General features: G+C 41.0%; 4 protein-coding genes across 6 annotated transcripts; 3 read left to right on the forward strand and 1 right to left on the reverse strand.

Annotated features, from left to right (window-relative positions):
• The first annotated feature begins 1,898 nt into the window (after positions 1 to 1,898).
• lyve1b (lymphatic vessel endothelial hyaluronic receptor 1b) lies at positions 1,899 to 7,258 on the forward strand. Its single transcript, XM_028586475.1, has 6 exons — positions 1,899 to 2,034; positions 2,778 to 2,943; positions 4,712 to 4,851; positions 4,938 to 5,333; positions 5,624 to 5,702; positions 7,033 to 7,258. The coding sequence occupies exons 1-6, from the start codon at positions 1,950 to 1,952 to the stop codon at positions 7,217 to 7,219; spliced, it is 1,053 nt and encodes a 350-aa protein (XP_028442276.1). The 5' UTR covers positions 1,899 to 1,949; the 3' UTR covers positions 7,220 to 7,258.
• Positions 7,259 to 8,465: 1,207 nt separating this feature from the next.
• On the forward strand, positions 8,466 to 17,708 carry rlig1 (RNA 5'-phosphate and 3'-OH ligase 1). The gene is made up of 7 exons (XM_028584929.1): positions 8,466 to 8,781; positions 10,112 to 10,229; positions 10,345 to 10,440; positions 14,580 to 14,696; positions 15,687 to 15,884; positions 16,880 to 17,049; positions 17,229 to 17,708. The coding sequence occupies exons 1-7, from the start codon at positions 8,692 to 8,694 to the stop codon at positions 17,400 to 17,402; spliced, it is 963 nt and encodes a 320-aa protein (XP_028440730.1). The 5' UTR covers positions 8,466 to 8,691; the 3' UTR covers positions 17,403 to 17,708.
• cep290 (centrosomal protein 290) lies at positions 17,709 to 79,404 on the reverse strand. The gene is made up of 51 exons (XM_028584925.1): positions 78,611 to 79,404; positions 78,062 to 78,139; positions 77,762 to 77,831; positions 77,618 to 77,664; positions 76,832 to 76,966; positions 76,285 to 76,338; positions 75,190 to 75,336; positions 74,802 to 74,984; positions 71,196 to 71,285; positions 70,347 to 70,469; positions 69,277 to 69,400; positions 68,110 to 68,282; positions 67,601 to 67,763; positions 67,356 to 67,456; positions 67,195 to 67,261; positions 66,353 to 66,465; positions 65,683 to 65,758; positions 65,351 to 65,484; positions 52,095 to 52,259; positions 50,487 to 50,636; positions 48,754 to 48,869; positions 48,564 to 48,666; positions 44,765 to 44,995; positions 44,304 to 44,477; positions 44,067 to 44,178; positions 43,082 to 43,290; positions 42,607 to 42,758; positions 42,104 to 42,215; positions 41,145 to 41,600; positions 40,820 to 40,984; positions 40,454 to 40,561; positions 40,203 to 40,337; positions 39,841 to 40,110; positions 39,372 to 39,479; positions 38,220 to 38,419; positions 36,906 to 37,119; positions 36,289 to 36,426; positions 34,894 to 35,115; positions 34,215 to 34,328; positions 33,996 to 34,138; positions 31,773 to 31,928; positions 31,339 to 31,462; positions 29,548 to 29,682; positions 28,755 to 28,841; positions 28,368 to 28,532; positions 28,123 to 28,245; positions 24,568 to 24,737; positions 22,656 to 22,797; positions 21,571 to 21,644; positions 19,612 to 19,706; positions 17,709 to 18,680 (listed from the first exon to the last, which is right to left on the reverse strand). The coding sequence occupies exons 1-51, from the start codon at positions 78,722 to 78,724 to the stop codon at positions 18,436 to 18,438; spliced, it is 7,305 nt and encodes a 2,434-aa protein (XP_028440726.1). The 5' UTR covers positions 78,725 to 79,404; the 3' UTR covers positions 17,709 to 18,435.
• On the forward strand, positions 79,295 to 115,970 carry tmtc3 (transmembrane O-mannosyltransferase targeting cadherins 3). Of its 3 annotated transcripts, none has more exons than XM_028584927.1 (14): positions 79,295 to 79,557; positions 80,521 to 80,734; positions 81,003 to 81,221; positions 86,914 to 87,013; positions 92,723 to 92,838; positions 93,621 to 93,793; positions 101,454 to 101,706; positions 104,901 to 105,049; positions 105,396 to 105,516; positions 105,677 to 105,788; positions 106,979 to 107,082; positions 110,117 to 110,286; positions 110,961 to 111,187; positions 113,047 to 115,970. In XM_028584927.1, the coding sequence occupies exons 2-14, from the start codon at positions 80,546 to 80,548 to the stop codon at positions 113,919 to 113,921; spliced, it is 2,808 nt and encodes a 935-aa protein (XP_028440728.1). In that variant the 5' UTR covers positions 79,295 to 79,557; positions 80,521 to 80,545; the 3' UTR covers positions 113,922 to 115,970. The 3 variants fall into 3 exon arrangements, with proteins under 3 accessions (XP_028440728.1, XP_028440727.1, XP_028440729.1); XM_028584926.1 differs by having other exon boundaries at positions 79,295 to 79,553; XM_028584928.1 differs by having other exon boundaries at positions 79,295 to 79,553; positions 92,747 to 92,838.
• The last annotated feature ends 28,209 nt before the right edge of the window (positions 115,971 to 144,179 follow it).

The raw sequence follows: 144,179 nt of genomic DNA on the forward strand, positions 1-144,179 counted from the left end.
GCTGTTAACATTTCTTTTGTATAGAAGCCCCTCCAACACAGATTAAACATGTAAGCTATGTCATGTCAAATCAAAAAAAATATAGCCTATCTACAATAAAAGGTAAAAGAACAAAAACACAATATTAACTCAGCATGTCATATGTTTTTTAAAATGTGTTTTCCTCATCTGTATATGCACAAAAGCTTAATGCAAGAGTGGTGCTTCATGTCACTAACACTGTGGGCCAGATTTACTAGGGAGCTAATGTACAAATATGCAATGTCATGTTCATGGGAAAACAAGAAGAAGATGAAGTGATAAGACAAAACACATGGTTGATATATACACTACATGTGTGGGACAGAATGTCAAATCTATACCTGCAGTTATTTGACAATCAGCATTGGTGCACATAAATCTTTAATCTAAAATGTACTGTTTGGATATGTTTCTGGCAACAGTGGTGGTTGAGTACTCTCCTCTCTGTTCTATGAATTCTTTAGCACTCACTCAGTCTGTTACACCTGGTTGCGGCAATGATGAGTCATGTCAGAACTGTATGTCCTTGTGTACAGAAATGACTTTTTTGAATGCGTTACTTCGGACAATAACCTTGCTATTGTGAAGGAAATAATAATAATTCTGTGATTTAAATCAGGATGGGAAATTGAGTTTTGAGGGGGGTAAAATCTCTCTCTTTTTAATTATTTAATCTCAGAATCTCAGAGTTTGATCCCGGGATTTCTGAATTTTAACCCAAGCCTTTTTTCACGTGGCCCTTATCTCGTTCTGTATAATTCCTAACTTTCCTTCTCCTCTCTTCTATGGGATCATTCTGTATTAAACTTCTACTGGGTCTGTGGTGTTGAATATTCCTGCGAGATCACTGTGACATTGCTCCAACATTCCTAAAGGTAGAGTAGTTGTTATATCTGCACAGTAGCCTACTCCTCTAAAATGACTAATGACAAATACAGTAATTTTCCTACAGATCATTGGTTAAACTAAAGGTATCTATAAGGCTGCTTGTACAGCCTGAGGACTAACCTCCACTTCCCCTCTCCTTACCTTCCTCTTTCTGACCAGTTTATGCATAGCTCATAGAACACATAAAACCTTATTTAGTGTAATACAAACATTTTATGGTGATTTCGTCAACTTTTATCAAATGTGCAAGCTCATGCAAGCAAGTTTGTGGCAGAGATAAGGGCAATAACGTCCATACTTTTTCACGTATTGGAGGTTTGGACACTATTCCTTTACGTCTGAGAATAATGTGGTGCAGCAGAAACATAACGGAATAATACCACCATTTAACGGACCACAGGAAAGCTAGAAACGATAATAGAAGAAGAAGAGTAAAAGTGAATAAAAAGAGGAACCGGAAAAAAACACAGAGAAACAATGTAGAGGAAGTTCCCTTTCTGACTTTTCCTGTCAGAGTCCTAGCTCTGGAAGATAGATGCTGGCAAAGCAGAAACACTCTCAACCACTAAACTATTTTCAAGTATATTTCTATATCCGTATTTGGCACCAGTTTTAAAAAAAAATTAAATAAAATACGGTTGATCAGCTCTTTAATGTTGTCTCCTGGTTATTAATTCACTCAAACACCAGTTAAAAGTCAAATGTTTTCTGTCATCCTGCTTTAATCTTACCTGGAAATCCTCAATTTGTTTTTATTGGTAACTAGTTTGGTGTTGACTTTGGTATATGTCATATGTCTGGATGGATTTCATACCCAAACATAACAACATTTTGGATCAAACACACTGAGAGTTGAGCTCTTTCTCCCGTGGGGGTGGGGGTGTTATCTCATGAAGGGGCATCAAGCAGATTTGACCTCCGCTTTTCCGTTTCCTCGTCTCATCCTCATCACATTTGTTCTGAGGCTTTTTTCCTGTGCGTTAGCTTTATTTGGTTCTTCACCTTCAACCGCTTCAGTTTTCATACATTTTACAGAAAACATGGCAAGATTTTGTTTTTTTACTCCACTTTTAATTTTGTCTTTTGCAGCTTTTTTGCTGGCATCGAACTCCAATTTAATGAAAGGTACGTTGTTTGTTTCTGATGTAGGTGGGGCACCACATTTAGACCATACACATACTGGACCATTTATGTATTTCATTTAGCTGGTGTGAAATAAATTTTAATGCATGAATATATAACATATACTTCTTTTCTTTTCTTTTTTTTGTACTTTCATGCATGACCTTTTATGGTGAAATGGATATTTTCAGGAGGCTTTGGCTCTAAACTTCTGCACTCTTCTTGGTTGCTTTTCATGTCACAATCAAAAATGTATTCTACGGTCACAGTCCGATAAAAGCACCAAATAAACATGAAAAATCATCATGAATCAATCATGAAATATTACAAGTTTAATGTAGAAAATCTTAATTATTAGCTTTTGTTGTTTTTGTCTCCACAGTGCCAGAGTTTAATCTGAGGCCTATAACACCTACTGGACTATTTACTTTAGAATATAGTACAGTATGTACTCTAGGTTAACGTGATCTAATTATGAAATGACAAAATCAATATGGTGCATTGTGGTGCTTTTAAAATGGACAGTGACGGGGCGCCTAGGTAGCTCACCTGGTAGAGCGTGTGCCCCATGTACAGAGGCTAATTGAAAAATGGACATTAACACTTTATATGATGTGAAACTTTAAATTTACACAGGTAAAGATACACTTTAATCCCGAATTAATGTTGTTAGTGACAGAACTCTTGATAAGCTGACAGTCTGACATGCTTATATTACTGCATGCTTTTTGAATGTATGTCTGCAGTCCCTCAAAGTCACAGAGCTGCTGGAGTCTTCATGCTTATAGAAGAAGGAGGAGAATACACCTTCACCTTCTCTGCTGCCACAGCTGCCTGTCCGTTTCTGAACGCCACCCTAGCGACCAGAGCCCAGATGGAGCGGGCAGTACAGCGGGGACTGGAGACGTGCAAGTAGGCTCAACGCATGTGGCAACTGTTCTGGTGGGGTAGGGTACCTGTTTAGGTATTGACTGATACGCAGTGTTGTTATAAATGTTATTGAACCAAGTGCATCATATCACGCAGGCCTACCAATAGCAGCTGATATCTGATTTAGAAAAAAAAAAAACAGAAATGGAAAAAGTTAATTATAATGGTCTAGAAAAGAAAGTCTTGTAGTTCCATTAGGCAGGCAGTGTTTAAAAAATAAAGGGGGAATTCACCGATTTTTAAAAGTCAGGCATCTGTTCAGTCAATACTTGTGAACATCCACCTTAAGCTTGAGAAGTAACCCGCGATTTAAGATAAGCAAGCTGAGTTATTCTGAGCTTTGCCTGGCGCCTACATTATCCACAATGCAACTCGACCGTCAACAGTTTAATTGGAGATTTGGGTGTGTTATAACCTGACTACGCCAGATGGATTGCTTCGCATTTGCTCGGCATATCCATCTGGGAACTTTCCGTTGGAGAACTTTTGGGAAGGAGCGAAAATACTGGTTAGCTGATTGGATGAACCATTTGTCTATCACCTATGTTGGTGATAGACGGGCCAAATCAACCAATCAGATCAACGAAGCGTATGAAAATACAACCAGTGCCCCTGCTGCTGCAGGCAAAGCATAGCTCGTTAGCTCAGCAAGCAAGCAACATGTCGGTAAAGGATATTTGCCGTTTGTGTAACGAGACTTTACGAATAAAAGGCACCCTTTCAGGTTCCTGGTCCATATTCCAAAAGAAGGATCCAAGAGAAAAAAGCATTAGCAAGCAGCTAACAGAATTAGGGCTACCGCTGTCTGAAAATACTGGTTAGCTGATTGGATAAACCATCTCTGATTGGCCCGGTCGTTTGGTGAACGGCTCCAAATTTTCTCTGTGTCAAGATGCCAGACTGATCTGCGAGTGGAAAACTGGAGTTCGCGAGATCAGGACGGTCTCACGAGGCTAGGTGTGTTATGCTAGTAGTGGTGAACTTAGCTTTGAGCCACTAACACTAGCAAGCTACAAAGGTCTGGTAATCTTGTTTCTTTCTAACCCCACACCCCCAGCTTTCTTCATTTTTTTTTTATTTGACTTTTCAAATGTGTAGTCTTCAGACCCAACTCATGTTGCCTCAAGTGAATTCAAGTGATTTGTACTGCTCCCTCTGAAGCCTAGCCTGGGAAAACCCTGACGAACTTCCAGCAAATTTGAGATTTGCTCTGCAAGTCTGTCTGGCCAAGAGCCCATTCAAGACCATTTCCAATTTTTCCAAACCGAGGCACCAATCACAACCGTTGAGGCGGGCTTTACACGATGACAATAGAGCGGCGACAGCAAGCAGCTTTTTGTTTACATTCAACATGACGGCGCAGCAACCGGTTGATGCCGCTGTCGCTGCTACGTCACCCGGACCGTTGGTCTGATTGGTTGAAGGACTATCCAATTGCGCCCAGAGGCATTGGAGCGGCGTCCGTTGGTGACGCCTCTTTGGAAATGGGCTGCAAATGACCCTTTCCCAGACCCACTCTCAGTTACAACTGAGAAGGGTCTGGTGTCAACCAGGCTATCTGAAGCCACAAAAAGGCTTTCTAAAACTACAGTAGTACTCGCCAATACCTGTAAACAGACTTTGATGTGTAAAATCAGTGTTTTTCCCTTTAAAGTAATCCACATACAAATGATCCTTTTCACAAACCCAGCTAACTTTTTTCATCGATCCATTCATTTTATTATCTGCCCTTTATGTATTATTTTAACAGATTTGGCTGGATAGCTGAACAGATTGCAGTCGTGCCACGACTCAGATCTGACGCAAAATGTGGAAAGGGCAAAACTGGGGTGGTGACGTGGTCCGCCAAGGCAGATCAAAAGTTTGGTGTCTTCTGCTTCAATGCCTCAGGTGCCGTATATTCACTGCACTTTGTACTGGATATTCCCATGTGACCGAAATTTAAATGTCAAACTTTTGTTGCTCATTACTTGCAGATTTAGAGGAAACTCCAAACAGATCAACAACCAGCCCACAAAGCTCCACGCTCGCCACCACGCTGACTGCACTGACCCAAACCCCGACAGCTCCCACACCTTGGCTCAGATCAACAACCAAGTGTCCACCTTCAAGGAAGCCAATAACAACAAAAGCCTCTGAGCAGACATCTTTCACTTCAGCTTTCACTCTCCCAATCAAGACAACACATTCAACTAGAATTTCCTCCACCTTCACTACTCCCAAGCCTTTCTCCACCCATATTCCTACTTCTCTTTCTCACCTTATCACCTCAAAACCCACCGTCGATAGTTTTGCCATTTCTACATCTGCCTCCAGTGTCTCTGAGTCAGTGATGCCATGGCCAACGAAATCTGCAAAACCTTCTCTGGGAGGTACTTCCTTGTCTTCTTTAATTTTTTGAATTCATGTTTTAATTGTGACATCATTTTGTGACAGTTTACTAAAGACGTGGACAAATTCTCTGCTCCATTTTAGCTTATTTACTATTTACTTTTTTTTATACTCATCCAAATATTAATTGATTAAAAGGAGGATTAAAATATATGATGATATGGGATGAATTTTGTTTATGAATTGGATTTGAAGTGGTTCATGTAGCTATATAATATAAATCAGATAGAGTTTGTGGTAATCATTCATCAACTATTTATTCATTTTGCAGATGTACCTACAGCACTCATCATTCTTGGCATCATCTTTCTGCTCCTAACTGCAGCAGGCGTTGTGTGGTACTACAAACTGTGAGTCGTGCTGTCAGATGTCCTATACTTAAAGGAATACGCCACCGTTTGTTGAAATAGGGCTTATCACGGTCTACCCTGGCTGTAGATAGGTGGGCCGACGTATTTTTTGTCTCAGTGCAAGTAATTAGGTTGTTTTTTTTTGTTTTTTGTTGGCTCACTTTTACTCAATACATGCTAACCGGCAACATAGGATTCCATTCACTACGCTAAGCTAACTAGCGGCGGCGCTGCCGGTGTTGCACCGGACTAAAACAATGCATGCACAAAAAATGCATGGCTCACCTATCTACAGCTAGGGGAGACCTTGATAAGCCAAGGGGGTAAGCTTGGCTTCAGAACTCGAACCTCCTATGGCGCCATTTTGTTGCTACCTGGCCATCACCTCCCGTTAGCATTCCACTGACTAGCATTCATTTTGGCGCCACTTGACAGCGAATAACTTTACATCTGAAGCGTTTAAAGACTCTATTTGTCCATTGTTTAGTTCTAATGAAACACGACAATGTATAAAAGGCTCCATTACCTTGTACCTCACGTTATGGCTCCGTAGCAGACATTTTTGTAAAAATAGGCTAACGATTGTGTCACATAGTAGAGGAATTACCATAAGCTTGCAAACTAGCATTTTAGTTAGCAATAATTAGCCTGTGCCCATGTTATCTCCTTACATATACCTACACTCTCCTTCTCTGCAAGATTGGGAATGATTGAGATTTCTCTTGGCACAGCTACCAGAAGACTTACAACTTTCAGACACGTTGCTCACGTCACATTTACATTGTATCTCTCAGTTGGAGGCTGCGCAGTAAAGCAAGAGATCACCGGAAAAGTGTTTCTAATAGCCTTCACTGGTCTCCGTCCAGAGCAACGGGGTCTGTCAGTCCATTATATACTGTCTATGTGATAAGCCCTATTTCAACAAACGGTGGCGTATCCCTTTAAAACCTTGTCTGAAGCAGCTTTCCCCTCAATGAAACATGTACGATAACGATTTGGAAACAGAAAGGGCTATTTGAAGAAATAAAAGCAAAATGATTGTTTCATTTTCATCCTGGAGGAGAGAAATAGTATGAAACCATGGCTCTACTGTCTCTGTAGAGCTTTATTGTCATCAATATCGACAGACTAGAGGCAACTATTATGTACTATCTACTATATTTGTATTCTTTATACTTTGTAGCAGGAGGCAGCTTAACAAACTGCTACCAGAGAGGAACATTTTCTTATAACTTCTTAATGTTTTTACTGTATTTAATATGCTTTTATTAATCCATGTATATTGTGTTTCTGATATGCTCCCCCCCACCCCCTCTCCTTTTGGAAAAAGGAATATTTCCCCCTTTTGGTCACAGGGGCAGCAGAAGGACGACATAGAGACAGAGATGTGGAAGCACACCGACAGCGAGATGGACCTGCACAGTCTACATGAAGGAGAAGAAGAAGAAGAAGAATCAGACAGGAAGTACTCCAGTGATATCACGCTGTGTGTGCATCCAGACATCAAAAGTTTATAGCTTCATGATATTTCATATTTCTGTGGGGGTTTACTCAAGTCATTTCAATAAATTACAGCCAGTGTTACCTGATAAATGTAAGTAAATGTTTCAAAATACATATCTATAAATGCTTTGATTGGTTAGCTGTACTTTGTATATATATATATATATATATATATATATATATATATATATATATATATATATATATATATATGTGTGTGTGTGTGTGTGTGTGTGTGTGTGTGTGTGTGTGTATTTTCCAGTGGATTATCAGTGGTGGAAAGTAACCAAGTACATTGTATTTAGGTACAAGTACTGTGCTTAAGTATAATTTTGAGGTACTTGAGGAATTCCATTTTCAGTTACTTTATACTCAGGCAAATATTAAACTTTGTACTGGACTATATGTATTTGACACATTTAGTTACTACTTAGTTTACATCTTCAGGTTGTTAATATACATTGTCAACATATAAAATATGATACATTAATACAGATTAAGCCACACAGCAGTATATCAAGTAATTAAAATTAGCCCCAGCGTTCCCAGCTTTAACATTTAATTGATGTACACATTAATGAATCAATTACAATCCAATCATGTAATCTATATAATTCTGAAATGTGCCATTCTGCATAATGAATAGCCTACTTTTACTTTTGGTAGGCTATACTACACTTTTACTTAAGTAAAAATGCAATGCTTGACTTTTACTTATAACATTTTAATTTCACACTGGGGTATCTCTACTTGTACTTAATCAGAATCTGAATTGTACTTTACTACAGAATAGTGCAGTTAAAGTACTTCCTCCACCGTTGCTAGTTAGCTCTTAGCTCTTTGATTGAATTAGTCCATTTAGAAAATAGCTCAATAAAATCTTAAATTAAATTCATTAAATGTTAAATAAATTGAATGGAATTGATAAGAAAAATTCATTTAAAAAGACCTGAGTGATTTGAGCTAAATTATAATATTAAAGACAACCTAACAAACAACCTTAGCAAACAACAAACAAGACAAATATGACTGGAAAGTGTGACTGTTGTGATGAGATATAGACATTGCAACATTTCATTTTTTACTATCTAAAATACAACTTTGTCCACATATGAATTTTTAACAAGATGTTTTAAAAAAAATGTTTTTTTTTTTTTTTTACCATAAAATTACATATATTTCACAGAATTTATTGTGAGCTAGAGATTAAATACAAGCATTCTGCTCATATTAATATATTTAGAGAGATCCCCATCCACACAGCCTAGTGGCGCTAATGAGCCATCTCAATGTTTGTCAACCTACAAAAAAAAAAGAGAAGGGAAGAAGACGCGCGTTATCCACTGGTTATCCATGCCACATTCATGCTAACCTACATCCATGATGCTAACACACCGTGGGAATTTGTGCTCTGCTCAGCGATAAACATAAACGAAACGTTACCGGGACGGCTTCAGGTGGATATTAGAAAATACAAAAAAAAAAAATGCGGCGTCTGGGCTCTGTTCAGCAGAAGATACCGTGTGTTTTTCTGACGGAGGTGAAGGAAGAACAGTCCAGAAAACGAGACTGTCAGGTGAGCGCAGCTGCAGACTCCGCAGCACTTGATTTGTATGTATAGTACGAAACTGCTGCTGATGCTAGCAAGAACCAGGGTGGGCCATAGACTGTACAAATAGTCCATAGGGTGGACCTTCTTATGATACGTTAACGACGTTAACACAGAGCATGCAAGCTAAAGAAACAACACGTCCTTTTTTTTTAATCCTATAGACCTTTTTCACGGTAGACATGTTGATATGTCATAGTAGGAAAAGCACAGGTGTATACAAAACCATTAATGATGGCTGCATTCCAGGCCCTGGTATTGTGCATGCTGGCTCACTGAAATAGCTTACTGGGACACTTGATGGAATCGAGCCATCATTAAGGTTATCAATTTCAGCTGTGCTTTTCCTACTATGACAAGTCAAAAATGTCTGCTGTGGAAAAGGTCCATTGAACGCGGTGCTAATGATTTAATGCACTTGCTAATGGTTTTAACGTTGACGCATTTTCCCCTCTCGTCAGTAATGAAGCATTACATGATGCCATCCTCCATCCTCCTTTGCTCTTGCTTCACGTGTCAGACAGTGGTAGATATAATGATGAGATAAATAACAATTCCACAATGTAGAAATACTCCATGTTACACTAGAAATCCAGCAGTCAAATGTGTACTTAAGGAGAAGTACAGGCGTTGAAATATACCTAAAGTACCAAAAGTAAAAGCACTCATTATGAAGAATGGCCCTTTTCAGAGTAATGTTTGTTATTGGATTATAATTATTGATACACCACTGTAATGTTGCAGCACATCGTCACATTAGAAAAGCTAGAAGCAGCTAATAGTTGTCATTTTGCTTGATCATTGACTTAAAAACAATTCATAAAAAAATCTTGATTCTCTTGATCGACTTATCGATTACAGTGATAATTGAACACAGTCTTTCAGTAGCGGTGTAAATCACAAGTTTTATCACGATAGGATCTTTGGACAACGATATAAACAAACTATTCTTTCTTTAATAAAACGAAAAATATAAAGTGGGAATTTCAAAATAAAGGCGCACCTTAAAGAGAATATGTATTGATATTTTCACTTTGCATCGATGATATTGGATTATTGACGATTGAGTCAATATATATTGATCCAGACGGATGCATCGTTACGCCCCTTTCTAGCCAGTTAAATGTACAGTACTGGGACCGTCTTCAGTGTCAGTAGTTAACCAAAGGGGTAAAAGTTATCAAGACGATATATTGTCTCTCTCCCATGCATGGGTATAGGAATAACTAGTGTAATGTAGTTTTTCAGTTGTTTTCCTTTGAACTTATAATGGTTAAACATCTGTGTCTCTCTTCAGCAATTTCAGGTTGTTGCTACAGAAAATGTGAACCCAGTTGCTCTGGAGGCCAACATTGATTGTGCATTCGCCACAGAAAAACTAGATGGAACTTGCTGTTATGTTACAGTTTATAAAGGCGAGTATGAAAGTGACTTCTATAAGTCCTCTTTATTTGTTAATTTAGTTAATTTTCTTGCAGTGGAGATGATTCACTCTGAATGATGGTTTATTTTTTATTTTTTTTCCTGTAGGACAACCTCACCTCTGGGCTCGACTGGACAGGAAACCCAACAAACAGGCAGAGAAGAGGTTCAAAAAGTATCAGCACTCTCATCGGAGCTGTAAAGGTATTTTAGCGTCAGTTACCATATTGTCATATTTTTATTTTTATTTTTTTTACTTTCAAAGCTTCTATTGAGGTTTTCAAATGAAGCTTTAAATGTGCATCATATTTTATCATACTAAAAAAAAAAGTAAAACCCTTGAAGAGAATCCTAGATTTGGTTATATAAATTAGTCAGCTGCAAATATGGCTTGACCCCAAAAAAATTCTAACAAAAGATTTTTCAGTGGTTTACAGTAGTATCGGATGTACTTAAAAACATACTAAAAGTTTACCAAAGTTTGACTTCAAGAAAGGCCCCATTTTCAAAATGGCGGCCGCCAGATCCTTAAAAAGACCATTACTCCTTTGTATTCCTATTACACCATGAATACTGGTACTTTATACATGTTTTGGCCATGTAATATTCTAATTAGCATATCTGTATGATAAATAACTGATTAAAAGCACAATTATATATATTAAAGCAATTGGTTACAAGCATATTTATGCAAAAACTAAGGGCAAATACAATTTACAATTTAATAATAAAATTTCCCTTAAGTAATTGCATATTTCTCATATCATTTTGCCTAGTGTTGGTGGTTTCTGTCCATCAGCTCCCTACTGATGAACCTTTTACCACTTCAGAGCCATCTTTTAAGTTTTTACAGGAAATGGGGCAAGTTTCTTGGTTTAAAACAATATGACTCATGGTCAAAAATGCATTTGGAGTGTACTTTTCCTCAAGCTAATCCAACAATGTCATCCTCTCTTAATACACTCACATTGTTGGCCTTTGTCATGTGTTAGAAATCTTTCTAATGTTCTTTTGATGCCCCCATAAAATGACACTGAGCATGTGTCTGAGAATAAGACATTTGTGCTGTAATATACACTACCGGTCAAAGGTTTTAGAACACCCCAATCATTTTAGGTTTTTATCGAAATTTTAGCAGTTCAAGTCGAATGAATAGCTTGAAATGGTGGTGAACTGCCTGAGGTTAAAAAGAAAGTAAGGTTACCCAAAACTGAAAAATAATGTGCATTTCAGAATTTTACAAAAAGGCCTTTTTCAGGGAACAAGAAATGGGTAAACAATGTAAAGCTGTTCTGTAGCATTGGAGGTTGATTGAGCTTTGAAAGTTGGTGCTACCAATTCCCACAGGTGTTCCAACTTGTCTGGATTACTTACAACCCGTTTGTATAAAAGTATTGTTGGAACACACTGTGGTACCATACCCTCGTGAGCATTATTTGAACAGTATTGTACTTCAGAAAGTAGTGTGTTGCTATAAAAATGGCGGGAAAAAGGCAATTAACAATGGAAGAGAGACAGACCATCATAACACTTAAGAATGTTGGTCTTTCCTACAGAGAAATTGCGAATGAAGGTCAAGGTGTCAGTGAGTACAGTATTCTTCACCATCAAAAGGCACTTAGAAACTGGGGGAAACTCTGACAGGAAGAGGTCTGGCAGACCCAAAGCCACAACAGAATCAGAAGACAAGTTTCTGAGAGTCAACAGCTTGCGTGATAGGCGGCTCACAGGACAACAGCTTCAAGCACAGCTTAATAGTGGTCGTAATAAGCAAGACTCAGTTTCAGCTGTAAAGAGAAGACTTGGAGCTGCAGGTTTGATAGGTGGAGTTGCAGCAAGAAAGCCATTGCTAAGATGTCAGAATAAGAAAAAGAGGCTTGCCTGGGCCAAGAAACATCGTCAATGGACTACTGAAGACTGGAAGAAGGTGCTATGGACTGATGAATCAAAACTTGAAATCTTCGGTTCATCATTTTTGTATGCCGTCGAGTAGGCGAAAGGATGGTTCCTCAGTATGTGACATCAACTGTTAAACATGGAGGAGGAAGTGTGATGGTCTGGGTCTGTTTTGCTGGATCCAGGGTCGGTGATTTGTACAGAGTGAAAGGCATCCTGAACCAAAACGGCTACCACAGCATTTTGCAGCGCCATGCAGTACCCTCTGGTATGCACCTAGTTGGTCAGGGGTTCATCCTACAGCAAGATAATGACCCAAAACATAAGTCCAAGCTATGCCAGAATTACCTTAGGAAAAAAGAACAAGATGGTAAGCTTAAAAACATGGAGGGCCAGCTCAGTCACCAGACTTAAACCCCATTGAGCTGGTTTGGGATGAACTGGACAGAAAAGAGAAAGCAAAGCAACCTACAAGTGCCATGCATTTATGGGAACTTCTGCAACAGAGTTGGGAAGAACTTTCTGAAGAATATTTCATTTCCATTGTAGAAAGAATGCCACGAGTGTGTTCAGCTGTTATATCTGCCAAAGGGGGCTACTTTGATGAGTCAAAAATTTAGAATACATTTTGGTTCATAAATTAATTTCATGATTTGTCTTTTAACTTAAATTGTTAATTTTTCTATTCTTTCACTTCAGAATACAATAAGACATTGAAGTGCATGAATTTCAATAGAAACCTGGAAAAATTGGGATGTTTTTTCTTTTCTTTTTTCTTCTTTGTTTTGTTTTTATCCACCACACCTAATATAGGAGTTCTGAAGGTTCAGTTACCATGGAGACAGGGGGCCGCACCTGTTGCCAGACTGAGGGAAAATAACTGTTCCCAGTGAGGAGGGGTGTGGTTAGGGCTGGGCAATATATTGATATTATATCGATATCATGATATGAGACTAGTTATCATATTAGATTTGGGATATCGTTATCAGAAGTGTTGTCTTTTCCTGGTTTTAAAGGCTGCATTACAGTAAAGTGATGTCATTTTCTGAACTTACCAGACTGTTGTAGCTGTTCTATTATTTTCCTGTTCCCCACTTAGACATTATGTCCACATTACTGATGATATTTATCTAAAATCTAAGTGTGAAGGTATTTTGTTAAAGCACCAATTGTCGACCCTAGAATATCGCCTCAATATCAATATCGAGGTATTTGGTCAAGAATATCATGATATCTGATTTTCTCCATATCGCCCAGCCCTAGGTGTGGTGGTGGTAAAAGTAATTTGTTACTTTTGGGTGGAATAACTTTTACATTGAATGTTAAGTCTTTGTTTTAGCAAAGAAAGGGTATGTGTCCAAAAACGCGTACTGAATAGGAGTTACATGACATAGGCTAAATCGTTTACATATCTGGTTCACCCCAAAAAAGATAAAACCTTACAGTAATCTCACAAAATGTATTCCATAAGTATGTCATCATGTCAGTGCAATTTAGACAAGTCCAATGGATTCATAGACCCAGAAAACATGTGGTTTGACACCAAGATTACTTGGCTAGGTCAAATAATGAAGGAGTTAGGATATTTTGAGGGCTTCATGCATGGCTTCCTACCATCTTGGACGCCATCTTGAAAATTACACTTTTATAGTGGTCAAACTTTGGTAAACTTTTAGTATGTTATTAAGGACACCTAATACTACAAAAACAGCTGAGAAACCTTTTGTTAGAATTTTTTTAGGGTTAGGTGTTTTTATTTTTTTTTTCATATATGCAGCCGCCTAAATGTAATCTATGGTGCTGCTTGACTGCCACAATAATACAGGTGCGTGTCTCCCTTTGTGTTCGGCAAGCGGGAATGCAAACATTTTTTTGACCCCAGTGAAGATGTTGTTTTTGAAAGTCTTAAAGGGTAACTACCGTTTTTTTTTTTTTTTTTTTTTCAACCTGGACCCTGTTTGGTCCAGCATTAAGCGAGATTGCTGCAGTTGGCAGCGGCGAAACAAGCTAAGTTTATGAACCCATGCTGAAGTTGACTAAAAAGAGGAATAAAAAAAAAAAAAAATCTTTTTTCATCTTTTGAAAATTGATCTTAATGCCTCAATTAAAAAAATTAGGAGAAATCAAACCTTTTTAAGGACACCAGTTTTCTTTTTGAATGAATAATGCATCGTAAATAAATAAATGTTCTTCCTTAAAATACAGTAGGCATAAGTCAGTACACCCCTATGTTACATTCCCATTATTCCATGGATCCAGGATACTATGCATCCTGATAAAGTTCCCTTGGCCTTTAGAATTAAAATAGCCCCCCCACATCATCACATACCCTTCACCATACCTAGAGATTATAGGTGTGCACCAAATCTTTTGTTCAGTACTTTTTTTACACCACATGTTGGATGTTTGCTTTACTTCTACAGGAAGGTTTTTTGTTGTTTTTTCAGGTTTCACGTGGAACGTAGAGTGCGATTTTAAGACTGTGCCGGAGGCGTGGATCCCAGCCCACGGAGTCAAACATCACAGTGGCCGTCCAGTGCCTGATGAACACGGACACATTCCAGGTCCTGAAGTTACTCATCAAGTCAAATAAAGATCATCTTAAAAACTTGACTGCAAATGTGCCATTGCAGGCCGCATTATTTTAAAGGTGCCTTAGGTAAGACTTATAAAACTAATTTTCTGTCATATTTGCTGAAACTGACCCTATGTTCCAGTAGAACTACATGAAGGTAATTAAAAAAAAAAAAAAATCCAGCTCCTCTGGCACCACCTACAGCCTGTAATGCGATTTGCAAAAATCCACAGCTCCCTGTTCAGATGCACCAATCAGGGCCGGGGTGTGTGTCTAACTACGTGTCAATCACTGCTCATGCACACGCATTCATTCTCCCTTGTGGCGGAAGGGGCTTAGGAGACCGTTTTGGGCTTTAGCGGAAAGGGGGGAGAGAAGTCCTGGATCTTTACAATCCTACCTACAGCACCTTTTTAACCTGATGGAAGATTAAATCTAAAGTGATTATTATTATGTAGCGGTGTGGGACAAAAACCAAAATCTTAAACAGTAACTCACGTTTCATTTTCATAGCGCACAATGACCTCACCCTGCGTCCCAGAACAGTATCAGCTTGTACAGAAAATGGATGAATGAACGTAGTTCATAGTTGCATCTGCTTAACTAGAATTTGGAATTTGATTAAATTTATTGTAAAGGTTATGATGGATTCTGGGTTAGCAGTATGTCCATAACCATGTGTAGCTTATGCAGAAATACAGGGTGTACAAAAGGAAGTACCTACAGTAAAATTACCTCAGTTCCCAGGATAGGCTTATATTGAATTTGGTATAAAATTATCAAATGTACTCTCAAAGGTTTCTGTTTACGTAGATGAGATAAAGAGATACAAGTTCCTGGATTCCATTAAGGACCAGCAGTATTATTTCTGACTTGGAACACGGTGGACATGTATTTTTTTTTTTTTTTTTTTTTTTTCTGTCATTGTGGACGATGCTGGCCGCAGAAGTAGTGATTTGGTCCTTGTTAATTTGTTCAGGATGGGTTCCAGTGGAGAAGGACAACAAACAGTACTGCTGGCACTCCTCTGTGGTGGACGAGGGAGTCGGGGCGGTTCTTGTTCTCAGGCCCAGCTCCGACGATGAAGACCTGCTAGAAATAGCAGCGGTCCCGTTGGCCGACCTCCTGGAACAAACACTGGAGCTCATTGGAACTAACGTCAACGGAAACCCTTATGGTAATGAAATACTGTATTTTCCTTTTTCTTTCTTAGTTTTTGGGGCTTTTTCCCTTCATTAGATGGTGACAGTGGATAGACAGGAAAGTGGGGGGGAGAGAGGGGATGACACGCAGCAAAGGGTCGCAGGTCGGATTCAAACCTGGGCTGCTGCAAAGGATTCGGCCTACATGGGGCGCACGCTCTACTGGGTGAGCTAGCTATTTTCCTTTTTAATGTTCATTTAAGGTAGTGTCCGGGGGGAGGGGTCATTTTTGAGTAAATAGTTGTTTAAATGCTAGTGTGTGTGGTTGTCTATTTCAAAAACACAATTTTTTGTTTTGTTTGGGGTGCCTTAGTCGTACAAAGCCATGGTATAGTATGTGGAAAAAAAGTCATAGTATGTCGAAGATTAATAGCAAAGTTGAATCATCATAGCGTTAAATACAGTTTTACTGTCGCTGTTACGTGAACGGGGCATAGCGGAGAGACGGGGCGAGAAGACGCCGCCAGCAATGCCCTGAAGGCGAATGAAGCGATACAACTGTGGAACACTTTCACGTGTAATCCTGTACGGTTCGCACCAGGTGTGAAAACCATCCATCCATCCATCCATCCATCTTCGTCCGCTTATCCGGTGTCGGGTCGCGGGGGGAGCAGCTCCAGCAGGGGACCCCAAACTTCCCTTTCCCGAGCAACATTAACCAGCTCCGACTGGGGGATCCCGAGGCGTTCCCAGGCCAGGTTGGAGATATAATCCCTCCACCTAGTCCTGGGTCTTCCCCGAGGCGAAAACCAACTATACCAAAACACGGAATTGGTCTACTATTTAACGCAACATAAAAAAAGTCATAGTATAGTGGCGCCCTGGTAGCTCACCTGGTTAAGGTTAAAGTCATTCAGGAGTTTAATGTTTAATGGAGACGTTTCAACCATATCAAGACATTCTATGGGAAACTGTAACGGAAGCACTCAATTATTTCTTTTATGGTAACAAAGTTGTATTGTTCCAACAGGATTGGGGAATAAGAAGCAGCCTGTCCACTGCCTGGTGTCACACGGGAGCGTTGGAATCAGAAACCCCCCACCGGTGGACTTCCAGCAGCTGTGCTCCTGGTTCCAGGAGAGTCCAGAAGGCCGAGTTGAGGGCATCGTCTGGCATTGCAACGACGGCACACTCGTTAAGGTTAGAAAACTTCAAGATGACTCCTAACTGACCATATTCAAACTATTTTATAGGAGTGGAATTCAACTGATTAACAAAAAACATTTCAGTTAGTTACAAAAGTGAGGTTTTAAATACACTATATATCTATTTTTTTTTTTTTTTAAATTCCTACACTTTGATGGCTGTTGTGTCTGTAGGTTCATCGTCATCACCTGGGACTGAAGTGGCCCGATGGGGAAACCTGCCTTGGTGACAAGTCGGTGGTCATTCACGTCGATGGATACAACCGCAGCCAGGACTTGTTCACATCCCTCTCCAGACTTAACGGACACTGTTTCAGTCGGCTGCTGGACATCCAGTTTGACTTGTAAACACAGTCGGAGACAATGAAACTATCCTTTTTCTTAAGCTGCTGTGTGACCCTGCCATTTGTCACGTTCACAATAGCTGCCAGATATTTTTGCCAATATAATTCCAAATGGGTAGGCACAGAGGAGTGTCTAAAGCCTGAAGATGTTTGACATTTGCTTTGCAGAAATGTGTAAAAAACTGACTGACCAACTGGACATTTTTAGCAACTTAAGTTGTTAAAAATGTTCCATTAATATACTGTAAATATTGTATGTACTGTCCTCATTGCTGAATGAAGAATAAATGACAAGTATGAAACATTTGTATTTAACTGATTTTTATTCAACTATCTGATTATAAAAGCGACTTTAACAAGACATAGAAAAACAATGTCAGAACTGTACAAATACAGAGAAATAAATAAGCCACATATTAACAGAAATTAGCTGCCTGGAAGAAAAATTCCATCACTACATCACTTGACTTTTCCAATGAAAACTATTTACAGGCTGTCCTGAAAAAGCGACTTTTTCATTATCAAGTACAGTGCTACTATATAGATATTGAATATCTAAAGTTGAATTTTTCAGAGACCTTTAGGGCTGGACGTCGTTTGAAAATGTTACAAAAATATATAAAAATACTTAAAAGTTTATGATAAAATGATGTATTTTTATTCTAGGATGGGTGAATGCTTTCTAAATATTTTATATTCGAAACAATATTTATTGTCCTCTTCACAGTTGTAAGATTATTACTGGTATCAGCCACACAAAAAAAGGATACTTGTTGATAATTGCCCTTAAATTCCCTGTTGGTGCATCCCTACTAGTCACACATTCAGATGCCAACGTTTGGTGCCTGAGCGTTTTAGAAACTCAATGATACAGACCTTGCATCAAGACCAACACTGTATTAAGGGTTGATACCCAGTCTGAGAGACCTATATTGAAAACAACCTGGAAAGTTTGAAAGATGGCTAACCATAAAAGTACATTCAGGTGTAGTTTTAACAGTCCTAACGTCTTTAAAAAAAGGCACAGTAACCCTGAGTTAACCGATGGACACGTTGGGCAGTTCAGGTTTTACACCAAACTGATGGCACACCTTCTTCAGCTGTTCCTCCAGCAGAAGGTTCTTCTTCACCTCCAAATTGTAGTTATATTTTAAGTCTTCAATCTCTTCAAAAAATGTCGGGTCAAAGTTCTCCAGTTCTTTCTTCAGCTTTATGATCTCAGTTTGAAGCGTTGTTTTCTCCGTTTGGGCTGCCTGCAGAAGTTGTTTGAGCTTCCCGTAGTCTGAGAATACACAAGAGGGACACCGGTTTCTCTTCATAGCAATTAACATCACACACATTAGGCTGTTTGTCTAGCTAACTTAAAGGTCCCATGGCATGAACATTTCACTTTATGAGGTTTTTTAACATTAATATGAGTTCCCCCAGCCTGCCTATGGTCCCCCATTGGCTAGAAATGGGGATAGGTGTAAACCGAGCCCTGGGTATCCTGCTCTGCCTTTGAGAAAATGAAAGCTCAGATGGGCAGATCTGGAATCTTCTCCTTATGAGGTCATAAGGAGCAAGGTTACCTCCCCTTTCTCTGCTTTGCCCACCCAGAGAATTTGGACCACCCATGAGAGAGAGAGACATCATGATTTCAAACTAGCAAAGTGGCAGTTGGTCGATGCCACACCCCCACCCTCCACCTTACCCCCCCTCTCTCCTCCTCAATAGCTACAGACACAGAAATGGCACATCCTAAGGAAAGCTCATTGTGGGACTGGCTTTAGTGGCTGTAATTCTGCACCAAGGCTGAATTTTGGGAAAGAGACTTCAGATACAGTATTAGGGGGCCACTGAGGTCTATATAAAAGTATCCAAAGAGCACCATGTCATGGGACCTTTAAAATGATGATGTCATAATGTGTGATGTCATTAAACTGAGACTCAATTTACCTGAACACAGCTGATTATAAAGAAGCCAGCATGTACAGATGACATGCAGCTCATCTACATAAATCATTGCTCTTCAGTGTCAGGTTAACAATCAGAAATACGTGGCTGTTTTTCGGTTAACAGCAACTCTCAACTGACTACTTCGCAACTACTTTCTTTTTTTCTTTCATTTTTTACTTGAAAACAAAAGATCTTGATGTTGAGAAAAATTACAACAGAATTACTTAAAGAACTCAAATCTCACACAGCTTCATTTGCAAGAAATGAAGTCTCACCTGGTTTAGAAGTCGTTGCACCGTATCGCTCGGTGTACTCCTTCAGCCGTTGTTTCAGTTCGGTGTTCTCCTTCTCCAGCTCTGTGTTGACCATTCTGAACACAAGACAAACAACATTCAGATTTCAGCCAAAAACTAAATTCCAGGTTCACAGGATTGGAAATTATTACTTTTATAACATACTATACTGACTTTTTTTTTTCCAACATAAAATATATATATATATATATTTTTCAATTTATTTATTTTTTTGACATTCTACACTATGGGCCCTATTTTAACGATCTAAGCGCACGGTGTTAAGCGCCTGGCGTAGGTGCGTTTAGGGCGTGTCCAAATCCACTTTTGCTAGTCTGACGGCGGAAAAAAGGGTTTGTGCACCGGGCGAACATGGTTCAAAAGGGTTGTACTCTGTCTTCATTCATTCATTCATTCATTGGTGTGTTTTGGGCGTAACATGCAATAAACCAATCAGTGTCATCTCCCATTCCCTTTAAAAGCCATGCGAGTTTGGACCTTATTGCATTGCTATTATGATGGCCGATTTGGACTGTAATATTTTTATATGTAATCATTTGTATGTGCTGCTGAGCTTCCCTGTGTGTGTGTAACAAGCATATTGTGCACGCGCTGTGCACGAGCCTAGGTGCATTTTACTAATTTGCTGTTAAAATAACAATGTAATGCTGCGCTATTGACTTTAGACCAGGTTTTATTGGTCAATGGCACGATCACTTCCCGCTGCCTCAAGATAGCAATACGCCCAGACTTCACCAGAACACACCTGGGCGCACAGATTTATTTGCTATTTAAACGTCACGGGCGCTGGACTGGAAACTGACAACTGCGTCGGTCTTAAACTAGCAAAGACACTTGCATCGGGCGTCGCACTGCGCCAGGTAGGGCCCTTTGACTTTATTTCCGAGATTCTGACATTTTTTTTGTCGTACTATACTATGACTTTTTCTACATTTTTTCAAGATACTATATCATGACTTGTTTTTTAATTATTTCGACATACTATGACTTTTTAATTAATTTTTTCGAGATTCTGCACTATGACTTTTTTCTGATCGTTTCAACATGCTATACAATGACTTTTATTTTGACTTTTTCGACATACTACACTATATTCTTTTTATTTTATTACTTTTTTCAACATACTACACTATGACTATTACTTTTTTCGACATACTATATACCATGACTTTTAAAATTAATTTTTCGACATACTATACTGAGACTTTTATCAAAGTACTATATTATGACTTTTTCAACATACTATGACTTTTTATAAAAAATTTTGACATACTATACTATGTGTTTTTATAACTTTATTTTGTCATACTATACCAAGAATTTTTTTGGACATTCTCTACTAAGACGTTTATGAAATTTTTCGACATACTATATGAAGACTTTTTGTGACTTTTATCAAAATGCTCTACAATGACTTTTTTCTTTGAATGAATTTATGAAACTTTTTGACATACCATACTATGACTTTTTTTATGAAACTTTTCAACATACTATACTATGACTTTTTATTTCCACATACTATGGGTTTTTATAAGTTTTTGATCATACTATAGAATGACTTTTCGCCATAGCATACTATGACTTTTTTATGATTGTTTTCGACATACCATACTATGGATTTTTTCAACACATGAAGTTTATATAAGGCCTTAGCATCAGCAGCAGTAGCCAAACTACCACTGGGCTAGGCCTTAGCAGCAGCAGCAGTAGCAATAGCCCAGCTACCACCGGGCCAGGCTCTGGCCTCATAAATAAACATTTTCACCATAAAGTGGTGCATAAAAAAATATCAGAATGCAGGAAGTCTTTGGCGCTCAAATTGTCCTGGGGGAGGACCCCCAGACTCTCCACTACATATGTGTCCCCCCCAAAGGCCCATTCTGAGCCAGGTAAAAACCCTGCTATTACTCATTAACAAACCTCATTGCCTGGAACTCTCTGGTGAGTCCCCCTCCTGTCTTTGCAGCAGCGGGGAAGCTTTTTAACATGTCAACCTAAGAAATGACAAACCCATTAATTATACAGCACTTTTCAAAACATTCTTTGTCACAAACACAAGCTGTACAGCAAGACATGAACATATGGTGTTTTTTTTTGTTTTTTTTTAAAGGAGAACTCCATCCTTTTCTACATGTAAAAGTCTGTTTACTTGTCATAACTACTCAGCCTGTATAAACAGTTGTATAATGTCTTCTGTGACTTCTTTATTTTGGAGCTTTCCAAAGTCTGTCTCAGCTTGGACTTGGATTTAAACAAAGATTGGGGATTTCGAAAATGTGGGTAACCAGGTAGGGAGAGTCTAACTACAGACTATTGAGTTGCACAGGAAAGTGCAGCATTTAATGGCTGGGACACTTATGTAACATCTGTAATTGCAAAATCTACTCTAAGGAACTTAGAGGCATTTTCTCTAAAACACCCTCTTTAGATGACACACATGATTGAACAAAAGCAAAAAAGCCATCCAGTCTGGAGCAAATCAGTTTGAACCTCTCTGAGCAACAGACTGAGCCCTGACCTGTTGGAAAAACAGGTTCATGGCAAACTGTAACAAGAATGTTACAATAATTAAGCAGCTAAAAATCCAGCTCCTCTGGCACCACCTACAGCTTTTAGTGCAATTTGCAAAAATCCACCGCTCCCTGTTCAGATGCACCAATCAGGGCCAGGGGGGGGAGAGGGGGAGTCTAACTGTGTGTCAATCACTGCTCATGCACACGCATTCATTCTCCCTTGTGGGGGGAGGGGCTTAGGAGACCATTTTGGGCTTTAGCAGAAAGGGGGGGAGGGACTGACAACTTGTCACTGCTTAAGTCCTTGATCTTCACAATCCTACCTACAGCACCTTTAATACTTGAATCCACATTTGACAAAAGCCTATGGCTAAATCATGAATCCGAAAATGATTTTTCCATCCAGTTTGTCAAGAGCTAAGATGGCAAACCAACAGCGGTTAGCCTGTACTTGAACGTCCTCATGAAATGAAAGAGTGAGTTAGCGTGTACCTGATCTTCAAGTTGCCGGATGTTTATCTGAGCTCTCTCCTCGCGCTCGTTCACCTCCTTCAGCTGGTGTTTCAGTTCAGACAGACTGGAGGTCTTCTGGGAGAGCTCCTTCTCCAGCTCCTTCATCTTGTTCTCAAACATTCTGCGGATGGAAGAGAAACAACAACTGGCTCACACTGTGTAAACGGCACTCTTAGCCTGCAGCTTCTACAAGAGGAGGACACAGGGCCGAGGTTTTGAATCCCCGAGCTTATCTGGTAAAAGCCTGAGTAGGCAAGAGGTAACGGAGGCTGGGTTCTTCTTTAATGCCTGTCCTGAACGTGTACAGTTAATCAAAGCTTCCAAAGCTATTACATTTGTTCTCAACATCCCCTACATAAGACTAATGGACTAGATACTAAAAAAATAGGGCTGCACAATATATCTTTTTTTTTTGTTTGTTTTTTTCTCCAATCATCACTGTGATATCAACTGGCACAATATACACATTGCGAAAGGCTGCGACGTATCGCAAAAGACAGATTTTTTAGTTGAAAGAAGATATCCGTAAAACACTGCACTTTATAATGTACTATATTATACCATCAACATCAAAAGTTTGCGCTAAGATCATTGGTCAACCTGTTGCACACTCCTTTCAAACAATCCACAAGAAGAGCATGCTCAGACTTGCTAACGGCATCTCTTCTGACTCCATGCATGTTTTAAACTATGAATACCAACTTTTGCCTTCTAACAGGCAATTTAGAGTCCTTTCGTTTAGATACCACAGGCTTAAGGTCGGTTACACACTGGATGCGTGGCGCGAGCGTGTCAGCTGCGTGGAGTGTCCGTTTATATTTGGGCTCCCATGTTAACAGGTTAGAGCTTACACGCTGCCTGCGTGACATGCGCGTCTCAGCCGCGTGCCTGCTAGAAATAGAACAAACGCCTATTTTTCACACGACACGCAAGCGTGTTGGAAGCGTTTCAAGGCAAAATAGAATAGGAAAAGATGTTTATATGTCATTTAGACACAAATACATATTAATAAATGACATGTTGATGTTTGAAAGTATCTAAGTTTTGATATAAATGCAGATATAAATGTAATAAAAAAAATTCAAATTTTTGCACCTGTCAATACAGAACGAAATATTCTGTCGCGTATTTAGCCGTCAATCCTGCCGACGTTGTCTTTGCTGTAATCAAATCAGTATATATTTATGTTTAACATGGTATTTCATTTTATCAATGGGAAACATACATGTGTCCAGACAAGGCTAGCAGCAGCAGCGCCGCGTCAGACACGTTTCTGGTGTGTAAAGACATAGAAAAATCCACACAGCCGACAAGCAACAGAAACGCCACGCTCACGCCACGCAGGCAGTGTGTAACCGGCCTAAGAATTCCTACTCTATACGTCAGCCTATCCTGTTGCAAAACCAAAATCAGTTTGTTGCCAATTAAGATCTGGATCTGAGGAGATCATGAAACATGTTTCTTTGCCATGGCTTTGGATAAGTCTTCATCTTTGTACTATATGTGTAATTGTTGTCTAGCTCTGTGGGTATTTTTCTTTTTAATTTCTTCTTTAGAGCGGAGCTGCTCAGGAACGCAAAATGAAATTTTAAAGTCCTATCGTATTGTAAGCTTCATTCTTTGTTTAGTGGTGCCTTTATATCCAATTTTCAATATGTTCAATAAAAGAATGTTGGAAATTATTTCCCTTCATTTGTTTTAAATTCAACAAGCGAGTTGTTGTATTTTAGCAGAATACTGAAAGCAGCAGAAATGCAGAACTGAGTACACTGTAATATCTATTTATTAATCGCAAGTAATATTGTGAGATTCAACGTGTGTGTGTAGATAGATAGATAGATAGATAGATAGAGCATATTTTCCTCATAAACCTCAAAAACGTTTTGCTGACCTTGTTACCACTGACGCCTTCCAGGTTTTACTGTCGGCTCCCTCTGGGATGGCTTTGGACAGAGCTGCTCGCAGTCTTAGCTTGGTTTCTTCAAGCTCTGCCTCGAGCTTCTCGTTGGTCGCCTCCAGAGTTGCCTTGGTCACTCTCAGCCTCTCTGCAGCTTCCATCTCCTGCATCAATGTGAAACACGCATACCCAGATGGGATAACAGAGTCATAAAAACAACGGAGTCATAAAAACAATCATTGGCATAGTAAAACTCTAACTCCAGGACAAACATCTTCAGCAAAAACAATTCTACCTTCCATTACAGGGTATATGCAGGAATCTTGAAGTTAATTTTAATACCTTTTCAAGACTTTTTCCAAGAACTTCTCAATATTTTTTAATACCTCACCGCCACTTCAAGCTGTAACCATTTACATCAGTGATACTTTTAACTTAACAGTTTTAGTTTGTGATAAAGACTATAGACCACTCTGATACAAAAAAATCTAATAGGCTGGGATAGTAAATCAAAGCAAAGTTTATTAAAAAACAAAACAAAACTTTGCTCCACCCTCAACAACAATCATGCTGACATGTGCCTCAGTTCTTCTGATTTTGTTCCCAGCAGCTTCTCAGTTTGGACCAATTCGTTCCGTTTTTCTTTAATACGTCTTCTGAGGATGTTGGACTTCGTGATCAGTTGTGCCATTAATGTCCCAGATTTCCCCTCTGCCTGCTCGGCTAACTTATCAGCATCTGTTTGGAGGGAGTCGCACACCTCTGTCAGAACCGTTCGTTTCCTTTTCAGGTCTTCTATCTCCTCTTGCACTGAGCTTGTCCATCTGCCACATGGTAAAGCCTGCCTTCAGTGCATTGTGGAGGGTGTGAAGCCCACAGCTTCCAACATTAACCACATGAGCACCATACAGCTCAGCATGCTCAGTCTGGAGGAGGTCTGCAAGCTTCAAGTTGACATTTGGGCCATCCATACTGATGGAGAGAAGCTGCCTCATATTCAGTTTTGCAACACATTCCTGAGAATAAACACAACAGCAAGTATATTAATGGCAATATTCCTTTTATGTTTATTTTTGAATACACTGGCATTCAGTAAGGCATTAGCCTGATTTTCACTCATATTATATGTAAAATGGTTATAAGAAACAATGTTTTTGGTGTGCAAATTCCTGGAGCAAAAATACAATATTAGCACACCAATATGTTTTTATAAGTGAAACAAACAAGTGGTACTAACAAACATGAGTGAATGTTCTTCACTGTACATCCAGGTAATGTGCTCCAATTACTTCCAAGCCATTCAAGCTAAACTGAACTGCTAGTCTGGTCAACCAACTTCACTCTGAACCAACTTCAGACAATTTGCTAGTCAAAAGGACCCACAGCAACCAGACACACGCATAATCAAATACATGCGCGCGCGCACACACACACACACACACACACACACACACACACACACACACACACACACACACACACACACACACACACACACACACACACACACACACACACACCTCAGATCTTCACCACAGTAACCTTTATCACACCACTGTGTGTGTCACATTTATACATGTTATCATCCACGGCTCCTCCTCCCCAACCCCATCAACCTGTTTTTAGTCACTTGCCACATCCCAGTCTCATCTATTAATCTACACTTTAGCCACACGATTGTCCATAAGTATCAAAAATTGAAGATGAAATGCTAGTAAGTTAACTTACTTTGATGTGATGCAACAGGTCGACAGCTTTTCCGTGTCCCAAGAATTGAGAGCCAAGGTCCCTAGCCAGAACAGATCTTTATTAATATGACACTCCTCAAAACACACACATAACAGGTTGAAAATGAAATAAATAAATATATAGTATATATATATATATATATATATATATATATATATATATATATATATATAATATATAATATATAATATATAATATATAGTACTAAGCAGGAGGTACCTAGATTGGACACGGTCATCTACCCAGAATCGAATGTGGACATCAAGCGGTTTCGTTTTTGTTGACTGGTTGAGCGACTCGTCAAACATTAACACAAACTTGCCAGCCTTGTTGATGGTGTTGATGAGCTCCTGCTTGAAGTGTGGGGCCAACCCGAATCGTATGATGTATCCAGTTTTGTCCTTGCCACAAGTGAACGACTTTGCTATATCCGAATCTGGAAACATAGCCTTGAAAACTTCAGCCAAGTTTTAGTTTGAGTTCAGTGAATGGTGTTTCTCCGCTGTGTGGAGACACCACAACACCTCAGCACACAGTGTTGCTGTGCCGCCCAGAGCCACTCTGATGTCGGCTGCAGAAGATGAGGAAGCAGAGACAGCCCGGGTCGCAAAATTACGAATCCCACTATGGCCACGCCAAGACCCGCCCTACGAAGCAGCTTGATTGGTTGGGTTTAGGCATTTCACCTCGAGTGGTTAAGGTTAGGGTTAGGGGATTGGTCAGGGGATAGGACCTGTACATGTAAGCATAGACGCCTGGCCTATAGTAGTGTGTGAACGCTATTGAAGGGCGGGTCTTGGCGTGGCCATAGTGGGATTCGTAATATCGCGCCCGGGTCGTAGCTGTAGCTTCAGGTGCGACTGCCGGTGGTGTAACGACGTTGGCACTAGGTTGTGGTGGTGCAACGCAATTACCACAGAAGCTAGCGATGGAGAGCTGCCGCTCTCGGCGGCTAGCAGCAGCTTTGTGGCTAGCACAACACATGTGGGACTTTAACGACTTAATGCCCATTGACACAATACTTATTTTTTTCTTGCATAATGTACAATATGCCTCCCTGACATTCCCCTCGACTGGCTGCAGCCACTCTTTGAAGTCCGGCATTTCCAGCCAGGACGCTGCAAATTTGCACTTCCCCATTCTGTTCATTCAGTGCGTTGTAATACCAGAGCCTGTCTATGGAGAGCCTGTTCACTCCCTATCTCACTCCCTATTAGCCCCATTGTTCTCTGGTAATACGCACTGGGAACGCCAGAGCGTACATTGTGCTTTTGAACTTCCGCCCGCGAGCCCGCTCTGGTGCTCTCAGAGGCAATTTACGAACGCACCCACAATAGCCTAGCTTTTTATGTACCTGTTGGACAGCTAATTCAGAAAAAATACTTTCAAAATGTAAGACTTTATAAAGCCGTGATAATACTTTTTAATACTTTTTAAGGGTCTTAATTTTCCCAAAATTGATTTATCACCTTTTAATACTTTTCAAGACCCGGCGGATACCCTGCATTAACACCATAAACAGGCTGTGAAAGACACTGCACGCTTTGCATAATTGTACTACGTCTTGCGCAAATAAGTTTAAAAAGTATTAGTGTTTTTTAAACTTATTTGTCACAGTCACATCAAAGACGAGAGTTTTCAGGACACAGGATCTGAATTTATTTTCTGAATGTAGTGACCAAACACTAAGACACCAACTTTGAAAATGAAAATATTAAACATTGTTTTTCTTCTTCAATTCAATTTTGGAATATTTACATTTTATTGTGGAACAAATGAACTAAACATAGATGTAGTCACCCTTTTGATCTCCTTGCGTAGACGTTCATTTTCCATGACTATTTTCTCCAGTCCTTTGGCTTTGGATTCAAGTTTGGAGCTCAGCTCAGCTTCACTTTGACTCTTTAGTTTCTCAAAGTCAGCCTGGAAAAAAACAAAACAAAAAAAAACTATATTTAACATCCGCTGCAGTACCAAAACAGATACATTCATAAACTTGTCCAACAGAATGTATATGACACGTAAGACATGTGGTGGTCAACAACCTTTAGTTTTTCGGCTTCTTGCTCCAAGGCTGCGACCTTGTCTTGATTTGCAGGTGTGCTGGATTTCTTGAGCATCTCATTTTCCCTCTGCACCCTCTCCACCACCTTCTTCATCAACCCAATGGTCTTCTCAAGTTCAGGTACGGTTTTACCACTTTGACCGGACTGATGAGGAAAACATTAGAAATCACTTTTATCATCTACAGTCCAATTTCTTTGCTATTTGTTTCTTATTAAATTAAATGTTTGTTAAAGTCATTGTGAATTTTTTTTTCACTTCACAAACAGCATAGATATGTATACTTTCATTTGTTGTTATTTCTGTGTTTGTCATTTCTGGGAAAATAATCGAGTACAGAAACAACAGGTGAATTTAAGTTGACATACTCCACGTATATGGGTCAGCTTTTTGTCCACCTCTGCCTTTTCCTTTTTCAGCGCACTGCACATCTCCTTAAGGTCTGCAACTTGATTCTTTGAAAAAACAAACAAGAGAAAAACAAAACATAAAACACTCTTTGCCAAAAACACTTACCTAAGTCAATATTGTACTACTATTTCTTTACAACTAATATATGGGGTTCTACACATTCTTTTGAACTGTTACAAAGTTTAGAAAGTTATGATACTAAAATAAATGCAGAAAGAGAAGACGTTTTGACACAATGAATTTATTTATTTATTTAAGGACAATGCACATTTAATGAACATGTACAGCAGTACACGTAAAAGTGCCAGATTATAGCCCAAAGGCTAATTTCCATCTGTAGTCCCATTTGGCAGATATAAATTACAATAACAGGACATAAGATAAACACTATTAACATCTGCTATCTAAAACAGGATAAAACAGGAATGAAGTTACTTTTAATTAAATCAAAATTGTATTATTTTTATTTTGAAATGCTTTGTGTCTTAAAGAAGAATTCAAACTAAGACAAATGGTCAAGTTGTAAATCAAGAGAAGAAAAAAAAACCTGTCTCTCACTGATGATGATTGATACCACTTTTAGACACAAGAGTGGTATCACTCTGTTTATCTAACTCCAGGAAAGAACGTAAATAATATTTTCCCAAAATATCAAACTGTTCCTATAACATGCCTTACACTCAGCACCAATATCAAATAATGGCATGGCACAGAGCAACTACTTCTCAATGAAGGTTATGCATACTGTACCTTGAGTCTTGGTAAGTCTTTGTTGGCTTGCTCCACCTGAAAGCGCAGCTCCAGGTTCTCAGAGGCCAGCTTGAGGTTTTCTTTTTGGAGGTCCTGATCTCTCTGTGAGGGAGTGCCAGTGCCTCGACCTGAAGTCTATAGGAAGTAAAAGACACTAAATTAATGAAAAGTCATAATGGGTATAAACACTGCTGTGGAAGAAAATCAAATGCACTAAGGGAGTAGAAGAACAGCTCTATTATTTCTTAGGCTCACGGAACTGTCTCTACCGACACACAACCATGGAAACCTTTTGTCCGTAACAGACGATGCAGAGAAATCACCAACGCACTAACAAGCCATGCCCACTTACCTTACTTTTAATAAAGTTTTGCTCTGCCACATCTACCACAAAGCTATCACAATGCTAACACTTCAGCTGGGTGACTACAAAAGCCTGAAGTACCTTCAGATATCTAAGAGATCGGCTCTCTCGTTTTTGTACACGATCATCCCTTTTTTTCCTGATAAAAAGTGAGTGGTTGCTCGCTACGGAGCTGGAGTCCACATCTGGTTCTGCTGAGCAGGACGGTTCTGGATTATGTACCTCCGTTATTTCCTTTGCAGTCACAGCCTCTTTGTCTTTCAGATCAGCCTGTTCCTCAGCCTCCTCTGTCTTTTCTTCCCTGATCCCCACATCATCATCTCGTTCACAAACACCCTCGTTATTCAAGGCTTCAGCGCCCGTTGCTGCCACGGCTGGCTCAGAGGATGACAGCACTGATCCTGGTCTTTCCGACGGATCCTCAGGCTCCGGCTCACTTCCTTTTATGGTCCGTGTTTCTTCAACCACTTCAACTTCAGAACCACCTTGGATGTCTTGTGGATGATCTAAAGTATCTGCTTCTGTGTCATCTTCTTTAACTCGACTGGCGTCATCTTCTTCTCCGGTCACATCCGCGTTGTCTGCTGCTGTGTTTTCTGCAACATCAGGACTCAAGCGCTCTTGTTCCGTGCAAACATCCTCTGCTCCCACAACGCTGGTTTGGGTTTCTCTAGCTACCTGGCTTTGCTTTGGCTCTCTCGGTTGATCAGCGGGGTCTTCAACAGCTTCACGGCTAACCGAGCGGCTGTAGGACTCCGAAAGATGAGGTGCTGCATTGCCTTCGCATGACTCATCCGCAACATCACAAGTGACAGAACAAATCCTTCTCAAAGCCCAGGGGAAGGGGCTTTTTGCCTTCGCAATAAATCAGAATAAATCCAATGGAGAAGGAGAAACATAAAAAAGAGAGCAAAGAATGATGAATAGAGATTAAAGAAAAAAAACGTTTTGGCTCCTTGAAATAGAACAGGAACGCATTATACAGAGAAGTGAAATGAGGTCTTGTTCAGTACATGTAGGAATATGTATTGTGGACTGCCTACTGGACAACCTGCAACAAATGGGAGGTATTGTAATCTCTATAATGTGGCTGAAATTAATTATAATGTTCATTATCAATTGACATAGATTCATTTTTCAATTAATCAATTCATTTTTAGTCTATAAAATGGTTAAAAAAAAAAGAAGGAAAAAAATGGCCATCACGAGTTGTAAAATTTAAAAGGTGATTTCTTCAATGAATACCTAAAACGTTCAAATTAAATATCATTTAACGAATTCATCAAAGAAGGTATATTTTCTTAATCATTCTAGCATTATATGTATTAGCATGTATTTAAGTTTTCATGTAAATTATCAGGATATTTCTGAGAGGATCCTGCACATTCATTACAATCATCATAGTTTGCATGTTGATGAGCACTTACAGAGGGCCTTGATGAAGGCTCTTTGGATATCTGGCTCTCTACGGAGTGGAGTCTCTCTTCCAGGTAGCGGTTCCTCAGGGTCAGATTCTCCATGGCATCATCACGAGGTAAAGCCTGGTGCTGTCTGCGAGTTCACAAATAGTTTACCCGTACTGGCATGCATGTTGGCGTCAGCAAAAACATTAGTGCATCTTATTGTATGAAATGGGTTACATAAATCAAATGTTACTGTTATTATTATGTCAATTCAGCACATTGTAAAAGGGGCTTCCTGTTCATCACTGTGTTTTTACAAGTGCAAATAAAGGTCATATATGAATTGGAAAATATGTTCTAAGTACCCAATTTACAGCGCAATAATGAACTTGTAAAAAACGTGTAAGTAACTCTTCAAAATGCCCTAATTTTAGTGTCTTGTTTTGACTTAGTTATACTTTATGGTGAGGATTTGTGTCTCCAGGTCTGAGTTCTTCTTCTTCAGCTCTTCCATCTCCTTCTCCAATTCAGTGGATCGCACTCCCACCACCTGATCGGCAGTCACACCTCGACCCTTCAGCTTCTTCTGCAGTGCACTCCTCTCTTGCTCCAGTCTGCATGCACAACAAAAACATAGAAATATTGGGCTAATAAAAATAGTTGCACTCTGTTTTTCACATTTAACAGATCTGAAAGAAAGCTCTAAATGGTCAAGCACCATCATATGTTGAAGAGCTCCTAATACCTTATTGTCCCACTAGAGCACTGCGCTCCCAGAATGCAGAGTTACTTGTGGTACCCAGAGTCTCTAAAAGTAGAATGGGAGCCAGAGCCTTCAGTTATCAGGCTCCTCTCCTATGGAACCAGCTCCCAATCTGGGTTTGGGGGGCAGAAACTGTCACTGCATTTAAGAATGAACTTAAAACTCTCCTATTTGATAAAGCTTATAGTTAGGGAGTGAGGAGTTGCAGCGTCCGCCTAACCAGGCCCACCTGCTTCTCTTCATAGTCGTTAGATTAATAATATTACAAAAGAAGAGAGAGGCAGGCCAGCACAGCCCGATCCGGCAGGGGAGAGTTTCAAGCCCGAACAGGCTACCTCTCCTTATGACCTGTCTCTCTTAGTTACGCTGTTATAGTTCTAGACTGCCGGGGGACTTCCTTCCTTTGACACACTGAGCTGCTCTCTCCTCTCCCTTTCTATTACCATTTGTGTGCATCCCGTCCTAGAAATCCTTGTTATTAATCCTAGCTTCTGGGGAGTTTACTCCCCGGAGTCCTTATGTTTTTTCACCCAGCGTATTTCCTTGGAGAACGTTGGCACCAAGATCCTGGTTGCAGCTGTCGCCGTGGTCCTGCTGCACTCCCTGCTAAGCTCTGCGGTGCCCTGCAATGTGACGCTGCGTCCTGCTGAACCCTGCTGCTTCCTGCTACGTCCATCCATGCTCTGCTGGGCCACACTACATCCTGTAACGCCCTGCAGCGCACTGATAATGCCACTGTTCATCGCATCCCCAACCGGCACCGTCAGACACCGCCTACCAAGAGCCTGGGTCTGTCCGAGGTTTCTTCCCAAGAGGGAGTTTTTCCTCGCCATTGTCGCACTGCTTGCTCTTGAGGGAATTACTGTAATTGTTGGGGCTTTGTAAATTATAGAGTGTGGTCTAGACCTACTCTATCTGTAAAGTTTCTTGAGATAACTTGTGTTATGATTTGATACTATAAATAAAATTGAATTGAAAGTGGTAGTAGCTTTCCAAAGTCAGATTGAATTGTGTCAACAGATTTATTATTTCCTGATACAAAACAGTAAAGTACACTGATTTTATGTTTACTAACTTCCAAAATGGTGCACTGTCAACATTAGTACAAAGTGTATAATTCATAGCACCGATTGAGCAACCAGACACTTTTTTAGTAGTAAGTTTGGGTGGGATACTAGAAAATTGACAGAAAACGTGTATAGCCAAACCCTTCACCTTCCCTCCTTAACAACTGTGCCCTCTTATTATTATGATTTGATAAACAATTGATTGTTTCAGTCATTTTCCAAGCAGAAAAGACACACATTTTCTTTTTCAAGCTTCTCAAATGTGTGAATTGCACTTTTTCTTTGTTTTTATATAATAGTAACATAATATCTTATTTGGTTGGTCATTGATTGTGGGTCGGTTAAAAACAAGGAGTTGGAAGACTTATAATACTTTAAAATGACTTTTTTGAAGTAAAACTGTATAGACAAAACAATTAAGAAAATTAATCAATAATGAAAATAGTCATTACTTGCAGGCCTGATTATGATTTTTTTTAATCATTATTTGAAGTTTGCAAACTTCAGTCCCTCGTGCTGTCATTTGGAACCAAATGTTCCAAATTGCCTATTGCAGCTTTAAAGGAGCAGTCGAAACATGAGCGGTGCAACATGGTGGGCTCCATGGAAGTGGACCCACTCCATCTAGATATAAAAGGCTCATTCTAAGCCAACAAAAACACAATGAATCTTAGTTTCATGCGATTATACACTAATGAAAACATAATTATGAATATCATATCCCATATTTGCCAATAGATCCCCCTAAATCCTACACACTAATCCTTTAAGTTGAAGTCATTATGTCATGTATACAAAGAGCGAGATCAAAGAATACCGCGTAAACGATACAGTACGACGCACACACTGACCTGGCATAGAGGTCTTTCAGAGTGCCGAGCTGTTTCGACAGCGATTCATTCTCTCGTTCCTTCTCCTTTAGTGAATTCTTCACCTTTTCCATCTTGGCCTGCCACTTCTTACCCTCCTCCCAACGCACAATTTCGCCTTTGTTCTGTAAGACAAACATGTTGTACATCAAATGAACGTACAAAGAATGACAGTTCTAGTAACATAATTGCTGCTCTAACCTTTCCATGATCATCCTTCATTTCTGCTTTTTTCTCCAAGTCACACTCAAGCTTCCTGATCTTCTTGTGCAGATTCTCGATGGTTGGCCCCTTTCCATCTGGTTCTGGTTGATTCTTGTCAGCAAAAGAGACAAAGAATTCCATAGCACCTCGTGTTTCTTAATTAGTGAAACAGTGGAGACCGACCATGGTCCTAACCACCAGGTATTCCATATTACTGTTTAAGTCCACGAGTTAAACCAAGGCATAATACCACTGCAAAGGTTAAGGTCACAACCTATGGCTCCATGTAAGCGACATGAGAGACAGACACAGAATATGAAGAACAGCTTAATAATTAAATTCAGATATCCACTTTATTTTAAAATCGTAGAAAAATGTGAGTATCCATTCTTGATGCATTCCTCAGTTTACATTTTACAGTTTTATTAATGGTTTGTATGTCTTGCCATTTGTCCACACAATGTTATGATAATAAGCAACTTTGAGTCTATGAAAAGCGCTATATAAATTCAATTTATTATTATTAATATTGTGTCATATGGCTGTCGTTGAGTGTATCACTTCAAAGCATATGTAATAACAACAATAAGCTCCAGATCAAGGTCAAACTGAGCTGCACGCTTCCTTACAAATCAGTAGCTTGGTGTGTTATTACATACTCTTTAGAGAAACTAACCTGAAGAGCGCTGCTGAGCCTCTTGATTTGCTGCTTGTGATCCTGGATTTCCTGCTCTCTCTCCTCCTTTTCAGCCTGCAGGCGTCTCTGGGTTTTCAGACTCCTCTGGAGGTCTTGGTTTAGACTGTCCACTTCCTCTTTCAGGGTGTTCTCCCGGCCTTTGGCAGCTTTGGCAAACTCCTTTGCAGCTTGAAGTTCTTCATTGAGTTCTTGCACCCGCACCTTTGTCAGAAGAGGGATTTTCTCGTGATATTGTATAGTTTTCTTATTGACAACAAATCCCATAAAAAGCCCAAAACCATGAATGGATTGATGCTACTAACAGATATTGTCTGTGTATGTGCCATAGAGCTCTATTGTGGTCAATCAATGAAAAACCAATTCCTTTATACTACAAACACCGCCAATGTAGTTTATTTTGAGTCACTCTCACATGCACCAATCCTGCTGCCATAAACACACACTAGTGTGCCAGATGTGTATTAGTCTGCAGCTGGAAATAGTCCCCTACAAATGCACTAGTTAAACCCTGTTTCAGTAACATTTGCTAAAATGTAGTGTCCAGCTGTTTTAGAAAATAACCTTTTTCTTTAAACAAAACTTTGAAATTTGTGAATTTATGATAAATGACTCCAATAGAAACAAATGGGCATGTCACAGGTAAGTAGCAATGTATTTAGAGACCAGCTAACACCACTGACTAACACCATTGTTGGTTTTGGTCTTTTCATGGACTTTGCTGGCAATTACAAAAATTACAGAATATACCTAGACTTATCTCACTTGCTTATTATAATAGTTAGTTATGTCCATGGAATGTAACTGGCTAATTCTAGGAATACCAGTATCTCCAAATACAGCAATCTGTTAGTATAATTTCACTTAATTAGCTGTGACCTTTGAGTGTATTAATGTCTGCCAAGTTATGCTACACATATTAATCAGAATGTAAATCATAACTTTTCAAATGTGCTGACTTTGTTTATCCGAATGAGCCTCCAATTAGCTGTATTGGTGATTAATGAAAGGAAAAGGGGTTAGCTGGGGTCAAACATGCGGTCTGTTTAAGGAGGCTGGCACATGCCATGTGTTTACCAACTTCACTTCACTAGGGTTAGCTACTATTCAGAGACACTGGAGACATATAGGCTGTGACTGCAAATTAAAGTAGACCAGTAGTGTCTACTTGGTTGCTGATGAGTATAAAAGGGGGAGTACATTATATTGCTGTTGCTTTATGGAATGTTAATATTTTATGGAAATGTAATCTGAATTCATTTACTCCTGAAGCTTTCTTGGTGTCAGTCAATTAGCTCAACAGCCATTTATAAAGGTCAGTAATGAAATACAACATGCATGAAAAAGGGTCTTATTATGTTATTAAATTGGTCCCACCTTTAGGTCTTTGGTGTGTCTGTCAACCAGCATCTGTACATTGAGACTCTCCTCTTTTTGTGCAGCGCTGGCTATGACTTGCTGCTCTGCAGCAGACGTCATTTCTGCCCGCAGCTCCAACAGAGCTTTACTCAGAGCCTGAGAAAAACAGGGATCAAAGAGATGTCAGGCATGATCAATATGATGAGTGTAGTGGTCAGATTTCATTTTACAGTTAATGCATCATTATCCATTTCTACATATGCAACTTCCTCTCTCCCTCTCATTCTTGGTATAAACTTAAAAACAATTTTTTTTTTCTGTATGTGGTGAAAAACGTGGCTGTAGTTTTGACGAATAATAGAATGATGTATGAGTCATTAAAAACGCTTCGGGCACTTTAGTTCATTGTGAAACTAGTATCCAGATAAACTGCTCTCACTTGTTATGCAGCTAAAAGGCTGAAAAGCAGAATTTTCAGTCGCAGCATAAATTGAGTGAACAGTAGGAAAACATCAGGGTCAGGTTACCACTTCATCACACAGAATCTGGGTATTTTAGCAAGGCAACAGGACTAACCACAGGCCCCCGCCCCCCCCAAAAAAAGTACAAGAAAACATTTATAATAAAAGAACAACCTTAAGCTGTTTCTCTTTCTGGGTGAGCTGTGCTTTCAGTCGTTCCACCAGGCTTTTCATGGTGTTGCTGGGGGAGCGGACATTGGCCTCCTTCTGGGCTGCCAGCTCAGTTCGGACGTACTTTATCTCCTTCTCCATCTGGGCCATCTGGGCCGTCTGATCCTCAGTCTCGCCAGTCAGAGCTTTCACCTGGGCAGCATGATACCCCTCCAGCCTGCAACAAATCCTCGGTTAGATTGTTTTTATGAAATAGAGATTTCTTAACTTGTGTTATTACATCATTTTACATATTTGTACTGTGACTTTTAGTTTATATCGGACATGTGAGTGGGAAAGTATTTTTTACTTGCTCCAGGTCATTACTACTGACTATACAGTTGGGGCCACTGTTTTCTACTGACCATGTTTTTCTTGTGTTCTGTAGCTAAATTGGTATGCAGGGGATGTTAGTCGTGATCAGAGTAAATCAAAATCACAAACACTTAAAAGGGAACATACCTAAACCTAAAAGTTAGCCTGCAGCAAACATAGAAAAATAAAAACATATCTACTTCCTCACTCATACAGAACTAGAATTACCACCTTGCAGTCGCAAGCCTCGGCCAACTGGTCAAGTTGCAGTTTGCATCCATGTCTGTCCAGACTTAAATAGTATACTGTATGTAGTGAAGGATTTGAAGAAGTTTAATAAAGGCTATTAAGTGTAAAGATTTTTTTGGTGACACGTGGATGCTTCACACACATCTTCAATATGGCAGCACAAAAGATCTATACAATCACCACAGTTTCAAGATTAGTTTTACCAATTCTGGCATTGAACTGCGTCCTGGTGCTCAACTGTGACATCCACCCATTGTCCCTGTACCTCATGAGCTGCGTATTATTAAAGGGCTTTCACACATTAGGTGTAATCTTGGATGAGTTGCCAATTAGCCAAGTGCTTACAGTTAAATTAGTGCTGTACAACATTAGGCATTTCACACTCACAACTTAAATGCATGATTATTCCTCTGCTAATCTTGGGTTCATTTTACCAAAATATCCCAAAAAATACTGAATTGAGATCAGCTGATTTCAGTGTTTCAAGGATGTTAACACTAATGGGATAAATATAGATGTAGGTTAGCCTATGTATAAAAAATGTAATTGTTAAAAGCCGTTATGTTGACTGCTGATAATATCTGCATCAATAATTCATGTACTCACTTACCTAAATAACTAAGACAAAAAACAAACAAAGGATGCTGAATTAGGTGACCACTGGGTCAAATTCAGAAGAAAAAAAAATCTCTGTTTTAATAAAGGGATAATCACTTTGACATCTCGTCAGCGTGTTTCTCAGCCAGTGTTTCCATGGCGGCCCTCTGTTGCTCCAGCTCAGCAGTGGCCAGCTTCAGCTTCTCTGTGATAGAGGCGAGCGAGATGTCCTGTTCAGCCACTGTCTGCTCCAACTCAGCCAGATGCTCCAAATGCTTGGTGGTTGGCACACTGATAGTGGGCTTCTTCATCAATTCCTGGAAAGAGGAAGGAGGGAGCATTAAACAAAGCAGAACTCCAAATTTCAAATAGCGCTCAAAGACACACAGAGGAACATCTAAATTACTCTCGGAAAATGCAAACGCGCAAATCTATCTTTTTTTTTCTCTGTCTTTGTCTCAGCAAGTCCTAACTTTACTTTTAATTATATCAAATAAAGAGAAATGTCACCCCTCTTCTTAAAATGGTCATAAATGGATCCTTGAGTACTTCCTTATTTTATGAATGAAGCAGTACACAAGTTAAAGCAGCAGCGTATGCCTGCATACCTCACTCCGAAGGTTCCTGTACCTTCAGAAAGTACTTCCCTACGATTAGGGACTTTTTCCCTAGTTCCTCATGAGATTCCTAGTTCCGGGGGAAAGTTCCTGTGGTTGAAAAGCAGCTTATCTCAAGTACTTTTCTCTTTTTCACTTGTGAAAAAGTCATGTGTGACTATATGAGATTCCAGACTCAGAAATGATAATTGTCCACAACATAGTCTGGATGTAGTTAAACTACTATTTCAAAAGTACTGCAGTTTGGCATGCTACAATTAATCTACTATTTTTCATTGTGAAGTAGCTAGTAGTTAGTCCATCAGAAGTCCATCAGTACTTCTTTGCTTTCACTTGGAGGGTTTCTGGGGGCTTTACATCTAGCAGCATTTCTTTTCTTGGCTGCATGTCTCAGCTGTGCTTCTTTCTCCTCTTCCTGTGCAGTCCTCTTGCGCTCTTGTACAATTGTATGTTTTTTTTGCAGCTCCACCTGTCTACTTCTCTCTAACAGCCTCTCCTCTCTCTGTGCTTTGTCCCTTCTTCCAGCAGACCTCCTGCTTTGGCACAGTCTTTGTTGCCAATGTTGTTGTGAGCCTTAGCTCACAAAAACCAAAAGCTATTTGAGCAGAAGTACAAAAACAGTTCAGAAAGCAAGGCATGGACACATGCGTACCATTGCTGTCTGTCTGAAGTGGTCCAGGGAGGTGTCAGTGTGCAAGTCCAACTTCTGATGCAACATTCTCAGCTCCTCCTGGTGTCTCTTTATCATCTCCTCCTGATCCTGGGATCAACAAGGTACTGGTTAATTGAAACGAAAATGCTTTGGATATAGAAAGATTACCTTCTAAAAACTTTATTACTCCAAGTCAGGTATCTAAATTGAAGAGGCAATATGTCAAATGTTTACTACTTATTAGTAGATAATTGCAAGAATATTTCTGTGGAGACTTCTAAAAAATATTTGATCTAAGTGCTGAGATTTCTGGTTTTCCGTGCATTGGAGATTCAAGACATTCATAAACCCTAACTCCAACATACACTGCAACTAATCCTTGATAAAATATTACTTACAAAGCAGCTAATGCCTCTTAAAAAGCACATGGAAATGAAGATAAGAGACTTGCATCCTTTTATCACTGTACCTGTCTGGCTTGAGCCAACTGCTTGTGGTATTTCTTTAGCACGTCCTCTTTTTTGTCAAGTCGACCCTGGAGGTCTTTGATGGTCTGGTGGGCCAGCTTGAGGGTAGGCTGATTGTCTGACTGGCCCTCTTCATGACTGGCAACGTCAGCTAGCAGGCGTTCTCTGTTGGCAGCAGCTGGGAGCCGAAGACGCAGCTCATTGATAACTCTATCCCTGGACACAATGTTCTGTTCTGCCTTCCACAGAGCTGCTTCTTTCTCTTTCAACTTCTGCATAGGAAAGGAATTAGAATTCAAACAATATGCTATGCATTTGATTTATGAGAAATACTGAGTGTATGAACAGGGAATGAATACTATACCTCGTTCAAACTTTTGCAGGTGGCCTGTGTGTCCAACACGCTGCGGACATGCTCTCTGATTTTAGCCAAAGCAAACTCTAACTGATGAGCAAGAGGTAGACTCGGGTCTGGTAGGGATCCTGTACCATCCTCATACTGAAAACATCCACAAATATAGTAATACCCTAAATCGGGAACAACAGCCTGTTTCTGAATAATCGTGTTTTAATTGCTGTTAATACGGACAATTTCCTATGCATACAACAGTTTACCTTTTCCGCACTGCTTAGAATTTCATTCTGGTGCTTCTCGTACTGGTCCAGCTGGCGCTCCAGTTCCACCTCTCGCTGATCATATGCAAGCTGCCGCTCTTCTTGAAGCTTGACATGGCAAAAATAAGAGTTTTCTGCATTACCTTGAACACTAGAATACTACTGACACATTTCTGTACTTACAAGCTCCTTAACAAGTGAAGCTGTTAAAACTGAGAGGTTGTCATACCTACACTTTTCTCCACTCTTTGTAACTGTGGTAATTAAGTCACAACACAACAATACTTCTGTATAACAGTGATGCGTTTTACAAGTTGTTTATTCATTTTGAACAAAATGCTTGTGCATAGAGAGTTTTTCTCTCACCATGTTTCGCTGCACAATATCCTCTTCCAGCGAGCGGATAGTTCGCTCCTGCTCTTCCATTAGGTTCTTCAGGTACCTGATCTCCTCCTTCTGGACCACCAGCTCCCTGCCTTTCCTCAGCTCCTGTAGACGAGCCTCTTCCATCTTCTTGTGCCACTCAGTTACCTGTTTTAAGTGTTACAGTGGAGTAGTCTTCAGCAATTGCAGATTGGCTGTGGGCAATACGTGCCACAAACAAATAGGCTCGCAAGACTAACAGTGTGTTATTCTACTATTTAAAAAAAAAAGAAGACAAGATTTCTATCTGTCAATCAACCAGAATTACCTTTTGTGCCCCTTTCACATCCTTCAGTGTTGACATGAGCTCCTCCAGGCATCGAAGTCTCAGTTCTAGTTCTTCTGCCCTGCCCTCTGCCCTCCTCCTCTCCTCCATGGCCTTCCTCTTCTCCTCCTGGGCTTTTGCTCTGTCCTCCTGGATGCTCAAAATGGCCACAGAGAACTTTTCCTGCTGGGGAAGAGGCAGTGCTCCGGCAAATTGCCTACGTAGCGACTGGATGGTCTGCCGTAGGTGCTTGGAGCGATTTCTGCCCTCCTGGCGGGCGAGGAACAGGGTGCGCTCACCGGCATCCAGTCGCTGTTCAGCACGCAGCTTGTAGGCCTCCAGCTGTTGGATGTGAGAGGTGGCAGCCTCCAGCTTGGCCAAAGAAGCCGACTCACTGAGCTGCAGAGCCACAATGTGCTGGTGGAGCTTCGCAATGAGGGCCTTCTCATCAGACTGTGACTAAGGGAAAAAGATGACACTGTGAAGACACACTTAAATCCATTTCACTATTAATGTACGCAAACTGTTTGCTACACAACCAGGGTTGTTTGTGTTTTCATTCATACATTTCGACATACTTTATCATTCCAATATTGAGAGGCAGAGCAATTATACAAATGTTTTAACTATGGTTTTACTTTTATTCCATATTTTTGACATGATAAAAAAGGAAACACTTGAAGATTTTCATTCATCTGTGTAAAATACACAGCAAAGTTCAGTTAATTATCAGATATGGTGAGTTCTTACACTGCATCAAGTAGCTAAGATGCTGAGTTGAAATCCCATTTATTGTATTTGTAAATCAGAGGTTTACTGTTTATCAGGCAGTCAGCCTTATAAAAGCTTCTGAATTGAAAAGGAACAGTAAAATCTAATGTACTGAACAGGAAAAGTTCATGATTAACCTTTCCTAAATTCAAAAAAAAGTTTAAGAAAATTTAAAAACAACACCCAATTACCTGGTAGTCCAGTATTTGTCTCCTCAAAGCTTCTACTTCCTTCTCTTTGGACTGTTGTCTGGCCTGTATAGCAGATGCCTGCATCATGGCCACATCAGACACCTCTTGAAGCCTGTACAAAATAAATAAATAAACACATTACATTCATTAACTTTATATTTTAATAGTATAATAAGCCTAAATGCCTTTATTACCAACATTATAATTAACAGTGCAACAAATTAATTAAATAAAAGCAAAAACAGAGTAACAGAGTATTTTTTAGGAATGACACAAATGCTGAGGTTCCCTTGAGCAAGGCACCAAATCCCCAAACTGCTTCAGGGGCACAGTATCACTGGTTGACCCTTCGCTACCCCCCCTGAATTGCATGTATGTGTGCTGTGTGTATTAAAGAAATATACATTTCAACTGCCAATTACCTTGTGTGGATAGACAAATAATAAAGAGTAATTTTGAGTAAAGCAAGTGAGTCAATCTCAGGCCTGCATTGTCAAACGTACTTAGAAACCTCGATGCGCAGCTCAGCCTCGGCCTTCTCCAACTCTGCAATCCTGGCTCTGTCAGCATCGCTCACAGCTTTGCTGGTGCTGTCTGCCAGCTCGTCTCTCAGCTCCCGCTCCACCCTCTGGGCCTCCACATTCATCTTGGTCAACTGAAAAAAAACAGAGGTACCATTGCTTGATATGATTTTTTTTTTTTTTTTTAAATAAGTCTATTTAAAAAAAAAAAAAGGAAAATGTCCTAAACTAGTGAGAATCTGGCACAGACTGAGTTGTGTAGCGGTTTTTAGGGGTCATAAACCAAAATGTTGAGAAATATATATATTTTTTCTAAACAGGCTCTATGTCTGCCGCGTGAACCAAATGGCCTTTTACACCTAGCACAATTTATTTAAAATCTATTACGTAGACACCCTCAGCAACAGCAAGTGTGTAACAGAAAACAACCCGTCTGCTGTTTTCCTTGGCCTCATACCTCTGCAAACTTGGACTCCAGTTCTAAGTTACGTTCTTCCACCTGCTTGAGGGTGTTCCTCAGGTGTTCATACATTTTGTGCGCATGCTCAGCTCTCTGCCTCTCGTTCAGCTCCTTCATCTCTAGAGTGGTGATGCGCCTGGCGGCAGATACCATTTCTTTGTTGGCCAAAGCTTTGTCCGCCTTATCCATGCTATTTGCACCTCCTGCTATTAAGGGAAAAAACACAAATTGGGATGAGAATATGATATATATGGGTGGAATATAACTTTTGCAGCAAGTTATAAAACTGGTATCAAATTAAAATAAATGGTTTCATACTCATTTACTTAAAAAAAAAAAAATATATATATATATATATATATATATATATATATATATATATATATAAATAAATAAATAAAATATTTTTTTTTTTAATTTAATTAAAATAAAATAATAAAGTTTTAGTATGTAGCAGTGATTGTTCCTTATTTGGTGTATTTTTGCCAGCAGACCTGGTTTAGACCAGGATTTTTAGCAGATCCTTTTTGTAAAAGAAGCAATCAAAATGAAGATAACACACTTAAGGTGTCTGTGATAATCATCCAATGTATTACAACACTGCATGTATCCAGGATAAAACAGTAAATTCAAGTTCTATCAGGAAGAAAGCCAACAATACAATGTACATGTTATGTTGATAAAAATGATGGCAAGAACTTCAGCTTTAAAAGAATGAACTTTTCTTTACATGGCCCAGTCAATCTGTTCATGCTTTGTTCATATACGATTTGATCATAACAGATCCCTTCTTTCTGTGAGTCACAGACGGTTTTAGTTCCATTGTAGCCTGGTGTTATGGGCCTTATAACACTTTTTTTATTTTTATTTTTTTTTTAAATCATAAAGTCTACTGCCTGTCAGTTTATGGTGTTTTAGACTATTGTTTTTCTGGATGATGAAATAACTGAAGCGAATATAATCAAACTTATCCTTAGTTTACCAATTGCATCAATGTTGTCCCATGCTTGCTCTAAAGTATTCAGTTTCTCCTTTGTGATCTCCAGTTCTTTATTCATGGCTGAGATTTGCTCCCACAGAGACTCATTCTCGCTCTGAGAGACAGAAAAAGACATAACAAATATGGCATGGTCAGTCAACAGTTAGTAGTGAAAAATAATAAAGGTGTGGGTAAACATGTAAAAAAGATACTAGGGCAGTAGGGCATTTGTTTTAATACCTCCAAATGTTCGAGGTTGGTGGTTCTCTGCATCAGGTGGCTGTCCCTCTGTAGCATGTCTCTGTATTTGATGGTTAGCTCTGTGTACTGTTTGTTAGCCCTCTCCAGGTCTGATGAGGGCACACTATCATCCAATGCCTTCTGCAGTGCTGCTATCTTATATGCAGCCATTTCCTAAGACAAAACAAAAGACAGTGCTGTTAAAGGGCCCTAGAATGGTGGAAATACTGGCTGACTCCAAATGCAACTTTTACTTGTGATTTTCAAAAGGGAATTACAGTATTTGGCAATATGGGTGTTATTCCATGTTTGCTACAAAAGCTATAGGGATTTTCAGGGTCTACTTTATGCATTTGCTTTTGGTTGGAGTCGTAGTCATTAAAATTATTTCTGCTGAACATTTTGTAAAGCTGTTGGAGGCCTTTTACTTTTCTACTCTGTAGTAGAAGTTGTTTCTCTACCTTGTATCTCTGCAGGTAGCCAATCCTCTGGGTGACAGAGGCCTGCATGTGGCTGCTCTCATCCTTCAGCTTGCCGTTCTCCTTGCGGAGGTGCTGTTCTTGCTCCAGCAGGGTGATATAGCGCCGCGTCAGTTTCTTCTCATTAACCTTCAGCACAGTCAACGTGCGTAATGCTTCGCTCAACTGTCTCCTGATTAACTCTGGGTCCTTCTGAAGGGTGTCAAGCAGCTCCTGATGGATGAAATGGATAGGTGCTGTAATGAAACTGATCTTTTATGACACTTTGGGGAAAACTCAGTAGAAGGTAGGTCAAGTATAGTGAAACAAAGAGGATAAACCATAACAATTTCACCTTGGTATTCTTATCCTCATATTTGGCGACTTATCCATTTTCATTTTCTGTACCCATTTTTTCTTTTAAGAAAAACACTGACACGTTGTCCCAACATGTGTAGACACCAAAGTTTAAAACCCATCACCTTCTTGCTGTGAGGCAATCTGTGCCTCCCAAGACTCTCGCTCATATTTTAAACTACAACATGGAGTAATTGGTATGTTCCCCATTTATTGAACCAGAATAGCGGTGTAAAGGTTTTTTAAACTTTGTGTGTGTGTGTGTGTGTGTGTGTGTGTGTGTGTGTGTGTGTGTGTGTGTGAGAGAGAGATTAAGAGGCACATTTTAAAGCGCTTCAGGTAAAAGCGCCACAAGATGCAATCCATCTTGCAACATTTAAGTACCATTAACCGTCCAAACAGCCCATGGGCCCACCACCTGTGGGAGGAACCGTTGGGGTCGGGTGCGATGCCACATGGGTGGCAGTGAAGGTCAGGGGCCTCGACGGACCAGACCCGGGCGGCAGACGCTGGCTCTGGGGACGTGGAACGTCACCTCTCTGTGGGGGAAGGAGCCGGAACTGGTGCGGGAGGTGGAGCGCTACCGGTTAGATCTGGTGGGGCTTACCTCTACGCAAGGTCTCGGTTCTGGAACCATACTCCTGGATAGGGGTTGGACTCTTTTCTTCTCCGGAGTTGCCCAGGGTGTGAGGCGCCGGGCGGGTGTGGGGATACTCACAAGCCCCGGCTGAGCGCCCGCTGTGTTGGAGTTTACCCCGTGGGCGAGAGGGTCGCCTCCCCACGCCTGCGGGTTGTGGGGGGAAACTCTGACTGTTGTTTGTGCATATGCACCAAACAGGAGTTCGGAGTATTCGGCCTTCTTGGAGACCTTGACTGGAGTCCTGCATGGGGCTCCAGTGGGGGACTCCATTGTTCTGCTGGGGGACTTCAACGCACACGTGGGCAATGATGGAGACACCTGGAGGGGCGTGATTGGGAGGAACGGCCTCCCTGATCTAAACCAGAGTGGTTGTTTGTTGTTGGACTTCTGTGCTAGTCATGGATTGTCTATAACGAACACCATGTTCGAACATAGGGATGCTCATAAGTGTACCTGGTACCAGAGCACCCTAGGCCAAGGTCAATGATCGATTTCATAATCGTTTCATCTGATCTGAGGCCGTATGTTTTGGACACTCGGGTGAAGAGAGGGGCAGAGCTGTCAACCGATCACCATCTGGTGGTGAGTTGGGTCAGGGGTGGGGAAGACTCTGGACAGACCTGGTAAGCCCAAACGTGTAGTGCGGGTAAATTGGGAACGTCTGGAGGAGGCCCCTGTCCGACAGACTTTCAACTCACACCTCCGGGCGGAGCTTTTCGTGCATCCCTGTGGAGGCTGGGGCATTGAACCCGAGTGGACAATGTTCAAAGTTTCCATTGCTGAAGCTGCGGCGAGGAGCTGTGGTCTTAGGATCTTAGGTGCCTCAAGGGGCGGTAACCCACGAACACCGTGGTGGACACCAGTGGTCAGGGAAGCCGTCCGACTGAAGAAGGAGTCCTTCCGGGATTTGTTATCTCGGAGGACTCCGGAGGCAGTTGCAGGGTACCGAAGGGCCCGAAGGGGCTGCAGCCTCTGCCGTGAAAGAGGCAAAGCAGCGGGTGTGGGAGAAGTTTGGAGAAGACATGGAGAAGGACTTTCGGTCGGCACCAAAGTGTTTCTGGAAAACTGTTCGCCACCTCAGGAGGGGAAGGGGGAACCATCCAAGCTGTGTACAGTAAGGATGGGACACTGTTGACCTCCACTGAGGAGGTAATAGGGCGGTGGAGGGAGCACTTTGAGGAACTGCTGAATCCGACTAATCGCCCTCTATGTTAGAGGCAGAGCTGGAGGATAACGGGGATTGTCGTCGATTTCCCAGGCGGAAGTCACTGATGTAGTCAAACAACTACACAGTGGCAAAGCCCCGGGATTGATGAGATCCGTCCAGAAATGCTCAAGGCTCTGGGTGTGGAGGGGCTGTCCTGGTTGACACGCCTCTTCAACATTGCGTGGAAGTCTGGGACGGTGCCAAAGGAGTGGCAGACTGGGGTGGTGGTTCCTCTTTTTAAAAAGGGGACCAGAGGGTGTGTGCCAATTATAGGGGTATCACACTTCTCAGCCTCCCTGGTAAAGTCTACTCCAAGGTGCTGGAAAGGAGGGTTCGGCCGATAGTCGAACCTCGGGTTGAGGAGGAACAATGCGGATTCCGTCCTGGTCGTGGAACAACGGACCAGCTCTTCACTCTCAAGGATCCTGGAGGGAGCCTGGGAGTATGCCCAACCGGTCTACATGTGTTTTGTGGATTTGGAGAAGGCGTATGACCGGGTCCCCGGGAGATACTGTGGGAGGTGCTGCGGGAGTATGGGGTGAGGGGTCTCTACTCAGGGCCATCCAATCTCTGTATGACCAAAGTGAGAGCTGTGTCCGGGTTCTCGGTAGTAAGTCGGACTCGTTTCAGGTGAGGGTTGGCCTTCGCCAGGGCTGCGCTTTGTCACCAATCCTGTTTGTAATATTTATGGACAGGATATCGAGGCGTAGTCGGGGTGGGGAGGGGTTGCAGTTTGGTGGGCTGGGGATCTCATCGCTGCTCTTTGCAGATGATGTGGTCCTGATGGCATCATCGGCCTGCGACCTTCAGCACTCACTGGATCGGTTCGCAACCGAGTGTGAAGCGGTTGGGATGAGGATCAGCACCTCTAAATCGGAGGCCATAGTTCTCAGCAGGAAACCGATGGAATGCCTTCTCCAGGTAGGGAATGAGTCCTTACCCCAAGTGAAGGAGTTCAAGTACCTTGGGGTTTTGTTCGCGAGTGAGGGGACAATGGAGCGGGAGATTGGTCGGAGAATCGGGCGCAGCGGGTGCGGTATTGCATTCAATCTATCGCACCGTTGTGACGAAAAGAGAGCTGAGCCAGAAGGCAAAGCTCTCGATCTACCGGTCAGTTTTCGTTCCTACCCTCACCTATGGTCATGAAGGCTGGGTCATGACCGAAAGAACGAGATCCAGGGTACAAGCGGCGAAATGGGTTTCCTCAGGAGGGTGGCTGGCGTCTCCCTTAGAGATAGGGTGAGAAGCTCAGTCATCCGTGAGGAGCTCGGAGAGAGCCGCTGCTCCTTTGCGTCGAAAGGAGCCAGTTGAGGTGGTTCGGGCATCTGGTAAGGATGCCCCTGGGCGCCCCCCTAGGGAGGTGTTCCAGGCACGTCCAGCTGGGAGGAGGCCTCGGGAAGACCCAGGACTAGGTGGAGGGATTATATCTCCAACCTGGCCTGGGAACGCCTCGATCCCCAGTCGGAGCTGGTTAATGTTGCTCGGGAAAGGGAAGTTTGGGGTCCCCTGCTGGAGCTGCTCCCCCCGCGACCCGACACCGGATAAGCGGACGAAGATGGATGGATGGATAACCGTCCAAACATTAATTTGACACTTACGTGGAATTCTTGGATTTTAACAGCATCCACCTGCTGTTGATCCTCCAGCTTGTTCTTCATCTCTGTTAATGTCTTTTTCTCCTTTTGCCAATTGGCCTTCTCACTGAGCAAAAAAAACAAAACAATAAAAATTGTTTCAAATTTTGCACTGAAGGTTACCAACTTGCGAAAATATTTCTTGTTAACTAACCTTAGATATTCTTTATAGAGGAGTCCCTGTTGATGGCTAATGACAGAAAACTTGTCTTTGTATACCTCCAGAGTTGCTGCGAGTGTCTTGCTTTTTTCCTCCTTGTTTTTGAGCTCCTAATTAATACAAGTATTAGATGTGTTTAATTTATAATTGGGATATATTTATATATGTATACCGGTAATTGTTGATTTACAGCTTTTCCATCCAGGTCTTAAAGGTCCCATGACATGGTGCTCTTTGGATGCTTTTATATAGACCTTAGTGGTCCCCTAATACTGTATCTGAAGTCTCTTTTGTATATAGTGCAGCAGATTAATGGCATATTTCAAGAGAATCGTTCAAATTGGTATACAAGCATGAAATTTGGCACAGATACTCTCTAAGGTTCACTTTTTGGGAAAAAGGCGTTGGCCACCCAAAAATTCTATATGACGGCCATTTTTCAAGATGGCTGCTATTTCTGTCAAACGCTCATTATGTCAATCGTTCAAACAGTGATGTAGACATAACATTTTGTGAAAATACTCTCTTAAGAATGTCTTTTTGGAAAACGGTGCTTGTCCCTCAAAAATTCAAGATGGCAACCATTTTTTAAGATGGCCGCCATTTCTCTTGAATCCTTACATACATTTTTCAAATGATGATGCTATCATCAAATTTGGTACAAATATTCTTCAACGAACATTCTCATGGAAAAAGGTGTGTGCCACTCAAAAATTAAAGATGGCCAACATTTCTGTCAGAGCTCAATTTAATGTGTTAAGGAAGATTTTGTTTTGTAAAACAGTGGCCCTTCCTCTCTGTGAACTGCACCTTGCCGTAGTGGAGAGGCTGGTGTACGCCAATGAACCTGAGAGCTATGCCTGCGGGGATTTTATATCCCTGGCAAATTGAGCTAAGCCGGACAGGTCAAAGGAGAGGAGGCAGACAAAGCAGACATTATGACTATTTGACAGAAATGGTGGCCATCTTGAAAATGGTCGCCATCCTGAATTTTTGAGTGGCACATACAAGCATCTAATTCCATTGACATGTCCTTTAGAGAGTACTTGTATCAAATTTTATGCTTGGATCACTGTTTGAATAATTGATATAATAAGCATTGAATAGCAATTATATAATAATAAAAATTAATATTTGAAAAATGGCAACCATATTGAATTTTTGAGTGGCCAACGCCTTTTTCCAAAATAGTGGCCCTTAGAGAGTATCAAAAATTCATGCTTATATACCAAAGTGAACAATTTTTTTACTAATCTGCTGCACTATATAGGCCTTAGTGATCCCCTACTACTGTATCTGAAATCTCTTCCCCTAAAAATTCAGCCTTGGTGCAGAATTACAGCCACTAGAGCCAGTCCCAGAAGTAGGCGAGGAAGAGGGTGGGGGTGTGGGCTTGACCAACTGCCACTTTGCTCGTTTGAAAGCCATGATGTCTCTCTCTTTCTCATGGGTGGGCCAAATTCTCTGGGCGGGCCAAATTCTCTGGGCGGGCAAAGCAGAGAAAGGGGAGGTAACCTTGCTCCTTATCATAAGATTCCAGATCGGCCCATCTGAGCTTTCATTTTCTCAAAGGCAGAGCAGGATACCCAGGGCTCGGTTTACACCTATCACCATTTCTAGCCATTGGGGGACCATAGGCAGGCTGGGGGAACTCATATTAATGTTAAAAAACCTCATAAAGTGAAATTGTCATGCCATGGGACCTTTAAGAAGGCAGTGGAACTGACCTGAAGAAGTCGAACAGCATACTCATTCAGAGAACTAATAACCTCAGTGCTGCTGGGCACCAGGCCCTCGGGGAGGGTCAGAGGTCGGAGGACAACTCCCCTGCTGCCTGACCTCCTTAACAGCTCCAATTCACCTTCCAGTTGGCTCATCTGACAAGCAAAACAAAAAGGCAGTCAAACCTTTCCATTGATAATACTAGGGTTGCACAATATATCTTTTTTTGTTGTCGTTTTTTTTAAATCATCATCGCAATATCAACTGGCACAATGCACACATCACGCGGCTGCGTCATATTGTGGAAGACACTCAAAGATTTTTTTTGTGTTAGTTGAAAGAAAATAGCAGAAGAAAACACATTTCTTTTTTTAGGGTTACTTTTTATATTTAATTCAATGTTCAATTTGTTCAATATTTCCTTTCATATATATATATCATATTTTTATTTTTATTTTAGCAGAATACTAAAAGCAGTAGAAATGCAGAACTGAATATTGTATCTGTTTATTCACGGCACATCGGATATTTTCCTTATTTGGTGCAGCCCTAGATAATACCAACTTCTATCTATTTGTTATTTGTCCATTAAAATAGTTCCCAAGTTTACTTTGGAACTATATCAGAGGCTTACTCTTTGTTTTAACAATAGGACAGCATCAATCCAAACTGCTAAGCATAGTTTCTTTCTTACAAGAACAAAAGGCAATTTTAGGAAAATTATGATCGGGTGATTCACTTCCCAACCAGTGCCATTCAAATGAAGATAATGTGAAACATAGCCCACCAAAGACAGACAAACTAATAAAGATAATGGGAATAAAATGTATGACAATAAATAATAAGAGCACAATGAACCAGAGAATCAAATAAAAAAGTAAGACACCTGAGATAGGATACATAAAAAAACAGATGTTAGGGAATTAAACTGGAGAACTTAAGGATGGGTTACGATAACTGCCTTAGGAAAATACTTTGATATGAAACCAGGGTTTCCCCTTTTAAGAACAGGGATCCAACCAACATTTGTTTCTATTAAACACTATTTGTCAGAGACCGGTTTAATTGAAACCGAATGGAAGCTGAAATGTGAAGACATGAAGATTGTTTACGTCCTTTCTCTTGTTATATGAAACAGAAGCAACACGTGTTGAAAACAGAGAAGACTGATTGTTCGAAGAAATGTTCCAGTCATGCTAATTACTCCCAGAGACTGAGAGCATGCCAGGCATTGCCACTGTCTCTATAAATCTTCATTGTATAAATGTGTACATTTGTCTGTGTAACTACTTCCATGTAAGACATTTATTCTGTTGATTTGGAAAAGAGAGTTGCGACACACAGCTGTAAACATCTGGAGTTAACTTTGAATAACCAAAGTTTCATAGCTGCTCAACGTTGAATGACTTGACAAATCATGTTTGGATGTGTAGCCAGAAAAAACTGACAAGGTGTACTATACTGCTTTGTTGTCTTGCCAAAGGAAAGGATATGGCCAAAATAAAGGATTTGATAGAGAAGTTCATGCGTCATGATGAAAAAAACAACTATCATGTTGTCTATCATTCAACAGCATCATCTCTTTATCTTGACATGAAACAATATGGATGTACCTTTTCTTTGGCTCTGGCATGCTGACTGAAACTGCTCGTTGCTTCCTCCCGGGCCAATTTCAATTCCTGCCTTAGTTCTTCATTTCTCCCCACCAGCTGATGTATTTGGGACTTTAGGTGCAGGGCTGACTCAGGCTGCACGCTCATGTTGCCGATATCTACAGCCTGTGATAAATGAGCATAGTTAGAATGCCATTAAAACAAACCCAATAAAACATTGGATGATGAATAATAGACCCAATCTGTGAAATCAAAAAAGATCATTTAAAGTGTTGCCTGTCAGTGAACAGGTTTCATTTAACATTTCACATTTGCTAAAACTTCTTATATAAAAATACATGTACTATCCCCCAAAAAAAAAAAAAAAATTACACTGCTGACAGTAAAGATCACATTAACACTACTACTTATTATGGATTTTCCATTTGCGTGTGGCTTGCACCTGGCCCTTTCTGATACTTCTTCTTGTGATGGACATGTCTGATGCTGAGCCCAGCAGTGTGACATCAAAGCCAAGCAAGCATCCTCTTCAGCTGTCTTGAATTTGACTTGACTCGAATTATCCAAAAGTTAGACTCCTCTCAACTGTTTTTTGGTCATGCCGCATTTGTTGTTTATTAAGTTGCTATGTGACCAGCCCTCGGCTTTATCAACTGACAGAAACCATTGAAATGCAGGGAAGGGAAGTATGCCCATTGTTTTCAGCATAGCAAATCCAATTGTAAAAGCACTGTACACAGTGAATATTGAGACCATGAGAAACTGTACATGAACAACCATGAGATCACAGATTGCAGAAGCATGTGTAACCAAGGTTAAAAATCTATATTAAGAGCTAAGTTTATATTAAAAAGTCAATTCATTAAGTATGTTATTAATGTTAAAGATTAAAAACATATTTGTCTAAAAAGCAATTCAACTGAGAGAGAAAATAAATAGGAAGTTTATTTTGAAGGAGGTGGGTTGGGGATGTGCTGTCAGCCAATCAGGAAGAAGCTCGGACTGTTGACCTGCACGGAGCAGAGTTCACTTCCCCTTGAGCTGTTGGAAGAACGGAGAGCAAACCCCACGTCGAACGATACCTACCTCGTCAAGACATTCCAATAGAAGTTGTTAAAACTCAGAATAAAAACTCTTAAAAACAATCCAGTGTGGAGCCCTGGACCTGTGAGAGTGCAGCCGGAGAGAAATGACGTCCCCTCACGAAGAAAACGCATCGGTCAGGTTTTTTTGTTGGACCCTTTGAACCTTTGATCTACCTGGATGTTGGAGCCTGGATCGAGACATTGATGGCGAGCCACAGCCCAGAGGAGAACTAGAGATACGGCGCCTGCAGATTTCAACACTTCATTACACACACACGCACCCACCACCAACTGTGCGGTAGGACAAACTCTCTCCACTTCCACAGTGGACCAAACTGAACTGAAACAGAATTGAAGTGACTGAGAACGGGGGGGAAATTCCGAACTTTAAATCACAGCTGTGAGTTTTGTTTAAATTTTTTATTTTTCTACTTACCCGGGTAAGATTTGTGTAATTTTAAAGTGTTTAAATTTTATATGTTTTGCTATCCTTCCCACACTTGTAATAAAAGGGAAGCGATTTTGTTTCTCAAAGAAAGCATAACTGTGTTTGAATCATTCCTGGCGTATTGTTTGGTTAATCCTGGGCTCCGTAGTCGAACATAGAACTTCTGATCCCACTGGCCATAATTAATCATTTTATAGAGTAATCCATTTCTGCTCCCCACCCCTAAACGGTTACATAAAATTTGGCGAGCCAGCCAGGAGCCTAGTTCATTGCCAAACAATTACCTGGAACTAACTGCTTTTGTTTACTGCATGATAATTCCACACACTACTAGAAAATGGATATTATTGATAAATTGAGCATCAAGGTCCCAAATGCAGTTCTAGTGAGTGGGTTGACAGGATCCGAGAAAGATGAAAACATTTTTGACTTTTTGAAAAAATATGGTTCAATCAGTAGGACTGTAAAGATAGATGACCCAACTACAGGGTTTCATACAAACATGATAGTAGAGTATAACCACGGCACTGCTGTACAAGCATTAGAACCTCTTTTGCCTTACACTCATCCATTCCCAGACAGTCCTGATATCACCTACTATGTTCGAGCCCCTTGCAAGTGTCTACACACAACAAGTAGGCAGTAATGTCACACAAACTTACCTTGACAAGCTCAAAGAAATAGCCAAGCTCAGTGGAAAGGATTTTGAGGAGGTTTTGAAGGAGGTAATGTCCCAAATAGAGGAGTCTATTGAGGGTGCTGGATCCAGTGAGGATCCTACTTCCCTCCAACACCTACAGGAAGTTGAGCAGGCTGCAGAGACCAGCCAGCATGACGTTCCATCACAACAGCTGGTTGATGTTTCCCCTCTCATCGAGCTTGATCTCTTGGATGTTAATCAGAGGAAAACTGCTCCCTCATTTAACTCAAAGACACCCATGACTCTGAGTCCCAGTGAACTCAACCCACTTGAGGTGCAAAAAATAGTGGTGGAGCACATTGTAAGGAGCGAAGACAAACCATCACACTCTCATTCCACTCTGAGGTTGAGAGCTTTCTCTGGGAAAATCCCTAGACCATACAGTGAGGTTGATTACGACGCTTGGCGGTCTCATGTAGATTTAATGATGAAAGATTTTTCCGTTTCTGATCTTGAGAAAACAAGGAAAATCCTTGAGAGTCTTCTCATCCCAGCTTCTGATGTTGTTAGACATCTTGGTCCTGAAGCACCCCCTACAGCTTATCTGCAAATGTTAGACTCTGCATTTGCCACCGTTGAAGATGGGGAGGAACTGTTTGTAAGGTTCATGAACACGTTCCAGGACTCTGGAGAAAACCCGTCTTCCTACCTGCAGCGTCTTAAAGTTTCCCTGTGTAAAGCTGTGCGCAGAGGAGGCGTCCCAGCACAGGACGTGGACAGTCACCTACTTCGACAGTTCTGCAGGGGCTGTTGGGACAACGTTCTGCTTAAAGACCTCTGCCTAGAACATAAAAAACAGAACCCCCCATCATTCGCTGAACTCTTAATGCTTCTACGTACTGAGGAAGATAGGCAGGAAGCCAAGGCCGTGAGAATGAAACAACACTTGGGCACCACGAAGCAGAAAGCTGTGTCCCACGTGCAAACTGTGTGTAACTGTGGTGAGACCCAAGCTGAGCCTGACAATAGCAGCATAAATGAGCTAAGGAAACAAGTTGCAGACTTAAAAAGTCAGCTAACATCCCTCATGAAAAAGAAAAGTACAGTGCCTCCCAAGAGAGAAACGTCAAAAGTGGTGAACACACAAAAACCTGACCATGCAACCACAGAAACCAACTTAACTTCTCACAAGGGTGCAACTTCCAAGCCAAAGCCTTGGTACTGCTTTCGCTGTGGGGAGGATGGGCACGTCGTTGCCACTTGTGAGTCTGATGCCAATCCTGCTTTTGTAGCAGCAAAACGGAAAGAACTGAGACAACGACAGCAGTTGTGGGAAGCACAGAACACCCCTACTTTCCCTTTAAACTGAGTTCAGTTCCTGTCGAGGGACAGACAAGAACTGATATTGGTCAACCATGTCCCACTGAACCCAAGCAACGTGTCATGCTAAAACAGTCTTGTACAAGAGGTCGTCCCTTCAAGCTACCTAAAGGCTTAGTAGGTACAAAGAGCACAGCACGAGTGGAAGTGGAGGGGAGCTCCACAATCTCCTTACTGGACACAGGCTCCCAAGTTACCACGGTCCCTCAGTCCTTCTATCAGCAACACCTTTCTGGACATGAACTCAAACCACTGTTCAACTTACTTGAAGTTCAGGGAGCCAATGGTCAGTGTGTACCTTACCTTGGATACATTGAGCTGAGTGTCACCTTCCCCAAAGACTTCGTGGGAGTGGAAATCGAGGTACCAACACTCGCCTTGGTGGTTCCAGATGTTCATGCTGCTTCTGACTCACTCATGCTGATAGGTACCAACACGCTCGATGTACTTTATGAGATGTACTGTGAAACTGCTCCTGAGGCACGGCAGCCAGCAGCACATGGCTACAAGGCAGTGCTCAAAGTCCTTGAGCTCAGGCAGCAACAGAGTAAGCATGGTAACCTTGGGTTGGTGAAGATGCATGGCAAAGACCCCCAGTTGGTCCCAGCTGGCCAGACTGTGGTCTTGGAAGGTTGTGTTGCAGTCAGTGGATTCACTACGGAGAAATCAGTAGTTCTGGAACACCCTTCCTTATCTTCGTTGCCAGGTGGTCTGCTGGTGAAAACCTGCCTTGTTGATTTGCCCACTACAAAGCCATGCAAAGTCCCAGTAATACTTACCAACGAGTCAGACCATGATGTTGTTGTCCCCCAAAGATGTATTATTGGTGAGATCAGTGCCTTTCGGAAAGTTCTCTCACAAGAGCATAGTGTACTTACCTCAAAATCAGACTCTCTCCAGAAGTCAGACATCACATTCAACTTCAATGATTCTCCAGTTCCTGCTGAATGGAAAGAGCGTATCACCTGGAAACTGAACAGCGTGCCTGAAGTTTTCGCACAGCATGATCTTGACTTCGGCAGAACTGATCGGGTTAAGCACCAAATCAAACTCTCAGGCGAGGCGCCATTCAAGCACAGAGCCCGCCCCATACATCCTCATGACGTGGAGGCTGTCCGTAAGCATTTACAAGAACTGCTTCAAGCTGGAGTAATTAGAGAATCTGAGTCTCCATTCTCGTCGCCCATAGTGGTAGTGAGGAAGAAGAACGGAGAGGTCCGTCTCTGTATTGATTATAGGAAACTCAATCTCCAGACTGTGAAAGATGCTTACGCCCTCCCAAACATGGAAGAGGCGTTCTCCTCACTCACTGGGTCAAAGTGGTTTTCCGTCCTTGACCTAAAGTCCGGCTATTATCAGATCCAGGTTGAGGAAAAAGACAAACCCAAAACCGCCTTCGTCTGTCCCATGGGATTTTGGGAATTTAACCGGATGCCTCAAGGAGTCACAAATGCTCCGAGTACGTTCCAGCGGTTGATGGAGAGATGTGTGGGAGATATGAATTTGAAGGAGGTTCTTGTATTTCTTGATGACATCATTGTTTTTTCAAAGACTTTGGAAGAACATGAGGTGAGGCTGATGAAAGTCCTGAACCGTCTCAGAGAATTTGGCCTTAAGCTCTCCCCGGAGAAATGCAAGTTCTTTCAAACGTCTGTCAAGTATCTGGGGCATATCGTATCACAAGATGGAGTGGGGACTGACCCTGGAAAAGTGGAAGCCCTGAAAACATGGCCAAGGCCCCAAGACCTGAAACAGCTAAGGTCTTTCCTCGGATTTTCAGGCTATTACAGACGATTCATAAAAGACTATTCCGCCATCGTCAAACCCCTCACCGACTTGACATCTGGCTATCCCCCACTGCACAAGAACATCAAAAACAAGACCCAGACTAACCAATACCATGATCCAAAGAGGCCCTTTGGTGATCGCTGGACTGACAGATGTGAGCTGGCATTCAACACAATCATTGAAAAGCTCACCACAGCTCCTGTTCTTGGGTTTGCTGATCCCGAATTGCCCTACGTCCTTCACACCGACGCCAGTACCCTGGGTCTTGGGGCAGTCCTATATCAAGAGCAGGGCGGTCACATGCGGGTGATTGCATACGCCAGCAGAGGGCTATCACGCAGTGAATCACGTTACCCTGCCCACAAGTTAGAATTTCTAGCTTTAAAGTGGGCTGTTGTTGAAAAATTTAATGATTACCTGTACGGAAACCAGTTCATTGTCGTGACAGACAGTAACCCCTTGACATACGTTCTCACAAGTGCCAAACTGGACGCCACCAGTTACAGATGGCTAGCAGCCCTGTCCGCCTTTACTTTCAAGCTCCAATATAGACCCGGCAAACTGAACTCTGATGCAGATGGTCTTTCTAGAAGACCACACGGAGAGCTTTCAAATGACCTAAAGTCCCAGAAAGAACAGGAGCGCATCAGTCAGTTCACACAAACCCATTTGGCCGACCTTGGGAGTGTTGTGAGCCAAGACATTGTGCACGCCATCTGTGAGAGGCATCTTGTTTGTGGTGTATCTGATGAATGTGGAGACAGAGATGGAGGCATGACGCTGGTGCAATCTCTGGCAATCTCTCCTGAGGCCTTACCGGACAGCTTTGTGAACGAACAGCAGCATGGTGATTTACCTGGTTTTCCCCATCTGTCCGAGAGAGAGATTGGAGACAAACAGCGAGCTGACCCCTGTCTCCGGGAGGTAATAGTTCAAATAGAGAGTGGAGAAAAAGTACCTCCAACAGTGAGAAGAGAACTCTCTGATATCCCTTTCCTTCTAAGGGAGTGGAATCGTCTTGAAATGCATGACGAAGTGCTGTACAGGAAACGTCAAGACAATGGCAGAGTCACATATCAACTTGTCTTACCTGAGGAGCTCCGGACTGTAGTTCTGCAGAGCCTTCACAATGATATGGGCCACCTAGGCATCGAACGAACCCTGGATTTGGTACGGACCAGATTCTTCTGGCCAAAGATGGCAGCTGATGTGGAAAGAAAAGTTAAGACCTGTGATCGGTGCATCCGCAGAAAAGCACAGCCAGAAAAGGCAGCACCGTTGGTAAACATAAAGTCCACCAGGCCTCTGGAACTTGTTTGTATGGACTTCTTGTCTTTAGAGCCTGACAGAAGTGGTGCAAAAGACATCTTGGTGATCACCGATCATTTTACAAAGTATGCAGTTGCCATCCCGACGCCAAATCAGAAAGCTCAGACCGTCGCCAGGTGCCTTTGGGACAACTTCATGGTCCATTATGGAATCCCTGAGCGCTTGCACAGTGACCAAGGACCTGACTTTGAGTCACGGACAATCAAAGAGCTATGCAAAATTGCTGGAATCCACAAAATCCGTACGACCCCCTATCATCCCAGAGGGAATCCAGTCGAACGTTTCAATAGAACATTGCTGAACATGCTGGGAACACTTGACAATAAAGACAAATCACAGTGGCGAAACTTAGAAAACCCTTAGTACATGCGTACAACTGTACAAAGAATGATGTAACAGGGTTCACACCTTATGAACTCATGTTTGGTCGCCAACCAAGGCTGCCCATCGATCTGGCACTTGGGTTACCCTTGAGGGATGGTGAGTACAAGTCTCACTCACAGTATGTACAAAAGCTCAAGTCTCATCTGGAAGAGAGCTACAAGATAGCCACCCAAAACGCCACAAAGATAGCAGCAAAGAACAAGGCAAGATTCGACAAGCACGTCAATGCCTCCAAGTTAGAGGCTGGCGACAGAGTGTTGGTGAGAGCTGTCCGTCTCTTGCAAAACATAAGCTTGCTGACAAGTGGGAGTCGGATGTTTATGTGGTGGTGAAGCAAGCTGGGGATCTTCCAGTCTACATCCTCAGACCAGAGAGCAAGGAAGGCCCTTTGCGGACTCTTCACAGAGACCTCCTACTTCCCTGTGGTTCTCTCCCACTGAATGTTGAAAAGCCAGAATTGCCAAAAGTACGCAGGCCACGAACACGCAAGTCAGTTGAACAGTCTGATGATGTCAATGACCAGTGTGACTCCGAGGATGACATTCCATACGAGTGGTTCAGAGAACAGCCAGACAAAGAAATTGGAAGATTTACAACTGTCTATGAAATTCCCAGATCAAACATCAATCCTGAGTCCACCTTCTCAGAGAATGAGGGAAGAAACCTATCCAAACCTGTCGATGCTCCAGTGGGTGAAGATCGCTTACCCGTTAATCCATCTGGCGACTCGTGTAGCTCGGATGCAGGAGACCTACCTGATGCTCTGCCAGCTGCTGCCGGGAGTGGACGTTCGGCAGCTACTTCTCGTACAACACCTGAAAAAGAAACAAGGGCTAAAGAATCAAGAAGTGTATACCTACCTTTCAGTATCCCTGGATCTGCTGGAGATGACCTCCTTACTGAGAAAACTATACAAACTCCTGAAAAGGATGTCCCTGTTGAAAGAAAAGGGAGAGAGATGAATGATGGTGCACAAGTTACCAGTGATACAGTGCCATCTGAAAGTATTGACACTGATGGACAAAGTAGCACTGTAAGGCGATCAACCAGAAACCGAGAAAGACCTGAACGACTGCAGTATTCACATCTTGGAAGCCCACTTATATCCATTGTCCAGTCTCTGTTTCAAGGCCTCAGTACGGCTCTTACTGATGCTTTGTTGGAAGTTGAGGATTCAAAAGCAAACCTGAACTCATCCTCCAGACCTGTTACTAAACAGCCGCTCCCATGCACAGAGGCGTGCATGAATTCAAGAGGGGAGGGTGTAACCAAGGTTAAAAATCTATATTAAGAGCTAAGTTTATATTAAAAAGTCAATTCATTAAGTATGTTATTAATGTTAAAGATTAAAAACATATTTGTCTAAAAAGCAATTCAACTGAGAGAGAAAATAAATAGGAAGTTTATTTTGAAGGAGGTGGGTTGGGGATGTGCTGTCAGCCAATCAGGAAGAAGCTCGGACTGTTGACCTGCACGGAGCAGAGTTCACTTCCCCTTGAGCTGTTGGAAGAACGGAGAGCAAACCCCACGTCGAACGATACCTACCTCGTCAAGACATTCCAATAGAAGTTGTTAAAACTCAGAATAAAAACTCTTAAAAACAATCCAGTGTGGAGCCCTGGACCTGTGAGAGTGCAGCCGGAGAGAAATGACGTCCCCTCACGAAGAAAACGCATCGGTCAGGTTTTTTTGTTGGACCCTTTGAACCTTTGATCTACCTGGATGTTGGAGCCTGGATCGAGACATTGATGGCGAGCCACAGCCCAGAGGAGAACTAGAGATACGGCGCCTGCAGATTTCAACACTTCATTACACACACACGCACCCACCACCAACTGTGCGGTAGGACAAACTCTCTCCACTTCCACAGTGGACCAAACTGAACTGAAACAGAATTGAAGTGACTGAGAACGGGGGAAATTCGAACTTTAAATCACAGCTGTGAGTTTTGTTTAAATTTTTTATTTTTCTACTTACCCGGGTAAGATTTGTGTAATTTTAAAGTGTTTAAATTTTATATGTTTTGCTATCCTTCCCACACTTGTAATAAAAGGGAAGCGATTTTGTTTCTCAAAGAAAGCATAACTGTGTTTGAATCATTCCTGGCGTATTGTTTGGTTAATCCTGGGCTCCGTAGTCGAACATAGAACTTCTGATCCCACTGGCCATAATTAATCATTTTATAGAGTAATCCATTTCTGCTCCCCACCCCTAAACGGTTACACATGATATAAAAAACAAATAACATTTAACATGAACGTAATGCCTCTCCGGGAACCATCACCCTGTCGTGGTGGAGAGGGTTGTGTGTCTTTATGAACCTGAGGGCTGTGTTGTCTGGAGCTTTGTGCTCCTGGTAGGGTCTCCCAAGGCAAAATGGTCTCAGGTGAGGGGCCAGACAAAGAATGGTTCAAAAGCCCTATGAGTGACCGAGGTAGAGATGGAGTGACCCTACCCGGAGGAAGCCCGGAGCCAGGCCCAGATGGTGGGCTCGTCAGCGAGCGTCTGGTGGCCGGGTTTGCCACGGAGCCCACGCACCCGACCGCTGGGGTCGGGTGCGCTGCCACATGGGTGGTAGTGAAGGTCAGGGGCCTCAACGGACCACACCCGGGCAGAAGACGCTGGCTCTGGGGACGTGGAATGTCACCTCTCTATGGGGTAAGGAGCCGGAACTGGTGCAGGAGATGGAGCGCTACCGGTTAGATCTGGTGGGGCTTACCTCTACACACAGTCTCGGTTCTGGAACCATACTCCTGGATAGGGGTTGGACTCTTTTCTTCTCCGGAGTTGCCCAGGGTGTGAGGCGCCGGGCGGGTGTGGGGATACTCACAAGCCCCCCGGCTGAGAGCCGCTACGTTGGAGTTTACTCCGGTGGACAAGAGGGTTGCCTCCCTACGCCTGCGGGTTGTGGGGGGGGAAACTATGACTGTCGTTTGTCCATACGCACCAAACAAGAGTTCGGCGTATTCAGCCTTCTTGGAGACCTTGAGTGGAGTCCTGCATGGGGCTCCAGTGGGGGACTCCATTGTTCTGCTGGGGGACTTCAACGCGTGGGCAATGATGGAGACACATGGGGAGGCGTGATTGGGAGGAACGGCCTCCCTGATCTAAACCAGAGTGGTTTCATTGTTGTTGGACTTCTGTGCTAGTCATGGATTGTCTATAACAAACACCATCTTTGAACATAGGGAAGCTCATAAGTGTACTTGGTACCAGAGCACCCTAGGCCAAAGGTCAATGATTGATTTTATAATCGTTTCATCTGATCTGAGGCCGTATGTTTTGGACATTCGGGTGAAGAGAGGGGCGGAGCTGTCAACCGATCACCATCTGGTGGTGAGTTGGGTCAGGGGGTGGGGGAAGACTCTGGACAGACCTGGTAAGCCCAAACGGGTAGTGCGGGTAAATTGGGAACGTCTGGAGGAAGCCCCTGTGGAGCTTTTCGTGCATCCCTGTGGAGGCTGGGGGCATTGAACCTGAGTGGACAATGTTCAAATTTTCCATTGCTGAAGCTGCGGCGAGGAACTGTGGTCTTAGGTGCCTCAAGGGGCGGTAACCCACGAACACGGTGGTGGACACCGGTGGTCAGGGAAGCCGTCCGACTGAAGAAGAAGTCTTTCCGGGATATTTTATCCCGGAGGACTCCGGAGACAGTTGCAGGTTACCGAAGGGCCCGAAGGAGTGCAGCCTCTGCCGTGAAAGAGGCAAAGTAGCGGGTGTGGGAGAAGTTTGGAGAAGACATGGAGAAGGACTTTCGGTCGGCACCAAGGTGCTTCTGGAAAACTGTTCGCCACCTCAGGAGGGAGAAGTGGGGAACCATCCAAGCTGTGTACAGTAAGGATGGGACACTGTTGACCTCAACTTAGGAGGTAATAGGGCAGTGGAAGGAGCACTTTGAGGAACTCCTGAATCCGACTAATAAAATCTATGTTAGAGGCAGAGCTGGAGGATGATGGGGTATCGTTGTCAATTTCCCAGGTGGAAGTCACTGATGTAGTCAAACAACTCCAGATGTGGCAAAGCCCCTGGGATTGATGAGATCCGTCCAGAAATGCTCAAGGCTCTGGGTGTGGAGGGGCTGTCCTGGTTGACACGCCTCTTCAACATTGCGTGGAAGTCTGGGACAGTGCCAAAGGAGTGGCAGACTGGGGTGGTGGTTCCCCTTTTCAAAAAGGGGGACCAGAGGGTGTGTGCCAATTACAGGGGTATCACACTTCTCAGCCTCCCTGATAAAGTCTACTCCAAGGTGCTGGAAAGGAGGGTTCGGCCGATAGTCGAACCTCAGATTGAAGAGGAACAATGTGGATTTCGTCCTGGTCGTGGAACAACGGACCAGATCTTCACTCTCACAAGGATCCTGGAGGGAGCCTGGGAGTATGCCCATCCGGTCTACGTGTGTTCCGTGGATTTGGAGAAGGCGTATGACCGGGTTCCCCAGTAGATACTGTGGGAGGTGCTGCGGGAGTATGGGGTGAGGGGGTCTCTTCTCAGAGCCATCCAATCTCTGTACAACCAAAGCGAGAGCTGTGTCCGGGTTCTCGGCAGTAAGTCGGACTCGTTTCAGGTGAGGGTTGGCCTCCGCCAGGGCTGCGCTTTGTCACCAATCCTGTTTGTAATATTTATGGACAGGATATCAAGGCGTAGTTGGGGTGGGGAGGGGTTGCAATTCAGTGGGCTGGGGATCTCATCGCTGCTCTTTGCAGATGATGTGGTCCTGATGGTATCATCGGCCTGTGACCTTCAGCATTCACTGGATCGGGTCGCAGCAGAGTGTGAAGTGGCTGGGATGAGGATCAGCACCTCTAAATCTGAGGCCATGGTTCTCAGTAGGAAACCGATGGAGTGCCTACTCCAGGTAGGGAATGAGTCCTTACCCCAAGTGAAGGAGTTCAAGTACCTTGGGGTTTTGTTCGCGAGTGAGGGGACAATGGAGCGGGAGATTGGTCGGAGAATCGGCGCAGCGGGTGCGGTATTACATTCAATTTATCGCACCGTTGTGACGAAAACAGAGCTGAGCCAGAAGGCAAAGCTCTCGATCTACCGGTCAGTTTTCGTTCCTACCCTCACCTATGGTCATGAAGGCTGGGTCATGACCGAAATAACGAGATCTAGGCTACAAGTGGCCAAAATGGATTTCCTCAGGAGGGTGGCTGGCGTCTCCCTTAGAGATAGGGTGAGAAGCTCAGTCATCCGTGAGGAGATCGGAGTAGAGCCGCTGCTCCTTTACGTCGAAAGGAGCCAGTTGAAGTGGTTCGGGCATCTGGTAAGGATGCCTCCTAGGCGCCTCCCTAGGGAGGTGTTCCAGGCACGTCCAGCTGGGAGGAGGCCTCGGGGAAGACCCAGGACTAGGTGTAGGGATTATATCTCCAACCTGGCCTGGGAACGCCTCGGGGTCCCCCAGTCGGAGCTGGTTAATGTGGCTCGGGAAAGGGAAGTTTGGGGTCCCCTGCTGGAGCTGCTCCCCCCGTGACCCGACACCGGATAAGCGGACGAAAATGGATGGATGGATGGATGGATGGATGGATGGATGGATGAACGTAATGCACTTATCTCCTTGAGTATTAAATGCAGTTAGGTTAAATGTTATGTTCCCTTAGTGGCATTTTATTAAAACTACAGACCTAATATTACAGGATGTGTAAGCCTTATATGTGTAGCCGAGGACATTTCACAAGGGACAATGGTTTTATCAGTGCCAAGAGAACAGAAAACAGAAAAAGATGACACAAAAACTGACAGGCAAAGTACCAGGTATAGTTTATGAGAGATTTGCCAAAACTCTAAAGATATTTGACTATAAATACAGGTCTGAACAGCCAAAACCTGAAGATGGATGGAGAGTTTGTTTTTCCGTGAAGCAGTGTGAGAATAAAATGTAATCTATTAATCCATGTTATTTTGTAACCTGCTTGTTATATGTTCTATGTGCCGCTGTTGTCTCGCCAGGACACTGTTGTACAAGAGATCCTTAATGTCAGCAAGGCACTTTTCCTAGTTAAATGAAATCATATGGACCAAACCTTGAACAACTAAAGGAAGCAATAAATACAGTAGAAACAAAATCTTGAAGAATAAGCTGATCAAAACCTGTTACTAGTCATGGAAAAAAAAAAAAAAAAAAATGGCTATAAATGACACTTTAGTCTATCTTTAAACATGAATCAGTGATTAATGTCAGATTTGGTGCATGGGAGACACTTACATTAGCCAACCTTTCAAGACGGGGAATGTTGATGGCAGAGTCAGATAGAGTGGCCTCTTGGTTAATCCTCATGGCTTGGAGGACATCTTTCAGCGCACCCTCCAGGTCTCTTTTCACTTTTGACAGTTCATCCACTACGAGTACAGGAGGGATCAATGTCAGTGAAGCTGTGACCTCTGATGTACTGTATGCCATTCCCTTAAGTCTCATGTTGTGAAAACCACAATAATAATCCCTGCAGTACATCTTACTTTAAGTGCTGTCAGAATGGAACTGACTCAACTGTAAAAATGTCCATGTGAACTTTAAATGCAAATCAGATGGATACTTACATTTGATGTGAAACTGGGTCTTATGAAATTCCAGCTCCCTCTCCTTATTGCTCAGTTCTTTTTCTAGGTACTCATTCTGCAAAGTTTGTAATCAAAAAGTTAACAATGAAAACCTTTTCAGCTACAGACGCAACATGTATTGCGTTAACTGTACTGCACCCAAACCAGAAACGTCTCTCGGATACTTGAATAATAACTAATCATTCATTGATTTAGTTTGTTGCTTTACATATATTTTCATTTCAACTAGATTTATTGTTTATGCTGTTTTTTTAAGTAACCCCTGAAAGTATTCAACACAGAATACTCTGTGCTGCTTTCTTGACTTACATGACATCATCCGATTCACTTCAAAAATGTATAATACACCTGTACTTTCAGCACTGGTTAAATCAAAAGGTGATGAGTTAATAAAATATTCATCTATAAAGTCCACTTGTTTCTCTTCTATCTTAATTTTTCCCCAATTCTTTCATCATTATGCAATTTAACGGTGTTTGATTTCTTCAGTTTGGTGCATGAATTGTGTAACCACGTCTGTCTAGAAAAGGGAAATTCTCAATCTAAACCATTAAATCTGTGGTTTAATCAGGAAATCGCTCTTCTTTGAAAAACTGGGCCTTGAATGAAGTTGACATGCAAGAAATGACGTTATTAGCCACAAGCTTACTTTGCGTCGCATCTCTTCATCTGCGCAAGTGCTGCTTTGTTTAAGTTGCAGCTGTCCAGTTCTGCTGGGCCTGACATCCTCCTCCTCCAGCAGCAAGCTTGACCGTGGGATCCCTTTAGACACAGCTGATTGTTACTTCAGAAACAGCTAAATGTGACTATTGAACATTTTTCTGTCCATATAACACTTTTAAAAAGGGTAGCAAAATGCTAAAAGGACTACTATAGACAGTTTTGTCCATAGTAAAAGGGCTGAGCAGCGAAGTAGCAAATACTGTTATTGCCAGTATTATTATTCTTCTTCCTAAGAAATCCATGTTCCTGTGCATGGAAACTCACCTAATTTTGCACACAAGTCCAGTCCTGTGCCAAACTTAATCAGTGCAATTTGTGTGCTAATTGTCCAGATGGTGGCGCTACAGCAGCCATCTAAAACTGTAAACTTCAATTTAATAATTTAATTGCTGTGGAGCAGCTATAATTTTGCCCAGGCTTTTTTAGATATCTGCCCTCTAGCCCTTGTTGAAATAAATGTCTGCCTCCTCCCCCATACTATGAGAGGAAAACCTCACTCACTGTCAACAGCTTTAATAGGAACACATTTTTTAAATCAATCATAATTGCATTACATTACCAAGCCAATCAGTGCAGATATTTAAGTGATTGTACAAAACACAAACTAACTTCATCCCTTCAATGTTTAGACAAAGACAGACAACTTTTATCACGAGAGATATAATATCAGACAGACAGATGGAAACACCCTAAAGTAACCCTTTAAAAACATGGCAAAAATGTTAATACAATAATTGGTGTTGTTTAATGCCATGGTTTTTGCATCACCTTTTTCCTTCACAATGCATCGGATTTGTTTCTTTAGCTCCAGTCTCTCTTCTTCAAGCTGTTCAATCTAGAAAGAAATGAAGCAGTGAGGTGGGAGGTGCTCAGTAAACATAGTGGTTATAAAAGCAGTGTATGGTTATAACCTTTTAATTCAACTTTACCTCTTTTGTGAGGACTTGGTTTTCTGCTTTGTACTGGCGTTGTCTTAGATCTTTGGCTCGCCTGAACTCTGTCAGATCCACTTCCTGCTTTGGTTCCAGACCTTATGAGTAAAGAAAATACCAAAAGAAACTAAATTACAATAAATTGCATTTCTCCAGGTCAGTCAGTTTCTAAATAGACTGAGAGATGGGAATACATTTTATACATTTCTTTCTTTTTTTTTCTTTTTTTTTTAAGAACTGACCTAGTTTTTCTCGGAAATCCTCGTTTTCGTCCATGAGGTCATTGATTCTCAGCTCAAGCTGGTTGATCTCTTTGGTCATGGCCTCTGCCTCAAGATCTCTCACTCTAATCTGATTTTTACACTCTTTGATCTCTGCAATGGCTGCTTCCAGGCCATAAGTGCCCTGTAATACAGATACAGAGCAGTGAATAGTAGTCTATCAAAAAGCATGTCCTTTTCCTGCTTTCTTTCTAAACTCGTATGCTTTTTGAGGAAATGAGGATGTGATTAGACATGGTGGAAGACAAACACTTAGCTTGTAGATCCAACAAGCACGTTGATCACACCATAGTCACATTTAGTCTATTAAAAGTGACGATGATCAAGAAAAAAAAACATGTAAGCTTTGCTTCTTGGAATCTAAGCCTCAATTCATTCGATTTGGATTTAAAAATTATTTGAACTAAGCCAAAAGTAAAAATAAATAAATAAATAAACAAAGAGGAAAGACAGACTGTTTGTAGACTTACAGATTCATACTGGCTCAAACGGTTTGAAGCCTCAATGAGTGCTTTGTCTTTTTCTTCAGCATGAGCTTCCACAAGCTTCACCGCCCGCACCGCTTCCACTGCTCTCGTCTCTGCAGCTTCCAGCTTGGTCTTTAGTTCTTCCATCTTTCTCTGCTGTATGTACGATGGTAGGCCTTGGACAAGAAAATCAAAATAATTTCTTAAACTGCAGACAAAAGTGACCATCTGGTGATTGCAGAATATCAGAATGTATTTGCCAGTCCCCCTAGTTCACCTCATAACAAGCATTGGTAACTTTACAGACTTAGATACTGGTACTTAACTCAAGTTCACCTGTATTTAACAGCCACAGAATATGTTAAAAAACAGCCCAATAACATAATAGCTATAGTTCATACTTAATTTAGCAGAAGGCTGAGACTGAACTGACATACGAGATAATTAATGACTAAATTGGCATGTTGGGGTGCTACTACTACTACTAACTTAGATATAATGGTAAACTTGTACCTTTAACAAAACTCTGGCTCATCTCTAAATAGCCACTTAAAGAAAAAGGGACCACAATGAGTTTTTTTTTCTCATCGTTCCTTTAAAATACAAATTTCTAAGGGCAGACACACACTACCTTACTTAACCTGTCCAATGGCGCCTGTATTTTCTGTAGCTTTGGAATCAGTGATTATTTCCATAGTTAAATATTTGTTCAATTCATTCATTGTTGAGTCTTAAACTGTAAAAAAAATAAAATAAGGAAAAGTGGAAAATGTCCATCACGCTTTCCAACAGCCCGAGGTGACATTTTAAAATTGCTTGTTTAGTCTGACTAACTGTCCAATCCCCAAATACATCCACCTTACAATGATATCAAACAGAGAAAAGGAGGAAAATATTAAATTTGAGAAGTGGAAAGCCCCAGAATGTTTGGCATTTGTTTCCCATGGCTAATTCAACAGTTTGTCTATATTTTTTCTCTTTTTTGAGTGTGACATTTTGAAAGGCCCTTACGAATTGTATGAGTTGTGTTAATTTTTGTTAGTTAACATGATTTTTATCAGCTGTGAGAGCAAATTAACTTTCACCTCAATTCAACAGCATTTAGCTGCTGTCTGGGGCTTAAGTTGACCTTAAGTTCATCACAATTGTCTTAAGCAGTTATCCACCCACCTCTGCCTTTCTTTGTGGACGTCTTTAGCTCCTCGATGAGCAGGGTGTGCTTCTCCATTTCCCCTGTGTACTGCTCCACCTGCTCACTCAGTATTTTGATTTGATTATCTCTCTCTTGGACAGCCTTTAGAACATTCACAAACAATTTAAATGTATGAGAATGTATGTGTAAGCGCAGCTTTAGCACACTAAATTATTGGCACTTTCGTCATTAAGTCGATTTATGAAGTTAAAAAAGGGGAGGCTGAGGTTGAGAGGCACAGGGCAATTGAAACTTACACTGCAGAGCTCATATATGACCTGGCCCAGAGCAGCGATAGAGATGGAAGGGAGGACAGGTTGATAAAGCATGTCAAGGCCAAGAGAGAAAGCAGAAAGCAGGAAAAATGACAGATAGATGGAAGAACATAAAAAGACCATCTACACCAAATCTTCTGTTAGAAAGGACATAAATAAAAGGCATGCGCACAACAATGACCTTCCACATTGTAATTATTGTTTTCATCTTGCATATCACCGCTTTCGGGCTGAAACCTTGTATCTTCATATTTAATTGGTTAAATCTGATTCCACAAATCAATGCTTTGGTCACTCTTTATGTCTATATGTGGGTTTAACAAATATTTAAACAGTAACGAGGTGGTTTCGTTTGACTTCGTTGAGAATAATAGATCAATAAAATGTTTTCAAATGGAACATACAAGGTTTTTGCCCGACAGCAAAGATATTTAAGTATGCAGGGCCTGTAAGAATAAAATCTGGAGCACTCTGCTTATATTTAGCTTATTTTACATATTTGCCAAGACACCACACAGATACTGCTTAAATCCTTATGTCCTGCGGCTGTAACTGTAATATATTCAAACATAACCACTTACTGTAGTTATGTTGTAAACTAAGTCAAATAATGCTTTTATTTCTGTCAGTACACTCCCTTTCGATAACATATAAATATCAATTTCCTGTTAAAAGTTATAGTACATCTCTTTCCATTACACTTTTTTTTTTGTGGTGTAAGGTGCTCCAAAATTGGACTACATGAAAGAGGATGAATTCCTCCCCTGACAGACCTGCTGCAAGGCAATGATGTTGCTTTTGTCCAAGTCCAACTGGGCTGAACGCAGCTTGTCCCTCAGATCGCGGATCATCTGCTGGTACACCAAAATTTCATCGTCCTTCCCAGATAGCACTCTCTATGTGTGAGGAAAAGATCATGTCAGCACAATGGGAGGCTCATGATGGTCCTGTAGAATAGTTCAACAAACAGCCAAACTCAGTGTGGATGGTTAAGAAGCATAATGATGTGCACATTTACATGATTTTTAGTCAAGGCAGGTAGGAACTAATGAGCACCAGGACCTAAATCAAGAAAGCAAGTCCCTTGTACGCAATTTCTTTCTGTGCTCCAATCACCTTTTAAGAACTGTGAAGTTTAGGCAAATTAGTCCATTAAACATATTCAAAAACCGGCAGCTTTGTTTGAAACGACAACATCAAGACACTGTCCTCGTCTTAGTAGTTTACTTTGCGACTTTGATGTTTGAATGGATATTGCAAAGGAGCTGTGGAGAGGTGGAAAAGTAGACATTTTCCCTTCTCTTTCTCTTGTTGTCATACTCCCTGCATTTTACCTTTTTAAGAGTAGTTGGTAAATTAAGTACATAGTTCGGTTTTTAATGTCAATAAAATTGAAATAAATTTCTACTTTGTACTATTGGCAAGCAGTTAATCAGTGACAGTACAGCAAATTTCACTCAAGATAGTTTCTGGGCCTTCAGAAAGTACTCCCCACGAACAGGAACTAAATTAAGTCTCCAGTTCATATCGGTCGAAAGGTTTAAAATTCTTCTCTCCTCATTTATTACACATATCTTTTAATTGCATCTGGCTTAAAAAAAAAAAAATTGATTAACACTCACCTTCCACTCCTCCACTTTGGCATTGACTGCTGCCATAATCGGGTCATCATCCTCCGTCATGCTACGAATCTTATCTGTCAACTCACTGATCTGCACATTAAAACACACAACCCATTAAAGCTTCAACAGTGCATTCTTTTGTGATAATAATAATCCAGGTCATGTGTGTGATACCCTTGCATCCATCCATCCATCCATCCATCTTCGTCCGCTTATCCGGTGTCGGGTCGCGGGGGGAGCAGCTCCAGCAGGGGACCCCAAACTTCCCTTTCCCGAGCAACATTAACCAGCTCCGACTGGGGGATCCCGAGGCGTTCCCAGGCCAGGTTGGAGATATAATCCCTCCACCTAGTCCTGGGTCTTCCCCGAGGCCTCCTCCCAGCTGGACGTGCCTGGAACACCTCCCTAGGGAGGCGCCCAGGGGGCATCCTTACCAGATGCCCGAACCACCTCAACTGGCTCCTTTCGACGCAAAGGAGCAGCGGCTCTACTCCGAGCTCCTCACGGATGAGTGAGCTTCTCACCCTATCTCTAAGGGAGACGCCAGCCACCCTCCTGAGGAAACCCATTTCAGCCGCTTGTACCCTGGATCTCGTTCTTTCGGTCATGACCCAGCCTTCATGACCATAGGTGAGGGTAGGAACGAAAACTGACCGGTAGATCGAGAGCTTTGCCTTCTGGCTAAGCTCTCTTTTCGTCTACGGTGCGATAGATTGAATGCAATACCGCACCCGCTGCGCCGATTCTCCGACCAATCTCCCGCTCCATTGTCCCCTCACTCGCGAACACAACCCCAAGATACTTGAACTCCTTCACTTGGGGTAAGGACTCATTCCCTACCTGGAGAAGGCATTCCATCGGTTTCCTGCTGAGAACCATGGCCTCAGATTTAGAGGTGCTGATCCTCATCCCAACCGCTTCACACTCGGTTGCGAACCGATCCAGTGAGTGCTGAAGGTCGCAGGCCGATGATGCCATCAGGACCACATCATCTGCAAAGAGCAGCGATGAGATCCCCAGCCCACCAAACTGCAACCCCTCCCCACCCGACTACGCCTCGATATCCTGTCCATAAATACTACAAACAGGATTGGTGACAAAGCGCAGCCCCCTGCGGAGGCCAACCCTCACCTGAAAAGAGTCCGACTTACTACCGAGAACCCGGACACAGCTCTCGCTTTGGTTGTACAGAGATTGGATGGCCCTGAGAAGAGACCCCCACCCCCCATACTCCCGCAGCACCTCCCACAGTATCTCCCGGGGACCCGGTCATACGCCTTCTCCAAATCCACAAAACACATGTAGACCGGTTGGGCATACTCCCAGGCTCCCTCCAGGATCCTTGCGAGTGAAGAGCTGGTCCGTTGTTCCACGACCAGGACGGAATCCGCATTGTTCCTCCTCAACCCGAGGTTCGACTATTGGCGAACCCTCCTTTCCAGCACCTTGGAGTAGACTTTACCAGGGAGGCTGAGAAGTGTGATACCCCTATAATTGGCACACACCCTCTGGTCCCCTTTTTTTAAGGGGAACCACCACCCCAGTCTGCCACTCCTTTGGCACCGTCCCAGACTTCCACGCAATGTTGAAAAGGCGTGTCAACCAGGACAGCCCCTCCACACCCAGAGCCTTGAGCATTTCTGGACGGATCTCATCAATCCCGGGGCTTTGCCACTGTGTAGTTGTTTGACTACATCAGTGACTTCCGCCTGGGAAATCGGCGACAATCCCCCATTATCCTCCAGCTCTGCCTCTAACATAGAGGGCGTATTAGTCGGATTCAGGAGTTCTGCAAAGTGCTCCTTCCACCGCCCTATTACCTCCTCAGTTGAGGTCAACAGTGTCCCATCCTTACTGTACACAGCTTGGATGGTTCCCCTTCCCCTCCTGAGGTGGCGAACAGTTTTCCAGAAGCACTTTGGTGCCGACCGAAAGTCCTTCTCCATGTCTTCTCCAAACTTCTCCCACACCCGCTGCTTTGCCTCTTTCACGGCAGAGGCTGCAGCCCTTCGGGCCCTTCCGGTACCCTGCAACTGCCTCCGAGTCCTCCGGGATAACATATCCCGGAAAGACTCCTTCTTCAGTCGGACGGCTTCCCTGACCACCGTTGTCCACCACGGTGTTAAGTGGGTTACCGCACCTTGAGGCACCTAAGACCCTAAGACCACAGCTCCTCGCTGCAGCTTCAGCAATGGAAACTTTGAACATTGTCCACTCGGGTTCAATGCCCCCCTCCACAGGGATGCACGAAAAGCTCCGCCGGAGGTGTGAGTTGAAAGTCTGTTGGACAGGGCCTCCTCCAGACGTTCCCAATTTACCCGCACTACACGTTTGGGCTTACCAGGTCTGTCCAGAGTCTTCCCCACCCTCTGACCCAACTCACCACCAGATGGTGATCGGTTGACAGCTCTGCCCCTCTCTTCACCCGAGTGTCCAAAACATACGGCCTCAGATCAGATGAAACGATTATGAAATCGATCATTGACCTTCGGCCTAGGGTGCTCTGGTACCAGGTACACTTATGAGCATCCCTATGTTCGAACATGGTGTTCGTTATAGACAATCCATGACTAGCACAGAAGTCCAACAACAAACAACCACTCTGGTTTAGATCAGGGAGGCCGTTCCTCCCAATCACGCCTCCAGGTGTCTCCATCATTGCCCACGTGTGCGTTGAAGTCCCCCAGCAGAACAATGGAGTCCCCCACTGGAGCCCCATGCAGGACTCCAGTCAAGGTCTCCAAGAAGGCCGAATACTCCGAACTCCTGTTTGGTGCATATGCACAAACAACAGTCAGAGTTTTCCCCACAACCCGCAGGCGTGGGGAGGCGACCCTCTCGTCCACCGGGGTAAACTCCAACACAGCGGCGCTCAGCCGGGGACTTGTGAGTATCCCCACACCCGCCCGGCGCCTCACACCCTGGGCAACTCCGGAGAAGAAAAGAGTCCAACCCCTATCCAGGAGTATGGTTCCAGAACCAAGACTGTGCGTAGAGGTAAGCCCCACCAGATCTAACCGGTAGCGCTCCACCTCCCGCACCAGTTCCGGCTCCTTCCCCCACAGAGAGGTGACGTTCCACGTCCCCAGAGCCAGCGTCTGCTGCCCGGGTCTGGTCCGTCGAGGCCCCTGACCTTCACTGCCACCCATGTGGCATCGCACCCGACCCCAACGGTTCCTCCCACAGGTGGTGGGCCCATGGGATGGAGAGGGAGTGGCTCCGTGGCAAACCCGGCCACCAGGCGCTCGCCGACGAGCCCACCGTCTGGGCCTGGCTCCAGACGGGGGCCCCGGGCTTCCTCCGGGCAGGGTCACTCCATCTCTGCTTAGCTTTTTCATTGGGGTTTTTGAACCATTCTTTGTCTGGCCCCTCACCTGAGACCACTTTGCCTTGGGAGACCCTACCAGGAGCACAAAGCTCCAGACAACACAGCCCTCAGGTTCACAGAGACACACAAACCTCTCCACCACGATAAGGTGATGGTTCAGTGCAGTGAAATGGTAAATGGTGTCAGTTAACTCATCTCAGCACGAAAACATATTTTACAAACCACACACAGATTAAGGGTGGGAACAGAATACAGGAAAAACTGAGGAGGTTATTTACTTGCAGCTTTGCATGGTCCCTTTCTTTCCTGAGCTGGTCCATACTGGAGTCAGTCTGCTGTACAACAATCTTCATCTTGTTGTACTCATCTGTCATCTTCTCCATCTCCCTCACAGACTCCTCCAGACTTTTCTGCATCTGGTCATTCTGTGTCTTCAGGTGTACGTTTTCATCCTCTGCTCGCTAATGAACAACAGATGATACAATGAACTTGATTTATGAATGCATATTTTCAAGTGCTACAAATCACAGGTGTGCTTTTCTTTCGCCAAGGGCCTTGGTGGTTCTATATTTCACAAAGAGTAAAGCATGGTACCATCACCAGGCTTTCTGAATAAAGGTCTTTTACCGTATTCACCATACAGTAGACAAATAGACTTCCAAGTACCTGAAGGTCTTCCAAGCACTGGTAGAGCTGTCGGTTGGCCAAGTTGAGCTTCCTCTGGGCCTCTGCGTTCTCGTCTCTGGATGGAAATGGCTCTTTCTGGTCCAGCTCTCCGCGATAGAATTCCACATCCTGCTCGAGCTGCTCATTCTGTCAGGGTGAGGAAAGGACAGACTTAGTCTCAGAAAAAGAACTGGATCCAATGCCCTGTGGTCCTACACTATTTTAAAAACACTACATTTGTTATTAAACAACTAGTTTGTCAAAATGAATAGGCAAATATTGCAAATATTTTGATAATTGATAATACTTCTTTCAATAATTTTTCATGCAAAGCTTATCTGGTTCCATCTTCTGAAATGTTGTCTTACTGTAAATTATATTATGAATAGCATTATGAAATTATAGTTAATTGAATATTTTTGGTGACATGGAGGGAGGGGGGGCCCAATCATCTGCATGTAGCCCTACTGCCCGCACTGCAGTCACACAGTTTTACTTTAAACAGTAGCTTGGGCCGGGCTTGGGCATGCTTCGATGGCGTGAGTGGTACCGGAGCGAAAATAGAGCTGTATGGAGTGAGAGATAAGACAACGCTAAACTCTAAACTCCATCCAAAATCCTCCGCTCACACGCTCTGGTCCCTACTGGACACCTTACACTCTCTTATCCTTCTGTAAAAAGCTGTGGCAAAATAACATAAGAATAATTCTGCAGCAGTAAAACGTGCAATAAGTGACCATGTGTTGAGATTTTTTTTTAAACGTGTACTCCATTATACTTGCTCACTTGTACCTTTAAACAACTACAAACACTATCAAACTGATACCTATTTTGAAAAACTAAAACCTAATTTTACTTCACTACCTATATTTCTTACCTTCTTCTTAAGCTTTTTTATCTTTGCCATTGGGTAAGAAAGAGATGAAAAGAGATGATGGATTTTGAGAAAGCATTCATGTGAGCAAATTATGGTAGAGCACATGAGACCACACAAGTTTTAAATTAAGTAAGAATAGATGGTGGACTGACTGAGGATGAAGTGATTAGTGAACAAATCTTCATGATCCGTATCATGTAGTGCCAGATGTCACATACCTCTCTTTTCAGCTTCTTGACCTCATTCTCAGCCTCCTCTGCTCGCACAACCAACTAGGAGAACAAAACAGAGAGTAATAAATGCAGAAACCCTAGATGCACAACATTCCGTAACATTTGCACTTGGCAATATTCTTGCTCTAGTATAATAACCTGTGTTAATCAATGAAATGGGACTAGAAACACTGATGAATAAGATTAGCGCAACTAAAGATTATTACTCAAAGAATTTAAATAGTCACTTGTAATGAACCACTAAATTTTAAATGTTAGTTAAAATATAAAAGATATGCAGTAAACCCACTGGCACCATCTCTTTCCATGAATAACATCAAGGGGCAAAAATAGTTATCTTCAACAGCATGTACTTAATGTACTTAATAATCAATGTCTAACTAATGTCTAACATTAGTTAGACATTGTATCAAGCTTTTTTAGTTAAACCAATGTCTAACTAATGAGCTAATATGTGCTGGTCAGCCAAGGACTGAATACTGAATCCATAGTCCTATGCCATGTGTGGGAATTATGAGCAACATGCTCATACCTCTTCGTTGGTTCTCTTTTCCTTGCCCATTTCTTTCTTTAAATGGGTCAACTCCTTCTCTCTCTGCTCCAGCTGGGTCTCGAGCTGCCGAATCTCATCTCTCAGAAAGCGGGTGTCTGGCCCTGTGCCGGAGTGCTGAGCCATATGGACCAGAAACGAGACAAACAAACAACCAAACAAACAACCCCCACCAAGAAACCTCTTAGTCTCGCATCACCTCCATCTGTTCACAACACTAATATGCATACACTTTTTACTTACAAGTCCTAAAACGAGGATTACCTTATTCTTTGCATAACAAACGTTGGAAGTGCAAATTCTGATTACATACAAACCTTAAAACAATGAAAAAAAAAAACAATCAAGTTGAAACTATAAGTAATGGCTACCAGCAAGCAAGGAATTAGCTGTAATCTTCTTAGGTGCTGTCATTCAATGGTCACCACAACCAATCCCTTTGTAGCTAGGGTTACACTATGATTGGCTAAAAAATTTGGCCGGAAGTAAAAAAAAATAAAAAAACACAAAGAGGGATTTCCATGAATTTGTTTTTGTTTTTCACATGTAATAATATTTACATTGCATCACTTCTGCCTCCTGATAATTGATCATTCACAACACATTGACTCATCCTCTGCATCAGAAAATCTGTACTGACATTCAACCCATTGATTAAAAAGAATCCCTGAGTAGCTCAATAAGTAACATACAATATGTGACATACATTATGAAAGTATGCAGACATGCAGTGTGACAAATACACAGACAGATGCTGAAAAGTATTACCGTGTGCTCTTGTTCCAGCCTCAACACCCTGGCTTGGAGTTCCTTTTCTACGGTGCAGAAGACATGATCAACAATGTAAACGTTACACTTTGTTAGCAAAACTTAAAGATATGACACATTTTGACTACCAAACCTTGCACTAACCGGTTTTAGCATGCTTCACACCAGTGTCCTCGAGAAAGTTGTAAGCAATGGTAACTTCCCGATCCTTAATCTAACAGGTAGAGGGAGAGAAGACAGTTACATCTAAAATATATTATTTTAATTGCAATATTGAAGCAGCATATGCCCACAAAATTGCATCAATGCCAATAATGTTAACTTAAGTTAGTAACTATAAACTAAATATTTTTGCTTATTGACAACACATTATACATGCTAGTGGGCTTGTTGATAGAAATGGGTGGGAGAGATCAGAATCATTGCAACAATAATACTGAGCACCTTCAATAGGGTCTGAAACACTCTGAAGACTTGACTAATGTTCTCCGGAGATTTATCCTTCACCTCCCATTCCTCTGTCTGCATGGAAAGCATGGTGAGAAAGGTGAGAAACAGTAAATGCATAGTCATTTGAACTCATAACAATATTCTGATGGAGCACCAGAACCTGAAACAAAACAGTGATAGAGATGGGACCAAAAAAAAAAAAAAAAAAAAAAAAAAGATATAGCTACACTTTATGCAGTTATGTGAGACTACTATGTGAAATATCCAGGTCAGCAGTGACCACAGAAGGAGAGGGCAGTCATAGCAAAACAATGTGATAAGTACATGTTGTTGACAAAGCCACTGAGCAAGAGCTGTAATACCCTGAACAATAATATCAGGTGAGCAGGAGCAGAGTAGTCTTGCATTGCCAAGTAACAATAGCTACACATGCACAGCACCACTGTATTGCTTGTAATTTTAAACCAGAGAAGCGTTGGTGGATGGGCAACTGAGCAGAAATGTAAGATGTAAATATTACTGGTGTGAAGTGTTGACAATTACCGAAACGAACATGTCGAAGACCTCGTCCACTTGGTCTTTTTCACATTCAAGGAGGCTCGCTGGGTCAATTCTCGTCACTTTATCCCACTTAAAAGCAGCAGGCATCTTGGCCATAGCGTGTTTGTAAAGATTTAACCAAGAATTGAGCAGACACTTAGGTTAAGTGATAACTAGCTAGCTAGCTACACAATGTTACTGGTCGCACAGACGCTAGCTTACACTGAAATGTGTGTAGTTAGCTAACGTTACATTTGTGGTTACGTTTAGGTAACGTCATGTTAACGTTACTCCACAAACTAAGGTAACGTTACAAGAAATTCGGAGATCAAGCAACTCCACCTGTGGTCATGAATTAACTTTTAAGTTAGCTAGACGGTTTGATTTTTAAGTTAAAGGTTTAAACCAAATGTCAGTTATTTTACATCGCTCAGTAAGATGAGTTAAATATGCCAGACGGAGAATATGGGCTAACGTTTACGTTACAGGAGAGTTAAAATGACAGTAAACAACCATCCTGAGGTTCCCATGATGTGACGATTCGGCTGCTAGGTTACCACTGACAACACTAGTTAACTGGCTAGCTAATTAAGCTAACGTAAACGTTAGTCCACAAGATAATACAACTAGTAAAATGTGACCCTACAAGGACCCTTGTACAGAACTTAAAATATAGAGACATGACGAATACAGCATTACCAAAAAGTACTTAAAAGTCGCATTTTAACAACTTGGTATTGGCCACCGAGTCTAGCTAGCTGCATTTAACTCCGTAAAAGAATGTTTAACTTGCGCGGTCACCTCTGCACCGGAAGTGTATTAATAATGAAGCGGAATGCCGCTTGCCGATAAATTGTTTAACGTTACTCCGTATGTGTGACACTGTTAACCATTCCAAGTTATTAGTAACACCTCTACAGTCACCGTCTGCACTGTTACAGACACGGTAGGTAGGACATTTAAGAAAGACTTCAAAAATGCATCTGCATCCACCTTATTCGTCTTGAAGACTGGTGTCCATCTAGTTAGCATTAGCTAACGTTAGCTAAATGTGCCTCATCTTTAGCTAATGTTAACGTTATGTTGCAGCAGCCAGTATTAAATTGTCAGTGCATGCTAACGTTATGGGGTTCTTTTTGTACTTTTATATTAGCGATCGAACAATAGCAATGTTTATTCTTTTAACCAACGCCTGCCGTTGGGTAGCCAGCTAACGTTAGCTATTTAAAGAGGGTAATATTAGCTAGCTAGCAATTGTTTTAGATTGCTGTTACGGTCCACCCTCCTTACAAGTTACCATAACGGGCAACTGAGCCATAACGGTAACTTGTATGGGCAACTGAGCCATAACGGTAACTTGTAACTTGTAAAAAAAATGTTCGTCAGAATCAGCTTTAATGGCCAAGTAACATTAAGTTGGAACATATACACGGACTTTGATTCCGGCTTTTTCTTGCAATCATTATAGTAACGTTAGCTACATACAGAGACATAGACATACGCCTAAAAAAAAGGACAACAAAACTGAACAAGGTAAACATGAACATTTGACTGCTATGTAACGTTACAGATATAAGTTTGTATATAAAAACGTATACATGTATAAAAACTTATACACATTCGTACACACATGTAAACAAGCAGCTCTATGAGTTCTATTGTGACAAGGATGCAACTTAAGAACAACTGTGAAACATGGTTGTTACTTACTGTAACGTACTTATTACTGTATGAGGTTGTTGAATAGACTTGCCCTACCAAGTCCTTTGGAGAGCTGCATTGTTTGTATGATTGAATGGTTGCTTTGGAAATGTTAATTCCAACCAGGAAATCAATCTACATTACAAGGTACCTGCTTCATTGGTGTGCTGTCAGCTAATTGGAATATGTGTCAAACCTCTTTGTTTGTACAGTGATCAATGACGGCTTTGGTCAGCCATGGCTGCCATGTCATGGAAGGAGATTTTACTTTTGACTGGACTGGTGGTGGGATGTTACTGGAACAGTCTGTCGTGTGGCTTTGCATTTGATGATGTCTCGGCAATCCTTGATAACAAGGACCTACGGCCCTCAACCTCTCTCTACAACCTATTCCGTAATGACTTCTGGGGAACACCCATGACTGAGGTAAGTCATGTTCCATGACACACCACTGTGGTTTATCAGTATGGGCTTACTTTTAGTTTACACTAATTTACATTAAGTTTAAGGGGTGATTTCTTATCCGTTGTATTTAGGTCAATGAAGTCCAGTTTCATTTTTAGTAATTTATTTGCAACCTCCTCAAATCAACTTTAAAGTAAATTCAAATAATGAAGGCTTTACTAAACATTTGTCAGCCTTTAATGTCTCTCAATTGGTCAACTGAGGGTATATTTTGTATGTCCCACTACAGGAGCGGAGCCATAAATCTTACCGACCCTTTACTGTACTCACTTTCCGACTGAACTACCTCTTCAGCGAGCTGAATGCAGCTTCCTACCATCTGCTCAATGTTGTTTTGCACGCTGTAGTATGTGTGCTTTTCCTGCGAGTGTGCCGATTGTTCCTGGACAAGACTTCCAGCTTGGTGGCGGCATTGCTGTTTGCTGTGCACCCCATCCACACTGAAGCTGTAAGTGTACATTTACTAGGTCAAGGCTATGTATATAATGTTGTTATGAAAGTAACTTTACATACAATTACAAACTGATATGACGATGTGCGTATTGCTGATAAACTCATCCAGTGGACTTTTGTTTTATTTGTTTTTGTTTATTTAAAGTCCCACTTAAATTGTATCAGTATGTACAATAGTGTTTTATCAGTGTTTTTGACAGATGGACGACCCTCGTTAACCGATTATTAACCGACAAGCAGGCAGCAGAGCTCTGCTTGTCCAAGACGCTCAGACACATTTTCCACGTCTGCAGACTGGTTCCGGTCGCGCAGCCACTATGTTCCATGTGGACACATGCAGCCACTTTCCTGGAACCGCTTATGTGTCCGTGCGACTGACACAGGTCTGCAGCTAACCATGAAGCGTACGTCCAAGCCTGTCTCCATTGCATCCACCTGCGAGGTTGTCAGCTGTCTGTCTGCCTGGCGTACTCTGTGTGTAGTACGGCCAGTTTAACCTGCCAGTCCTCATCGAAAGTGGCATGTGTCACGTAGCTCTCTGCTGTAAGCACCGTAGCTCTCGGCTGTGGGCGTCGTCCAGCAGAGAACCACAAACTTGGCAGAAAAAAGAGCTTAAAACCCAACTTGCTAGTGCAAATTTTGCACTATAGTGTCAGTGAATACGGGTAAAATACAGACTTTCCTTATCCTGTGCAAATGTGCCGCTTGAAAAACAGTTGTTTCTAAATCACATGAGGTCCCATGGTAATACTAGTCTTGTGCAAATAGTGCTTAAAACTGTATAACCAAACAGAGGAACAACACTGACTGTGACGTTAAGTCCAACCATCCGCAGATACATCACACAAAATACAAGATCCAATACATCGGGGGCCTGTTTCACAAAAACAGAATTTATAAATCCAGGATAACCGATAAAGCGAGGCTTGACCTAGTCTAATCTGTGCAGCCTGGCGTGGTGCATTTCACGAAGGCCAAGCCAGGCTGAGGAGGAGCGACTAGGTCGAGCCAGGCTGAAGTAATTCAGATAGATGCGCGTCTACGGCTTTCCTCAAAAGACCGCAAGGTCGATAACAGATTTACTGATGCCAAAATGGAGAATTACGCATTGTTCATACTTTATACAGAGTGAGCAGCAGCTTCTCGTGGAAGTATGATGACGTGAAACACATTATTTGTATAAAAAGAAAAGAAACACGGCCGCTGTAATGAAACAGCGCGAGAAAGCGCAGCAGACGATCACGGACCGACTGAATGCATAAGTAGCCGAAACATATACGTTAACTGGCCACTGCTCTGAATTGAAACCGTCATAATCATACCATTCAGTGATTAGGCTACTAATCATTTGCACAAATTAACTGTTGTAGTCTTTGCCTTAAAAGTAAGCAGAAGATAATGTTCCTCAGGAAGGACGTGTTTTTTTATTTTATTATATGCCTTGCTCCCTCGTATATATGGACATAGAAAATCTAGAAACTATAAAGATATAAAAAAAAAAAAATGAATCAACCAAAATAATTCAAGGTGCATTGGTCAACTATGGAAATGTACAGCATTGTATGTATTGACCTTAGTAAGGGACTTCATTTAAAACACATTTGAAATTTGATCAGCCTTTTCTAATTATCTCAAAAACTGCCATAATATATTAATTAAACTTCTAACAACAATTTGAGCAGCAGTTTTCATACAGCAATATAACAGTAATAATGTCACATGAATAATTATAAAAATAATGGTCACAACTTTAAATAATAACAGTACTTAAATGAACAGCAATATGCACCTGTTGCATTTTAATCCAGGCTGATAACAACAGGGTAAAACCACTGCTGGGTGATCAGAAAAGGCTCCAGGATTAAATAAATCCTGGCTGTTAGCCTGTCTAGCTGCACAGAATAAATCTCCATGGTGATTTATGTGCCTCTGCTTTTGTGAAACCGAGTCAAGGCTTAATTCATCCAGGATAACTGGGAAATCCCGGTTTAAGCCCTTATCTTGGTTTTGTGAAACAGGCCCCCGGTCAGAATTTAGCAGTGCTCCTATTTAGGGAAATGGCAAACATAGTTTTGAGGTCCAAAATGTACATGTCTTCCCTAAACAGGGAATGGGGATTAGGAAATGACTCATCGGCTGATTAATGCTTAAAACATCACCACCTCAACATTGCTCCAACATGCCCACCAGCTCGGATGGGGCATCTAAGTCAGACACTGTTTCGGTTTTGCCACTTCTGAACAGGTGGCTGTATTTATGCCCTTATCTATCTGGTTGGGTTGTCCACAGGATGAATCATTAATGAATTAAGATTTTCCACCCACAAAGAAGCCATTTCAAAATCACATTGTTTTTATGATATAAAAAAAGTCAGTCAACTCCAGTTACTGCAACTTGTCATCTAAACCCTTTCTGTTAATAGAGCAATTATTACTATGGACATTGTTTTGGGCTCCATTGAAAGCTTTTCAACTATATATATATATATATATATATATATATATATATATATATATATATATATATATATATATATATATATATATATATATATATATATATATATATGTATATATATATATATATATATATATATATATATATATGTATATATATATATATGTATATATATGTATGTATATATATGTATGTATATATATATATATATGTATATATATATATGTATATATATATATATATGTATGTATATGTATGTATGTATATATATATATATATATATATATATATATATATATATATATATATATATATATATATATATATATATATATATATATATATATATATATATATATATATATATATATATATATATATATATATATATATATATGTATATGTATATATATGTATATATATATTTTCTTTAAAATTTTTCTGAAGCTCTGTCATTTTTCATACAATGATCTTAAATGACCTGTAACGGCAAACAAGACTAAAGTAAAATGCCATTTCTATATAGTTTTTAGTAAGGCCTCTGCCAGGGTTAGATTTTTCCCGCTTAGTCACAGAATGATTTGTGGCAGGTAGACGGCGCTATAGTAACACATTCTGATGGGTCACTGAAGCCTGTGTTAGCGTATCCAGCGTTTTGAGCCAGGTAAAAGGAAGCAGGAGATTTCTTTATATAAGCCTAATAGTATTTTAATGTTATTTTACAAGTTATCTGCTGTAGTTATGGCTAATAATGGGGCAGGACCATCACAGAAAAGAAGAAAATTAAACAAAGAACTAAAAGCTAAAAGGGAAAGTGAAAGACAAAAGGCAATAACACGCCACACTCGATCGGGCTATCAACAGATGGGAGACAATTATTGTAAATTATTCAAAACCCACCCCGAACTGGCCCCCTCAGGTATGTAATGTTGCTCGTGTAAAGTGCCTGTGGGTTTCATATAATGCGCTATATATCAATCTTAAGTTATTACTACGTTGGTTGCTACAACAAACTCTTAATGCTTTGGCTGGTGACACAGTGACAGTGCTACCCGGTTTAGCTCACGAGACATCCAAAGTAGGCTAAGTTACCGTATGCAACACTTGAAATGCAACAATGCATCTGTAACTTGTTCTTTTATTGTAAATGAATGCTTTTCTGTCGGAGAAATTTATTCATCGCAACTGTATGCCCCCCCCATAACGCTAACTTTATAATATACAGTGGGAAATACAGCACCATAAGGAAAGACCTTTACGACAGCAGGTGTGGTAAAAACGCTAGAATCAAGACAAACTGAAAGTTACATACAGCCACTTTTAAGGTTCTTTTTTAAATTGAAAACTTAGTTGTTACAACTATTATCATGAATGTTATCGGGACCACAAAGTTTATTGGACTTCCGAATCATGATCAGAAACCAAAAACCTTTTTTCTTATTGCTTATCATTTGAACTTGATCTCATTCTCTTCTATAGAGCCTGTCTTAAAAAAAAAACGTCTTCCCCAATTAGGACTTGTAATTCATCCTATTCAACGTAGCTGAACTGATGATCAGACAGGCCCTGACCAGAGTAGAAAAACAAAGAAAACATTCTGCTTTTTGGGACGGAGTGCTACTGTTACACAGCGTGCACCACTGCGCCAATCTTCCTCATGGTGTTTTCTAATCTATGCAGTCTCTCAGACTTCTTGAATGGAAACAATTTGCCTCACAAATGAGCCCTTAGAGTTAGTCCAGCAAATGCCCTTCATGTTATCGCCGTCTGGAATCTCTCTCTGAACGGATCATTTGTTTTTTAGTTATGCTCCAAGCACTGAAGGTCCCTTCATGATAAGTGCGTACAAAGAGTCCTGTGTGTCCCCATGTCTTTCTCAGTGTCTGTCTTTTTGAATGGAGACTTCAGTTTTTTGTATCTCCAAGTATCTTCAAATACCGATTATTTAGTGTACTCCACAACAGTATATTAAGGCTCCAAAATGGCATTCATGGGAAAGCACTCGATGAATAGCTGTGCCCCAACGATGTACAGACACACACACACAGAAAATGGGATTTGTAGTCTAAGTAAATCAGCCAAATTAACAAACCAAACTGTGGTCAGCCTTTCTACCATTCTGTTGAATTAGCTTTGACTGACGCTGGCTGTTTGTAAGCAGAAGTACTGCGTGTTCCTTAGATTTCCTTGTTACTTACGATCAGAGTATCAACTTATTTGGCGATAGCATAAAGTAGCTCTATATTTATTTAGATAATGCCATTCTTTGCTATGTTTATTAACCACAACCAGTGTAATCAAACTAAAACAGTGAATGTAGCATAGTGGCATGTTTTCTTAGTAACCTTGTAGCAAAATGGCTCGGATAAAGTAAGTGTAGCTAGGTATTGTGATCCTGTTCTTGCAGTGTTTTTTTTACAGGCCGAACCATTCAAAGGCCACAGTGATATATACTAGTAATTGTTGTTTTCAGCTAGAGGGGCAGCTAGTGGATTATTTCCTTCACCACTAATTGACAATTAGTTGGTCAGTCAGACAACAATGCATGAGCCTTGTTTTAAATTTATATTGTTTACATCTATCTATAAAATTGTAACCCTGTTGTAATGCTTAGTGTGCTCTTAAGGGATACACACAAATCACAACAGACTCTTCTTTTGTAAAGGGCTTTTTAGAACCTTTTGTGGGACCTTATGTGTTTTTAAAATATGTCTATCTTTAAGAACTCATGCCTTTAGATACGGTGGAAGTGAGAATGTTATTTCTTCCACACGAGGGCAGTCATCATTTACACAAATGACGGACGCTAATGTCAGAGAGGCTGCTTTACAAAGATCTTGTCATCCGCTAAAAAAGGATTTGCCTGAATAGACCTGTTTTCACAGCTGGATGGAAGGGGTTACCGACCAGTTGTAGACACGTGTGTAATGTTCCCAAAGAGATTAGAACTAGATCTGTGTGATATATATATATATATATATATATATATATATATATATATATATATATATATATATATATATATATATATATATTATAATTTATTTATTTTTTCCACTTGAGGTGTATATGATTTATCTCTGGTGGTTATTGAACCCTGCGGTGAAATGTGTTCATGTTTGTGCGTGTTCATGTGTTCCCTGTCATTGTAACCAACACTGCCGATTTTAAAATGAACAAATCGGTACAGACGTGCCCCATTACTGATGGATGTCACTTTTTATCATCAGGTCACAGGTGTGGTTGGCAGAGCTGAACTTCTCTCTTCAATCTTTCTCCTGGCTGCTTTCCTGGCCTACACGAAATCAACCGGTGCAGACAACTCCATTGGTAAGGTGTGTGTGTGTGTGTGTGTGTGTGTGTGTGTGTGTGTGTGTGTGTGTGTGTGTGTGTGTGTGTGTGTGTGTGTGTGTGTGTGTGTGTGTGTGTGTGTGTGTCTGTGTGTGTGTGTGGGTGTGTGTGTGGGAGGGAGGGGGAGGGAGGGAGGGGGAGGGGGAGGGAGGGAGGGGGAGGCGTGAGAACTAGGTTTGTGTCAACAGAAAGGGTTGGGATAGGATCCAAGACCTGGCTTGCAGGAATACTGTCAGTGTTCAGAAGCTCAAGGCCACAGTTTATGTTCGCAGCAAGATTAATTCAAATGGAATATCCTATGTCATTTAATAGCATTGTTTTTTGAAGTCTACTGTAATTACTTCACATTGTTACAGTGTTCATTGCTTAATTTTCTAATGCAGTTGCACCTGCATTTGCTGTGTTTTGTCTGTGGTTAGTAATTTGTTGTTGGTTCTTCATGGACGGGAATCTGTCACATAGTTAAAGGGTGGGGTTTGTTTTCATTAAATGCACCTGTATATTTTTTTTTCTATAATTGCACCCTGAGGCAAATCTCTATCGCAACCTTTTAATTTCTGGTTACACTTGAAGTTTTCCACATAAGAGTGACATGACACTGTCATGAACGTGTCATAAAACATTAGAAACAAGTCATAAACATTTATGACCTAGCGCTAAGTGTCATTCGGTTTTTGTCATGACAAGTTATGGTTAGGGTTAGGGTTCATGTGTCATGACTGTGTCATGACAGTGTCATGTGATTGTCATGTGTTCATGACAGTGTCATGTCACTTTTATGTAGAAAACTTCAAGTAAAGTGTTATCTAATTGCTTATATAACCATGAAAGCCTTTTAAACTTGTAATTGGATTCACTAGTTATGTTTCATAGTTATGTTTCATTCTTCTGTTTACATTTCTAACAAACCAACAGAAACCACAACAGTAAGTTGTGGCAGTAACTTGTTAAGTTTTAACTACAGCCCAATCAATACTGGATGTCTTAATGACGTATGTGAGAGTTTAAAATAGGATAACGAATCAGCATCCTGGTGTCTAGGATTGGGTGGGCGATCATGAACCGTGGCAGGGGACCTATGTTGCATATTGAATTCAATTTCATTTATAGTGTCAAATCATAACCAGAGTTACAGTGGTGCTCATACGATTATGAACCCATGCTAAAGTTGAGCTAAAAAGAGGAATAAAAAAAATTATCTTGTGGAAATTGATCTTAATGCCTTAATTAAAAAAATTAGGAAAAATCCAACCTTTAAGGACACCAATTTTCTTTATGAATGAATAATATATCGTAAATAAATAAATGTTCTTCCTTTTTAAAATACAGGGGGCATAAGTATACACACCCCTATGTTAAATTCCCATAGAGGCAGGCAAGGTTTTATTTTTAAAGGCCAGTTATTTCATGGATTCAGTTAAGGCATTAAGATCAATTTCCAAAAGATAATTTTTTTTATTCCTCTTTTTTGTCAACTTTAGCATGGGTTCATAAACTTATGAGCACCACTGTATCTCAGGACACTTGGCAGATAGAGTAGGTCTAGACCATACCCTATAATTTACAAAGAACCAACAATTTCCCAAACAATATTATTGTCTCTCTCTTTCACTTCATTTCCTGGAATAAACTTGTCAGTGCTCTGTTACAAACAATGTGATGTCAATACTGTTACTAAATTAACAAAAACTTAAAATATCTACCATTATATCTGTGATGAGCTAAAATTGGCCAACAGTATCAGCCATGCTGACAAATCGGTCTAGATTCAACCTTTGTTGATTCTTTGGCATGGCTTGTATTTGTGCAGGTTGTTGTGTTGGAATCGCCTGCCCGTCTGTCAACACTGTTTCCTCAGGCACATGGCAGCTCTTTTAAGCTGTGTCCTAGTTCAAAGGCTAAATCCTTGAAAGACCTGAAGGATGAAACTGTTCTTCCTTCCTTAATGAGAACAAAACTGATTAATTCAGGCTGTTCTCATTCAGGCAGTTCGCATTAAGTCACAGAGTTGAATATTTTAAAGTTTATGACATACGTTTCCTTTAATTGGTCATTATAGAATAAATAACACTGGGAATCGCGGGGGGGGGAGTTATACAACAGTGCATACAAGACAAATGTGATATTTCAGATGGTAGATAGGGCTGCACGATTATGGCCAAAATGATAATCACAATTATTTTTGATCAATATTGAGATCACAATTATTTGTTGATGTGAACCAAAACAAATTTTATTGTCACATAGGCTAATTATAACTGCTTTTACATCCATATTGTGCTACATTCCTGCTAATACATACATTCCTGCTAATACATCCATATTGTGCTACATTCCTCTTCCTTTATTGAAGGATACTGTGAAGGAGTATGCCATTTCAGCTGTTGTGCGACCGCTTTCCACACATGAAAGATACAGGCAACGCAGTTTTCTGTTCACGTTAACGGCGCATGTGGTGCCCGGTATCTACCGGACGAAATAGCAACGCGGATTTCGGTGGCTCATTACACTACCACTTACATGTCTGCGTTGCGCTCTGATGCTCCAAAACCCACGTTAGAGGCAACATAAACATCGCTGCATGTCACGCTAGTAAACACTAATGACACATTACGCAGCAGGGAACGTTAGCCTTCCGTTAGCTACAGTAGTAACTGGATTAAACACGGCTAAAATGCTGACAGCTAAACGATGTAGTGTGACTGTATTTCACTGGAGAGGATTCTAACAGCGGGACGTCCAACAGTCTGCTGCTAAAGCTATGAGCTAAAAGACACAAAGTAGCACTATGGTCACTGCTGTTGTCTGAAAAACAAAACCGACGGGACTAGGGTTGGACGGTAATACGGTATACCGCGGGGTCTTAAAAATAGCAACGGTATCAGTTTCAATGCCGTCATAAAAAAATTGCAATGCACTTATATAGGAGACAAGGATTTAATATTAAATATAATTTATGTAATTATGTGTGGTTGTCATCACGTGTCAGTGTGGAGGAGAAAGTAGGTTTTTTTGTAAGTTGTTATATTATTGTTTTTAGTATTAGTATTCAGTTTCTGAACGGTGCACAAGCCAACAGTTTGGTGACGCCGTCTGAGCCTTGCGTCATAATTTTTAATTAGTCACGGTAATACCATATACCGCGGTAAAATAGGGAGGAGGTTTGAGGCTATCAAAATTTGGATACCGCCCAACCCTAGATGGGACAAAATGTTGCGTTTACTGGTAAACTGGTAAACCTTGTGACCAGCTTATGATGACCGCCTGCTACCTGTTGTGGAATTTTCCTCACGTTACTCTGTCCTCTGACTGTCTACATCTAGAAACTAAGCTGCGCAGTGCAGGGAACAACTCTGATTGGCTCATGGAGGCACGTGATCAGACAGTGATTTATGGAGCGCTAGATTGGCTTTGCAAAAACTTTGATAAGGAGCGTTCTATGAACGGAATGACGCATTTTAAATATCGCTCGATCACGCAAATTTGATCGTGGGAAGCCCAAATCGTGATCGGGATTTAAAATTTGATTAATTGTGCAGCCCTAGCTGGGCTCATGCAAAATATGTCCATATAACTTCCATTTCCCTGTAATGATTAACATCACCCACCCTGCTGACAAGATCAAACACCTGGCATCCATTATTTTTGCCCTGGCTTTTTTCAGTGGTTTTGCAAAGTGCAAGTGATATTTTCCCAGTGATTGATGAAGTGCAAATGCTTGACTGTAATATTTCCTGACTTATCGCGTCGAAGAGGATTGTCTGAACATTATCGATTATCGGGCCGTTTTTTAGGCAGTTTGCAGATTATCTGTATCAGCGTTTTATTTGCCTGATAACCAATAATAAAATAAAAAAAAAATGCTACTTTGGCTCTGCTACACCTCTGTGTGTGTCCCCATGATTCGGTTTCACTCACCATTGAGTCTGACTTAATGTCCCGCCCCCAACACTATCTGACTATCTTTTAAGGTGTATTAAGTTGAAAGTTTCAAAGTTATTAAATAATTGCTTAAAGCATTTAAATGAAGTTTTGTGTTGGAGTTTGTAACATTCCAAAATCTTAATTTCGACCTAAAGATTTTAATTTTCACTGTATATGCAAATCGATTCCAAATATTAGTTATCACAGGGCTTAAAGTATTCCGGCACCGTGCCGGATCTCCAGTGTGCGGCCGTGAGGAGAAAAAAAAAAAAAAAAAAAAAAAAAAAAAACTTGCATGCGGTTTAATATTTTTGAGTCAATTGATTTCACATACCAATCATATAAGAGCAACGCAGCTCTAACTAACATAGGGTTGAAAGTAATCGGGCCTGGTGCCGGATTTCTGGCATGAATATTTTAGAAAAATAAATAAATAAAAAAGTCCACATGGGATTTGTTCATCAAACTTCCACCTACCAATGAAACTATAGTTCTAGCCAATCAGATGCAAAGTAGGGCGGGTCTTTGCCAAAAAGCGAGAGTGCGGTGTGGTCTCCGTGGTAACGCGGCTAAAAAAAAATGGATGCAAAGTTTATCAAACTTGGAGCATGTAGATACAGGCAGCTTTAGTTGAGAAAGTAGTTAAAAAATAAATGGCGCTCGGCATGAATAGAGGACAAGAGGAAAAGGGTGGAGACCATAGACAGTATATAGTGGAGACGGGAAGTTGTTCAGCACTTGGTGTCTCAAACTAAGGGAGCCGGGTGCTTCTGCAGCGCATGTTCAAGGAAGACACTGGACGGCAGCAGCGGTAACAAAGTGCTGGCTAGTCATTAGATGCTAGTCACAAAGCTTCGGTCCGTGCACTCTGTCATACGAGTACGTTACCGTCAACGACCGCTACCACTGCGACTGTTCCTTTACTGACCGACCGTGATACAAACAATACGTGTGTGCACGTTCATAGCGGTATTAGCGGAACATGATTTGTAAAAGCTATCTGAAGCCCAAACTGCCTTGACAAAGCTTTCTGTTTGGAGTCAGCATGGCAGTTATTTAAACATAACGGCCCTGTCCCAGAGTTTAGACATCTAGCTATATGAAAAGATAAACAATGCAACGTTTTTAATAAATGTAGCCTAAATAAAGCAGCTAATGTCAACATGGACAAAATCATGAATGTACTAATTTGCTTTTTTGATGATGACCTGGCCAAAGTAGTAAAGTTTAGTTTTCACAATGATTCATTGAAGGATTATATTATTGCAATATGTAAATCCACATTGACTTTTAATTAATTATGGTTGGAAGAAGTAAAAATTATGACTTTTATTATTGTGTAATGTCAGAAAGACTTTAACTGTTTTGCCAGTCAAATTAACTTGATGAGTGCATATTGAAATATTACACTGTTGGCAAAAAATGCATCAGATTGATGCTTTAAAATATGGAATATTTAAAATTTTCTTCTTTCTTTTTTCACTTTAAGCCCTGTTATCAGTTTTATTAACTACTAATAATCTGTATCAGCCTTGAAAAAACGGTATCGGTCGGTCACTCCATTAAAGAAAGGATAAATGGCTTGTGTCAAGGAAAGCGGTGGGAGGGCTGCATTGCAATAGGGGTTGGTGTATTATTTATTATTTGGATCAAGAAAATCTGTACCAAGAATTTGCCCACTTGGTTTAAAATGGACAAACCAATGTAAAAGGTTGTATATAGGTTGTCTGTTATTTGTGTATACATTCCTTTTTTGTTTTTCAGTTTGGGCTCCCATTGCGCTTACAGTTGTGTTGGTGGCTGCAGCGACACTGTGTAAGGAGCAGGGAATCACTGTCGTCGGCATCTGCTGTGTCCATGAAGTGTTTGTTGCGCAAGGGGTAAGGCTCCGAAACTTGGTCACTCTTTGTTCCTATTGGTCACACACCTGCTACATCAAAGCATTGCTGGCTTTATACTAGAGGCGTTTTAAGCATAAATTGAAAGGGAGTGTTAATAAGTTATTGCCATCTGGATTTAGTTAAGGGTAGATTAGGTATAGGTAGTATATCAGACCGATTAATATTCAAAAAACACTATTTTTGTCATACTGCCCATGGCTGCTGCACCTGTATTTACCCTCCGTAAAAGACCACCTGTCTCTTTAAAGCCCCCGAAAAAGCCAAATCTGCTTTCCGTGTCAGCGTTCCTGTTGTTGCTGTCTCTGTACAGTCAGGGGGCTATATGAGTATACAGAGTATACAGCAGGACTTTGTACTGTGAAAAAAAACAATAAAGGCTTTTAAACCAAATATTACACATCCGGACATGTTCCAGCAGTAATGTGACCTGAAATTGGGGAGAATTTACCGACATTGTCAGCCAAGATTACAGTTTCTCATTTTACCTCCGATTACAGTTGGGAAATCTGAGGTTTTTACTCACAGGGATTTATCTGAAATATGTTTACCTCATTAATTGAAGCTTTGGCCATGTTTAACATGAAAATCTGACAGTGTAACATTATAGATATGACAGAAAATACGGAAGAACATAATAGTTTCTCTTTTAAATGTTTTACATCAAAAGCCAAAATCACTCTGAAAGTGTGTAGGAACCCCTTGCGCTATAATGTTGAGTTGACTCTTCCTTCCTGTGTTTCTCCTTTTTGCTATTCTCTCAGTTTACCTTGCCCATGCTGTTGGACACACTGCGGCGAGTATTTCAGGGTAAAGATGGTTTCCCCTACGCTGTCCTGCAAACTCTGCTAAAGCTCATTGTCCTTGTCATCAGCACCCTGCTGCTCGTCATCATCAGGGTCCAAGTCATCCAGTCTCAGCTTCCTGTCTTCACCAGGTAGGCAGCATTATCTCATCAGCTGTAACAAAAGGCTGCTCAAACTGCCCTATTGTCGACTACAATGTTTTTTCATTGGTGTATCAGGAATTCATTGTACAAATCAAAAACACTAAAAGTTTACTTTGCACAGTAATTGTTATTGATACAAACCGTTGTTTTTAGTGTTTTGTAGTGAAATCTTGGCCAGTATTTAAAAAGTCTAGCTCTGCAGCTGCTGTATCTTATCTGCACAAAAGGAAAAGACATTTGTAAACAGTAAAGGGCAGTGGAATACAGTCAGTCATGATTTGAATGCAAATGGATTGCAGGATTATATAAACACATTATACAAGTCTGGTTCTTTATTCATTTCAGATTATGTAATAGTTTACATAATGTCCTTCTTATTTGATTAAAGTAGAAAATCTTCCCATGGCTTCTGACTTCCTGCTGCTGATGGGTGTTATTTACAGGCCTACAACGTTTTTTTGTAGTGCATGAAGTTCTGCATTTAAAATAAATTATACATACTGTACATTTGCATTGTACCTAGAGTGTAGCTCGAATTCCTTGATTTCAAAGGTTAGAATCAATCAGTTGTGAAGAGTTCAATGGGACTTTTACCTAGTTAAATACTAGGGGTGTGAATCTTCACTTGTCCCACGATCCGATTACGATTATCCTGTCAACGATTCAAATCGATTCGATATCCCGATGCATCACGATGCGTCACCTCCTCAATATTATTATATATTGCTACACATGGTTTTCATCAACAAATTCAAGCAGTCAGATATATACGAACTCTTAAAAAAGACACTTCTTGAATGTAGCGGAGTCTGAACAAAACAAAAGGCAAAAACCAAAAAAGCAACGACCGGAAAATCAATCAGCAACATCAGTAGGCAATAATCGATTATAATCTGTCACTGCCTCTATGCAGAATCGTCTAGGTCTGCATCACGATTCATCGATGCAATGATTATTTCACCACCCCTATTAAATAAAGGACCTGAAAACCACTAAAACTATTTCCTGTAATCCTCGTACATGACAGTGAATTTAAATAGAGAAAAGCTAGTGTGTTTTTTAATATTTATGTTCCTCAAATGCTTTCTAATAAGTTATGAGCATCGAAGCATACATAATGTGGCTCCCTAACACATGCTGATGACAAATGTATTTGGCATGTGATATTTATGCTGTAATGGGATATTTATGGTGTTGGAGGTAACTGTGAGATTGTTATCAATTCTTGGGGGGGAAATTACAATTTACACTCTTTTATTACACACTACACACAGGCCTGAAATACACACACATGCTCAGGTCCTTTTCCATGCACAAATGGAGAGATGTCAGAGTGAGTGAGCTGTGACTGCTGGACAGGCACCCTGAGCGGTTGGTGGGGTTTGGTGCGTTGTTCAAGGGCACCTTGGCAGTGTGGTGAACTGGCATCTCTCATCAGCTACCAGTCCACACTCCGTACCTCGGTCCGTACGCGGACTTGAACCAGCGACCCTCTGGTTCCCAACCCAACTCCCCACGGACCGAGCTACTGCCACCCCAAATCACAGCCCTAAATTAATCGTATCATATAGCATTCTAGTAATTATTCACGGGAATTATTATTATTTGTCAAAGCATACTTATACTGTAGGGTAATACGTTTAAAAGACCAAGACTAAATATGAAATGTATTAATCCATGAACTGTCAGGTCTAAAATTCTGCTTTATAAATGATGTTAAAGATTAAAACTGTCTTACTCCAAAAGTCTAAAATCCTTTTGCGTGAGGGTGTGTTGTTTGTGACCAACTGTGGTGGTGTGGGGCACTTTATCCTTACAAGGACATACTCGTCAACCTTTCTTCATTATTAGTTTTATGTAGATAAGGAGGACCTGCATTTTACAAGCTGCTGTTTTTATTCAAAAGATTAGTTAAACAAAAAAAAATGTATTCACTGACCGTTTGTTTTCATTCAAACTTTGTTAAAATAGTGTGCAGGCCAAACCATGGATCATTAAACTAAAGTAATGAATTATTGCTAAGATTAAATTGCTGCTTTATTTACACTAAATTACCTACCTAAAACTGCAAGTGTCAAAAGCTGAGCCAATTTACTTGAGTAAGTAAAGTAAGTAACTTTAGCACTAAACTAAGTAAGTTTAGTAAGAACAATTGTAAAAATATTTATAGTTATATTTAATTGTCTAAACTTTTTTTTTATCTGTACAGGATTCCACAACAAACTAATGGTACGTAACCTGATGGCATTTGATAACAAAGATAAAATTCCAGACAATTTGTCTAGATATGCTAATCCTTTAGCTGTAATCCCAAAGATGTCTCCAGATTGTCTGAAAGAATTTCTGGGATCAAGCCATAACAATACTGCATGTTTAGATTGCCACGATTCCAGTTGTGATTAGTTGCTAAAGAAGTGATCTTCTGAAACAAGTTCGGACTACTGCTGTACCGGAGCAGTTTAGATCAAATACAGGCTGGATTAAACGCCAAAGGGAGACGGATTATGAGTTAGGGATATGGAAAAGTCACTGGCAGTTGTTTAGACATGTTCAGTGTGACTGCAGGATAAACACTGTCTTCATTCACATTTTTGAGCGCTGTCTTTTTTTAAATCTTAAATCAGATGTTTTCATTGTCAGAGCCTTCAACAGATGGGTTACATATTTCTATATACATTTACATTTTTACTATGCTTTTATTAGTTGGTTGTCTGTCCATCTGACACTGGTGTAGAGTAAAATAAAACAGTTACTGGCCAGAAAGACAGAAAGTTTTAGAGTCCGTAGCACGTCAGCCCATCTGGGTGATGCAGTTGTTAACACGTTGCCTGTGTTTTCCGTTCATTACAACATAGTGTGACTGACTAACACGACAATCCACCTGTTGTGCTAACCTCGATACGTGCAAGGGGGTAAGCGAGCCTCCACAAAGCGTACCTCTTATGGAGCCATTTTGATGCTATCAAGCCATCACCTGCCGTTAGCATTCCATTGACTGCCATTCATTTTGGCGTCACTTTGACAGCAAATAACTTTACATCTAAAGCATTTTAAAGACCCTTTGTCCATTGTTTATTTCTAAAGAAACACGAAAATGTTTAAAAGGCTCCATTACCTTGTATCTCATGTTATGGCTCCATAGCAGACATTTTTGTTTGTTGGTTTGTCATAACCACACGATATACATCGCATAGTAGACAAATTACCGTATAGTCAGGAGAAGCTCGCAGGTAGTTTCGACTTACATTAGCTGTTAAAGTTTAATTACTAATGTTAACTTGCATGTTAGTTAGCAATAATTAGCCTGTGCCTATGTTATCTCCTTACATATACCTACGCTCTCCGTCTCTGTAAGATTGGGAATGATTGAGATTTCTCTTGGCACAGCTACCAGAAGACTCCAATATTCAGACAGGTTGCTCACGTCACATCTACGTTTTCAAGCTCAGTTTGAGGCTGCGCAGTAACGCTCAGCCCTCACTGGAAAAGTGCTTCTAATAGACTTCACTTGTCTCCGTGGAAATCTACGGCATCGCTTTGTCCATTCATTTTACTGTCTATGGGTATGTGTTGCTAACGGCGTACAGCCAATATAAGTGTCCAGGCAGAATGCATGCTTGTAAACTTTGGTTCCACGTTACCTGCATCAATCTACATAGAAATAATTTTCCGGTTGCACATTTTTCCAGAATTTCGGCCAATAATGATCGGTGGCTGATCAATCTGGGCATCCCTAGATATGGACATATGGATTTAGAATATAGATGTGATTTAGTATGTATGTATGTATGTATGTATGTATGTATGTATGTATGTATGTATGTATGTATGTATGTATGTATGTATGTATGTATGTATGTATGTATGTATGTATGTATGTATGTATGTATGTACCTACATACTTGAAAGAAAAAAAAAATATATATATATATATATATGACACACACTACAATACAGGGTGCTATTTGTGACAAAAGCAAAGGGAATTTGATCACACAATAATTAAATCCCCCCCTTTAAATACCATATAGTCCCAAGCCAGGGAGCGGAGTTCACTTTGCAGCAAAAACAAAATACTTTCACCCAGGGAACGCTTGTTCGTTCCTCAGAAGAGGAGACTCACTTTTTTAATTAAAAATGACTTACTGGGAGCGTCAATCGCTGCGGCTTTTTGGAAGGAGTAGGGCAATGTGTTTTTGTCCCACCCACTACAATAGTGAAATGTGATTGGCTGAGTCACCTGTCAACTACTACTCTAACACACACACTCCGGATTTCTGTCCCTTTCATGAAGTCCTAACCAATGAGTGAGTCAACAACAACTAAATTTGATTATATGATTATTGTGATAGAGACTGGGACTGAGTAGGAAGATATGAATTCAATTGTGATTCTGTGAGAATTCAAACATGAGTCCTCTAACTTTATGTCTGAGAGGTTTGAGACATGAATGTTAACATTAGCCCAAAATAAAGTTGATTTGAGACAAGACCAAGTAACGTTAACTTAAGTGGTCTCGAAAACAAGAACGGCCTTGAGTAACGTTAACATTACTACAGCACTGTTACACTAAATCAAGTTACTGAATTGTATGAAGCTATACATGCAGATATTGTATCAGCTAGTATTAGATTAATTTCAAATAAACTGAATGCTCGCTAACCTTAATATTACTTGGGTTACTTAACTAAATGCTAGAGAACTAATAGCCGGGACACACTTAGCCGATTATCGGCCGTTAGACAGTCTGGCGAGGTCCGTGACGCAAATCTGTTCGGTGTGTCCCGGCTGTCGGCGTTCATTTTGGCCGACTTGCCAGGTGCCGACCTGACACCTGGCACTTGGGACTCACCCGGAAATGGCGAGCGGAATGAGGTGACTAAAGTCTCTCAAAATCTGACGAAAATCTTTTAAACTGACCTTTGTTGAGCTGAAATGAAGACAGATTCAGCAACTGCATGGCCTATTTCTCGCTTAAAATGTTCTCAGAAACATGTTTCAGTGAACTATTTTAGTACAATATGAGATGTTCTGAACGGCCACCATGACAGTCTGGCTTTGAATTTCCGGAGAAAACAAACCAGTCCAATCAGCTGCCGTTTTTCATTTCCTGGGCAACGATACAGATTAGCGCTGCCTGCTGTTATAGAGATGTATTACGTCTTGTCTCATCTCGTCTTTTTAGTGTGTTCTGTGGCACTTTTTGGACCAACACAGGGAGACTGATCATCTCGACTGGCTTTTCTGTCAACGGTCGGTGGTAGCAATGGTTGGTGTGTAAGCAGCCTAAAGCTGCTTACACACCAACCATTGCTACCAACCATTGCTAGCAGGAGAACAAATGTAACTGACCATTAACGTAAACTTAATAAAGTTCCTGAAACAAACAACAAATAGATTTTGATAACAACAAAAAGATGCGTTTACCTGTGTTTTTCAATTCGATGGTGAATTCTTGAAAGCCAGCAGTTTGTGGTGTTTCGGTTGGCACAATTTGCAGCACATTATAACCACGTATATTCCCATCCAATTAGATTGAATTTGGTATTGATGATGCAAAAAAATAACGGTAACTCCACTGAAATTATTTTAAACTAGAGTAACGAGCCAATTTTGTAAAATGTAAGGAGTAGAAAGTACCGATATTCGTGTTAAAGTAAAGTAAAAAGTTGGCACAAAAATAAATGGTAAAGTAAAAATATCTCAAATCTACTGGAGTACAGTAGATTTCTCTGTTAGATCTCTTTTCATTACTCCAGACAGATAAATAGGTAAAACAAACATCGCAACAGCGGGAACAAGTTGCTGGAGAGGATGCGGTGAGAGAAAAGCAAATCAGACGCACATATTTTTTACTTGCTCAGTAATTCAGGTGTTCTGGCAAAAGGTAATGAGCGATATTAAACATATACTTGACATTACAGTTCCGCTCACACTTGGAAATCTTTTGGGAATTAATACAAACCTCAATATCAATGCTAGGGACAGATACATATTTAAAATGCTCAGCTTAACAGCACTGAAGCAAGTGACTAGGCTTTATCCCCAGATCTTCAAGCATGGTACAAGACAATAGAACAAACTTACTCTTAACAGTCAGAAATCAAATAGAAAAATGTAATAAATTGTATCCAGAGCATAGAGAATAATAATTAAACTTTCTAATAAGTGCATACTGTAGATGGATATGCAGGCACACACACACACACACACACACACACACACACACACACACACACACACACACACACACACACACACACACACACACACACACACACACACACACACACACACAGCGTAGCTGCCCCCTCTTTTTTTTCTCTTCCGTCTTGTGTGATGTATTCCCCCTTGGTATTTCTATTGAATGTTAATAGGGGAGAGAAAAAAAAGTAGTACGATAAAGAATGTAATGCGTTTTGCACTTGACACTAAGAAAAGCACTACAATAAAGTAATAAAAAAAAAACTATGCCACGGTCTTGGTAAAATGCCATTCTGAATGGCTAGGAGAATGGATAATGCATGCACATTAAAGGCTTATGAAAAGGTGCAAATCCCATATCTCCTTCCAAATGAGATTCAAGGGAAACAATGCCTGAGGTTAAAACATAATGTGCTTTGTGGGGAGGTGTTTATACATTCTGACTTGTCCTTTCCTCACACACACACACACACACACACACACACACACACACACACACACACACACACACTAATCAGATCCAATCTTAGCCGCTTTCCGACCAAGTAGTTACAGGAACGTAGTTATAGGAAAAGTCCACTTCTAAGCAGTTCTACTAACTACTCTCCCCCAAAACCGTTTTTTCCATTTGCATTCGCACTTGCCAAGTTGCCATAGGGACTATAGGAGGGTAAGGGAGTGATGGAAGCACGGCAACGGTCTTTATAGTGTTACAATCAGAAAACAAATACACCAAAAAAAAGTATGAACTAAATCTAATATAGCATAGTATATAGCATTTGTCATAATTCAAACAAGTCTCAAACGGGTATCTCTCTCTCCCCCGCCTCTGCCTGCTGTAGTGGTCGTAAACTGGTTAGCAGGTACATGTAGAAAACATACCTGCAAACTAGTCGCTTTTTGGTGAAAATCGCCGTTTTGAATGGGAAAATGTCATCCACGTGAATTGTGTAGATCCGAAGAGTTTTTATTTGGGGGGTCCGAGACCTGGTGCTAATACGGCCCTGTTGCCTTAACGACCGTTATCTACCAGACCGAATTGCAATGCGGATTTCGTGCCTTATTTAGGTGCCACTGAAATGCCCGCGCTTCTCTCTGATGCTCCGAAAACGGACGGACGTTGGAGGCAACCTAAACATCGCCGCATGTCCCGCTAGTAAACCCTACACTTGGAGCTGGAGTAAACACGGTTAAAATGCTGACAGCTAAACGGTGTAAAGGTTTGTCTGTATTTCACTGTAGGGGAACGTCCCTCGTGCTGCATTCAAAGTTATTGTAAAATACTCTTTTTCCATCCATTGGTTATTTTTGTCGTTTAACAGGAATTTACTGGTGAAATAAGTTATATACTACACACTTTTTTTATTAACTCCTGCTGTACCTAATGTATCTGTATCTAATGTTCTATTGGTCAGATTAACTTTTATTCTGTCTTCTTTTGTAGATTTGATAACCCGGCAGCAGTCAGCCCCACTCCCACACGACAACTGACTTTCAACTACCTACTTTCTGTGAATGCATGGCTTTTGCTGAATCCCTCTGAGCTGTGCTGCGACTGGACTATGGGCACCATTCCTCTGGTGGAGTCACTCCTAGACCTCCGTAACCTGGCCACCCTGGTGTTCTACACTTTTCTGGGCCTGCTAGTTTACCACAGCCTGCGCTACAGACACAGCTCTGCCAAGACTGTCATCATGGTGAGAGGAAGCTTGGCCAGATTGGTGAAAATGCATTTTTGATGCTCCATAAACACAAAGCTGTGGCCTCATTACATCAGTATTACTGCACCAAACAAATTGTTTAACATTTTGTTGTGAATTTTGATTTACTGGGTGGGCTAAGGTGAATGAGTGGTGGAAAGAGATAGACAGGATAGAGGAGGAAAATACAAAATAAAGGAGACACTGAAATTACTGAGAAGAAATTGAAGAGCTGGAAAAGTTAAAAAGCCAGGATCTGGCTATTGATTTTATAACCATCACCAATATGGAGCTAAACCAGGCTCTTCGTCAGTCCAAAGCGAACCCTATGCTTTCAGCAGTCGATGTAAAACGACTGGAGCAATATCCTTGCGGCCACCGTGCAATTAAAACTCACCTGTCTAGAGTCAAACACACCTGTACCAACAAAGAGTAGTGCTAATAAAATTGATCACTACTTTAACAATTGCGCAATTGACAGTAATATCCAGATAAATGTTAATCAATCAATCATCCCAATCTTTAAGCATGCTTTCTGCTGCATCTGTGCGTTGCTGCGTCTGTGTATAATAAATAAATACCAAAACATTATTTTTTTTTTATTTAGCAAACCGAGGAAATAAAATGATAAAAATAGGCAATATCGGTCAGCACAAAGGAAAAGGGATAAAATATAAGCTCTTACTGTCATCTGTTGTGCAATAGGCACATGGCTCTCTTACTTGAAGGTCAGGAAACTTCCTCTCAGTATTGCTCTTAGCTTAAGTTTAGAAAAGGGGACCACAAATCAACACAAAATAAATTGAATAATGACCTTTGCAGTGTTTACTCTGGTTTGCTAACAGCAATTGGAATATGTTGCATAACAATATCATACCATTAGCTACACTGCAAAGCTGCTGTCTCACATGGAGCATGAGACGCATGAACGTGTTTTAGACACAGTTGCTGCGGAGGCCTGCTCTGAAGTATCTTTTTCTACCTATGGTGGCTGCTGGCTGTGCAATGATTATTTTTATTAGTGATTATTCTTCTGGTAATTTTCTTGATTAATCATTCAATTTTGTTTTCTTTTCTTTTTTATAGCTGAAAAAATTATACACCGTAACGGACGGAGTCCATGTCCCTAATTTGCCTCAACTGAAGAGGGATTGTCTGTCTGTGTGGAATGCTTCCTTTTTTCATTCTGTTTTACCCGATAAAGGTCAAAGGACTGAAACATTTTTACAATTAAAGCTTTAGTGCGTAACTTTTTGATATTAATGAACGTCCGTTACATTCAAGCCATTGCCAAATGAGTTGCTACAAAGCTAATTAAGACTATCAGCTCCACACAACTCTCTCTGTATTTCTCAGTATGATTATGTTCAGAAGATTGTGGTGTCCGGCGACTTTCGTGCACAGAAACTTGAGTGAAGATAATTACCTCTTCTGAAAAGTCCATCATGTTTTTTTAATCCTCCGTGTCCTCCTTGGCTACTAGCAATTGTGTGGGGCGGGGGCGCCATCACGGAAGGCTTGTATCATGTGGACGGGTCGACAGTTTTTTTGTCATTACTTAGAATTCCTCATGGGGGCGACAGAAACTACGCACTGTAGCTAAGTTACTAACTGTATTGCATGTAAATAGGACAGTGTGCAGGGTTTTTGATCCCCTCACACATTACCTTCATCTTGGTTATGCTGCAGTATTTTGTCAGACATTGTTATAGTACATGACGGGATGCTTTAAGAGAACAGGACAAATTTGTAAAGATCAAGAATTTAGTACCAACATCAAGTGGCCCATCTGTTAAGGAGCAGTAAGCCACATAGGCACCAACTCTCTCTTTTGTATGGGTGGGAGAAAACAACCAATACACTGGTCCACATACTGTATATTTAAAAAATGCAAGTAATAAGATACCCAACTATATAAGTAATACAAATACAGGTCATTTTTTGCCTACTTGTCACTTTCCAGTATCCCATATATTAGTCTCGCTTTGCCAGACCCTCCTCCACAGTGCGCTGGAGGAAAATGTGCTCTGGTTTATTGGCATTTCTTTAAACCAATCACAATCGTCTTGGGCGGTGCTAAGCACCGGAGAAAAGCCGCGGTGCCGCTGCAAAATAGGCTCGGAAGGAACTTGTTTTGGTGGAACATGTTAACGTTTATAAGTTGTTTTAGTTATGCAACAGAAAACTCAGATTGGACAGATAGTCTAGCTAGCTGTCTGGATTTACCCTGCAGAGATCTGAGGAGCAGTTAAACATAGTCCTCAGAAATCCACCAGAGTTTAAAATGCCAACACAAAGGAAGCCCAAGGTAACGGACATCCGGCATAAATGAGTGAAATCCGGCGGATTTTCCGGCTGCAACGGAGCAATCCCGGAAGTGGAACGTCGTGGATATAGACTACCCATATATCAACTGTGTAACTACCGTAATAAGACCCTATTTAACAACCAGAACACTTCGTCAAACATTATTTCTTTTGATTGCACTGATGCTATATTTAAAAACTGACTAACCCTCAGACTCCAGCCTGTGCAGGAGTATGAACAACCTACAGTATCAGATCTCTTGGCATCAGCTCATTTCACACATGCTGAGATGGATAGATTTTAGCCTGCAGCCCTTGCTTTATATCTGATTTTGCCACTGAAACATCTGTTGGTTTCCATGTAGGTGCTTATTGTAAAGTCAACTTTTTAGAAGCGGAGTCTAGGACTGCAACTAATTATTATTTTGATTATTGATTCATCTACATAATGGTTTCATTTGATCGATTAAGCATTTTGGAAAAAAATGCCAAATTTCTCAGAGCCCAGGGTGACATCTTGAAATTGCTTGTTTTGTCCGACCCACACAAATAATTAATTTAGTCAACTATTACATAAAAACAACAGCATTAAATCCTCACATTTAAGAGGCTGGAACCATTTTTGTTAGAAAAATTACTGAAATTGTTCATTAGAGTTTCAAAGTAGTTGCTGATTAATTATCTGTCGATCAACAAATCGTCTAATTGACTGTTGTTTCAGCCAGAGTGAATACATTTTTAATATTTTCTTCATGTTTGTTACATGTTTTAAGCAAGATCTCTGAACTTTTATTTAACCTTTATTTAACCAACTTGACTATGTAGTTACAAGTGCCCCAAAATGGCTAATATGGACTGAAATAATTAGTTTGCTTTCTCCTTCAGGCCCTGTCTTTTATCGTCCTGCCCTTTATTCCTGCGTCCAACCTCTTCTTCCCCGTGGGGTTTGTTGTGGCAGAGAGGGTACTTTATGTGCCCAGCATGGGCTTCTGTGTTCTTGTTGCACATGGATTCAGGATTGTCTCACATAAAGGGTGAGTGCTTGTCCAAAATGATGTTACTGCCTTGAATATAATCTATTATGCAAATCAACAAAACATATCGTTCACGCCTGTGTGCCTCGGGAAAACGTCAATAACAGAACGTGTCATTTCTAATGTTGTGAGATGGTTTTCACAAGAACTAACTTTTTGATTGGCTGCAATCCTGCCCCTTTTATTTTTCTAAATGAGGTGCAGACCTTGTTACATATGTACCAAGTCATAGCTATTGATTTAAAGACAAAATTATCAGGTTTGCTGAAATGTTAAATGTCAGCAATTTGGTTTGTTGCATTACCAAAGCAATTTAATTTGAAACTCTTTACATTGTCCTTTGTAGACACTTGAAGAAGATTTCCTGGTTGATAATTGGGGTGCTTTTAACTACACATGCAGTGAAAACATTCAACAGGAATTCTGACTGGGAGTCAGAATATACCCTATTCACCTCTGCCCTGAAGGTAAGCCGGAAAGAGCATGACGGCAGCATTGCCAGTGTATCTTGGCTGTTTCCCAATGTTAAAACAAATCTTTAATCAACTTGTGATAAAAGGCCTGATTACAGTGACCGATGACTAGTGATAATGGATCCGTCTTTTCTTAAATTGTCTCCCGCTTCAGGTCAACAAGAACAATGCCAAGTTGTGGAATAATGTTGGCCACGCTCTAGAGAACCAAAACAATTATGCAAAGGCCCTGCAGTATTTTCTCCAGGCCACTCGCGTCCAACCAGGTAAGAAATATAAATCACTACGATATTTTGAAATTTTTAAGATAAATTATGGTATCGCACAATTGTGGGGATACTGTGAGATCTTCTATAATGTTTTGTTTTTAGTGGGATACACAGTGTACTGATAATGTTATCAAAAACCTGTGACACCAACGTGTTTTACTCTCCGTTGATAAACTGTACTACCAGTTCTTTGCAAGAAACAAGCAGACCAGGGGCTAGACCAAATAACAGAAACACCTACAACACAGTAGCCCTACTGTAAAATAGTAATTTTGTGAACATTTTCTTGAGAAGCTTATAGCAGTAATAGATGCTTGGTAATCACTGCCTGCATTTTTGCAGTTGGTAGAGCAGGCGCCCATACATAGAGGATTACTCCTCGACACAGCGGGCCTGGGTTTCAACTCCGACCTGAGGCCCTTTGCTGCATGTCATTCCCCCTCTCTCTCTCCCCTTTAATTTCTTCAGCTGTCCTGTCATTAAAGGCCTAAAAATGCCGAAAAAATAATCTTAAAAAAGAGTAGCACAATTGTCTGTAGAGAGAAGGACTGACGGTCACGGCTCCCTCTCTCAAACACACATGCATTTTTATTAACTTTTGCTACTCGGAACGTTACTTTTTCACTGTGTATGTTTTCCTATGGTGCACAATTGAAGAAAAAAGAAAATGGACAGGAAAAGTGTGTGCATCAAAAATAGGAGGAAATAGGACGTAAATGAGTTCAGCCTCTTCCAGCATTTCTGTTTTGCTTCATAGCAGAGTTTTCAGGAAGCCTGTCTGCTGAACAGCTTAACAGTTTTGCCGGTTCACCACCCAAGAGTGTTTCCCCAAGATTAACGGTGTAAACGCATTAACCCGATAAGGATTTCCTGCTATGCTAATCATCAGTTCTGTCCTGTCTGAACCCTTTTAACACTTCACTTTTTTTAATTGTTTCCCAGAAGGAATTTCTTTGCTTCTTCTGAAAGTTGCATTTTTTCTCTCATTATTTGTGCTTACTTTAGCATTTGTGGAATGTTACAACAAACCAGCGTGGGATATACATGTAAAAATACTTTAGAAATAAACAGGGTCAGATGAAATAAATGGACTTAATAGGAATACAGAGATAATGCCTATTTCAGCCTGTAGTTGATTTATTTTTTCTTTGTTGTCTTTCTTATACTGCTATGCAATGTTTCTACAGATGACATTGGTGCTCACATGAATGTTGGAAGAACCTACAAGAACTTGAACAAGTCCAAAGAGGCAGAAGAGGCCTACTTGGTTGCCAAATCCCTCATGCCACAGGTATCTCATCATGTCACATACACAAATGCACAAATGTTTGAAACATGTTGCATGGAGCTAAGTGAAAGTCCAAACGAAAAGATTCATTCATTCAGCAGTCGGGCTTAGCCACACCTCTCGGATCCTTGCTAATACAATTTGCAACATTTGTGATATAACTACATAACATGCCTCACCTGTCAGTGTTGAACTGAAGCGTGCGTTTTTTTTTCTCGTTTTCAAGTTGAAGCAGATCAACTGGAAACATGCCATGGCAAACTGCAATTGAATACCAAGAGCTTACTCTGCCTTGGATTTTTTTAATTTTCTTTTATTAACCAAGAGGTAGCTCACTCCTGGTTCACCCAACTGACTAAATGTTATCAGTTCTCTTAAGCTGTGTTTCGAAACAAGGTTCTGGGGTCTTTTAAGTCTCCTGAACTATTTTGAAGGAACTAGAAGGTTCCTGCCATTGTTGTCTGCTTTTTCCACCGTAGTCTAAAAACCCAAAAAGATTATGGAAATGATTTTCTGATGTACAAAAAACATGACCGGATAAGGGCAAGGGATAACTGCTGAGAAACCTGAAAATATATAGGTTTTATTCCTCATTCAAAGCACCGTTCTGCTTTCTGTCTTGCCTGAAAAACTCCCCCACAGCCAGCGGTTCAGTGTGGGCGCTGGCTCTCCCGATCTCTCTTTTTCTGTCTTTTTTTAAAATGAATCCAGAAGCTGACAGTAAAAACCTAACTGTACTTGTAAAGCTATAGTGCGTAGTTTCTGTCACCCCAATGGAGAATTCTAAGTAATGACAACAAAATTGTCAGTGCAGCCACATGATGCAAGCCTTCAGTGATCGCGCTCCACCCCCACCCTTCCTCCACGCAGTTGCTAGTAGCCAAGGAGGACACGGAGGATTTAAAAAAAACATGATGGACTTTTGAGAAGAGGACAGGAGCCTATCATTTCTGTAGCCTACTCCAAAACAACAAACTCCCAGAACACCCTTTTCATGACTCAGGTTCCACACTCCACACCGCTGTCTTTAGACAAGAAGTCACCCCATGAGAACGATGTTGTCATATACTTAACAATCTGAGCCTGTCAGTAACACAAAAAAAAAAAGTTGACAAAAATCAAGGATGCACAATTGTCCCATTAGGTTACATTGCAGCACGGTACACGCCAGCCGGTTCCTGCAATCTCGCTCAATACTGGACCAATTGCAAAGATTTTTGGTCACATCAGTCTATTGGACACAAATGCATGGGGAAATGGGGTTTAATTTAGACCCTGGTTTCTGCAGTTGTAACGCAACAAGTTCCTTAGAATGTTCCTAGTTCCGGGGGGAAATAACAGGACTTCACTTTTGACCATCAATCTATTTACCAATTTAACCGCTGAAGCAAATTACCACTAACAGCAAGACAGCATGTAGAATGAGAGCAGTGACTTGCTGTTACGAGGCACATTGCCAATAATTGGGACAATGAGCCAAGATGGAGTAAGCATATAGTCTACTACGATCTAGCCTGTCTTGGTTGAATTGTTACTCTCAAACACAGCTCAGAAAATTGTCTATTTTTATTTTGTAATACTATGATTAGACAGATTTAGGGCTGAACTATTTTAAGGAAAACATCGAATTGCAATCTTTCTGCAGATACTGTGATTACGATTCGATTTGCGATTGTTTTATTTATTTAATTGTGGGATGAGGATCAGCACCTCTAAATCGGAGGCCATGGTTCTCAGCAGGAAACCGATGGAATGCCTTCTCCAGGTAGGGAATGAGTCCTTACCGCAAGTGAAGGAGTTCAAGTACCTTGGGGTTTTGTTCGCGAGTGAGGGGACAATGGAGCGGGAGATTGGTCGGAGAATCGGCGCAGCGGGTGCGGTATTGCATTCAATCTATCGCACCGTTGTGACGAAAAGAGAGCTGAGCCAGAAGGCAAAGCTCTCGATCTACCGGTCAGTTTTCGTTCCTACCCTCACCTATGGTCATGAAGGCTGGATCATGACCGAAAGAACGAGATCCAGGGTACAAGCGGCCGAAATGGGTTTCCTCAGGAGGGTGGCTGGCGTCTCCCTTAGAGATAGGGTGAGAAGCTCAGTCATCCGTGAGGAGCTCGGAGTAGAGCCGCTGCTCCTTTGCGTCGAAAGGAGCCAGTTGAGGTGGTTCGGGAATCTGGTAAGGATGCCCCCTGGGCGCCTCCCTAGGGAGGTGTTCCAGGCACGTCCAGCTGGGAGGAGGCCTCGGGGAAGATCCAGGACTAGGTGGGGGGATTATATCTCCAACCTGGCCTGGGAACGCCTCGGGGTCCCCCAGTCGGAGCTGGTTAATGTTGCTCGGGAAAGGGAAGTTTGGGGTCCCCTGCTGGAGCTGCTCCCCCCGCGACCCGACACCAGATAAGCGGATGAAGATGGATGGATGGATTTATTTAATTTTTTTACACAAAGTTTAGCTTAAGTTCAATATTGTCTGTGTAACAGATAAGACATGTCATGGAACATTAAAACATCAAAACTGCTCTATATCTTCATGTGAGGAACATAGATATGAATTTCCAGCAATAACTAATATGTAAAATTATTCCAGCATTTCTTAAAGGTCCCATGGCATAAAAAAGGCCACACCCCCACCCTGCCCCCTCCTCCTCAATAGCTACAGACACAGAAATGGCACATACTAAGGAAAGCTCATTGTGGGACTGGCTCTAGTGGCTGTAATTCTGCACCAAGGCTGAGTTTCAGGAAAGAGACTTCAGATACAGTATTAGGGGACCACTAAGGTCTATATAAAAGCCTCCAAAGAGCACCATGCCATGGGACCTTTTTAAAAAAAAAAAAAAAAATATATAAAAAAAAAAAATATATATATAATAATAAAAAGAGGAATAAATCATGTTAAACCAAATGTTACACCAAACGCATTCTTTCAAATCGTCGCAATTTTGATTTGAAAACGATTAATCGTACAGCCCTAGACAGATTGTTATCAAACATGTTGTGGATGACTTTCCAATCAATGCCTTCTCTGTTGACCACTCATCAGGTTATTCCTGGTAAGAAGTATGCGACACGTGTGGCCCCTAACCATCTCAACGTTTATATAAACTTGGCGAATCTGATCCGAGCCAACGAATCAAGACTGGAGGAGGCTGACCAGCTCTACCGACAAGCAATCAGCATGAGACCAGACTTCAAACAAGCCTACATCAGCAGGCAAGACTTAACTTTGTATCCATCAGATGTCAGTATTTGAGCATGATTTATCAACCTTAAAACACATAACAGGAGATTTTTAAATGTTGTTCATTTTGTTCTATCTGTGTAGTACCACAACATTTAATGTTTTCTTTTTTAAATCATTGTTAACTAACCTTTCAACAGTTTGTCTTGCTTTTTTGTCCATATGTATATTCTGACCTTTGGAGTTGCACATTACTCACTAAAGTGAACATGCACTGCCATTCAGACTCAAATATCACTTATTGCATATTCTTGTTTGCGTGATTTGACCTCACCCACTGTATGGATTTATTTATTTTGATCAACATCAATCCACATTATCCATTGGAGGGAAAAAGTTCCAAAATAAAATATTCAATACCCTCTTTAGATCTCAGATTCTAGATCCCTTTTTACTTTGTAATTAAGGTCTGTAATAAGTGCTACAGTGTCTCTAGATCCTTGTTTCTAGTTATCGCCTACAACCAAGCATGACAAAAATGCTTGGCTTTCTGGTATTTAGGGGAAGTGGACTTTGATTGCCAAAGAAAAAATAGGAATTATATTGAATATTTTATACTGTAAATCACCAAACCTGTTAAAATATATAATTGCCGTGCTTTGACTCCTGATCCATTTTTATGTGCTTTTAATTCATCTACTTTCAGAGGGGAGCTGCTTCTGAAGATGAACAAGCTCACAGAAGCCCGAGACGCCTACCTCCGAGCCTTGGAGCTTGACCCCACCAACGCTGACCTGTGGTACAACCTGGCCATCGTCAACATTGAAATGAAGGACCCATCAGAAGCCCTGAAGAACTTCAACCACGCCCTGGAGCTAAACCCACGTCACAAGTTGGCGCTCTTCAACTCAGCACTTCTCATGCAGGAGTCTGGTGAGTGAGGTCTGTCAGGTCTGCAACGAAGAAAGGGAGTAGTTCAAATCAAAACCAGTCTCTGGCTGGAGGTGATGTAACTTGCTAATTAAATGAACTAGGCAATTCTTTAAGGCCTTTTTTTTTGCGCCAACTGGTATGAACAAAGGGAATAACTACCCGATGTTAGCTTTAGGGTGTAACCAGGTTCTTAACAATTGGTCTTTATGTGCAATGAACGCTGCGAGCACTGGCACAGTTCATGGCCTAGTTGCTCTCAAGTCACGCTTCGACTGTGATTTAAAAACTTCTCATGAGCAGTTACATTTTTGTAAACAAGTTTGACTAAAAGTTTAGGCGGTTTATGTTAGCTTTTCCAACCCTCTTTTTCTTTTCTTTTTTTTTTTTGGGCTTTTGTAAATCTTGCTGCAGTGATCATGCACTCATTACGACCAGCATATTCCTGCTGCAGGTTAATCCAGGTCCCCCAGGTCATTTAGGGAAAAATAATTCTTGTCAACAGAGCACGTTTTCCTTCTCCAGCGTGCTCACCTCAGCATGACTCTGGAACTGTCAACCTTTAAAAGAGCACAGGTGAAAAGGTTTTATTGATACTTCATCAGTCAAGGGGTTTCCAACAGTTTGGGGTCCCCTGCTGGAGCTGCTGCCCCCGCGACCCGACCCCCGCATAAGCGGATGAAGATGGATGGATGGATGGATGGATGGACATCTACTCTTAAAAAGGATTTATAACATTCATGTCTAAATTGCTAAATATAATTATGCAACATGCTCCATGTGTGCCAAACACATACAGCCAGCTTCCTCCATTCTGCAGATTACATTTTTTAATTGGATGTATCACATTCTTGAAATAATTCTCTTCAGTCGCAGTCTTTTGAACACATAATTGTCATGTGTATGGGGTTGTGTGGACATAAACCACACCATTGTCTGTGTAATAACAGATTTTCAATGTGGATAAACAACACATGTAAAACATCACATGTACATTTTTACAGCATTCTCCAGTAGCTCTTCATCATTTGTATGGTCCATTGTTTATACCCAGCTATCTCAACAGAGTTCAACAAAGCGTCTCTTAAGAAACTGCAGCAACCCTAATGGTCAGTACAAGCTCTCAATTATTTGAAGACATGTTTGGAGAGCTGGGTTGTGTTTGTCACCTAATTAATCTATTTTTGGATTTTCTGCATCAGGTGGCAAGGTGTTAAAGTGGGCAGAGCTCCAAGAATGCCACGTTATTTTCTTCTCATTCCTCACCTTTTTACATCCGCTTCTGTATGTGTTTACTTTCCTGAATTGCACCAATTGCCTCGGGCAATGACAGTTTGCCCGCTTTTGGAAAAGTTTAAATTTTCAACTGAAATCAGAAATGTGGCTTTGTGTGAAATGCGTATTATAATCTCTTTTATCAACAACCTCCAGTTTATTTTTTTATTTTTTATGATGATTTTCTTTTGAATGTTAGGCCTTTTATTTGTGACAGCTTTGAAAGGGGAGAAAGAGAGGGAATGACATGCAGGAAAGTGCCGCAGGTCGGAATCAAACGCACAGCCACTGCGTCATGGACTGGGCATCTATCTATGGATGGGCGCCCTACCACTAGGTCACCCAGGCACCCAACAAGCTCCACTTTTTTAACTCTCCCATTCTCTATGATCTGTTTTTTTTAATGGGGTGGTGATACTTCATCAGAGCATGGTTTTGCCTTATCTCTGACCTTGATTGTAACGTTGATTCAAAAGCCTTGACCATAACCCAGGCTTTAAATATCTGTAAGGCAAGACTATGTAGTTGAATATTATTAGTGGATTATAAAAAAATAAATGACATATTATGTCTGCTTACTGTTGCAGGTGAGCCAAAGTTCTGGCCTGAGGCCAACCGTCGTTTCCTGATCTACGTGGAGGAGGAGCCTGATGATGCCAACGGCTACTTCAACCTCGGCATGCTGGCCATGGATGCCAATGAAAATGCTGCAGCTGAGCGTTGGATGCGTAAAGCCATCAGTTTGCAAGCAGGCTTCCGCAGTGCCCTGTTTAACCTGGCATTGCTTTACTCTCAGTCCAAACGTGAGATGGATGCTCTGCCTGCGTTGGACGAGCTGCTGCGTCACCACCCAGAGCACATCAAGGGCCTAATCCTGAAGGGTGACATCCTCATGAATCACAAGAAGGACACGAGTGGCGCTAAAGCCTGCTTTGAACGCATTTTGCGCATGGACCCCACCAACGTGCAAGGCAAGCACAATTTGTGCGTGGTCTACTTCGAGGAGCGTGACCTGCCGCGTGCCGAGCGATGCCTGGAGGAAACCCTGGCCCTGGCGCCAAACGAGGAGTATGTGCGTCGCCACTTAAGTATTGTACGAAGTAAAATGGCTGCCATGAGCGCAGCAGGGCAACCGCTTACGTCAGCAGGGGGAGCCACCATGTCGGCTAAGGAGGAAAAGCAGAAGAGAGTTAAGGGGGGGGCAGAGGGGGTTGCTGAGGTTGAGGAGGAAGGGAGGGGCGCTGACGCTGTTTTAAAGGGGGCTGGGAATGAGAAGAATGTGCGGAAATCCTCTACTGAAAGAGGTGGCGTGGGCGTAGAGCAATCCGAGTCCTTGGACAGTAGCCAGTCAGACAAGCGGACTAAGGGTAAGTCCACTAAAGAGATTAAAGATATAGAGAAAAAAAGGGCAGCTGCCTTGAAGAGACTAGAGGAGATTGAGCGCATATTAAGTGGTGATTGACATTGTCATAATTTATAGCAGGACTACTTTTATAGAGCTCTTTAATGCTCAAGGATAAGAGTGCATTCCCCCCACTCCCCTCCCCTCTTTAGAAATGTGCACTCTTAATCAATTGTCATTTTATTCCTTTGATTTATTCATTTGTTTGCAGGCTGCTCAGCATGACCCTGCTGAATTAAACCAATCATGTAAAGAAGGGAAACGCGTTGATCCGCACATGAAACTGATGTAACCATAAGCACAAAGCCAATTTGGGATAATCTATTTAAAGCTCACGGCAGATGTAGATTCCAATATGCGTGCTTTATCTTCATCACATAATCAAAGATCTGCAGTAGTTCTAAATACTAGTTTTGCTTTTCTATGTGCAGTCATTGTTTATCACTGGAATTTTTGTATTTTTTTTTTTTTTTCCCACTAAGAAGTGACTCGCTCTTGTGTGTTATTGTTTTTAAAAACAATGATTGTATCGTGGACAATTCAAGGAAGTGACGTGTTCTCCAGATTTCCACTCGACAGGATGATATCTGCAGAGTTGGCACCTCAAAATAACCCTAACCCACACAGAGAGCAAAATAACCCTCCACACACTACATCAACACCAGGCTTGTGTTCTGTTGCGTGCTGTAATCTTTATTGATCTCACTAGGCACTTCCTGCCACTACTACATCATCAGCCCCTGCGCTCACAGCTGCCTTCACTTCAATTTCATTGTGATCCCATCTGAACACTATTATCTCACTCTCTTTGTCACATTACCCCCTCGCATCTCCACGCCTGTCTCCCTCCCCATCCTTTAGACCTAACAGCCACGGATGGATGTTTTCCCCCCTGCTTTTCTTAGTAAGCCGCCCCATACACATCGCTCTGACCAAGGCAACACCCATTTTATGTGACGGTCAACAATGACGCACGCTCATCCCCAGCGCCAGGCTTCATCATGTGTTCTTCATTTTCTAGTTCCTGTCCCCTTCACAGGGGGAATTTTCACAGCACATTTGCGGAAAACGATCTCCATATTCATCCTGCGCCACATCGATGATGCTGTTTGGGCTTACTGGCGCTAACGTTGGGATGTTCCACATTTTCAAGTTTTGGTAGTAGCCTTTTGTATTCTGATGGGGGAAGAGTACACAAATTAAAACTTGAAAAGAATTTAGAAATGCTCAAAACTTCCCACTCTTGTTTCCTCAAGATCATTATAAAACCCAGCCTCCGATAATTCAACAATCCTCTGCTCTGAATGAGACCACTTGAAGAAACAGGAGGCCAATAACCGATTGTAAAATAAACAACTCTTGTTACTGTGCAATTGATTAACGGCCCTGTTAGTCATGAACTTCACATGAGCAGACTTGTGATTATAGCTGTGAGGCAGGTCAATTCATCACGTTCATTACAAAGCAAATGTACTATTCTTTCTTGCGAGCTGATGTTAATGTCTTCACAGCTCCCATTCCTGTTTTTTTTTTTTTTTTCTTCACAGTGCAATAATTTGTTTCAGTACAATGTTACTCTGCTCAGTCCAATTCTTGACCGTGGAATTACAAGAAAGAGGTTACGTAGGTACGTGCGTCAGCAGCACTGTGGTGGTACTAAGGAGCCTTGCTATGCATTGACCTCATTCAGCCCTGATATTCTATGTACATGTATGTATCCAGTGTTATTTATTATGTTTATATGCACTGCGAATGCTGTAGGTCTTTTTTTGTTTACCACTTAACAGTATGCTTTAAATTCATGGTGCATTATTTTGCCTATTCATTTTCAATTTCAGTCACTTGTAAAACATGTTGGATGTTTTAGACTTTTAAACAGAATCACGTCAGTGTTTAAACATGTATGAAATATTCAATCAACTGTCTCCCCCAGAAAGTAGGTACAGCTGTGAACGACCAAACTGCAACCTTTTCTGTTTCGCCTCATTTTACTGAGCAGCTGATTTTTGTACGATTTTGAGATCTCTTTTTTTTTTTTTTTTTTTTATATTTAATAAACCCTTGGTGGTGGGGGGTCTAGGTTATTCAATAAAGTGAGATTACAACTCATTGGTTTTGTTCTACTGTCTGTTTGCAACCGATTCCTGCAGCGTTCCTGTTTTGTGTGCTGCAGAAGTCAAGAATGTCAAGCCCGGTGCCAGTCCAATTTAATATCCCAAATTGAAATCCAATGTACCAAAAGTATGCTGTTGTTAGTCTCTCTGACCAATTACATTTCCGATGTAATGCAATTTACAAATATCTAACGCAGCTATCTATCCGTCGACGGGATGCGACTTCCTGCACTCATGCAGTGTCTGTGAGGAAATGTACAGAAAACTAAAGGGTTTGGTTTGTAACAATGTGTTTTACTATGCTCCATTTACAACATTAGAGAAAGCTAAAACAGATTTATTAAAGTAATTTATATGTACTCTTGAAAGGTCATTGTATTGGGATGAATGCAGAAATCTCAGAGATGGGTATCTCAAAAACATTGACCGATAAAACTACTTGCATGGTTGGGTCTCTGTGAATTAGTGTGGTCTATACCTACTTTATCTGTAAAGTGTCCCGAGATAACTTGGTTATGATTTGACACTATTCATTAAAATGTATTGAATTAAATACCAAGATTGCATTTTGGCCAATTAGTCTCTTTTGCTCTCCACGTGGACTGTTAACCTGCAAGCAATTAAACCCCGCTCAATCGTGAAGACTGATGATAACGTGGTACTACTCTGACTACAAACCGAAAGCAGAAAGGTTCTGATACCAAAATGTTGTCCTGTTGCCTAGAGATTCTGCATTAATATGCAGATATCTGTTTAGAGATTATTGACAGGGTAATCAATGTATAAAAACAGTACGGTAATTACTTCTTTTTTAAGATTATCTTTTGGGCATTTAGGCCTTGATTTGTATAGGACAGGGGAGAGAGCGGGACGACATGCAGCAAAGGGTCGGAGTCGAACCCGCAGCTTCGAGGAGTACGCCTCTATTTATGGGTGCATGCTCTACAAGGTGAGCTACCCAGACGCCTTACGGTTATTAATTTTGAACAGTGGGAATTAAGTATCACTTGGAAGCCGTGCGCTGTCCCTGTCAAATAAATAAAAAGGTGTCAATCCAATGAGCCGAGGCAAAGCGCCGGATGAATTAGAGTGTAACAGCCAATTGCATTGTGATGTGCTGTTATATCTGCATACTTTGCTTCAGGGCTTTTGCTGTCACGCATACAGTATGTGCAGTGTTTTTGTCATCTGAGGCTTTCTTGCCAGGAAATGGAGTATGTGAAATGTTGCATTCAATGTAAGACATATGACATCCTGGGTTCATATCTGCTTCGAGGGTGTCTAGACATTTTTGATTTTCACTGCCATTTTCCTGTGAAAAAAAATGAGGGCTGCACCTATTTTCATTTGTATATAAATTGTCAGAAAATAATTTAAAGTGCCTACAACTTGCTAGTGTTGCACGACCAACCGTTGAAAAGCGTATTCCAAACTAACAAACTTGTTAGCAATTAAATTATCAATAAAAGAAAAACTTGGCAGCAAATCCTGACATTTGAAAAAGTTGACTGTTTTGCCTGATAAAGATTAATTATTAAAATTAGAATCCTAGCATTACTGCTTTTTTTCATTTCAAATCATTTTTCATTTATTATACAGGAATTTGTCCTCAGGGTTGGACTCTTATGAATCCTGAAAAGTTTCGAGCCAGTTGGACAATGTACACTCGAGTTACACCGACTTCCTGTTTCGGCGGCGAAACGCACAAAATGGCCACCCCGCCACGGCCACGCCCTATGACGAAAAGTTTTTCTTTTAACAACTTTTTATCTTTAACTTCTTAAGATGGCACAGACCAAGTTTGAAGTTGATCGGATGAAATCTCTAGGAGGAGTTCGTTAAAGTACGACATGTGGAAATGGCCAAAATCGCACTAATTTCGAACTTTGAAATCAAAATGGCGGACTTCCTGTTGGGTTTAGGGTATGGCTCTAATGAAGTTTTTTGTACATCTTGACATGCTACATATGTGAACCACGCTTCGTGAGTCTACGTTAAACGCACTGCAGGGGCTCAATTTTTTTAACTTTCTAGGGGGCGCTAGCAAGCCATTTTTGGGCAGCTATTCCCGAAACCCATAAAATACGTAAATTTTCACCAGACTTGATGCGACCGCCAAATTTGGTGAGTTTTTGAATATGTTAAGCCCCTAAAAAAGGCAATTCATTTGACGGGAAAAAGAATAGAATAGAAACAATAATTCCTTCAGTTTCAATAGGGCTTTTGCCACTGTTGGCGCTAGGGCCCTAATGAATTACAGTTTAAATGTTTATTACCAACAAGCAAATTGCGCAAATTTGTTGGAAAATGAACCGTGCAACACAGCCTTTAAATTCACTCCGAGCAAGTCAGAAGATCATGATCACATCTCGGAAGCCTGACCTGGCAACGAGAGCTGTCTTTCTCTGTCTCACTCAGACTAGGTTGTGTAAGTGTGCTAACTTATAACACCAATAACTGCCAGCTAATTAAATGAATTCTTAATATATTACTTTTTAATCTTCAAGCCACTTAGCCTATTATAAATGAATACCTCTGCTGAAGAGTTAAATACGTTAACAATAATAATGACAAGACGAGACACTTCAAAAATACAATTTCACGGGAAAACCACAGACCTGGCAACCCTGGTGGTGCTTGCAACATCTGCATCACCTTGAGCCGATGACACAAACACACACACACACACACACACACACACACACACACACACACACAAAATCTGAATTATTGAATCAAGTAATTGCTTCGGCTGGTTGACTTTTACTTCAAGATTTTAGGAATGTAAGCCTACAGTATCTACTGATGTTGAGACATGCTGTCCATCACTCAACAACCAGAGCATTCTTTCAGACAAAAATGCTGAAGGCTACAAAGGCTTGCGCACTGAAAGCGGCTGATGCGCAAGTTTTGAAGTATGCCCACTGCCGAAAACGGTATAAATGAGGCATGTATAAATGAGGCATGTACAAAGTGACGCACCCAGCCAGTCAAATAAGGATCCAGCAAAGCTGTTTTTGGACTGAGTAACTGTAGATGTAATCGACATCAAAATGTATATTAATTTATAATCAGGCGCCTTAGTGCACAATACTGTTGCGTGCTCTCGCTGAATGTCCACCTCTCGTTCTCTCCACTCTGCTTCACTGACTGACTGAGATCAGTTTTTATTTGCAGTATAGGCTATAGTGCTGAGCTACACACCCAACACCCTCCTGCCCTTTGTAATATTATAGGCTACTCAATTGTATGGAAAATGAATGGGGGGGGGGTCTCTACAAAGTATAGCCTCTAAACTTGTGACTGCCTACATATTAATAGTGACCCAAAATACTGCTTGTTCATAACATTACTCAAATATATTGGTGTAGAAACTTAACAGGGATGTAACTTGAGAACCATTCGAGAGCTTCCACTATTATCAATGAAACTAGCTGCACCAGACGTGAGAGCAGCAAGATAGTGGGTCATATACGCCATGGAGATCCACTCTACAGTCTTATATTTATATATATATATATTTTTTTACAATAAATTGAGAGCAGAGACTATTAAAGACTCTTAACACTGACACAGGTGTATACAGTAAATCTGGCTAATTAGACTTTCCAGGAATGTGTGGCTGTGTAAAGAATGATTGATGTCTCCTGTTAGCTCTGTAGCACCTGTTAGGGCAGTGGTTCCCAACCTGGGGTCCGGGCACCCCTTAGGGGGGTGGCAAAGTCTTTATCTGGTTTGAGGTTGAGGTAAAAAACAAATAAAAATATTTGCACATGTTAAACAAATTATGATAATACACTAGAATATATAATGTATACAAAAGTCTGTATAAAAACTATATATTTTTGTTCTCGCTTAAAATTGGAGGCAGGCTACTTAGTAGGCCAAACCTCTGGGACCTCTTAACCTTGCTGGGGCCCTTGCTGGCATCAGATCAGCTGCTAGCTGCTATCATCCTCGTCTTTCCTGCCGCCACGGCATCACTATTTATGAATGAAACATGGCGGAGAAACGTAAAAGTCCTGAGAACGGCTCTGTATCAAAAAAGAAAGTAAGGCTCTATCTCCAGAGTTACCTCAACTTTGGTTTCGGGGAGGGGGGGCTCAGCTTTTCTTAGACATAAGTAAGGGGGGCGCCAAGGAAAAAAGGTTGGGAACCACTGTGTTAGGGCATGACAAATGACACCTTCCTTCTTATTGGCAGAAAAGATATGTGACCTAATAAAAACCCAGCAAAGCTTCGGCCCACCTTTAACCTGAGCAGAGCCAGAATAACCCTAAACACCTGTGTGGGTGTCCAGATGCTTTAATGATCTCGTGAATTGCAAAATATCGCAGCAGCTGAGTCCGAAGTTTCTTTAAAAACCCAATAATTGTGATGCCATTTATAAACAAGGTAAAAAAAAGCCTCCGCTTCAACTGCACAAAAAAGACTCAATCATCTGTTATGGATGAAAAGGGACTGCACGATTCTAATTAAATATGTCTTAATATTGTTAAATAAATTAAAATGATGGGCATTAATAGGCTACACTGATAGGTCTGTTTGTAATATATAAAACCTTTTCCTAAAATGCTACCTTTTATAACATCTTGCTGGTTCTGTGGTGTTGGCACTTCAAATCTGATGCCTGCAGCCATAGGAGCATCAATGGAGGCACGTCAAACAAGGCGCGTCAATTAATGCTTTCAGTGCGTTTGGGCGCACTTGAGTGGTAGAAGGAGCTCATTAAGCTTGATTCTAGAAAGCACAGACCTCTCCAGTCGCCTCTCTGTCAGCTCTGCTAAAACTTATGCTATTTAGTTTTATTTTACAAATATTGATGTACTTTTTATGTTGGGCATTGGTTTAATATTGGGCAATGACGATAACTTGAGATTGCTGTTTATTGAAAACAGTTCAGCGCTTAACCCCATAGTTTCCTCCAGGCTCTTCACACAGCTCAAGGACCTTGGATTAACAACAGATTCTTACTCCCATCTCGTAAAATATGGACACTTGGTCAGGTGCCTTTGTCGTTGTTACCGGCGCTAAAAGTCTCCTTTAGTGTCATATAACGCGTTTTATCTAGGGATTAAACACTTCACTGTGCATACAGATTCGCAACCCCAAGGTGGGAATCATGCTGGTGGGCAGACACACCTCTTTCACCCTTTATCCTTTACACCGGAGCACCCCAGGGATGTCTTTTGAGTCCCCTGTGGTACTTCCTGGACACACAAGACTGTGTAGCCTATTTCAACTCCAACACCATCGTCAAGTTTGTTGACGAGACACCTGTGGTGGGCCTGATCAACGACAACAATGAATAGACCTACCTGAAAGAAGGAGAGGATCTGAACCGGTGGTGTCAGGAAAACAACCTACTCGCAGTGGTGTAGTCTACGTCAGTGGTTCCCAACCTGGGGTCCGGGCACCCCCAGGGGGGTCGACAAAAATCACAGAGGGGGTGCAAGTCTTTATCTGGTTTGAGGTTGAGGTAAAAAAAAAAAATATTTGCACATGTTAAAGAAATTATGATAATACGATAGAATATCAGCTTTTCTTGTTGGGAAAAAAAGTTGGGAACCACTGGTCTACGTGATACGTAGGTAGACGCAGTATACACACTAAGAAAGCTCCAGGATTTCCATATACCCACTTAAAAATGACCGATGACACGCATCAACATACTTTCCATTACATTTTTGACATATTTTGAATTGTCATCTGTGTTTTTTTTTCTTCACATAGGCTTAATAAAAGGTATTTCCACCGTAAATTGGTGCATAAAAGCGTATCCGAATACAGGAAATGAAGTCATTGATGCTTAAAACTTCCCTGGGGGAGGAACCCCCCAAGGCAGATTCTGGCCAATATACAGTACAGTACACCCACTACAGTACGTTAGACTACACCACTGCCTACTCATGAGTGTCTAAAAATATGATAGTGGCCGTTGGTAGAAGCAGGGAAGAAACTACGTCCCACTTACTAATAGTAACATCAACAGGTCATCGATGGAAAGGCTGGACCGCTTAAAGTACCTTGGTGTCCACATCACCGAGGGTCTGACCCGGGCGCTGCATACTGACTCAGTGGGGAGAAAGTCAGGGCAGAGACAGCTTCACCTCAGACACCTGAGGACATTTCGGGTATGCCCTCAAATACTGAGGAATTTCTACTCCTGCATCATCGAGAGTGTCCTGACGGGGAACATTGCTAACAGGTATGGAAACAGCACACATTTGCACACCTGCAAAGAGTGGTTTGTTCGGCTGAACATATGATAGATGGCGCCCTAACCTGCCTAAAGGATATTTACACCAGGCCTTGTAAGTAACAGCCAGTTAAAGTTGGGAAGAAGGTACCAGATACACCAGGCCTGTTTTTATTATTCAGGCCTGAGTTCAGCATATTTTTTCCCGAATGTGAAGCAGTTGTAACATTGTTTCAATAAATAATAGTTATTCAAATAAATGTAATTAGGAGTATAAGTACTATTTGTATTATTATAAGTATAAGCTTTGTCATGTAAATAAAAGTTCTGTTACCACCTGTGATTGAGAAAACACCAAAGTCATACAAAAAACCATTCTATGACTATGTCAACAGAAAGTGAGAGGAAGAAAATATCACAGTAGCACCCACATTGTGTAATTGGCTCCTAGGATCGTAAATGAGGACACTGTCTATGTATTTTATATTATTTCGCGTAATTGATTGAATTACTCATGGTCCAAATTCAGCTGTGAACTTTTGAGTGTTGGAGTGGAATGGCAGTGGTCTGAGAAACAAGAGTCGCTTTAACGTAAAACAAGCAAAAAGTCTGGACTGAATCCTCGGACTGATGAGGGAAGCCAAGAAATGCGGGCTCACTTTCTCCTCCTTTGAGTAATTACCTTTTGGGTGCCCTTGATGAAAAACACAACACAGCCGAGATTAAATCTGCGGTTGCGCTCTGTAGCACTCAAATATGCATTGTTTATCGACTTTTTATTAACTAGGGGGAAATATTTGTTGAAGATGTTATCTTCAGTGGTTGCATCACTTTAAAGTATGTGTCTGTAGAACGGTAAGCCTGAAGCTATTCACCAAACATAGACAATTGCTGCCGTCTTTTTCATTGAAATGTAATTAAAACCTTAGTATATAAGTCTGCAATAGGGCCCTGTTTTTTACAGCTTTGTAATTCAGTGAATTTTTGTAAACTATCATTTCCAACAGTACTTCCATACAGTAAGTGTTGCTTCACAATGTAGATTTACTAGAAAAGTTAACATCTTTACAACAACACAATGATGTTCAACAATATCAGATTCTATTTTCTGTGCAAATAAGTGTTCAGATATCCAAACCTTAAAATGAAAAACAATTAGATAAATTGTATTGCACTTTCTAATGACACTAATAATCAATTTATTTTGTTTGTGTAATATTTCATATAACTTTCTATTCTTTACTATCCTAATTTTGAGGATAAAAGGCACAATGGGTCACATAGTAACATTTGGTCATTAAAAGTGATTATATTGTAACTAATCTGGTCATGTTTTCTTGTTCACACTGAGGTGCAAGAGCCTTCCACACTGACAGCAGCTATCCCTTGCACACTACTGGCTCTGCTTCTGACACTAAATCACATTTTATAAATTGCCAAAATTCTCAGCTCAACACTCCCCTTTTTACAAAGCTTTCTGATAAAGTCACGTCAGTTTCATTAAGGTAGTGTCAAATCATCTGGCATCATTAATTATCCCAGGGCATTTTTCATATGGAGCAGGTCTACACCACACTCTCTCCCTCAAAAATAGGTAATTGAGCACTGTAGTGGTTATGACCATATCAGTGACTATGTAACTACATGGAAACGGGCCAAATTATGTCTGTGGCTTGCAAGGATTGCTTCTCGGAGCGATCTGCACACTGTTTACCTTTTCCTGCTACACCGGGACTTCAGCGCGAGACTACAGCTAGCCTTCTCAACGCTATCAGTGTGCAAACCACAGACACCATTTGGCCCGTTTCCATGTAGTTACATAATCACTGATATGGTCATAACCACTACAGTGCGCACCTATTTTTGAGAGGGAATAAACTTCAAGTTTTCGTCGTGAAGGCATGACGTGTCCTCTGGAGGACATAGCCAGACCACTGGATTGTTTTCGGGAGCGGGAGGTGATGAAGGCGGGGAGAAATCAGAAGCAAGGATCTCTGTCGGGCCTGCTAGCACGGCTAAGGGAATTACCACACAGATTGACAATGCCAAGCCTCCTACTCACCAACACCAGATTGATCACACACAAAATGGATGAGCTACAAATCCACATGGAACTGTTGCGTGACGATTATCACAGAATAAGCCTGGCTGAACACACTTATCCATACCTGCCAACACTCCCGTTTTTCCCGGGTTTATCCTGTTTTTCCCGGACCAGTTTGTTATTTCTCCCGGGAAACTCCCGTAATTTGCTAATAAATAATCGACCAATATGTTTGTCTAATGTTGACCAGCTGCCAGATCGTGTATGAAACGCATCCTGTTCACACAATCCACACCTATACAATTTTTAACCCGTTTGTCACCTCAACCTGGCAACCTATAACCCAGTTGCGCAGTTGATCTCTGCACAAGCTTCGCGGAAAGTTCAGACCCGAAAGCGAGCTGATAAAAATGGCAGGTGAAGGCAGTGTTCCCGCAAAGAAATCAAAATGTAGCTGTAAATTTCAGCAGTGTTGGGTGCAACAATTCACATGCCTAGTCATATCGACAACCTCCATGCTTTTTGTAAGGTGTGTCGCATTGATTTTAACGTAGCGCACCGTGGGAAAAATTACATTACCCAGCACATTAAAATACAGCGGCACCATCACGCAGAAGAGGCACATAAGGGCAGGGTAAAAAGATAGTTACAGAAAATCGCTTGAGCATGAATAACAGCACTCTTTGCTCTCTCCTATCCTGCAAAATAAACCACACCAGTTTGGCTTCAAACTACTGGTCAAAAGTTTTAGAACACCCCAATTTTTCTAGTTTTTTAATGAAATTTTAGTAGTTCAAGTCCAATGAATAGCTTGAAATGGTACAAAAGGTAAGTGGTGAACTGCCTGAGGTTAAAAAAAAAGTAAGGTTACCCAAAACTGAAAAATAATGTACATTTCAGAATTTTCCATACCCTCCTGGGCATTATTTGAACAGTATTGTACTGCAGAAAGTAGTGTGTTGCTATAAAAATGGCGGGAAAAAGGCAATTAACAATGGAAGAGAGACAGACCATCATAACACTTAAGAATGTTGGTCTTTCCTACAGAGAAATTGCGAAGAAAGTCAAGGTGTCAGTGAGTACAGTATTCTTCATCATCAAAAGGCACTTAGAAACTGGGGGAAACTCTGACAGGAAGAGGTCTGGCAGACCCAAAGCCACAACAGAATCAGAAGACAAGTTTCTGAGAGTCAACAGCTTGCGTGATAGGCGGCTCACAGGACGACAGCTTCAAGCACAGCTTAATAGTGGTCGTAATAAGCAAGACTCAGTTTCAGCTGTAAAGAGAAGACTTGGAGCTGCAGGTTTGATAGGTGGAGTTGCAGCAAGAAAGCCATTGCTAAGACGTCAGAATAAGAAAAAGAGGCTTGCCTGGGCCAAGAAACATCGTCAATGGACTACTGAAGACTGGAAGAAGGTGCTATGGACTGATGAATCAAAATTTGAAATCTTCGGTTCATCATTTTTGTACGCCGTCAAGTAGGCGAAAGGATGGTTCCTCAGTGTGTGACATCAACTGTCAAACATGGAGGAGGAAGCGTGATGGTCTGGGTCTGTTTTGCTGGATCCAGGGTCGGTGATTTGTACAGAGTGAAAGGCACCCTGAACCAAAACGGCTACCACAGCATTTTGCAGCGCCATGCAGTACCCTCTGGTATGCCCCTAGTTGGTCAGGGGTTCATCCTACAGCAAGATAATGACCCAAAACATAAGTCCAAGCTATGCCAGAACTACCTTAGCAAAAACGAACAAGATGGTAAGCTTAAAAACATGGAGTGGCCAGCACAGTCATCAGACTTAAACCCCATTGAGCTGGTTTGGGATGAACAGGACAGAAAAGTAAAAGCAAGCAGCTGTTATATCTGCCAAAGGGGGCTACTTTGATGAGTCAAAAATGTAGAATACATTTTGGTTTATAAATTGATTCCATGATTTTTTTTTTACTTAAATTGTTCATTTGTTCTATTCTTTCATTTCAAAGTACAATAAGACATTGAACTGCATAAATTTCAATAAAAACCTGGAAGAATTGGGGTGTTCTAAAACTTTTGACCAGTAGTGTACACTCCGTCCAAGAGGGCACTGAGAGCAGCTAAATTTGCCACATACAACTACAATGCTTCAATAAAAAAGTGAGCACATATGTACAAAACATACTGATGTTTACCAAAGAGAGGCAGGTATTGATTAAAATGTTAAAAACTGCAGTGCAGTGTTTCTGTGATGTTTTGTTGTAATAAAATTACAAATAAAAAATATAATAAAATATTAATACATTAAATTATGTTTTAATTTACATTGCAATGTAAATAATACACTTATAATTTACAGTATACTTAACAGTACACTTTTTGAAAAACCAAATGTTGGCAGGTATGCACTTATCACAGACGGCAGCTAGCAACTAACAGCTAGCAGCTAGCAGGACGAGCTAGCTACCGGCAGGATAGAGACAGGATAGGTGAATTTAAACAATGTCTGAGTTGAAAACGCATCTTGTTGTCACGTAAGGGCCCTGTTCGTGTTGCACAGACATTTTAATTGCATTTTGTGTCTGTTAAGAGGCACAAAGTCACTCTAAAACTTGCCCCGACAACTGCCGTTATATAGCTAAGTGGAAGCTCGTAGAAGTAGCTGCAGCTTCTCCCTGCTCGTTCTTTTTACTATCGACTGTACTCGCATATTTATAGCGATCAAGATTAATGTAAAAATTGGCCGGAATTCTCCTTCAACTCACTCTCTTTTTATAAAAAAAAGTTGCTAAGTTTAGATCATCTGGCCGCGTCCCTTTCTAGAGCTCTCCTTTTTTAATTGTCGCCTTTTCAGCGCCATTTTTCGCTTTCTATTATCCATTTTTACAGCTTGTTTTTGCTCGCGGTCGCATCTTCCAACAAGCACTACTGTCTGAAGTGTACGCGGGCGGTTTGTTTGTCGGAGGACTCAAAACAAATATGTCATCATTATTAACCAGGCTGAACTCTGCGAGTGGGCTGCATCAATGTAGAGAACGGTGGGCTGCAAGAAAAAATAAATACTGTAAATATAAAGAGTGGGTTGCGAGTGTAGGCAGCGTAGGGACAGCATCCATGATATTCAACTATGATTTCAACCCTGGGCCATAAGTGAACACCGGCCCTCGCAACCAAAAAAAACAGTCCGGCCCACCGGGAATTCTCCCGGTGCTCCCGATTAGCCAATCCGGGTCTGCTCTGACACTACTTCACTTGCTACTAACAAATCAGTTCTGAAAAAAAGTTGTGAAGTCTCAGTAAAGAAAAAAGAAACAGACATCAGAACAGAACTAGAACTTGATTTTCAGAAAAGTGTAAGACGATGAAATGCTGCATTTGCGGTCATGCCCTCCAAAGCCCAGAACAGACATGATTTCAACTTTCGACTAATAGAAAGTCTTCTTTTTCTAATGCCTCGCCTGTTTAAAATCAATTTGAAACCACATGGTTGTGTTGTTCAAAAATATTACTGCCGTTTTTATTATTCTGGCCTGAGTTCAGCTCATTTTTTTCCTGAATGTAAAGCAGTTGTAACATTGTTTCAATAAATAATAGTTATTCAAATAAATAATAGTATAAGTACTATTTGTATTAGTATAAGCTTTTTCATATACATAAAAGTTCTGTTACCACCTGTGATTGAGAAAACACAGGAGTCATAGAAAAAGAATTCTATCAACAATCTGTCAACAGGAAGTGAGAGGAAGAAAATATCACAGTAGCTCCCAAAGTGTGTGATTGACAGGGGAACCCTGCTAAAGAAACGAGCGCTGATGAAATCATACAACGTACCATATGAGAACATTTTGCAGTATGACAAGTTCAAGGGTTGATAAATTTGATAAAATAAGATAAACATCCTATTAAGATGATATAGCTATGGTATGTGACTAAGAAATTCACATTTTTATGGTTTGTATGCTTACTGTCTCAAAGCTACTTATTTAAGTTCTCTAATTTCTAGATTGGGTGTCCAAATTATTCATCAGCCCCACTCCGGATTTCCACTGGATGCAACGGCTGCGGACCGGCTCCGCTGCGTGTCTGCTGCGTGCACCGTCCGTCAATACCCACCAGGTCCGGATTTGTTGCGGCATGGCTGCGGCCATGACTGACAGCTGGAGTCACGAGGACCCACAAGTTCTCGCAAATTCACGTAGAATAGAACCACAAAACCAACAACAGTTAGTTTCCATCCAGAGGAGTAGAGGGGAAACAGCTCTGTGCCGTGTTTTCAAGGTGTAGTGCAGGGAAATATGATCGTGTGCTCGTGTACTTCCTGTCCCGCACTATCTGCCGTGTGCTGAATCGCCGCGGAGCTCTCCGGCGTCCTGAAAAAATAGAAGCTCTGCGTATCTGCTCCGGAGGGGTGCGGATCGGCGGAGCTGGGACGCAGTCGGAACGCAGCCGTTCTGCAGAGACCCCGGATTTCCACTGAATGCGTAACGCCACCTTCACACTGGCACTTGAAATCAGCTCCGTAATACGCAATACGCCCCCAATGGACATTGTACTACACCATTGAAAAGCTTCGGAAGCGACTCACAATAATGGCGGAGAGAGTAAAACAAGTGATAAGTGTCTGAATGTACGATTCTCTCTGACCTCTCTTATACAGCTATAAACAGAAAGGCTGCTGCGTGGAGAAAAGTTCCCCAGGACTTTGACATGTCAGGTCGGTTAAATGTGATATAGCGGTATAATGTCAATAGTTCGATGTCTGTTGCTAGCTAACCAATTAGCATTAACAGGTTTGTTTATCAGTACCATAGCAACGCTAACTTCCGTTGGATAGGAACTGTCCGTAGCCTTTCGCAAGAGTTACATCTTTTGAACGCATCCGGATGACCAACTGACACGATTTTTTTCGCACCGCATTCATTCGGACCCGGTTTGAACCCGGTTCGGACCCATTCGCATCCGGTCTGCGAATCTCCATAGGAAATGAATGACTTCCTGAATATTTTTTAAGACACTTTTGTTTGACTGTGAGTCATTTATCGTATTTTGCAATGGCCTTGCCTGAATCAATTACTGTTTTATTTGACTGTTTTCTTGCAGCCAATTAACAGAACTGCTTTATTCCTTGAAAATCTGTCTACCGCCCAAATAAAAGAATAGCCACAAAAGTCATTCAAGAGTAAAAGAATCTGGAAACAATCAAGGAAGTGCATGAATGTGCTCAATCAAATTAATGGCATTCTTTTGGGTGCGTGTGGGAACTGTCATGAAGATTTTACTCAGTCCAATCACCAAACTTTGTCAGTAGCTTTCTCAGTTTATACAGATATGATTTAAGTTTTGATGTAAGTTTAAGTTTAATTCTACATAATTTAACCCTGTGACGCCTGAATTTATTCACAATTATATAAAAAAATTTATTATGTGTGTTTCTGGCTCCAAGCTGATGCTAAATTAAGTTGAGATTGTTAATTTGTCTATAGCATATAGAATAGATATAAATGTATGTATGATGCAAATTATCGACAACAGGCATTCATGGTAAAATTCTTTACAAAATGGTAAAATTAATAAAACACATTTTCCCATCTCAGATATGTAGATTTTATTCATGTCACAAAGTAATTGACAAATAAATGAATCTTGACAACAGCAAGAAAGAAAACACTCTCCTACTCCCTAACATTGACAGTAGTCTTTTTAGGGTTAGGGTTAGGGGTTAGGGTTAGGGTTAATTTCGCTTCTGTGAACTGGATGTAGTTCCCACTCCGACCGGTTCTACGAGAAACCAGTGCGTGCAAAAGGTTCCTAGGTGTGTATCGAATGTAAACAAACCGGCATTGGGGGAATACACACGCTATCTCGCCTGCTGTCGGAATGGAAGGGGTTTGATGCAAATTAGCGACAGTTGGCGTTAAGGGGTTAAAAAAGTGTCTAAAATAAGATTTCAAAACTGTGGGAAAAAAGCAGCATTGTCTGCTCTGAGATGTTAGAGGCGTGTCTGCTGAAAGCACTGAGCCGAAGAAAGAGCCGCTGTGCAGTGGCGCCAGCAGCCGTAATCCTGTACGCACCGTGCACATATTTTTTTCAAATTAATTTTGTACAGTTGGAAGTTCTGGTTTAGCAAAACCAGTCTATCATTTCAGCCAATCACAGGAATGCGTGGTAGATGCATGGTCAGTGTGTGTTGGTGAAGCAGAAGGCTCGACGGTGACAGAATCTCTGTTGTTGTTGTTGTTGTTGTTGTTGTTTTTACCGGGGCTGTTGAGTGAGAGCACCGTTTTCTGTAAGGCAAGGCAAGGCAGCTTTATTTGTATGGCACATTTCAGCAACAGGGCAATTCAAAGTGCTTTACATAAAAAATTAAAGAGCAGTTAAAAATGAATAAAACTGTGACCCATCTGTACGTTTTCTCTGAACTGTTTGGAGTACTTTAATAAACCAGTTAGTGCAAGAACTTTCCTCTCGTCTCCGATTTGTAGTAGAACATTATATTGAGCATGTGATTACAGAATTGTGAATAAATGGATTACTGAATCCAAAGTACAGCACACCGGACATTGGTTTATTTTGCCCAGAAAGCACGTCTGAAACAGGTTCACCCATTCGCCCCTCAGTGGCTTATTTATAAATAATAATAATAATAATAATAATAATAATAATAATAATAATAATTATTATTATTATTATTATATTAGATTATTAAACTCTATTAATATATATTTATTTTGTTGAAAGTCACTACAGATATGACTACATTGTTCTGTTTGTGTGTGTGTGTGTGTAGCTGGCTGTGTTATATCTGCCCCTTCTGCATGGCTCTTCTGCAAATATGAGCCATGTATCAAAACTGCAATGAGGATTGTGTAAACCCGGCCTGTTGGCTGGTATATGAAATGTGTGCGGTAGGCTACTCAGAGTTTTATGGTGGTGTTGTATCGGTAACAATAGTATACTGAATAAGGTAAGTTAATGACAGCTATTTTGCTTGTGTTTAAAGGCATTTAAAAGTTCCATGACATGGTGCTCTTTGGATGCTTTTATATAGACCTTAGTGGTCCCCTAATATATCTGAAGTCTCTTTTATATAGACCTTAGTGGTCCCCTAATACTGTATCTGAAGTCTCTCTTACATAGACCTTAGTGGTCCCCTAATACTGTATCTGAAGTCTCTTTTATATAGACCTTAGTGGTCCCCTAATACTGTATCTGAAGTCTCTTTTATATAGACCTTAGTGGTCCCCTAATACTGTATCTGAAGTCTCTTTTATATAGACCTTAGTGGTCCCCTAATACTGTATCTGAAGTCTCTTTTATATAGACCTTAGTGGTCCCCTAATACTGTATCTGAAGTCTCTTTCCCGAAATTCAGCCTTGGTGCAGAATTACAGCCACTAGAGCCAGTCCCACAATGAGCTTTCCTTATGATGTGCCATTTCTGTGTCTGTAGCTTTAAATGCTATTGAGGAAGAGAGGGGGGGCAAGGTGGAGGGCGGAGGTGTGGCCTTGACCAACTGCCACTTTACTTGTTTGCAAGCCATGATGTCTCTCTCTTTCTGCGTTTAATTTCCTTCTTTTCTGTGATGGCCCTGCCCCAGTATCAGCCATAACTTTTAAAATAAAATAAAATTACAATTAGGCCTATATAAAGAAATCTCCTGCTACCTTTTACCTGGCTAGATACAATAACAAAGGCTTTTCCGGTGTTCAGATTAAATCTGTGAACAGTCAGAATTAGGGCTGGGCGATATGGACCAAAAGTCATATCCCGATATATTTTGGCTGAATATCGATATACGATATATATCCCGATATTTTTTCTGTAAAGTGAGAGCAAATATTGAGTCAAAGTCAAATATGACATGTCACAAGTAGTTTCATAGAAACCGGCTATTTCAGTGAACAGTTACAAAAACTAATGAATAAATAATGAACAGGTTTCTTCACCTGGTTCATGATTAAATGCTCAGCTGTTCAAATAACAATAAAATGTAAACTGTATACTGTATAACAACAGGAGTACCTTTATTGAAATCAAAGCTCCATAAGGTGCACATTTAAATAAAAAAATATCTTAAATAAAAAGCCTATAAAATAAAAGAGGCCAATCCAAAAGGATCAGCAGCTTGCTTGCTTGCTTGCTTGCTTGCTTGGAGCAAGGATCAAATTTGAACTATATCGATATATGCGATATGGTCTAATTCCATATCTCATTTAAAAATATATCTATATATTTTTTATATCGATATATCGCCCAGCCCTAGTCAGAATGTGTGCTCTGTAGCGCCGTCCGCCTGCCATACATCATTTTGTGACTTTGCAGGAAAAATCGGACCCGGTCAGAGGCCTTTCTAACAACTATATAAAAATAGTGTTCTTTTCACTGTTAGTCACGTTTGCTGTTACAGGTCATTTATGATCATCAGATGAAAAATTACACAGTTTCAAAAACATTCAAAAGTTACATATAGGCACTTTAACAGAGCTGTTTATTCATGTATTTATTAGACTGCAGTGCCCTGCTACACCCAGTAATGCCCTGCAGTGCCCTGCTACGCCATGAACTACTACAGCTACTACTTCTAGTCATAGTTCCATTATCTTTATTGTGACTATTATTGCCACTGTTCATCACACCCCCAACCGGCACCGTCAGACACCGCCTACCAAGAGCCTGGGTCTGTCCCAGGTTTCTCCCTAATAGGAAGTTTCTCCTCACCACTGTCTAAATGCATGCTCTTGGGGGAATTACTGGAATTGTTGTGTCTTTGTAAATTATAGTGTGGTCTAGACCTACTTTATCTGTAAAGTGAGATAACTCTTGTTATGATTTGATACTATAAATAAAATTGAATTGAATGTATTTATTAGACTAAAAGAGCTAAGAGAACTTGTGGAACGCAGCAAAGTCGTCGCTCACATACTAGGTGAACTAAACAACTCTGGTGCAAAGGGTGTTTGTAGTTAACATAGTTTTTATAAAATAGAGGAAGGGTTATGTTAAGGAGGGCTCCAGTGTGTCATTGAACCATGATTTCAGGCCCGCCCTAAAAAGAAATTCCTGGGTACAGAAATGGTGAAAAACTGTTTAATGGCCGAACTCCACAGCTGAGTATTTAGAGTGTTTAGAAAGAAATAACTGATTTTGCTTGATATGATTTTAACCAAGACTGAGTCAAGCCTGACCTGACATGGATGTTACAACCTTTTCCAGGTCTCTGTAAGTTAGAGGATCACACTAATGGCATTTTTCCATTACACTGTACCTACATTTTCCATTATGAAAAAAAGTCCCTGGTGCTAGGTAACAGGTACTTTTTTTAGTATCATCCAAGCGAGCTGAGGCGATACCAAAAGGGGACGTGAAAACTGGCAGACTGCTGATTGGTTAGAGAGAATCGTCACTAATCAGGTTCCTCCAGCTTCTTTTAAAAACAAAATTGTCTTCCAGCTGTGGCAAACACATGCCGAGAATCAAAAACAACAAACCTTCGACGGTCTGTGTGTGTCGCGTTAGGTCACGGCAGTTTCCTGTGGCATCGCTATAACAACCAGCCACGCTCGCCTCACTAAATCTGCAATGGAAAATGGAAATCGAGTTGAGCCAAGCCGAGCAGATCTGGTACTATCAATTGGTAAGCACCATAAGAAAAGCAGCTGGTAGGGTGTCTGCATGAGGTCTGCTGTCCAGTTTCCCAGCAACCATCAAACAGTAGTTTTGCTTGTTTGACGAAAGGCCACTGTTGTCACCCGTTTATTTGCTCGGCCTGATACCTTTGACCCCAGTATATTTGTAGCTCATTGATGAGGCCCACGGCAAACAAGGCAGATAAGCTTATTTTGGGACGGCAGCCAACCAAAAGGACTTTTAAGTCTTTGAGCTAACATGACCTGATCTCACCTTCTCCTCTGCAGAGTTTGCCATCTGGGTGCATTGCTCCGCCTGGCCCTAGGTGGTAGACTTCACACTGAGACGCAAAGACAACGATCTCTGAACATGCTGTGTGAGGCAGGAGACTGCACACCAACAACACAATTCTTGTTTGCACATCCAAGATGATGGCTCAAAGAAGAAAGTCGTGCTTACCAAAGATGAAACTAAAAAAAGTTTTAAATTATTTATTTTTATTACATTTATTTAGTTTTTTATTTATGCATTTATTAAAATGTATTATGTATTTTATTATGTATTTGTTTGAGGGTTCACACAAAAAAATAAAATAATCAAAAGCAGTCATAACTTTGGGGTTTGGAGTGTTTGTTTGGCAAAGCAGACAATTTGGAATACATCATAAGTTAAACAAAGTTAAAAATTGTAATGGATGTTTTTCACTGTTGTATAAAACAGGCATGCAACCAGGTCATTGCTAATGAAGCTAAGCGCAAATTCTCTCAGGAAGATGTCATTAACCCAATCACTACTCATTCTTAAATCAAATCAGCTGTTTAGAAGTGACGCTTTCAGTTAAACCAATCAGACTTGGCCACGAAATTCAACGGCCAATCACAGCCTTACAACTCTGCTCCCTGTGCTGTCGGCTGTCATTTCAGGCAAAGCGCTCGACCCTCCTCCTCCCCTGCCGCCTCCGGTCTTCATGTTTCTCATGGCTGACCGCTCCGTTGCCTCTTTGGTCCGGTCTCTGGTCTCTTTCTCCGCCGCCGCCAGTGTCTAGGCTCCATCGGGGGTTATGTTCCTGTTCTCTACCCCATTGAAAAATATTATTGATTCAATGGAGTCTAATCTCCAAAAGACTTTGTACATATCATATAATACAGTTGTACAATAAATAATTTTTGCATATCTGCAAACGAAGTCTCTGCTGATTGAAATAAAGGTAAGAAGGATACGGCGGACGCCTGTCCATCTGATGTTGTACATTTTAAAGTTTAACGTATCAATCTGGTGCACGTTGAGAGCAAAATTAAGATGCTAGATCTATGTAGAATCTGTGCTCTTGTAAACAATGTTGTGTTCTTGTAAGCGATTTAACCATGAACACATTTTTGTATAGTATACATTTGAGTCATCAAAAGGACAAGCTTTGCATGCTAAATTTGGACATTTCATTTTATAAATTTACATATAGAGCATCCAATCTGTACATGTAATATTAATTTAATGAAACAAAGACCTTAAAGCGTAACTCTTGCCGAAATGCAACCTAGGGTCTTTTTGTGAATGTACCCGAGTCAAACTTTTGTTTAAAAGCATATTTAGGACGGAATTTTAAGATTTTCGTTTTTCGGTCAAATGGCCTTTTGAATGGGAGTGCTAGGGGCACTTTTATGTAAGCCTCAAAATAGCTATTTTTAAAACATTAAGAAGGCTTGACACTACTAACATTAAACTTTGCTCAAAGTATCACCATGGGCTCTACACCTTAACGAAAGCATTGACAACATTGTTTGTGTACCCAGCGTTTTTGAACAACTCACCTGAACAGCTCTAATGCCCACTGGGCTCGACCCATTGATGGAAACCCTGCAACCTGTTAAGGTTCAAGGTCCATTTGGAGCACACTGTCAGTACTCATATTTTCAATAAGAAGATTAAAGTGCATATTATGCTCATCTTCAGGTTCATAATCGTATTTAGAGGTTGTACCAGAATAGGTTTACATGGTTTAATTTTCAAAAAACACCATATTTTTGTCGTACTGCACATTGCTGCAGCTCCTCTTTTCACCCTGTGTGTTGAGCTCTCAGTTTTAGCTACAGAGTGAGTCATCTCACTTCTGTTCTATCTTTATTGGGAGTCGCACATGCGCAGTAGCTAGGTCAGGACTACTAGCCAGTCAGAAGCAGAGTATGAGGACGTACCATGCTAGCACATTGGCGAGCATTATAACGTGTGTTACAAAGTGACGGAAGTAAAGCTGGACTACAATAGTGTTTTCTGTTGGAGATGGTAAGTCACTTTGGGGTAGACTTTGGGCTTTTTAACTTTGTAAACTTATAAAAGCACAAAAAACGTATATATAACACATTAAAGGTAAGGAAAAAAGCCCAAAAAGCATAATATGAGCACTTTAACGTTATGTAGTTTGTCATGTAATTAGTTAACGTTCAAGGCATGAATTTTAAGTGCATGTCTCCTAGCATGTCTGTGTGTGAGTGTACACATTATTACATGTCATTTAGCTGACGCTTTTATCCAAAGCGACTTACAATTGCTATATATGTCAGAGGTTGCACGCCTCTGGAGCAACTAGGGGTTAAGTGGCCTGTTCAGGGACACATTGGTTGATGTATCACAGTGGGAATCAAACCCAGGTCTCCCACACCAAAGGTATCATATCATCATATCCACTGCGCCATCATCACCGCACGTACACCACACGCGTACAAGGTTGTTAAAATTCCTCAATGTTGCTAAAGTTTGTTTGGTTTGACGGTTTTTCAAAGGCTTATCTTCAAAAGTACTGTTCATTCCCAACCTTCTGGTGGCATTATGTATTTAATTAAAGGATAAACCTACACAGCAATCATACTCGTTCATCAAATCATTCAGTTCCTTGGCTGAGGAGTGTTTAGACACCAGAACAATGGTGGAATGGGAAACCTTAGAGCGGCCTGAAGCTACAGTGAAGCAACCCAAACACCGACCGCTAGCGGAGAAAGTGGGAGAGTGTGGAACTCTCCATTCCGCGTAAGTCCCGTTTTTGAGACCGGTGTTAGGTGGGGATGAACGTGAAGAAGTGATAACAGTTGCTGAGGACGTGTTACTGGCCGGAGTGTTTTCTGTTGCAGGTTATACCCAAGGGGGTAAGCTTCGCTTCAGAACGCGAACCTCCGATGGCGCCATTTTGTTGCTACGAAGCGATCACCTCTTGTTAGCATTACACTGGCCGCCATTTTTTTTTTTACGTCACTTGACTGTGAATAACTTTACATCTGAAGCGTTTAAAGACTCTATTTGTCCATTGTTTATTTATAAAGAAACACGACAATGTATAAAATGCTCCATTACCTTGTACCTCACGTTATAGCTCCGAAGCAGACGTTTCTGTAAAAATAGGCTAACGATTGTGTCATAACCAAGTGACTTACTGTCGCACATTAGAGGAATTACCGTACGAGAAGCTCGCAGGCAGTTTCGACTTACATTAGCGGTTTAGGTTTAATTACTAACGTTAACTAGCATGTTAGTTAGCAATAATTAGCCTGTGCTTATGTTATCTCCTTACATATACCTACACTCTCCGTCTCTGTAAGATTGGAAATGATTGAGATTTCTCTTGTCACAGCTACCAGAAGACTTACAACTTTCAGACACGTTGCTCACGTCACATTTACGTTGTCTCTGTCAGTTGGAGGCTGCGCAGTAAAGCAAGTGATCACCGGAAAAGTGCTTCTAATAGCCTTCACTGGTCTCCGTCCAGAGCAACGGGGTCTATTGGTCCATTGTATATATGTCAATGGTTATACCCGAGGAGGGCCGCATAAGGAGAGGAAACTGGTTGTCAGCAGAACCCTGTGGGCTTTGTGAAGTCAAGACTCCCATTCTGTTTGGACTGTTTTAGTTGATTTTTAAGTAGTTGGTTTTAGTGTTTTTAATTCTTTTTTTTTTTTTAGTACACTTTATTGTTTTATCCTTGTTAAAATAAATGTGGTTTCTTAACTTCTTGTTTTATTCATTGTTTTAAAATACACCGTTTTTACTGCTCTCCCCCAGAACAAAGAACCTGTTTTTAACCTTTTATCTGTTGTAGTTTTAAAGAGGTCCTAGGCCTCAACAAAACCTAGGTGGCGTTGTCGGCCCTTTTTACACCTATATTTATATATTTTATCATTTCTTATATATTGGATATTTTACTTGAAACGTTTGCCCAAAAATCCCCCCCCTTTATTACACAAGCATTAACACAACAACAACTGTTGCATGTGAACACTCTCTGAGTAGATGTGTGTAGCTTGGTTACATGGAATTCTTTTAGAGAAATACAGAAAGAATTTTGCTCTAGGGCGAAAAAAAAACTTTCTTTCTTTCCAACATGTCAACTTCGTTTAGGGTAGTGTCAAAGTCTGACTGTGAACTAATGTTAAACAGTCTATAACTGGTTCAAGGCAAAGTTTCATGTCGAAGCCCTCAGGACATTCCGAGCTCACAGGCACAGCACCTGTGCAAAACACATAAAGTAAGTAAAGTATGTCACAGGAGTGAATAACCAGTTCTGCAGCAAAATCTGTTTAGTTTGTCTCCTACTTTACTTTCATAAGGAGCACAGGAAAGATTACAGACACCACATAAAAAGTCCATCAAAGGATGTTTTGTGTTTCACTTAAGGATTAATTAACAAAAAGAATGAAGAAGGGTGAAATAACTCAAACTGAAGTTGAGTTTTGATACATCGCTTAATGATTCATTTATTTTTTTGAATAAAATGTTTTTATTTTTGCAATTTGTTTACAACATGGTAGTCTCGCTTTGGCAGACCATCCACACGTTGCAGAGCAGAGGAGGTAGCTCTAATTTGAAGAAATTGAAATTATGATTAGAATATATCATATTATCACTAAGTCAACTGTAACACCTAAACACTAGGCCTACATGTTGCAGTTATGTACAGCACAGAAGTTGAAATAGGTAGCTGAAAGTAGGGTCTAAACCAGAGGTGCCCAAATTCTTTCATATGAAGGGCCAAAAATGTATCTGGATGGAGGCCCACAGGCCAAAAATAAATGTTGATATTATGTGAAATTACCTTACAATGATATTTTATATAGATTGTTCCATGTTGACATGCGGACGTAAGCCAGTTACGTAAGATACAAGATGTAAGCTGCTGTAGGTAAGATTGTGAAGAGCCAAGACTTTGCCAACAAATTTGAACATTGACAACTTCTCAGTCCCTCCCCCCTTTCTGCTGCAGCCCAAACCGTCTCCTAAGCCCCTCCCACACAAGGGAGTTTGACAGAACTGCCGGCATGTCAGACAACATTTTCAATAACTAAACACTAACACAACGTTAACTTTACTCACCAACAGTAAAACGATGCTAACTAGCAGGCTAGCGTTAGCCATTTCAGCATCATATCAGACCGACCACTGTGCAAACGTTACAATTATGCTCACCAACGTAGCTTTGTGGACTTTTGACTACTAATAACCAAGTGAAAGATAAATCATTCATGGTAATTATGTTACCTGTCGAGAAGAAATGTGGCTACATCTGCATCGTTCTTCAGATCTTTAAAATCTCTGAAAAGCCACTCCTATGATATTCACTCGAGTTTTTGGAAACCTTTTTGCAGCTTGTGCGCGAGGAAGGGGGAGGGTAGAACCCTATTATATGCGTGTGCGTGCCTGAGCAGTGATTGACACCCCCTGTGGCCCTGATTGGAGAAAATCAACCGGGAGCGGTGGAATTTTGCCAATCGCAGTACAGGCTGTAGGTGGTGCCAGAGGAGCTGGATTTTTTTATATTACATAATTCATGTAGTTCTACTGGAACATAGGGTCAGTTTCAGCAAATATGACAAAAAGTTAGTTTATAAAGTTACTGCATCTTTAATAGGGAAGTTTAACAGCACTGTGCTTTAATTGCCATAAAACTCAGATTAAGTACTTTGGTAACACTTTATAATAATGGTACATGAATTATCATGAAATCATGCATGACAAGTTTCATACTAAACTGGGCCTACAATAACGTGTAGGGCAGCCTAACACCTTTATACATACATTACTACTAAGCTAATGTATTTTTGCCAATTTCCGTTTCCTTCCGCTTTCTTTTTTTTTTTTTAACTCAGATCTTTGCAAGGTAAATTGAGAGAGGTAGCTAGACTATCTGTCCAATCTGAGTTTTCTGTTGCATGACTATTTTACAGCGGCTCCATGCGGAGCTTAGCGCCACCCATGACGATTGTGATTGGTTTAAAGAAATGTCAATAAACCAGAGCACGTTTTCTCCCATCCCGGAATGCTGAGGGAGTACCCTCTGTGGTACAAGTACCCCAGGTTGGGAATCACTGCTCAAAGAGATGACATATGATCAGACCCTCCTAAATCTGCATGAGCTCAATGTCTGTCACAACTATATTTCTGTCACTCTTGCAATGTTATCCAACTTTCTTTTTCAATGTACTTGCATCATACAATAACAACTTCAGCTGTAGACGCTAAGCTGCACAAAGTTTCAGCTTCATGTTATAGAGACTGTTTGATTAGTGTTTCTCCCAGGATGTTATTGCAGTTTAGTTTGTGAGTTCATTGAGTTCATCGCATCCAGAAATTAGTTAGAGGTCGGGATGCATTTTAAAACTGTCAGCGGGAAATTAATAAAAAAAAAACTGGGAACACTGAGTGAAATGAAGACGCAGCAGCAAAACTAAAGACATGCTGAGTCAATGGTGTGAAATTGAAATATGAATAAAGGTTATTATACTATTTAAAAAAAGAAAAAGAAAATGCAATAATAGCTAAGTGATACTTTTGGACTCTGTAAGGGCAGCAAGAAGGCTACTGGTTGTGAACAGTCACTATGATCAGGTTAAATACAATTATAATCATTAGGCTAAATGTATGATACATTAAACAAGACAACAGCAATGGATTTTTTTATGTTGCTGCCTCTAATCCCTTGAAGTTGAATTTAATTCAGGAGCTAGTTGCCCGTTTTGCATTCAACAGCATCATAGCTGGTTCAGCACTTCACAGCACTTTTCTGTTCGTCGAAGAGGCCAAATGGACACACAGTCTCAAGGTTTGGTCACGCTTGCATTTCATAACAAATTCAAGTCATGTGAATAGAATCGTCACAATCAAAAGATTATAGCCTTAAGGCACAGTGTCGTAAATCTGTGCGAAGCTTTCCCGCCAACTTCAACCTCAGTGAATTTTAATATACCCTGATTTGAAACTGATAGCACACTATGTTAACAGCCTTGAGGCTACAGGTAATGCAATATTGCAACGATAGAGTATGAAAAATACACCAGACAAGAAAGAACGCTATCACTTAAAACTGCCTCAAGACCAATGCACCAGATTACAATCAATGGCTGACCATTATAGATGATATCCTGATGGAGAACATCACGTTCAGGTTAAAATGGATTATTCTGCAAAAGTCTCAGGAAAAAGGGATTAGATAGAACTAAAAAAAAACATAAATAGTTATGTTGGCTAAATTGAATGTAGACTTGTTCCTCCCATTTATTTTGTATTCTCTGTAGTTATACTACTGTAGGTATTTGGTCATAAACCCGAATATACTACATATTGGTGGCTGCATTAGAACATCAATCAAATGGGCTTAATGGTCGATTTCATTACTTTTTTTGCTTGTATATACAGATTCAGCTTCTCCATGTATGTTGGTGACAAACCAGACCATATAGGTTTATATATAGTTTTAAACCCACTAAAATACGACCCGTTTCATAAATTAGCGCCCCTAGCGGTGGCAGAAAATATGACCCACAGGAGCGTTTTCCATCCTCATAAAAAAAGAAACAGAGAACGTAATGGTTGCGGTTTTAAACACTAGTCAATAATGTGGTAAAACGTGCGCAGTTTGGTTAGGTTTAGGCCAACACATTGTCACTTCCATTGGGTAAACTCGGACGCTTGGTCAGATGCCTTTGGTGTTGTTATTGACTATATCTAAACGTGCTTTATCTAAACGCGCTAGGTCGGGACTATTGGCGTCACTTTTGACGCAGTTAGATTAAGGAAAAGATCGTGGGTGAGCTTATAAAAAGGTACGTTTCTGTGACACGCAGAAAAGAATGGGACAGTTGGGTTTAGTTAAAGAACGGGACAGTTGGGTTTAGATAAAGAAGAACGGGACAGTTGGGTTTAGGAAACGTGACACGCAGGATGCAAACCCCGGTCTCCGGGGTGAAAGTCCTGTGTTGTTTGACGATCCACCCTACGCCGAATTTCAGGCTTTACAGTAATACTACTGTCCACTGTTGTCGCTCTTAATACTACGTCATTTTCAAGTGCTGCAGAGCTACTGCTCTGTCCGGTGCGTTGTACACATAGACAGTGAAAGAAATGGACACATCGACACCATAGACTTTGACGGAAACCAGAGAAGTCTATTAGTAGCACTTTTTCATGGCTGAGTGTGCTGCACAGCCTCAAACTGAGCTTGACAACGTAGATGTGACTTGAGCAACCTGTCTGAAATTTGTAAGTCTTCTGGTAGCTGTGCCAAGAGAACTCTGTTCGTGGATAAATGTTACTTCATATGAATTCCCTTACCACATATTCCAATCCATCAAAATGCTGAAATATTTTGTTTTGATGCTTTTCATGGACTCTCTATGGGCTTCTCCCTTGACTGTATGCCTCCACTTCCCCCCGATTGCTTGCAAGAATCTCCTGACTATACGGCAATTTCTCTACTGTGCGACAGCAAGTCGCGTGGTTATGACACAATCGTTAGCCTATTTTTACAAAAACGTCTGCTACGGGGGCCATAACGTGAGATACAAAGTAATGAAGCATTTTACACATTCGTCGTGTTTCTTTAGAAATAAACAGTGGACAAATAGAGTCTTTCAACGCTTCAGATGTAAAGTTATTCGCTGTCAAAGTGATGACAAAATGAATGGCAGTCAATGGAATGCTAGCGGGAGGTGATGGCTTGTTAGCCTCAGAATCTCCCCATAGGAGGTACGCTTTCCGGATGCTCGCTTACCCCCTCGGTTGTGCACATAGACAGTGAAAGAAAGGTTGTACACACTCGCTGAGGGGGGATTTTTTGCGTGACGTAAAGTTTAGAAAAAGATTGGGGTTTGGGTTAAAACCAGTACATCTGTTACGTTAACTCACTTCTGGGTACGCACGTGACGCAGAACGTGACATAGTTCCTTTTGTTTTGTAAAGTTAAAAAAAACTCCTCACCGTTTACTTTTATTTTAAACAGGACACAAACCCCAACCTGCCTCCGGCTGTCTGGCTGCAAATATACATGATGATTTTCTTTGGTAACGTGTTATACGTTTTCATTTGTCTGGTTGTTTTGATAGATGAAAGTATTATATAAATAACTAAGTCCTGGTAAAAAAGAAATTTAGCGCCTATGTCCTCTGAGCCAGTTGGAGAGATGTATCATTCCTTTAAGCTTTGTCAAAATCTGACTATGTACTGGACAAGAACAAAATACTTCCTCTGCACATTAATCATTTATTGTAGACCATTATGACATCCCACCCATGCTGTACATCTGTTAATGGTTAAATGTTGAACTCTTAAAAATAGCTATTTCAAACTGTTGTGACTATACTTGGCAAGTATGCTTGGCTGAAGTGCCATCAGGCATGACACTCTGTCCCTGTAAACAAACTATTTCTATAGTGCAGCACAATTCAAACCGCCAACAATCCTCCGAAGACAGCTTTGGCTCTTTATAAAATTTGGACAAGACAGGTTTTTGACACTTTGATACTCATTAGACTGTGACTAAATACATAAAGTCAGTAGTTTGGAGTCTGGAGGAATGAAAAGTGCGGTGAAATCCCACTGACAAGAAGGAGTTACATAAGGGGTATAGGCTGCCATGAGTGACCTTAAACTTTGTGTGAGCAGAAGAACTGTTGATTTAGTTTTAAACTGTGTTTGAACCTGCAGAAGAAAGTTAAGATTAGTGAGTCAGGATGCTGGGTGTGTGTTTGATATTTCAAAAGTATTTGACTCATTTTAAGGTGTGCGTGTAAGGTAAGGTAAGCAAAGTAATGTAAATATGAGAACAAGCCATGCCTGTCCTTCAAAGATTACAAATGTTTGAACTGCTGCACTGAAGAAACTCTTTTTAAAACCTATACCATAGGGAATCTTGACACTGACAGGTGAGTTTCTCTTCTTTTATTGCAAATTACCCCTTTTATTCCTTCCTATATTAAACATGTTATGAACACAGGTGGGACCCAAATGCAGGCAACAGACGGTTGTAAGAAAAAAATTTTTTACTGTAAAGGAGATTTGGAATGAGAGGCTAATGGTGCTAGTTGTGAATGCTAGTGGAGGCCGGA

Source organism: Perca flavescens, chromosome 8, assembly GCF_004354835.1.
Source record: "Perca flavescens isolate YP-PL-M2 chromosome 8, PFLA_1.0, whole genome shotgun sequence".
Classification (NCBI taxonomy): domain Eukaryota; kingdom Metazoa; phylum Chordata; class Actinopteri; order Perciformes; family Percidae; genus Perca; species Perca flavescens.

Excerpts from the sequence above, each read along its gene's own strand:
- rlig1 (XM_028584929.1), top strand. The coding sequence starts at position 8,692 with ATGCGGCGTCTGGGCTCTGTTCAGCAGAAGATACCGTGTGTTTTTCTG. Across the intron at positions 10,441-14,579 it reads CTCTCATCGGAGCTGTAAAG|GTTTCACGTGGAACGTAGAG; the intron begins GTATTTTAGCGT and ends TTGTTTTTTCAG. Across the intron at positions 14,697-15,686 it reads TGAACACGGACACATTCCAG|GATGGGTTCCAGTGGAGAAG; the intron begins GTCCTGAAGTTA and ends TAATTTGTTCAG.
- lyve1b (XM_028586475.1), top strand. The coding sequence starts at position 1,950 with ATGGCAAGATTTTGTTTTTTTACTCCACTTTTAATTTTGTCTTTTGCA. Across the intron at positions 2,035-2,777 it reads GAACTCCAATTTAATGAAAG|TCCCTCAAAGTCACAGAGCT; the intron begins GTACGTTGTTTG and ends GTATGTCTGCAG. Across the intron at positions 5,334-5,623 it reads TGCAAAACCTTCTCTGGGAG|ATGTACCTACAGCACTCATC; the intron begins GTACTTCCTTGT and ends TTCATTTTGCAG.
- tmtc3 (XM_028584927.1), top strand. The coding sequence starts at position 80,546 with ATGGCTGCCATGTCATGGAAGGAGATTTTACTTTTGACTGGACTGGTG. Across the intron at positions 101,707-104,900 it reads CTGCCAAGACTGTCATCATG|GCCCTGTCTTTTATCGTCCT; the intron begins GTGAGAGGAAGC and ends TTTCTCCTTCAG. Across the intron at positions 107,083-110,116 it reads CCAAATCCCTCATGCCACAG|GTTATTCCTGGTAAGAAGTA; the intron begins GTATCTCATCAT and ends ACCACTCATCAG.
- cep290 (XM_028584925.1), bottom strand. The coding sequence starts at position 78,724 with ATGGCCAAGATGCCTGCTGCTTTTAAGTGGGATAAAGTGACGAGAATT. Across the intron at positions 52,260-65,350 it reads GTCTTGAAAGGTTGGCTAAT|GCTGTAGATATCGGCAACAT; the intron begins GTAAGTGTCTCC and ends CATTTATCACAG. Across the intron at positions 35,116-36,288 it reads GACACACCAAAGACCTAAAG|GTGCGGGTGCAAGAACTCAA; the intron begins GTGGGACCAATT and ends CTTCTGACAAAG.